Below are 144,179 nucleotides of genomic sequence, written 5' to 3'. Positions count from 1 at the left end.
CTTCGTTAGCTATTTGTTTTTCCATGGCATCTTGTAATCGTTCTATGAAATGCATGTACAACTCACTAGGATTTTGTTTTATATTTGTATATCTCTGGGTTGGTACAGACATGTTTGTAACTTTATTTAGTGCTCTCATCCCCAGTTCTTTTGCCTGGTTTAATATTGCAGAGTTTAAACGTGCTTGAGTTTGAGGATCTTCCATGGGGTGCACTCCCATGAGTTGAGGGACCCCTGCCCCAAAGCACAGGTCTTGCTGTGATAGCCTCGAGTTTTTCAACTCCTGTTCCTCTGCATATGTTCTCCAGGCTGATTCAAACATCATATACTGCACTGGAGCACAGATTAATTTCACAATCTGCTTTATATCATAGGGTGTAAGTTCATTAGCAGTCACAAATCTAAGCATATTTGTCACTGCAGGGGATCCCAACCCATGCTTAGCAGCTAACTGGCGTAATTCTGCAAGAATCTACCCATTAAAGGGTACATATTTATCTGGAGTAGTTCCATTTCCCCTTATTACTGGGAATGCCATTATCCTATCTCCCCCACCCTGCCAGTTCTCTTCTATTGGTGAAGACATAGGCACTGCAATCAGTTCAGCCCCTTCTAAATCACCAGATTCTAGAGCCTTTTGCTTTACCTTCATCCAGAAGAGAGCCGGGTCCCAGGAAGAGACGACCTCTGATCTGAACATCAGTGGGGCTGGAGCTGCTGTTTGAAGGTTGGTTGCCGAGGTGCAGCTTGTGTCCTTTCCCTGGGTGTTTTGGCTGTTCCTCTGTGCAGTGACCTCTTGGAACTGTTCCGTGCTTGGCTTCTGATGTGAGGAAGTGGTGGGTGTTGTGGTTGCAGCAGGATTGGGCCTTAAGCTCGGTTCTGGAGTAGTTTTCAGAGCTTTGGTGTTGGTATCTAAAGGTCCCGATGCACTTCCGGGTTTTTCTTGTGTCACTCCTCGTGTGATGTCATCACGGTGCGCCTCTGCTTGGGGGTCGGTGAGGGTCTCCATGGCGACTCGGGGCGGAGACACGCCCTCTGGAGGCTGGGCTGGGGCCGGAGCCCCGCCTGCCGGAGGCTGGACCAAAGCTGGAGGTACTGCCCACCAAGGCGCGGTTGGAGCAGGAGGTGAACGCCACCAGGGCTGAGCTTGGGGCAAAGGCGTGCCCCCATGGGGCTGGGATTGTGGCAGAAGTACGTCCCATGAGGGAGACTGTGTTTCCTTTCTCCTTCCCATGACCACACGGTCGCTGCCATTTTGGTAGTGTTCTCGGATCCCTTCCCTGGCCACGCGGTCGCCGCCATCTTGGGGGGCTTTTTTGGGTTTTCCCATAGCAGTTTGGGATGGATTAGGGGGTTTTGAGCTAGCTACCGAGGATTTGCCAGTCAGTAAAGTCTCTCCGCATGGAGTAAGTACCTTTTCTTCCGTGCTGTCGCTAGATAAATCAGCTTTTATCTCTTTTATTAGCTTTAAGATAGTTTTCCAAGGCTTTAAAGCTCTAATTGCATTTTTATCATTTTTTAAGGCAGCATTTAGTATTTCTTCTCCAGTTTTAATCCAATAGTCTATATCTAATGCAGTTTCTACAGTCGGCTCTACCCCCTTTTATTTTGTCCATAGTATTAAATCAGAGAGATTCTTGTTCATATTCAGTTTCCCACTCCTCTAAAAACTCTATTCATACCTTTATTACTGGGTGCGTGTTTGTAGAAAAGATGCTTCCCATGATTTTCTTTTAGCTTTCTGGCTGAAGTTTTTTGTCTCCAGGACATTTCTGGCTCTGGTCAGTCCCCGCTGCCTCTCCTTTTGGGCGTCTTTCTCGTCTCTCGGATGTATTCCTGACTCTGGCCAGCACTTCCCCTGCCTCTAGGGCAGCACCTGTCTCAAGGACGGCCCTGGCTCTCGGCCAGAATTCACCATCTCTAGGATGGCCTGTCTTCCCCACTCGCGGCGGTATGGCTATGTCAGATCACGTCGGGGTCACCAATTATTGAGTGCAACGGCGCAGTGTCTGAGACAGAAGATGCTACGCTCTGTAATCCATGTGACAAAACCCTTTATTCAGTTCTGACCTCGCTTTATAGACCCCTTTCAATGTTTCTGGGTAAGTGTCTGTGATTGGTTAACAGATCAGGCTGCTCAGCCCTCTGATCAATAGCACTCTGCAGCCAGAGCTGGAACTCATTGGATTAAATCCTTGTCTGTCTCCAATTCTGTCCTATCTCTGTTCTTTGGGGGCCTGCCTTTTAAGCCAGGCTGCCTCTCCTGTCCGTGGTTAGGTTAACTGCCCAGTACAAGCCAGCTTGCACTGTGACAGATCAGATTTCCATTCTCCTGGGCGGCTGATTCGGTGTGACACTGAAGCCACGAGAGAACTGTTTTCATGTGGAGAAGTCTCCATAGCATGACGAGAGACTCTCCCTAAGTGAACTGGAGAAAGACTATTTTAGAGATGGTAAACTGACTGATTTGTTTCTGTACATTGTCAGTGGGAGAGAAAAGAGGGTGTAAGGGGGAGGAGAAATGTTCTGAACGTTTTATTTTGATTCTTATTATTCTATTAGTTTCTGTTAGTGAAGTTTACTTTTATACCCTTTAAAGTTTGAGTCTGATTTGCTTTTTCTCCTAATCCTATCTCACAGCAGGAAACGAGTAAATAATTCTAGTGGGTGCACTGGCAATTTTGCCAGCACTAAACCCACCACATAACTTGGTGCACCACCCAGGAAATCTCAAATTGGCAAACCAAAACCATTACAGCACGTTTTTATATGTGATGTATGAGGTAATCAGGGTTGATCAGGACAGATTGTACAAATTCACAACAGCTATCTATTCAACTCAGATAAGACAGAATGTTATTCAGGGTTGAGTCCAGTCTTCTCCATACATAAACTATCTTTGAAGTAGTGAAGCACAGATGTCCTGATTGTTTAGCTATATAAGACAGGCTCACTTTTGCTCTTTGTTTCTGCTCTTGTGACTTTTAAACACTTTTTCTGCATATGAAGTCACTTTCTATGCATCCTCTTGACACATGTAAATTTCAGAACTTTGTAGTCCAAGAGTTAGAAAGCCTCCAGTGCAATGAAAGTTTGTAACAATAGGTAGTTGGTAGAAATATTTCAAAATGTCTATCAGATAAAGCATAGCTTAGGACTCAGGTAAAGGAATGATGCATTTCTAGGGCCTACTTGAACTTATCTGCAAGAAGGGCACATCCCTACTGCATGTACAGCAGAAAAACTTTGGCTCACTGAGCATGTTAAGGGAAAAAAAATAATTATAGCAATGCTATTTCTGATTCTCTGAGATTATCAAGTAGCCAAGCATAGAATTTAAGGAGCACAAGTTTGAATTGAGACATCTACATGACGTTAAATTATGAAGTCTGCCAGAGATCAAACAGCTACAGAAGCTGAACTGGGTAGCACCGCAGACCTTTTGGCCCCGGTACAGTGAAAGCCGAGGGAGAGATAAACTCAAGGCAAGAACTGAAGTGAAGACATCATGTCTGGTCACTGATGCTGACTGCTCTGACGAGGAAAGAAATAACAAGGACATTATTAGTGTAAGAAGCATAATCAGAAGATTGTGTTTCTAAAGGGGACCGGGACAAAGGGGTCAGAATGGAAAATTTTGTACGAACGTAGTGACCTATAAATACTGGTAAACTGTGCAATAAACTGGCTTTGCTGGCATAAGTGGACTCCATGTCAGGCAATCCTCGCAAATGGTGTTCTCATGTGAGGAACGAAGATTCGCCAATCTGGCTGCCCAGCAAGGAGCCCCACAGGACTGAAGTTCTGCTGAAAGGAAGCAGGAGCCCAGCTTGCATTAAATCCCTTCAGTTTTTTGAAGATGAGACATAGGGAACTTGGATAGGAATATGTCCTCAAAAGAGAAACGTGTTTTTGAACTTATGTCTAAACTTCTAGGGAAGCACAGGAAAATGGTTGCTTCTCATTCTCTTAAGCTGATTTTGCACTGGACGCAATTGCACGTTAAAGGGTTAAATGCCAGCACGGCTTTCACAGCGGTGCCAGGAAAGAATCATCTCCTGCTGCCCCTCCCCAGCCATAGGCAACAGGCAAAGGACTCCGCAAAAGAACTTTTAACATCCCCCTTCTGTCTACAAAGGATGAGAGATAAGGTTGCAGTGAGGAGGACGACTGTGGCCCAGCAGAGCAGATCCTTGCAACCTTCGGTCTGTGGGCAGAGAGCGGAGCTCGAACCCTGCTACAAGAATAAGGGACTTTTTTTTCTGAGCCAGAATCCGACAGAAAGTAAAATGCCGACACAGCTGAGAAAATTAGTCCAGTGATGCTCGCTGGGGAACTGTGAGTACTGGGAAGTGTTCCGATAGTGTCAGTGTAACTTACAAATATTACAGTAATTTCTTCACATTGAAGCAATTTTTTATTATGGACTAAAACCCCCTGTATTTCTTTCCTAAATGAAAGAGACCTTCAGATTAAAAGCTCCTGCAAGCAGCTGCAGTTGGAGTACTAGGAAAAATATTGATAATGAACCTGGCTGGGCATGCTTCCAAGACACAGGTCCTAAGAACAGAACAATCCTCGGTTTGGTGCACGGTGTTGCAGGCAGTGGTGGAATTGTCTCAGAGCCCCCTGCCCCACAGTTGGCCCCATGGCCGGTGTTGGTCCCCAGGCTTGGGGGGGGGTGCCCAGCTCGTCAGAACTCTCTCACCTCTGCCTGAGCCTGAGCGGTGGCAGAGTGGGGCTGTAAGCGTGGAGTGTGGTGGGGACGTGGCGGGAGCGGCAGCAGTGGCCTGTCTCAAGCCCCCACGCGATATGCTCCCCCCATGTTGCTGCTATCTCAGTCACAAAAGTTGTTTACCTGCATGTTATTTACCTTAAGTATTGTTAATTTCAGCTAAGATTAATTTCTGAAGTATTAGTAAGATTAAGTAAAGTTAATTTTAAGTGTTATTAATTTTAAGTTCTGTTAAGTGCTATTAAGACCAATTCAGTAATGTTAACTTTAAGTTCTCTTAAGTGTACTTTCTTTTATATCTAAGTAAATTTTTCAGTGAAATTAGTTTTAAGATTGTTAAAATATGTTTGTTTAAATTATAAAATACAATTCTTTTGTTATAAGAAATGAATAATGTGAAGTTTACAATGTAGTTAAAGGTAAACCAATAAGACAAGTAGAAAATTCTACTTGTTTTCAGGAGAGGCCATAGTCAAGCATAAAGTATCTTGTTATGTTAAATTGGCTAAAGTTATCCATACATTTGTTTTTGGCTGACTAACAGGCCAAGTAAAAGTAATGGGAGGAAGCACTAATACTAAAAAAGCCTTTGCTAGCATAGGTTGAATATTACTTTGAGGCAATGGCAAGCCACTGCTTGCTTGATAATTTTTGATGTTCAGGCAAACCATATTGATGCCCACACACCAGCTATTTAATTTGTATATTATTCTGACTGCTCCTTGAAGGATCACAATGCTGACAGTCAGCTCTTCTTTTGTGAGATGCACAATACCAAAAGTACCCACAACTTTGACACTCAGAGTCCACACTTGATGACCCCATGTGTGACAGGCCAAGCAGGGAAAGGAAGGTAACAGACCTGCAACCACCTCTGGACATATGATCGACTGGTTCTCCAAGGATGAAAGAATTATCTTTTGGTCCTTTTATGTGTTTTGATTGGCTGACTGTTCAGTGAGGGGTCTGGTGTTCTTGGCTAGAGCCTAACAGAGTGTCTGTGGACGTACAGGTATGACCCCTTCCCCATATAGTGAGTGGGGGGGGGGGGGCTGTGTTTTTTCCACTTTCTGTGTCTTTTGCGGGGACTCATGCTTTTTTTCCCTGCGTCTAATGATGTGAGGGTTTTTTCTTCTTTTGGAAGTGGAAGAATGTTATTGTGGGGGATACCAGTGATATGGGAGATTCCCCATAGGGTGAAAGAGGAGGAAGGTCGTTGAGAAGTGTACAAACATTAACATATCTTTGTGTAGCTATCTGCAAGACATGTACCAGTTTAAGAAACTTTCCTAACAGCTATTATGGAGAAATTTGTTTTTAGGATATGTTAGGAAGACCCTTCCAATTAAGGCCTGGGCTCTGGCCAAGCCCTGGCCCTACCTGTTTGGGAAGTATGCCAACAAACCCAGGTGTTTTCTGCACCAAAACTGTACTCAGGTCATTTTGACTTGCCAAATTTGGACCTATAATAGCTGGACCCCCTTTTGAAGTGAACTTGGAAACCCTACCTGGGAATGGTTCTCCAAGCCCTCACTCTAAAATGAGGCTTGCTAGCTACTGCAGACTCTGGGTGATGGTACAGTATTTAGGGAATTGATAATGCATTGTTTTAAATGACCATCCTGTCTTGGTTTGAAAGACAGGTATGGTCTAAGGAAAGGCAAGAGCCCCCTTCCTGAGATGCAGAATGCAACCCCCTCCCTTTTAATTATTTTAGGTCCAAATCAGAGGCCTTCAGGCAGGAGATGTGGGGATAAGGGTAACAGTTCTTTACTGATATCCAACAAGGCAGAAAAACAACAACAGCTATAAAAATTGACAACAGAACAGAACAGTATGGCTCAGCTCCAGTCCCTTTTGGCCGCAGGCCGTCTCCCTGCGCTCAGTTACCGGTGCTGTGGGGGCAGGGCAGGTCCCGCGCAGTTGAAGAGGGCTGGGTGATGGCAGCAACGGCCCAGGGGTGAGAGGGAATGGGAAAGTGACTCCCCCTCACGGTGTCGGTCGTGGTGCTCAGCAGAGTGTCCGGAGATAGTAGAGTGAGATGGGAGAGCAGCAGAGCGATGTCCAACGTCAGGGAGCATGGATCTCAGTGCTGGGATGGCAGGGGAGATGACAGATCGGAGCCCGGGCTGTCCTCCCACTCCACGAGCCAAGCAAGAGAGAGTCCCAGCCTGCTGTAGACCCCCGTCCCACCTTTCCTTTTCCGGTTCCCCCCCCTCCCCCTCCACCCATCCCACTACGAGATAACATTATCTGTCGTTTTAAGGTGTAGCCACAACTACTTAGCATAACAATGGGAGAAATTCCACAGAAAGAAAAGGGAAGCATTCAACCCCCAACACATCCTATCTCTCATGTACTACTAATTGTGTGTATTATCTGATTTATTTCTGCTTGGTGTGAGTTTATTATTTTGCTACATGTTGCTTTGCTTTTATGTTGCCTTCATGTTCATAATGAGAGACACGTTAAAAAAAAACAAAATAAGGGGGAGTATGGCTCCTCAAGAATGTTTACACTAAAATTTACACAAAAAATTTTGAAAGAAAATCAAATCAAACCAAATATGTTCCCTGGCAGAACGATAGTGCTTTGAAGATTTGCATGTGCAGAGTCAATTTCTAAAAGTTTTCATGTAAAGATCCTTAATTGAGTGTAGAATGATAAGGTCTAGCTGATTTACAAACCTAGGGAGAAGGCATGCATGTATTTTATCACCAACAGGTCCAAACCTGCTCACCTGAACAAACATCAATCGCCTCCAAGAGAATGAGACCCAGAGAGAAGAAAAATTACCTAATTGCTGTCCATCCCTCAAGACCAAGACAGGAACAGAAGCAGGACTTCCAGAACATGGCTGCGTCTGGAGGCGTACAGAGGCAGCCTGCCAATAGAGACCTTGTGACCTTTTGCACTCACCATCAGGGTATTGTGTTCCTACTGACCTTTTTCAGTTATTCCTTGTTCCATGTTTCCAGAAAGACATTCAGTAATGTCAAAGTCAACATTTCCAGCTAATGGACTCCCTCCTGCCTAAACAGCATGGCCTCTGAGCTCCAATCATATGAATTTTAGAACAGTAGCCATTTATTTCTACTTCCTAAAAGACCTTGGATATTATCCTTTTTTTTCTCCTATACTGCGAGTCCTTGTCAGTGACATGATTGTATTTGATAAGTTTTTATTGATTGTGATCTATAATCTATGTATCTTATCCTGTATTTAGCAGATGACCAGTAATAGTCTTAATAAGATAATAGCTTTACAGGTGCAAACTGCTTTAACATCAAAGTACATGAACCCTTAGCATAAATAACAGAAAGGGGGGAGATGTCAGAGATCAGACAGCTACAGAAGCTGAACTGGGTAGCACTGCAGACCTTTTGGCCCCGGTACAGTGAAAGCCGAGGGAGAGATAAACTCAAGGCAAGAACTGAAGTGAAGACATCATGTCTGGTCACTGATGCTGACTGCTCTGACGAGGAAAGAAATAACAAGGACATTATTAGTGTAAGAAACATAATCAGAAGATTGTGTTTCTAAAGGGGACCGGGACAAAGGGGTCAGAGGGGAAAATTCTGTATGAACGTAGTGACCTATAAATACTTGTAAACTGTGTAATAAACTGGCTTTGCTTTGCTGGCATAAGCAGACTCCGTGTCAGTCAGTCCTTGAGAGTGAGTCTAATACTAAGAATTAGACTCAGTTCTTTCACAAGGCTATAATTAGCCCGCCAACAGTGCATACATCACTTCAACATTTAATAACCATAAAAAAGTCATACAAAGTTCTCCTGCACTGAACAAAGATGACTTTTTGTCTCTGATAATCATTGCTGTGACAATATTTTTAATAATAGCTTTGTTTTACTGCTCAGGTTTCAGTTCAGTAGAACACATTTACAAAGTATTTTGCAAAAAATATAGTTGCTTCAACAAATGAGTCACTGAAAATTAGTATCATAGAAGAGCTAATTGCTAATATTTTAATACATATTTTATTATTCTTGTTATGGTGGCTGTAGATCGCATCATGTCATGTTTGCTTTTAGCATCATTCCTCAAAGCATGTAATAGGAAAATGTCCTCAGTGCCTGTCTGCCTTCAGTGGTCAGGCATAATAGGCTTCCAAACATTTTGTTGAAAATCAAGTGAGATATATTTATTATAGATTTTGTACTGTCACTTGAGGAAGGTTTACTCACAAATGTGATATCATAAAAGGCAATCGGAAGACTAATGTCAACAAAGAATAAATGGCATAATCACATCTCAAATGTATCTAAGAAATTACTGCAGAAAATATCTCATTGGCTTTCTTTACACATCTCTCACCTTGGAGTATGACAAATAAAGTGGGAAAGTAGATGACTGGCAATATGTAAAAAGCTGTATCTAAGATTTTCCTTTCCCTTGTCCCTACCAAGCACCCACCTAGCATTTGGAGGGTAAGATCAGATTTTTCTGTAGGTGTTGACTATCCTTACCTTTAGGTAACATGAAATACAGTAGCTTGTCTTTATTGTGAATCTGAGAAAGAGATCAGGTCCAGTTTTGCAGCTGATTATAATTAGTGATGAAAGTAAAAGCAAATAGGTGAGCAAACTCCATCTTGAGTATTATTTCCAAGACTATATACCCACATAGGAGGGATATTATTGCCTTGGAGACTTCTTTCTATATTTCAATAATCTAAGTTGCTAAAAATATATGCTCAGATTAATCATAAATATTTTCCATAGTGTGATGGGTTGACTTGGGAAGAAGAAACTCAGAGAGAAGTTCTCTCTAAGGGAGCTTCCTCTGTGGGGGTTGGGACACCTTCAACAGCCAATGGGAGAAAGTTAGTTCTCTCCGTGAACACACATTTCAAAGGAGGTAATCCGGAACTGAGGCTCTTTGTCTTTCCGGTGGCTGAGCAGGTAATGCCGCTTGGGCCCCGTTTGCAAACTAGGGGACCCAATGGCCGGGAGGAGGAGAGGCTCATTGATAAGAACTTCACGGCTTCCTCCTCCACGGGCCTGTGGCTTGGGGGAGTGGGGGGAGGGGGCCGGCTCCTGCTGCTGGCTCGGAGCAGTTTCGGAAGGGCCAGGCCTGCCCAGCCCCCACGCGGCCTGGGGGAGGCAACCCGGCCCCTGTCTGGGAAGCAGGGGTGGCCATGAGCAGTTTGGGGCTGCACAAAGCCCCAGAAAGACTGATTGACACCTCAGCCGCCCCCGCCCCCCCCCAGCACGGCCTGGGCCTGGCCCAACTCTTGCAGTTGTGTTAAACTTTAGCTCTTGAGTGCTCAGATAAGATTTGCAACACCTCCGGCCTTCCTTTGAATATGAAAGGGAATAAGGAGATGTTCTTGTGATAATTGATAAAAGATTTGTGTTAATCACAAAAGCATTGGGGTTTGTATAAACCAGAATACTGTTATAAATGAGACATAAAAGTCTCGATATTCAGCAAAATTTAGATTGTTTTATTTGATATAGAAAGAGCAAGCAGCGCGCTGGGGAACATGAGGGGTCACCGCCCATTCCACGCTCTACCGAACCTCGGTTTGCAGCCTCTTCTTATACTGTGGGTTCTCGTTGTACACAAATTCACAAAGCCTTTGAGTGATAATCAGTCACAGATAGCCATCTGGTCCTTGTAGATGACCACCAGGGAAGTTCTGGAGGTCTGGTTTTGGGGATAGGCAGTATTGCTTAGACAAAGGCAGGAAGGGCTTTTTGGGAAGTCCGATTTTACAAGCTGGTAGCCGATTCAACTTATTTGGAAAACATAACATATTATAATGTAACATAATACAACAGAATATAACATAACACGATGATTTTAAATAGAATTATTTTATCATATAATTTCCTTTATCTAGTGTCCATGCTTCACTTCAGAGCTTAGTATTCTGGTTTATACAAACCCCAATGCTTTTGTGATTAACACGAATCTTTTATCAATTGTCACAATTCCCCCACTTCTCTTTTTTTTATCCCATTGATTCGTGTTCTGGCTTCAAATTTTGTCAGTACCTCTTGTACTAGATTTAATACATTTACTGCCATTAATTTTGTTGCCTTCTCAGGGTCTATTGGTATTGTAACAACTTGCATTCCTTGAACCACTGACTGGATTAGTTGAATGAAACATGGAACAAGACAAAGGATGAACAGTAGTCTTAATAATGCACATGTTAACATAAACTTTAATTTTTTTCCACTAAGCTTCCCCTAACAGGTTATTCCACCAATTATCATTAAGCATAGAGTTCCAGGTTTGTACAGGTACATGGGCTATTCATTTTATTTTTTTTTTTGCAATTTTAGTAATTACTTCACCATTATCATCAATTTCTAAGCAGCATTCAGAATTATTAAACTTCCCACACATTCCCCTTCGATATTTTTGTTTGATTTCACTGTAACAACTGTTTTGGCCTTAATCCTTCCCCTCCCCCCTCCTTGGCCATTGTTCAGTCATCTGTATTCCTTTACAGATCTAACAGTGAGTTAAGTTCAGTAGTAATTTCTTTTATTAATTCTACAAATAAATTTTTTCCCAAGGTGGGTAAGTCCCGTTCACTGAGTTGTTGTTTTATTTTCTCATACAAATTAAAACTTCCCCCACGGTTTGTCCTTGTTCCTTTGAATATTTTAGTTATAATTTTTTTATTAATTCCTCCTTGTAGTGATCTTGCACTCCTCTCTGATCTGAATATCCCTACATACCTTCTTTTGTGAAGCAGAGGTGTGTCTCTCCTACTGGGCAACTTTGGTATGCCGATGGAGCCCATCCTTCTTTTCCCAAATTGGTGGCTACCCAGTAACTTCTTCTCATAATAGTGCAAGTTTTTAAGTTGTGTTTATTATAGCAGGCCGAATTGATATGTGTATGGAAGGCAAGGGTGGATACTGTGCGTCTGCCTTACCTAATTGTCTGGTAACACTTGGAACAAGCATCAGCACTATTTCCTTTTATCATCATTAGCAATAGGATGACTCCCATGACCATTTTCATCCCTCTGCCTCCCTCAAGGCCTACGGGGTTGCTGCCAGTAGCCGAGGTTTGTTTAATCTTCTCGGCAGCAGGGAATATGTCCTGGGGTCTCCCACTTTGTCTTTCTCTTTTGGTAGTATTTCTTAATTTTGTTCCAGCTTTTAGCTTTAACATTCCAGTACGAGGTACAGCAGTGACAGCACGGTATATGCAACCCTTTCCAGCACTTTCTTGCCAATGCTTCTGCTCTGGCTTTCTTCTTTTTCTTCCTTCCATTCTCAAATAACTCCCACCAGTTATGATCATCAATTTCAATTTCTCCTTGTGCTGATAGGGTATTAAGTACCTTAATAGTTTTTTACATTAATTTCTTTTCCACTGGACACATAATGCAAATGGGGGATACCCACCATAGGAATGACACCACCACAACTTAGTACAATATGGATTCTTTTTTTTTTTTTTTTTTTTTTAAATGAACAGGCTACAATCACACCCTTTTTGGTGACTCAAAAGACTGCATTAATTCTTCTAGGGCTTGTCCAAAGATGTAACGGCTTTTTCTCGGCCAAAACAGAGTCTTTCACCCTCCTCCGGTCTAGCTCCGGTGTTAGGGTAATATTCCCTTGGGCCTTAGCCACAGAGACGTAGATAAGATACCAAAAGAGGCTCTTTCCCCTGATAAAGTTACAGGTTTATTTCTCGTGGGTAGTGAGTGAAAAGGGAAGGGAAAAGAGCGGGGGAAGAGAGAGAAAAGAGGGGGAAGAACAGGGTAAAAGCGTGGGGGGGAAAAGAGAACGGGGGAAGAGAAAAAGCGTGGGGGAAGAGAGTGGGGGGGAAAAAGAAAGAGCACGGGGAAAGAGCGCTTGGGGAAAAAAGATGCGGGAAAAGAGTGGGGGAAAAAAGAGAGAACGGGATAAGAGAGTGAGGTCAGCGGGTCCTGACCTTTTCTAGGGTCTGGAAAGGGGGGGCGGGGAGAAATTGGATCCCAGCCAGCTCTGTGTGGCCAGGAGGGGAGAGGGACCAAGATACAGGGTACAGCAGGGGTCACGGAATGTACCATTTACAATGTATCTAGGGAACGCAACATCTCCCCGTTTTTTGTTTAACAAAGTTGAAAGAAGGATATTGGTATCATTCAAATTACGATTTTGCCCACCACTTGTAGCTGGTGGGAGGGTTAGATTGTTTCAAGTCTTTCATTTCTAAGTGATTGACTACTGAGGTAGAGGGAATGAGACTATGAATAGCCTTGAAAACCAAGTGACGTAGGATCCCGAATGCCATTATTACAAGGAAAAGAATAACAAAAATTAACACAATAGTTTTGACTATAGATGTCCACCACCCTGTGAGTCCCCAGCCTTTGAACAGTCCATTGAACCAATCTTCAGATTCTTGCTTCACTTGTCCGATTAAGTTGTTCATGTTTTGGAGGGCAGCATGGATGTTAGGAGCTTTTGAGGTCAGGTCCATGCAGCAAAGTCCTTCAAATTCCTGGCACTCATGTCCTTGCAGTAGCAAGAGAAAATCTATAGCAGCACGATTTTGTAGTGGGGCCTGCCTGGTAATTTCCTCGTCTTCTAGGAGGGAGCTGATTGCGGTGGATGTTAAGTTTGCCTGTTTGACTACCCAACACTCTAGGTGGCCCAATTCGCCTAGAGCTTTAGCTGCTGCAACCCACGGAAGAAACAGGGACACAGCAATTCTTTTGGACTTGGCCCAATGGAAAATTTCAGAATTACAGTTTGGGTCCATATTGTCTGCACTTCGTTTTTGGATTTTATTACCTGATTTGTTTTTGTGAGTCCAATCGCTAATCAAGGTTTCGTTGGGTGCCAACAGGGACAACCGACCGAAGGTGCATGGCCCTCCTAAGAGCCGAGAAGGAATTCCTGCCCACGCCCGGTCTCCACAAATTAAGAACAATCCCTTTGGGAGGCTTTTGGGGCTTGAATAAGTTGGGGTATCAGTTGCAATATGGCTTATAGTATTGCACCACCTTTTGGCAGTGAATTCCCCACGATGTTGCATTATGTTGTGGAATTCCTTTATGCTAGAAGGTTTTGGGAAGATTCTAAAGTGAATGCAATATTGTGCTGGGTAGGAACCTAGCAGTTCTAATTCTTGGGGTTCTTGAGCTGTTTTGGGCAAACTTGGCAGCAGCTCTTCTATGGGGTTTTTATTTACTCCAGCTTGCTGCCTATGATTTTTGTGTGATGAAATGGTGTGTGACTCAGGAATTTCATTGGGCAAGTGTGTTTCTGTCCTGGGGTACAATGCAAAAATGTGTATTCTATCACCATCTGTTAAAATGTGGGAGGGGTGGTGATCCTTATCTCTGTGGGAGATATCCTCTGCTGATGTGCCATCTGATAAGATGGGGGGATGATCATCGTTATCTATTCACAACCCATCCTTCCTCCAGAAGATATATTCCGTTAATGGGCCATTAAGTCCTATTGTGTGACTGATAAGATTACATCACCCCATTGGGAGATGCCCCAACCAGGGGCAGGAGCCAAGCCTTTCCTACCTAGATAAAAAAACTGGGGTTTGGGACCCGAGGGCAGACCTTTCTACTGGATCCCAGAGGAAAGTCGGACCTTTTTCCACATCATTGCTGGATCTTCGGAGGAAAACTGCACCTTCTACAGGAGCACTGCTTCAACAGAACCACATCTGTCATCCAGGAGGACTGCAGCCACCATTTATACGGACTGCTACCAACACCCTGACTGACAGGGTGTCAGGTTGTATTTCTGACTGTGTTGGTGGTTGTTTCTTTTATATTATTGCATGTATTTTATTTTTTTTTTCTCTTTTCTCCTATTAAATTGTATTACTGACTTGGAGTCTCGCACTGGTTTTACTTTCAAACCAACACAGTTTCAAAACTGGCTGAATATTCTCCAGCCTTCAATGGGATTCCTACCAGGCAGGTGGACATAGGGTTTGCTGTTGCTGCTGTGGACAGACATATGTTTTCTTGTTGGAGCGTCTGTGCCAGGGTCACCCAGACGTTCTGACGTGGCTGAGGGACGATCCATGCACCTGCTAGACTGTTCAGTGTTAGCAGGAAGACAGCTTGGATGGGGTTCATCACGGGACTGAGAGAAGAGAAGGTTTTCTCTAGAAGGAAAAACAAACATTATAAAACCTATTAAAAGTCTCTATTTGCCGGAATGCCACCTTCTATGAGGATTTCTTTTCCCTTTTTTCTGCGGCGTCTTCTTTTTGAAGCCACTGCTACCTGTTCCTCGTTCTCCTCAGTTGGAGCAGGACGTTTGGGAACAAATGGTTTCACCCACTTTTGGGGAATCCACCGAGGGCCTGAGGGAGTGGATACACACGCATAGCCACGCCCCCAGGTAACAAGCTCATAGGGACCTTTGATTTCCCAGGTTTCTGGGTCCCTAATCAAAACTGGAGGATGTTGGGATAACTTGAATTGTTTGCTACTGTTAAAGTGACGTACCACAGGTGGACTCATATTTTCAAATGAACAATTTAGGAAATTGATAGTAAACATGGCTTTGCAGAGCTTCTGCTGTGGAGACATCCACACAGTTGAACTGCTCTGTTTAGCCAAAACCTGTTTGAGTGTCTGATTGGCTCGCTCCACTATACCTTGGCCTGTGGGGGAGTGGGAGGTGCCAGTTTTATGTTCCACTCCCCAATGCTGGACGAATTCCAGGAACTCCTTGGACTTATACGCTGCGCCCTGATCAGTTTTGATTTCCTTAGGGATCCCCAACACTGAAAAGGCTTGCACTAGGTGTTGTTTGGCATGCATAGCCCTTTCTCCTGCATGGGCAGAGGCATAGACTGCGCCTGAATATGTGTCTATGCTTACATGCACATATTTGAGGCGACCAAAACTAGGAATGTGTGTGATGTCTGTTTGCCATACCTCACAACTGCCAAGACCTCGGGGGTTAACCCGCATGCCTATTGGGGGCATGGTGTGCAGCTGACAGTTGGGACAGGTGGCCACAATGGCTCGAGCCTGACTCCGTGTTAGCTGGAACTGACGCATTAGACCTGGTGTATTCTGGTGATACTGCTGGTGGCTCAGCTTTGCCTGTTGGAAGATGTCAGGAAGGCGTGCTTGTTCTGCTGGGGTTGCTTGTTCTGCTGGGGTTGCAAGGGAGTCTGCCTGACGGTTCCCTTCTGCAATTTCGCCTGGCAAATCTGTGTGTGATCTCACATGCATCACATAGAACGAGTGTTCTCTATGAGAAATCAAATAAATTAGTTCGGAAAGCAACCTGAAAAGCTGCTCATTTTCGATGTTTCTTAGCACTGCCTGCTCCGCCCTGGACACTATCCCCGCTACATAGGCTGAGTCTGTCACCAAGTTTATTGGCTCTGAGAACTTTTCAAAGGCTCTCACGACTGCTGCCAGTTCAGCTACCTGGGGTGACCCTTCCACAAACTCAACATCAGCTTCCCAATGCTGAGTCTGAGGATCTCTCCAAGTCATCACCGACTTGTGGGATGCCCCAGATGCATCTGTGAACACTGTGAGAGCTTTGAGTGGTCTCCGACTCCTCTTCTCACGAGGAATGAGGTGGAATTCCTCATTAAACAGCTTGTGAGACGGGGCATGGACTGATATTTGTCCTCTGTAGCTGTCCAGGGCTAATTGGAGACTGGCATTGCTCTGGAGCAAATGCTCAAACATCTCTTTAGTCAATTTGTCAGGAGAGTTCTTTCCCTCCTCAGACAGTTTAACAGGGAGGTGAATACATGTGAAGCCACAGCCAGCCAGTTCATGCAGTCTGATCCTTGCTTTCCGAATCAGCTGAGCTATTAACTCTTATGGCTTAGTGATAGTTTTGGATCTTTGGTGGGAGAGGAAGACCCACTCTATGATTAAGAGTGACTCTCTCTGCTCCTCGATCCATTGGAATATTAACCCGTGTAAGTGTGGCAGTTTTCCTAGGATAATGAATTTGAAGGGCAGCTCGGGCTGGTAACGGTGAGCTTGCCTCTCTCCTAAGGTCTTTTGTACCTTTTCAATTGCAGTCTTTGCCTCTGGGGTCAGTTCCCTGGGAGAAAGCAGCTCTCTCTCCCCTTTCAATAAATTGAAGAGAGGTTCTAGGTCCTCATTAGTGAGGCCTAGCCAGGGCCTAACCCAATTCAATGACCCACACAGGGAATGGAGATCTGCTAAGGTTTTTGGATTACAATTAATTTCCAATTTCTGCGGAACAATGGTCTGTGCAGTAATTTCCAGGCCCAGGTACTTCCAAGGTGGCATCCTTTGGACTTTGTCCTCCTGCAATTCAAATCCAGCAGAGGTTAAAACTTTAACCACTAGGTCAAGTGTGTCCTGGAGTAGAGAGTTATCGGGTGCACACACTAGCACATCATCCATGTAATGAAAGATGATGGCCTCCCTTCTCTGGGCACGCACCTGGGACAGCAATGAGGCCACATGCCACTGGCAGATGGAGGGACTACATTTTAATCCCTGGGGCAAAACTTTCCAGTGGTAGCGCTTCATTGGGGCCTCTCGATTGATGGTAGGAACCGAGAAGGCAAACCGTGGGGCATCCTCTGGGTGTAAGGGAATATGGAAGAAACAATCCTTGATGTCTAGAACAGCCAATTGCCAATCTCTGGGAAGCATTGTTGGAGAAGGCATTCCAGGTTGGAGAGAACCCATGTCTTCAATTACTTTGTTTATTTCCCGGAGGTCGTGGAGCAGCCTCCACTTGTCTTTCCCTGGTTTCTTTACCACAAAAATCGGGAAATTCCATGCACTTGTGGTCTCTTCTATGTGGCCTTTAGCCAATTGTTCCTCCACAAGCTCCCCAAGCACCCTGAGCTTCTCCTTACTCATCGGCCACTGTGCTACCCACTTTGGGGTATCATCTAGCCATTTCAACTTTTGGGTAGGGCGCCCCACAGTGGCCGCTTCTAAAAATCCCGAGGAGTTTTAGGGATAATTAATTTTACCCCCCACTGTGACATGGTGTCTCTCCCCCATAGAGGGCATTTATAATCTGTAACAAATGGACGGATGCTCGCCAATTTTCCATCCACCCTGGATTCTGCCTGCCACAGGCTGAAGTTCCCAATGTGACGGCCACATCCTTTTGGGTATGATAGTCACATCAGCACCTGTGTCCAGTACCCCCTCCACATGGAGGTGGTCTGATCCACGTGTTAGGTTGCATGCCAGAGAAGGTTTGTCCTCACCCACCACTTCTGCCCAGTAGACTTCAGGTGATTTTCCATCTACTGGGACCTCCTGTGGAACAGGAATGGCCTGGGCAAGGATTTGTCCCTCAACCAGGTAATATGGTGGTAGAGGACATCGTGCCAAGAGAATGAGGCTAGTTATGCTTCCCTTGATGGTCATGGGAACCACCTCAATCTCTAGGGGTGTGTGTGCTGTGTCACCGACAACAAAGTACTCACTGTCCAGTTTCATGTGGTTTAACGTCACGTCCTGTGTACTGTTAGGTAAGTCCACTGTTATGACTGTCCAATCAGGTGACCTGAAATGAAAACCTCTGGTAGTCACAAGCCTAAAACGGCCTAGTGGCTTCCAAACCTTGTTAATTGAACATTTGATATTTTCATTGACATACATCCCCACACCCTCTATCCCATCCTCCCCCTTTTTGTTTATTAAGAGAGAGTCTTTTGCCAGTGTGGAGCCCGCAGTATTTATAGCCGAGCGCGCTATGGTGTTAATGGCGGGTACGCGCTGTAAAGTTAGTTTTTTTGTTTGTTGGTTTTCTTCTCTTTCTGGTTGTGTGGACAGTCCCTGGTGAAGTGTCCTGGCTGCTTGCACTGGAAGCAGATGATGTGCTGCAGTCGCTCTGGTGACACTGGTTGCTTCTTGGCTTCTGGTGTCACAGCTGCCATGGTTCTTGGGTGTGCCAGTCCTGGATTTCTTTCGTGTCTACTGAACAGTTCTGCTTTTCTGGTGCAGGCTTCTATCATCTGTGCTAAGCTAGGTGCTGGCTCCAGGGGAAGGCCAAGGATAACCCTACGGCAGGTTTCATTAGCATTCCTCTGAGCCATTTCTTTAATTAATTCAGCTTGTAATACTGGATCAGACACTTGTCTTTCTACTTGCATACGAAGGTGGTCCACAAACTGTAAGAAACTCTCAGAAGTAAACTGTTTAATGTTAATATAACTGCCTTTAGTATCTACTGTTGGTAATTGATTAAAGGCTTTTTCTGCAACATTGCATATCTTATCTAAGACTTAGATAGTACTCTGGTTTGATTTTCAGGGCAATGCCAATCTTTCTCCCCACATAGGTGTTCATATGTGATATCATTATTATCAGCATCCTTTGCATTATCTGAGCTTTTTAAAAGCTCTTGTAAAAGCACTTTTAAAGATCTTTTCCATAGGCTTTCCCATAGATCATATTCGGAAGGAGTTAACAGACACTGGAAAAGCTCTTTGATATCATATGGAACCATTTCGTTTGAATTAAAAGTGGCTCTCATCATGCCTTTAAAGATTTCTCTATTCCTACCAAATTCTCTTTGCACTTTACAAATTTCTTTTTTATCTTGGTAGGACAAAGGCTGATAACTTCTTTTTCCGTTTCTCTTACCAAGATAAACTACAGGAGCAACTGATGGTACATACTCTTTCTCCTTGTGCTGACTTTCAGGTTTAGGCACCCCCCCCCCACCGGGCCCGGGAGGCTCCCCACCCCCCCCCACCGCGGGAGCACCATCCATCCCCCAGGGGCTGTGAGTTGATCCTTCCCCACCCCCACCCCCACCCCCACTGAACCCAGCAGGGGCTACATCGCCCTCCCCCACCCTGCAGCAGCTTGGAGGGAAGGAATGTGAAACCGGAGAGGGGGAGGGGTGGTGGAATCCAGGGTTGCAACACCTGTGGGCGGGGTCGCCAGGTACCAGGCAGGACAGGGTCTTGGAGGGGGGAGGGGGCGGTGGAGCCGAGGGCAGGGAGGAGTTATGGGAGGGGACAGGCTTAGGGGCTGGGACCAGAGGGTAAAGGGGGTTGCGGGATGAAGGAGGAGACACGTGGCTGCCACCATATCGGGCCCCCCCCTCTCCCTGGACCGCATGTCCAATGCTATCTGGGACCCCAATCCTGTCCTGTCTAGATACGGCCACGTGTTCGTGGCCCGGAGGGGAAGGGAACAAGGAAGGAGAGCTGATAATTTTCGAAAAATCGTCAGAACCGGGATACTGGGGAGGATTTGGGGGTTCAGCACAGTTACAGCCGTGCTGAGCATGCTGCATTCCCAAGGGAGACCCTGGGGTGCTTTCCAGGTTATGGTTATAGGGATTTTTGGAAAGGGAAGGTGAGCTTGAATCATTTTGCTGCTGCTGTCTGTTGTTTTCTGTCTGAATTAAAACTTTCCGAATTTGTAAGAATATCGGAAGGAATACAGAGGCAGTTTTATCTCCATTTTTTGCTTTTAAAGTTAATAAATTCCCTATTTTATCCCAAAATGAAATCGAATTTACATTTTGCAATTCAAGGTCCGATATTTCAACAGACAGCCAGCTGGCAAAATGGGCTAGTTTTTTATTAGATATTAAAACATTTCCTGAACTTAGTATTTCTTTGAGGTTTTTTGTTATACTCTTTTGTAAAGCAGATTGCTGTATCCCCATAGTGTTAGCAATTTGCACTATATCTACCCCACTACAGTTAAAACACAGGAAAGGAGTTAGTTGTTAAGATGTACACCACGGTTTTCAGGCTTTACTAGATGCGGAACCGATGTTAATTTCGCCGTTTTTTGTCAGCAAACCCTATGTGTGGCGCCCGCGCCGCTGTAGGGACCGCCCCCGCGCCGCAACAACCCGTAAAAACCGCAAAAACGCAAAAAAACCTCCCTGTGCCGCAGCTTTGAAACCGATCAAAGCTGCCTGCCTGCTGCGCCGCGCCTGGGGTGGCCGCGTCCAGCCCTCCCCCCAGCCCCCGCGCCGCACCACGTGGCCACGAGCTGCTGAGCCACGTGCACTCTCCAACGCCCGCGCCTGCTCTCCTCCCGAGAACGGCTCCGGGCCGGCAAAACGCTACCGGTGAAACCCCCCCGCGGAGCTCCGGGAACTACCCGCCGGAAAGGGACGCTTAACTCACCTTTTCTCTTGCAGGCAGACACGTCTGTGTACACGGTAGTGGATCCACGTCCTGAACTGACCTGTCTGGGACTGACAGGCTGCCGGTTCGTGCTGAAAAGTCTTCGAACTGCACAAAATGCAGCTTAAAGAAATTTTAGCTAGTTGATCAGCTCCTATGCTGGTCGAATCCCGAAATTAGGGATCAGAGCGAAACGTGGGTGCTTTAAAGAAACCACGCACGTGGGGCGCCAACTGTAACGGCTTTTTCTCGGCCAAAACAGAGTCTTTCACCCTCCTCCGGTCTAGCTCCGGTGTTAGGGTAATATTCCCTTGGGCCTTAGCCACAGAGACGTAGATAAGATACCAAAAGAGGCTCTTTCCCCTGATAAAGTTACAGGTTTATTTCTCGTGGGTAGTGAGTGAAAAGGGAAGGGAAAAGAGCAGGGGAAGAGAGAGAAAAGAGGGGGAAGAACAGGATAAAAGCGTGGGGGGGAAAAGAGAACAGGGGAAGAGAAAAAGCGCGGGGGAAGAGAGTGGGGGGGGAAAAGAAAGAGCATGGGGAAAGAGCGCTTGGGGAAAAAAGATGCGGGAAAAGAGTGGGGGAAAAAAGAGAGAACGGGATAAGAGAGCGAGGTCAGCGGGTCCTGACCTTTTCTAGGGTCTGGAAAGGGGGGGGCGGGGAGAAATTGGATCCCAGCCAGCTCTGTGTGGCCAGGAGGGGAGAGGGACCAAGATACAGGGTACAGCAGGGGTCACGGAATGTACCATTTACAATGTATCTAGGGAACGCAACACAAAGAGATTAGGGGATTCTGTAAAGCCCTGAGGCAATACTGTCCAACGCAGTTGTTGTTTTCTGCCCTTATCAGGATCTTTCCATTCAAAGGCAAAGTAATCTTTACATTTTTCCTCTAATGGGCATGCCCAGAAGGCGTCTTTTAGATCTATTACACTATACCAAGTGTAGTCAGGCGATAACTGGTTTAAAAGAGTGTAAGGGTTTGCTACTACAGGAAATTTGGTAACAGTTTGCTGATTTATAGCCCTCAAAACCTGTACCAATTTGTAATTCCCATCTGTCTTTCTGACAGGCAGGAGTATTATGTGGGGACATACATGGTTCTAAAGCCCCCTGTTGCAAAAGGTTTTCTATGAGAGGCTTAAGGCCCAGTCTCCCTTCCAGAGATATTGGATATTGATCAACTCGGATAGGTAAATCGGGATCAGTGATTTTCACTTTGATAGGTTTCATTTTTAACTTCCTTATTTCTCCAGGGGTGTACCACACCTCAGGACATATTTGCTCCTCGTCCTTTTGGGTTAAAGCAAAAATTTTAAGCTGCCTTTGGGATACTTCAATTTTCAAATCCAATGCTATTATTAAATCCCTCCCCAATAAATTATTTTCTGCCTCTGGCAGTAACAGCAGATCTTTTAATTCAATTTTGGTTTGGGTCTCAATTTGCACATTTTTAATAATAGGGACCCAAAATGGTTCACCTTTTGCTCCAACCATGAGTGCTGGTTTTCTACTAGGTTTACACTCTTTTGGTAGGTGTTTAATTGTGGATTTTTCGGCTCCTGTATTTACTAAAAATTCTACTTCTTCTCCCTGGGGACCAATCCTTAATTTTATCAAGGGCTCTTTGGATGGTATGGTCCCCAGTACATACAGCCCCTGACACCCCTATTCATCTTCCTGGAACATTTTTTTCATCCTGTATCCGTTCTTTACAATTTGTCTTTATATGACCTTTCTTGTTACAATAAAAGCAGGTTCGCCTTGGTGAATTATTTTCTGCTTCATTTCCTTGTTTTGGTGGGGGTTTTCGTGGTTTCCCTCCTCTCTGGTGATACTATCTCTCCTGCTTTGACTGCAGCGAGTTCTTAGAGCTATGGGAGTACCAGGAGGAGAAGTAGGTGCATGGGGGGGGGTCTTCTGTATTTTCTGTATTATACAGAGGTGGGAGATTGAGGCTTTTTCTGGCCCTTAAAATGGGGTCTTCACCCTTTCCCCCAGTCTAGCTCAGCTGTTAGGGTGAATCCTCTCGGGCTTTAGCCACATGGACGTAAATAAGATAACAAAAGAGGCTCTTTCCCCTGATGAAGTTGCAGGGTTTATTTCTCGTGGGTAGTGAGGAAAAGAGAGAGGTCAGGGGGCACAAATCTTTTCTAGGGTTTGAAAAGGGGGGCGGGGAGAAATTGGATCCCAGCCAGCCAGGTATGGCCAGGAGGGGAGAGGGACCAAGCTACAGAGCAATAGCAGGGGTCACGGAAAGTACCATTTACAATGCATCTAGGGAGATGCAACATCTCCCCGTTTTTTGTCTAACAAAGTTGAAAGAAGGATATTAGTTTCATTTAAATTATGACTTTGCCCACCACCCTGTGAGTCCCCAGCTTTTGAACAGTCCATTGAACCAATCTTCAGATTAGGGTAGCATGGATGTTAGGAGCTTTTGAGGTCAGGTCCATACAGCAAAGTCCTTCAAATTCCTGGCACTCATGTCCGTGCAGTAGTAGGAGAAAATCTATAGCAGCATGATTTTGGAGTGTGTGTGCCAGGGTCATCCAGATGTTCTGACGTGGTTGAGGGACGATTCATGCAGCTGCTAAACTGTTCTGTGTTAACAGGCAGACAACTTGAATGGGGTTAATCACAGGACCTAGAGAAGGGAAGCTTTTTTCTAAAAGGAAAGACAAACATTGTAAAACCTATTAAAAGTCTCTATCTGCCGGAATGTCATCCTTTAGGAGGATTTCTTTTTTCCGGCGGCGTCTTCCTTTTGAAGCCACAGCCACCTGCTCCTCGTTCCCCTCAGTTGGAGCAGGATGTTTGGGGACATACAGTTTCACCCACTTTTGGGGAATCCACCGAGGGCCTGAGGGAGTGGATACACATGCATAGCCACGCCCCCAGGTAACGAGCTCATAAGGACCTTTGATTTCCCAGGTTTCTGGATCCCTAATCAAGACTGGAGGATGTTGGGATAACTTGAACTGTTTCCCACTGTTAAAGTGACGTACCACAGGTGGACTCATGTTCTCAAATGAACAATTCAGAAAACTGATAGTAAACATGGCTTTGCAGAGCTTCTGCTGTGGAGACATCCACGCTGTTGAATTGCTCTGTTTAGCCAAAACCTGCTTGAGCGTCTGATTGGCTCGCTCAACTACACCTTGGCCTGTGGGGGAGTGGGAGGTGCCAGTTTTATGTTCCACTCCCCAATGCTGGACGAATTCCAGGAACTCCTTGGACTTATACGCTGCGCCCTGATCAGTTTTGATTTCCTTAGGGATCCCCAACACTGAAAAGGATTGCACTAGGTGTTGTTTGGCATGCATTGCCCTGTCTCCTGCGTGGGAAGAGGCACAGACTGTGCCTGAATAAGTGTCAATGCTAACATGCACATATTTGAGGCGACCAAAACTAGGAATGTGTGTGATGTCTGTCTGCCATACCTCACAACTGCCAAGACCTCGGGGGTTAACCCCCATGCCCATTGATGGCATGGTCTGGAGTTGACAGATGGGACAGGTGGCCACAATGGCTCGAGCCTGACTCCGTGTTAGCTGGAATTGACGCATTAGACCTGGTGTATTCTGGTGATACTGCTGGTGGCTCAGCTTTGCCTGTTGGAAGATGTCAGGGAGGCGTGCTTGTTCTGCTGGGGTTCCAAGGGAGTCTGCCTGATGGTTCCCTTCTGCAATTTCGCCTGGCAAATCTGTGTGTGATCTCACATGCATCACATAGAACGGGTGTTCTCTATGAGAAATCAAATAAATTAGTTTGGAAAGCAACCTGAAAAGCTGCTCATTCTCGATGTCTCTGAGCACTGCCTGCTCCGCCCTGGACACCACCCCCGCTACATAGGCTGAGTCTGTTACCAAGTTGATTGGCTCTGAGAACTTCTCAAAGGCTCTCACGACTGCTGCCAGTTCAGCTACCTGGGGTGATCCTTCCACAAACTCAACATCACCTTCCCAATGCTGAGTCTGGGGATTTTTCCAAGTCATCACCGACTTGTGGGACGCCCCAGATGCATCCATGAACACTGTGAGAGCTTTGAGTGGTCTCTGACTCCTCACGAGGAATGAGGTGGAATTCCTCATTAAACAGCTTGTGAGATGGGGCATGGACTGATATTTGTCCTCTATAGCTGTCCAGGGATAATTGGAGACTGGCATTGCTCTGGAGCAAGTGCTCAAACATCTCTTTAGTCAATTTTTCAGGAGAGTTCTTTTCCTCCTCAGACAGTTTAACAGGGAGGTGAATACATGTGAAGTCACAACCAGCTAGTTCATACAGTCTCATCCTTGCTTTCTGAATCAGCTGAGTTTTCATTTCTTGTGGCTTAGTGATGGTTTTGGATCTCTGGTGGGAGAGGAAGACCCACTCTATGATTAAGAGTGACTCTCTCTGCTCCTTGATCCATTGGAATATTAACCCGTGTAAGTGTGGCAGTTTTCCTAGGACAATGTATTTGAAGGGCAGCTCGGGCTGGTAACGGTAACCTTGCCTCTCTCCTAAAGCCTTTTGTACCTTTTTGATTGCCGTCTTTGCCTCTGGGGTCAGTTCCCTGGGAGAAAGCAGCTCTCTCTCCCCTTTCAATAAATTGAAGAGAGGTTCTAGGTCCTCATTAGTGAGGCCTAGCCAGGGCCTGACCCAATTCAAAGACCCACACAGGGAATGGAGATCTGCTAAGGTTTTTGGATTACAATTAATTTCCAATTTCTGCGGAACAATGGTCCGTGCAGTAATTTCCAGGCCCAGGTACTTCCAAGGTGGCATCCTTTGGACTTTGTCCTACTGCAATTCAAATCCAGCAGAGGTTAAAACTTTAACCACTAGGTCAAGTGTGTCTTGGAGTAGAGAGTTATCGGGTGCACACACTAGCACATCATCCATGTAATGAAGGATGATGGCCTCCCTTCTCTGGGCACGCACCTGGGACAGCAATGAGGCCACATGCCACTGGCAGATGGAGGGACTACATTTTAATCCCTGGGGCAAAACTTTCCAGTGGTAGCGCTTCATTGGGGCCTCTCGATTGATGGTAGGAACCGAGAAGGCAAACCGTGGGGCATCCTCTGGGTGTAAGGGAATATGGAAGAAACAATCCTTGATGTCTAGAACAGCCAATTGCCAATCTCTGGGAAGCATTGTTGGAGAAGGCATTCCAGGTTGGAGAGAACCCATGTCTTCAATTACTTTGTTTATTTCCCGGAGGTCGTGGAGCAGCCTCCACTTGTCTTTCCCTGGTTTCTTTACCACAAAAATCGGGAAATTCCATGCACTTGTGGTCTCTTCTATGTGGCCTTTAGCCAATTGTTCCTCCACAAGCTCCCCAAGCACCCTGAGCTTCTCCTTACTCATCGGCCACTGTGCTACCCACTTTGGGGTATCATCTAGCCATTTCAACTTTTGGGTAGGGCGCCCCACAGTGGCCGCTTCTAAAAATCCCGAGGAGTTTTAGGGATAATTAATTTTACCCCCCACTGTGACATGGTGTCTCTCCCCCATAGAGGGCATTTATAATCTGTAACAAATGGACGGATGCTCGCCAATTTTCCATCCACCCTGGATTCTGCCTGCCACAGGCTGAAGTTCCCAATGTGACGGCCACATCCTTTTGGGTATGATAGTCACATCAGCACCTGTGTCCAGTACCCCCTCCACATGGAGGTGGTCTGATCCACGTGTTAGGTTGCATGCCAGAGAAGGTTTGTCCTCACCCACCACTTCTGCCCAGTAGACTTCAGGTGATTTTCCATCTACTGGGACCTCCTGTGGAACAGGAATGGCCTGGGCAAGGATTTGTCCCTCAACCAGGTAATATGGTGGTAGAGGACATCGTGCCAAGAGAATGAGGCTAGTTATGCTTCCCTTGATGGTCATGGGAACCACCTCAATCTCTAGGGGTGTGTGTGCTGTGTCACCGACAACAAAGTACTCACTGTCCAGTTTCATGTGGTTTAACGTCACGTCCTGTGTACTGTTAGGTAAGTCCACTGTTATGACTGTCCAATCAGGTGACCTGAAATGAAAACCTCTGGTAGTCACAAGCCTAAAACGGCCTAGTGGCTTCCAAACCTTGTTAATTGAACATTTGATATTTTCATTGACATACATCCCCACACCCTCTATCCCATCCTCCCCCTTTTTGTTTATTAAGAGAGAGTCTTTTGCCAGTGTGGAGCCCGCAGTATTTATAGCCGAGCGCGCTATGGTGTTAATGGCGGGTACGCGCTGTAAAGTTAGTTTTTTTGTTTGTTGGTTTTCTTCTCTTTCTGGTTGTGTGGACAGTCCCTGGTGAAGTGTCCTGGCTGCTTGCACTGGAAGCAGATGATGTGCTGCAGTCGCTCTGGTGACACTGGTTGCTTCTTGGCTTCTGGTGTCACAGCTGCCATGGTTCTTGGGTGTGCCAGTCCTGGATTTCTTTCGTGTCTACTGAACAGTTCTGCTTTTCTGGTGCAGGCTTCTATCATCTGTGCTAAGCTAGGTGCTGGCTCCAGGGGAAGGCCAAGGATAACCCTACGGCAGGTTTCATTAGCATTCCTCTGAGCCATTTCTTTAATTAATTCAGCTTGTAATACTGGATCAGACACTTGTCTTTCTACTTGCATACGAAGGTGGTCCACAAACTGTAAGAAACTCTCAGAAGTAAACTGTTTAATGTTAATATAACTGCCTTTAGTATCTACTGTTGGTAATTGATTAAAGGCTTTTTCTGCAACATTGCATATCTTATCTAAGACTTAGATAGTACTCTGGTTTGATTTTCAGGGCAATGCCAATCTTTCTCCCCACATAGGTGTTCATATGTGATATCATTATTATCAGCATCCTTTGCATTATCTGAGCTTTTTAAAAGCTCTTGTAAAAGCACTTTTAAAGATCTTTTCCATAGGCTTTCCCATAGATCATATTCGGAAGGAGTTAACAGACACTGGAAAAGCTCTTTGATATCATATGGAACCATTTCGTTTGAATTAAAAGTGGCTCTCATCATGCCTTTAAAGATTTCTCTATTCCTACCAAATTCTCTTTGCACTTTACAAATTTCTTTTTTATCTTGGTAGGACAAAGGCTGATAACTTCTTTTTCCGTTTCTCTTACCAAGATAAACTACAGGAGCAACTGATGGTACATACTCTTTCTCCTTGTGCTGACTTTCAGGTTTAGGCACCCCCCCCCCACCGGGCCCGGGAGGCTCCCCACCCCCCCCCACCGCGGGAGCACCATCCATCCCCCAGGGGCTGTGAGTTGATCCTTCCCCACCCCCACCCCCACCCCCACTGAACCCAGCAGGGGCTACATCGCCCTCCCCCACCCTGCAGCAGCTTGGAGGGAAGGAATGTGAAACCGGAGAGGGGGAGGGGTGGTGGAATCCAGGGTTGCAACACCTGTGGGCGGGGTCGCCAGGTACCAGGCAGGACAGGGTCTTGGAGGGGGGAGGGGGCGGTGGAGCCGAGGGCAGGGAGGAGTTATGGGAGGGGACAGGCTTAGGGGCTGGGACCAGAGGGTAAAGGGGGTTGCGGGATGAAGGAGGAGACACGTGGCTGCCACCATATCGGGCCCCCCCCTCTCCCTGGACCGCATGTCCAATGCTATCTGGGACCCCAATCCTGTCCTGTCTAGATACGGCCACGTGTTCGTGGCCCGGAGGGGAAGGGAACAAGGAAGGAGAGCTGATAATTTTCGAAAAATCGTCAGAACCGGGATACTGGGGAGGATTTGGGGGTTCAGCACAGTTACAGCCGTGCTGAGCATGCTGCATTCCCAAGGGAGACCCTGGGGTGCTTTCCAGGTTATGGTTATAGGGATTTTTGGAAAGGGAAGGTGAGCTTGAATCATTTTGCTGCTGCTGTCTGTTGTTTTCTGTCTGAATTAAAACTTTCCGAATTTGTAAGAATATCGGAAGGAATACAGAGGCAGTTTTATCTCCATTTTTTGCTTTTAAAGTTAATAAATTCCCTATTTTATCCCAAAATGAAATCGAATTTACATTTTGCAATTCAAGGTCCGATATTTCAACAGACAGCCAGCTGGCAAAATGGGCTAGTTTTTTATTAGATATTAAAACATTTCCTGAACTTAGTATTTCTTTGAGGTTTTTTGTTATACTCTTTTGTAAAGCAGATTGCTGTATCCCCATAGTGTTAGCAATTTGCACTATATCTACCCCACTACAGTTAAAACACAGGAAAGGAGTTAGTTGTTAAGATGTACACCACGGTTTTCAGGCTTTACTAGATGCGGAACCGATGTTAATTTCGCCGTTTTTTGTCAGCAAACCCTATGTGTGGCGCCCGCGCCGCTGTAGGGACCGCCCCCGCGCCGCAACAACCCGTAAAAACCGCAAAAACGCAAAAAAACCTCCCTGTGCCGCAGCTTTGAAACCGATCAAAGCTGCCTGCCTGCTGCGCCGCGCCTGGGGTGGCCGCGTCCAGCCCTCCCCCCAGCCCCCGCGCCGCACCACGTGGCCACGAGCTGCTGAGCCACGTGCACTCTCCAACGCCCGCGCCTGCTCTCCTCCCGAGAACGGCTCCGGGCCGGCAAAACGCTACCGGTGAAACCCCCCCGCGGAGCTCCGGGAACTACCCGCCGGAAAGGGACGCTTAACTCACCTTTTCTCTTGCAGGCAGACACGTCTGTGTACACGGTAGTGGATCCACGTCCTGAACTGACCTGTCTGGGACTGACAGGCTGCCGGTTCGTGCTGAAAAGTCTTCGAACTGCACAAAATGCAGCTTAAAGAAATTTTAGCTAGTTGATCAGCTCCTATGCTGGTCGAATCCCGAAATTAGGGATCAGAGCGAAACGTGGGTGCTTTAAAGAAACCACGCACGTGGGGCGCCAACTGTAACGGCTTTTTCTCGGCCAAAACAGAGTCTTTCACCCTCCTCCGGTCTAGCTCCGGTGTTAGGGTAATATTCCCTTGGGCCTTAGCCACAGAGACGTAGATAAGATACCAAAAGAGGCTCTTTCCCCTGATAAAGTTACAGGTTTATTTCTCGTGGGTAGTGAGTGAAAAGGGAAGGGAAAAGAGCAGGGGAAGAGAGAGAAAAGAGGGGGAAGAACAGGATAAAAGCGTGGGGGGGAAAAGAGAACAGGGGAAGAGAAAAAGCGCGGGGGAAGAGAGTGGGGGGGGAAAAGAAAGAGCATGGGGAAAGAGCGCTTGGGGAAAAAAGATGCGGGAAAAGAGTGGGGGAAAAAAGAGAGAACGGGATAAGAGAGCGAGGTCAGCGGGTCCTGACCTTTTCTAGGGTCTGGAAAGGGGGGGGCGGGGAGAAATTGGATCCCAGCCAGCTCTGTGTGGCCAGGAGGGGAGAGGGACCAAGATACAGGGTACAGCAGGGGTCACGGAATGTACCATTTACAATGTATCTAGGGAACGCAACACAAAGAGATTAGGGGATTCTGTAAAGCCCTGAGGCAATACTGTCCAACGCAGTTGTTGTTTTCTGCCCTTATCAGGATCTTTCCATTCAAAGGCAAAGTAATCTTTACATTTTTCCTCTAATGGGCATGCCCAGAAGGCGTCTTTTAGATCTATTACACTATACCAAGTGTAGTCAGGCGATAACTGGTTTAAAAGAGTGTAAGGGTTTGCTACTACAGGAAATTTGGTAACAGTTTGCTGATTTATAGCCCTCAAAACCTGTACCAATTTGTAATTCCCATCTGTCTTTCTGACAGGCAGGAGTATTATGTGGGGACATACATGGTTCTAAAGCCCCCTGTTGCAAAAGGTTTTCTATGAGAGGCTTAAGGCCCAGTCTCCCTTCCAGAGATATTGGATATTGATCAACTCGGATAGGTAAATCGGGATCAGTGATTTTCACTTTGATAGGTTTCATTTTTAACTTCCTTATTTCTCCAGGGGTGTACCACACCTCAGGACATATTTGCTCCTCGTCCTTTTGGGTTAAAGCAAAAATTTTAAGCTGCCTTTGGGATACTTCAATTTTCAAATCCAATGCTATTATTAAATCCCTCCCCAATAAATTATTTTCTGCCTCTGGCAGTAACAGCAGATCTTTTAATTCAATTTTGGTTTGGGTCTCAATTTGCACATTTTTAATAATAGGGACCCAAAATGGTTCACCTTTTGCTCCAACCATGAGTGCTGGTTTTCTACTAGGTTTACACTCTTTTGGTAGGTGTTTAATTGTGGATTTTTCGGCTCCTGTATTTACTAAAAATTCTACTTCTTCTCCCTGGGGACCAATCCTTAATTTTATCAAGGGCTCTTTGGATGGTATGGTCCCCAGTACATACAGCCCCTGACACCCCTATTCATCTTCCTGGAACATTTTTTTCATCCTGTATCCGTTCTTTACAATTTGTCTTTATATGACCTTTCTTGTTACAATAAAAGCAGGTTCGCCTTGGTGAATTATTTTCTGCTTCATTTCCTTGTTTTGGTGGGGGTTTTCGTGGTTTCCCTCCTCTCTGGTGATACTATCTCTCCTGCTTTGACTGCAGCGAGTTCTTAGAGCTATGGGAGTACCAGGAGGAGAAGTAGGTGCATGGGGGGGGGTCTTCTGTATTTTCTGTATTATACAGAGGTGGGAGATTGAGGCTTTTTCTGGCCCTTAAAATGGGGTCTTCACCCTTTCCCCCAGTCTAGCTCAGCTGTTAGGGTGAATCCTCTCGGGCTTTAGCCACATGGACGTAAATAAGATAACAAAAGAGGCTCTTTCCCCTGATGAAGTTGCAGGGTTTATTTCTCGTGGGTAGTGAGGAAAAGAGAGAGGTCAGGGGGCACAAATCTTTTCTAGGGTTTGAAAAGGGGGGCGGGGAGAAATTGGATCCCAGCCAGCCAGGTATGGCCAGGAGGGGAGAGGGACCAAGCTACAGAGCAATAGCAGGGGTCACGGAAAGTACCATTTACAATGCATCTAGGGAGATGCAACATCTCCCCGTTTTTTGTCTAACAAAGTTGAAAGAAGGATATTAGTTTCATTTAAATTATGACTTTGCCCACCACCCTGTGAGTCCCCAGCTTTTGAACAGTCCATTGAACCAATCTTCAGATTAGGGTAGCATGGATGTTAGGAGCTTTTGAGGTCAGGTCCATACAGCAAAGTCCTTCAAATTCCTGGCACTCATGTCCGTGCAGTAGTAGGAGAAAATCTATAGCAGCATGATTTTGGAGTGTGTGTGCCAGGGTCATCCAGATGTTCTGACGTGGTTGAGGGACGATTCATGCAGCTGCTAAACTGTTCTGTGTTAACAGGCAGACAACTTGAATGGGGTTAATCACAGGACCTAGAGAAGGGAAGCTTTTTTCTAAAAGGAAAGACAAACATTGTAAAACCTATTAAAAGTCTCTATCTGCCGGAATGTCATCCTTTAGGAGGATTTCTTTTTTCCGGCGGCGTCTTCCTTTTGAAGCCACAGCCACCTGCTCCTCGTTCCCCTCAGTTGGAGCAGGATGTTTGGGGACATACAGTTTCACCCACTTTTGGGGAATCCACCGAGGGCCTGAGGGAGTGGATACACATGCATAGCCACGCCCCCAGGTAACGAGCTCATAAGGACCTTTGATTTCCCAGGTTTCTGGATCCCTAATCAAGACTGGAGGATGTTGGGATAACTTGAACTGTTTCCCACTGTTAAAGTGACGTACCACAGGTGGACTCATGTTCTCAAATGAACAATTCAGAAAACTGATAGTAAACATGGCTTTGCAGAGCTTCTGCTGTGGAGACATCCACGCTGTTGAATTGCTCTGTTTAGCCAAAACCTGCTTGAGCGTCTGATTGGCTCGCTCAACTACACCTTGGCCTGTGGGGGAGTGGGAGGTGCCAGTTTTATGTTCCACTCCCCAATGCTGGACGAATTCCAGGAACTCCTTGGACTTATACGCTGCGCCCTGATCAGTTTTGATTTCCTTAGGGATCCCCAACACTGAAAAGGATTGCACTAGGTGTTGTTTGGCATGCATTGCCCTGTCTCCTGCGTGGGAAGAGGCACAGACTGTGCCTGAATAAGTGTCAATGCTAACATGCACATATTTGAGGCGACCAAAACTAGGAATGTGTGTGATGTCTGTCTGCCATACCTCACAACTGCCAAGACCTCGGGGGTTAACCCCCATGCCCATTGATGGCATGGTCTGGAGTTGACAGATGGGACAGGTGGCCACAATGGCTCGAGCCTGACTCCGTGTTAGCTGGAATTGACGCATTAGACCTGGTGTATTCTGGTGATACTGCTGGTGGCTCAGCTTTGCCTGTTGGAAGATGTCAGGGAGGCGTGCTTGTTCTGCTGGGGTTCCAAGGGAGTCTGCCTGATGGTTCCCTTCTGCAATTTCGCCTGGCAAATCTGTGTGTGATCTCACATGCATCACATAGAACGGGTGTTCTCTATGAGAAATCAAATAAATTAGTTTGGAAAGCAACCTGAAAAGCTGCTCATTCTCGATGTCTCTGAGCACTGCCTGCTCCGCCCTGGACACCACCCCCGCTACATAGGCTGAGTCTGTTACCAAGTTGATTGGCTCTGAGAACTTCTCAAAGGCTCTCACGACTGCTGCCAGTTCAGCTACCTGGGGTGATCCTTCCACAAACTCAACATCACCTTCCCAATGCTGAGTCTGGGGATTTTTCCAAGTCATCACCGACTTGTGGGACGCCCCAGATGCATCCATGAACACTGTGAGAGCTTTGAGTGGTCTCTGACTCCTCACGAGGAATGAGGTGGAATTCCTCATTAAACAGCTTGTGAGATGGGGCATGGACTGATATTTGTCCTCTATAGCTGTCCAGGGATAATTGGAGACTGGCATTGCTCTGGAGCAAGTGCTCAAACATCTCTTTAGTCAATTTTTCAGGAGAGTTCTTTTCCTCCTCAGACAGTTTAACAGGGAGGTGAATACATGTGAAGTCACAACCAGCTAGTTCATACAGTCTCATCCTTGCTTTCTGAATCAGCTGAGTTTTCATTTCTTGTGGCTTAGTGATGGTTTTGGATCTCTGGTGGGAGAGGAAGACCCACTCTATGATTAAGAGTGACTCTCTCTGCTCCTTGATCCATTGGAATATTAACCCGTGTAAGTGTGGCAGTTTTCCTAGGACAATGTATTTGAAGGGCAGCTCGGGCTGGTAACGGTAACCTTGCCTCTCTCCTAAAGCCTTTTGTACCTTTTTGATTGCCGTCTTTGCCTCTGGGGTCAGTTCCCTGGGAGAAAGCAGCTCTCTCTCCCCTTTCAATAAATTGAAGAGAGGTTCTAGGTCCTCATTAGTGAGGCCTAGCCAGGGCCTGACCCAATTCAAAGACCCACACAGGGAATGGAGATCTGCTAAGGTTTTTGGATTACAATTAATTTCCAATTTCTGCGGAACAATGGTCCGTGCAGTAATTTCCAGGCCCAGGTACTTCCAAGGTGGCATCCTTTGGACTTTGTCCTCCTGCAATTCAAATCCAGCAGAGGTTAAAACTTTAACCACTAGGTTAAGTGTGTCTTGGAGTAGAGAGTCATCGGGGGCACACACAAGCACATCATCCATGTAATGCAGAATTATGGCCTCCCTTCTCTGGGCACGCACCTGGGACAGCAATAAGGCCACATGCCACTGGCAGATTGAGGGACTACATTTTAATCCCTGGGGCAAAACCTTCCAGTGGTAGCGCTTCATTGGGGCCTCTTGATTGATGGTAGGAACCGAAAAGGCGAACCGTGGGGCATCCTCTGGGTATAGGGGAATGTGGAAGAAACAGTCCTTAATGTCTAGAACAGCCAATTGCCAATCTCAGGGAAGCATTTTTGGAGAAGGCATCCCAAGTTGGAGAGACCCCATGTCCTCAATCACTTTGTTTATTCCCTGGAGGACGTGGAGTAGCCTCCACTTGTCCTTCCCCGGCTTCTTTATCACAAGAACCGGAAAATTCCACGCATTTGTGGTCTCCTCTATGTGGCCTTTAGCCAATTGCTCCTCCACAAGCTCCTCAAGCGCCCTGAGCTTCTCCTTACTCATCGGCCACTGTGCTACCCACTTTGGGGTATCATCTAGCCATTTCAATTTTTGGGTAGGGCGCTCTACAGTGGCCGCCTCTAAAAATCCTGAGTTGTCTTAGGAATAATCAATTTCACCCCCCACTGGGACATGGTGTCTCTCCCCCATAGAGGGCATTTATAGTCTCTAACAAATGGACGGATGCTAGCCAATTTGCCATCCGGCCGCTCAATTTGTACGATGCTTTTTGATATTTTTGCCAATTTGACCCCTCCTACACCTTGGATTCTGCCTGCCACAGGCTGAAGTTCCCAATGTGACGGCCACATCCTTTTGGGTATGATAGTCACATCAGCACCTGTGTCCAGTACCCCCTCCACATGGAGGTGGTCTGATCCACGTGTTAGGTTGCATGCCAGAGAAGGTTTGTCCTCACCCACCACTTCTGCCCAGTAGACTTCAGGTGATTTTCCATCTACTGGGACCTCCGCTGGAACAGGAATGGCCTGGGCGAAGATTTGTCCCTCAACCAGGTAATATGGTGGTAGAGGACATCGTGCCAGGAGAATGAGGCCAGTTATGCTTCCCTTGATGGTCATGGGAGCCACCTCAATCTCTGGGAGTGTGTGTGCTGTGTCCCCGACAACAAAGTACTCACTGTCCAGTTACATGTGGTTTAACATCACGTCCTGTGTGCTGTTAGGTAAGTCCACTGTTATGACTGTCCAATCAGGTGACCTGAAATGAAAACCTCTGGTAGTCACAAGCCTAAAACGGCCTAGCGGCTTCCAAACCTTGTTAATTGAACATTTAATATTTTCATTGCCATGCATCCCCACACCCTCTATCCCATCCTCCCCCTTTATGTTTATTAAGAAAGAGTCCTTTGCGAGTGTGGAGCCCGCAGTATTTATAGCCCAGAGCGCTATGGTGTTAATGGCGGGTACGTGCTGTAAAGCTAGTTTTTTTGTTTGTTGGTTTTCTTCTGTTTCTGGTTGTGTGGACAGTCCCTGGCAAAGTGTCCTGGCTGCTTGCACTGGAAGCAGATGATGTGCTGCAGTTGCTCTGGTTACACTGGTTGCTTCTTGGCTTCTGGTGTTACAGCTGCTGTGGTCTTTGGGTGTGCCAGTCCTGGATTTCTCTCGTGTCCAATGAGCAGTTCTGCTTTCCTGGCGCAGGCTTCTATCATCTGTGCTAAGCTAGGTGCTGGCTCCAGGGGAAGGCTAAGGATATCCCTACGGCAGGTATCATTAGCATTCCTCTGAGCCATCTCTTTAATTAATTCAGCTTGTACCACTGGATCAGACACCTGTCTTTCCACTTGCGCACGAAGGCGGTACACAAACTGTAAGAAATTCTCAGAAGCAAACTGTTTAATGTTAACATAACTGCCTTTCGCATCTATTGTTTGTAATTGATTAAAAGCCTTTTCTGCAACATTGCATATTTTTTCCAGGACAGACTTGGATAGTACTCTGGTTTGGCTTTCAGGGCAATGCCTATCCTTTTCTCCACATAGGTGTTCATATGTTATATCATTATTATCAGCATCTCTGGCATCATCTGAGCTTTTTAAAAGCTCTAGTAAAAGCACTTTCAAAGATCTTTTCCACAGGCTTTCCCATAGATCATATTCTGAAGGAGTTAACAGACATCGGAAAAGCTCTTTGATATCATATCGAACCAGTTCGTTTGAACTAAAGGTGGCTCTCATCATGCCTTTAAAGATTTCACTATTTCTACCACATTCTCTCTGCACTTTACAAATTTCCTTTTTATCTTGATAGGACAAAGGTTGATAACTTCTTCTACCATTTCTCCTACCGAGATAAACTACAGGAGCAACTAATGGTATATACTCTTTTCCCTGGTTTTGACTTTCAGGGCTGGGCGTCCCCCCCCCCCCACCCGGCCCGGGAGGCCGCCCATCCCGCCCCCACCGCAGGGACACCATCTGTCCCGCAGGGGCTGTAAGCTGATCCCTCCCCACCCCCGCCCCCACCGGCACTGAACCCAGCAGGGGCTCCACTGCCGTCCCCCACCCCGCAGCAGCTTGGAGGGAAGGAATGTGAAACCGAAGCGGGGGAGGGGTGATGGGATCCAGGGTTGCAACACCTGTGGGCAGGGTCGCCGGGTGCCGTGCAGGTTAGGGTCTTGGAGGGGGGAGGGGGCAGTGGAGCCGAGGGCAGGGATGGGTTATGGGAGGGGACAGGGTTAGGGGCAGGGACCGGAGGGTGAAGGGGGTTGCGGGATGAAGGAGAAAACACGTGGCTGCCACCATATGGGACGCCCCCCACGCGGTCTACCGCATGGCCAGAGCTATCTAGGACCTTGACCCCTTCAGGCGTAGCCACGTGGCTGTTGCCCTGAAGGGATGGGTACAAGGAAGAATTTTCGAAAAATTATCAGAACCGGGATACCGGGGAGGACCCAGGGACTCAGAACAGCTACAGCTGTGCTGCGTGCCCTGAGTTTCCCAGGGGGACCCGTGGATCTCCTCCAGGTTCGGGTTATAGGGTTTTGGGGAAAGGGAAGGTGAGTCTGAACTGTTTTGCTGCTGCTGCCTGTTTTCTGTTTGAATTAAAAGTTTCCAAATTTGTAAGAATATCGGGAGGAATACAGAAGCTGTTTTATCTCCATTTTCCACTTTTTAAGTTAATAAATCCCCTATTTAATCCCAAAATGAAATCGAATTTATATTTTGCAATTCAAGGTCAGATTTTTCAACAGACAGCCAGCTGGCAAAACGGGCTAATTTTTTCTTAGATATTAAAACATTTCCTGAACTTAATATTTCCCTGAGTTGTTTTTGTATACTCTTTTGTAAGGCAGATTGCTGTAAGCCCATGATGTTTAACAATTTGCCGCTATATCTACCCCACTACAGTTAAAAACACAGGAAAGGAGTTAGTTGTTAAAACGTGCCAGGTACACCACGGTTTTCAGGCTTTACTGGCTGCGGAGCTCATGTTAATTTCGCCGTTTCTGTCGGTAAAACCCACGCTGTAGGGACCGATCCAAGCTGCAAAAACCGTAAGAAAAACCTCCGTGCCACTGCTTTGAAACCGATCAAAGCTCCCTGCCTGCCGCGCCGCGCCTGGGGTGGCCGCATCCAGCCCCCCCCAGCCCGCGCGCCGCACCATGTGGCCGCGGGCTGCCAAATCGTGCACGCCGCGCACACGCCCGCGCCGCCTCTCTCCCCGAGAGCGCCGTGCCGGCCAAATGCCACCGGTGAGACCTCCCCGCAGAGCTCCAGGAAACCACCCGCCGCGAAAGGAGGCTTCCACTCACCTTTTTTTCTTGCAGGCAGAGGCGTCTGTGTAACTGTAGTGGGTCTCCGTCCAGAACCGACCTGCCTGGGCTCTGAATTTGGTTTTTTTTTGTTTTTTTTCCTTTCTTTGTGTAGTTAATAAATTTCCTTTTTTTTTTTAATACTCTCTTAAGTTTTAGGCCTGCCTTGTTTTTTTACTCCTGGTTCTGTCTCACAACAGAAAATAAGTATATTTAAATTGGCAAATCAAAACTAAGACATTATTTGGTGCGTTGGCCGAGAAACAAATTAAATCAAGACATTTTTGGAAGAAATTAAATTAAACCAAGACACATAGTAAAACAAATAATGTACTTTTCAATTTAAAAAATTGTCTGCAATTTTGAGGTTTGCTTGAAATTTTTACAGTCCTGGGGACTCTCACTGTATTATATTAAATGCAACATGTATAGTATGGGAAATAATGTCTGCAGGACAAGTTGCCTAAGACTTGACTTAAAATACACCAGTATTAATACGCAAACAGATCTTCAAGCTCATTGCTAGCACTCACTTATGAAATTTCCAATAGCATGTCAATTGTTTTTGTGTGTCCACTGGCAAGCACAACTATGGCAAACAAATTGACCATGCAACCCACAAAGGGAGGCAACAGTAGATCTCTCTGACTTGGTCTGCTGATGGAATCCCCTTTATAGCAATGGTGGGCTCTGTAGTCTGTTACCATTATCAAGGCTCTATATTCTACATCTTAGAAGATTAGGAGTGGAGAGAGGAAAATCAATTTGAGTAAAGTTTATTAGATTTGCACAATGAATAACTTGAGGACATAAATATAAATTAATTCATAGATTTATTTGGAAGGTATGGATAAGTATGATAAAAAATCAGGGGCAGATAAACTAAAAAGTATTCACTAAACTCATCTTGTTTCTGAATTTGACTTCTGTTGGGAAAGAATCACAGAATGGTTGAGGTTGGAAGGTATCTCTGGAGGTCATCTGGTCCAGCTTCCCTGCTTAAGCACAGACACCTAGAACCAGTTGCACAGGACCATGTCCAGGAGGCTTTTGAATATTTCTAAGGAGGGAGAGGCTACAACTTCTCTGGGCAATCTATTCCAGTACTTAGTCACCCTCACAGTAAAAAAAGTGTTTCCTGATGCTTGGATAAAACAACCTCCTGCATTTTGGTTTGTGCCTGTTGCCTTACCTTCTGTCACTGGATACCACTTAAGAGCCTGGCTCCATCATCTTTATACTCTCCCTTCAGGTATTACTATACATTAATAAGATTCCCCCTGAGCCTTCCCTTCTCTACACTAAACAATCATAGCTCTCTAAGCCTTTCCTTATAGGAGAGATATCCTAGTCTCTTAATCATTTTAGTGGACCTATGCTGGACTCTCTCCAGTATATCCATGTCTCTCTTGTAATGGAGAGCCCCAAGCCAGACACAGGACTCCAGGTTAGGCCTCACCAATGCTGAGCAGAAAGAATAACCTCCTTTGACCTGCTGGCAATATTTTGCCTAATGCAGCCCAGGATACCATTCACCTTCTTTGCAGCAAGGGCACATTGCTGGCTCATGCTCAACTTGGTGTCCACCAGGACTCCCAGGTCCTTTTCTGCCAAGCTGCTTTTCAGCTGCTCAGCCTCCAGCATATATTGGTACATGAGGTTGTTCCTCCTCAGGACTTTGTACTTCTCCTTGTAGAACTTCATATGGTTCTGGTCAGCCCAAATATTTTGCTCCAGAGGGCTATCTCCATTGACATTTAAATACAGGATGACAGAGTAATATAACAGGGCTATCTTAGGGAGGACTGTGCTATTTTGGTAAGAGTGTTTAACAGCATGAAATAATGAATAATTTTTGTTCTAGAATTAAAATTTAATAAAGATTTTTTTTCTGTTCTCATCAGATATTTTATTTGTGGAAGATAAAAAGGAGTGATAAACCTGTGAAGAAAAAAATATGAGGAAAACATATAATGAAATCAAATGTATATACATTCAAACACATTCTGAGAGAATTGGATTTCTTGCTGGACATATGTAATTTTATAAAATGGAGGTTAAACAAGGGTCAAAACAACATCAGACGATTCTATTTAGTCTTCTTTTTTTGTAATACTCTGCAAAGAGAAGCATGATTTGAGAATTTGAGAGATGTTGAACTGCAGGCAGGCACCCAGTCACTATTGAGGAATTACTTTGTTACGGCAAGTGGGATCAGAAGCAATGTAAATGGGTTCTCCAAAATATTTCCTCACTTTTGAGTATTTCAGCACTGGGATGAGAGCAGCAATTAAGTGAATTGAAGAAATATAGTAAAATCTTTCATCCTTAAAGATCAGTAAAAGAAAACTCTGGCTGTATTCTGATGCATACAGTGTAAGCTTTGTAGCTCAGCACAAAATGCCAAGTGGTATAACAGCAGAAAATACACCCAACACTGTCAGCCTATCTTCAGCAAGCTTTTTTCTATTTTTTTTCCTTTTCTTTTTGTTTGCAAGTCAAAGATTAAGTATAATTAATTAGAGGATTACCCATATGCCATGACTTGATGGCAGAGATGTACCTTAGAAACAGTTTTTCAGTCTTGTGTAATTACTTTGAAATGGTGCTTCTGTCAGATCAGATTTTTATTTTTACATTCTGGTCAGATACAACAGAATTACACTACATACCAAGTAAACTGTAAGGCTGTGGGAGATACAGCTCAATTAATTTTCCCTATAAAAATGACAGCACTCAAACCTCTGCATAAATCTTCTTTGGAATAAGGGCAAAGGCCCTCTCCACGAACTCACGCACGCAGCTGCGCACCAACTCACTGCGGCCCTCAATGAGCCTTTCGCGGCCGTGGAAGCCCACCATGCACGCCCCACCGGTCCCGCAAAACGTTGGAAAGAACACTCCTTTCCACACTGCCCTAGCTTGTTAGGGGCGATCACATAAATGCCAGCCCCACCCCCCTTCTGCGCGCTGCCTTCCGCCTGGAGGGTTATGCAATACCCAGTACGTAGACCTACAGCCCCAGCAGCGCAAGGGGCGGGATGTCCGGCCCCGCCCACCCGCAGCCTTCATTGACCAGCCCCCGAGAGAGCTCGGCATGGATTGGGGTGTTGTTGGTGTCCCTTGTAGCTGACTGACAGGCCAGCTGGTTGGCCGTAAGAACGCCTGCGTGCCTGCATGCCTCCGTCCGTAGTTCTGACCTACTAACATGCATCTTTTCGTGTTGTCACATGCTCCCTCACTCCAGCTTACTCTGCTCCCGGACAAGTGAGACTTTGTTGCTTGCCTGTCCTTACTCGCTTCACCTCGACCAGATGCTCCTCTTACCGCGCGGCACTAAAGGTAGGGAATGCGCACTCAGAGTGGCGTCATTGGGAGGGTGCGTGCGCGTGTGGGTGTGGAGCTGTTAACGTTTTGCTGGCGTATAAGTGCCGGAGCTCGGCGTGTCTAAAGGTAGCAGGCACTACATGTGCGTGAGTATGAAAAGCCATAGTAATTTCGGTGCAGAGTTAAGGTCATTAGTTACAACCCTTTTGTGCGTTAACGAGAAAAATGAGAATTTTGTGCCGATGCCAGAGGCTGCTGGAGAGATCCCACTTTCACACGGTGTTGAAGGATATTGTTTGTGGGCAAACTGAGTTAATGTTAGCAGTCTGCCCCACAGCTCCCCTGTTTTGCTAGCCTGTGTTTGCGTTAAGCCATTTTCGTCACTTTTGTCGCTGTTTTTCAGACTCTAAGGGACCGATCATATTTCCTGGAAATGTTGCATTATGTAACCACAAAATTTGCTGGCAGTCAGGCTTGGAATAGGGACCTAATTATGCAATTTTATCATCTTGCTACAAAGAAACTGGGACCATCCCACTTAAAAATGTAACCAACAGATTTTGTTAAGTATATTTAATAAGGAAAGTAGACAACTAGGTAAGTGTGGAGGTAACTCATGCTTGCTGTCTGTGTTGTGTACCTTAAAATGAAATTTGTGTTAATCTATATTTAGCCCTATCACATTTTAGCAACTGTTGCTTCATGTGCTATTCCTGGTCTTTTCTCCAGAGTTGTGCATGTAGACGTTCAAGGCCATTTGCTTGGATTTTTAACTCCATGCTTTTAAGAGCCTTTTTCATAAGGCCGCATTTTTAGGAATGCATTTTACCTAGACACTAAATAATGTGTTTGGTATTGATTTTTACTTGCCATCATTTAAAAAGAGGGGAACATGTAATTTAAGAGAGGAATGAATTTAAGAAAATGTGAATGGTGCTGAAGAAGCAAGATGGCCTGCCTGTGTCCTGACAGCTGCAGTGGACTTGTGTGAAGAAGTAAGGCCAAGCCCAGAGGGCAGGGGAATATCCTAGTCCCAGGAAATCAGGCATTTTAGTGTGGCACACAACAAAAGCAGAAGTAGGTCAGTTATGACGTTCTCGGTAGCACTAATCTTCGGTTAGTTAGTGCGTGATCACAACCGGAATGCGGGCGTTGTGGGTCACGGGGGGAGTATCGCAGCACTGCCAATATGGGGTGTGAGGAGGTGTCCTGATCCCACGCCCCGGAGGCTCCCACTGCTCCGAAGACTTGTACAACATGGGGTGTGGAGGTTGCTATGTCCTTCTGCTGGGAATGGCGGCAGGTTGGGTCTTTTCGAACGTTTGCGCGGCAGCAGGCGAGGGCTGAGGGCATTGCTGCGACCCGCCGTTCTGGGCCTGGGGCAGGCACGGTGGCAGGGGCTCGAGAGGTCAGGAGGAGTGATAGTGCAGGTGTTCTCGCTGTAAACAGAGCGAGCCGGGCGCCGTGCCGCATCGCTCCTCACCGCCGCGACCCGCCCACCCAAAGTTTTGGTGCAGGTACTGGTCCTGGAGCCAGGTATTGATATCCTGGGTTTGCCTGTTTCTTCCAAAGTCTTCCCCTGTTACTGGGAGGACTGAGGAAAATACTACCTGTGCTCCAAAACTTTTTATCATTCTTCCCGGGGCTCTGAAGTCTCTTTCAATTGACTTCAGACTTTTTGTTGTGACATCATTTGTACCCATGTGAAAAAGTTAAATAATAATAAACTATTTGTCAGAATAATTAGCATTTAATTTTGTATTTTTGTTTTGTGGCCCTTAATTAGGGGAAAACAATAAAATGAAATAATGCAAGGTAAACTTTTATAGAGACAGCTTGACAAAAGTAAAGTTTGTTTGAAAGCATCTGACTGCTTGAAATGGGATTTAATATAGTTTTGTAGAATTGCTATCAAAATGTTAGATCAACAGAATTGAATAATTAGGTATCTCATTACAGAATATGTTTTTAAAAACTGAGCATGGAGATAATATGTATTTTGATAAATTCAAATAATAATATGCAGCTACTCTGAAGAAACACATATGTATGTGTGGAGGCCTATTTGTGTATTGTAAAGCAGAACTGAATTATTTAATTAAATTACGAAGAACAGAGGCAAGATTGAAGGTCTGGATCACAACACTTTGACACATTTCAAGTACATTTCAATCTGAATACACAAGTCTCCAGGGTAAAATTGTTAATATACAATTTTGACATTGATAAATTAAATATTCCTGATTTATGTATCTGTAATTTCTTGCTTAAATAGTATGAATTCTATGGAAGTCTCATTAGTATTTGGATCTGAGATTATATCCTGCTTCTATTGAAGCCAATGGTAAAATTGCTGTGGGAGCAAGAGTGAATCTGTAATTGATAGGGTCAAGTGTTATTACACTGATACAGTGGCATTGAATGCTATTAACATCAAGAAACAACAAAACATCTTTAATAATGACTAGTGTAAGGTACTCTTAAATCTTGGGTTTATAATACTTTATGAGGAAGTGATAAAGCAATTGAAAAATTATTCGTAAGAGGGAAGATTGGAATTTGAGATATAGTCAGACAAATCATTATAGTTCACTAATTTACATGTAAATACTAATGTTTTCCAGTGGAATTATAAATTACAAGTGAGCTGGAGACTATACAGATAGATACAAAGACATAGTTCTTGTCCTAAAGCAGTCTTAAGAGAAAACATGTTGCATCTGTAGTTCCCAGAATCATGTGTGCATTTGCTAGTTTCAATTTATATGATTGATCAAAAAGGGATGTTGAAACTTGAAATATGTGTGTATACACATATGCACACAACATGCATTTTATATATAAATTTACAGGATACAAAAGCACTAGTTAAATGTTTAATAACTTTATGGATAGCAGTGTTATTTTAAGGCAATAGAAAGTATTCTAGCTTCTCTAAATCAGATTGTTATTTTTAGTCTGTGGAGGACCCAACTATATAGCATTGCCAAATCATGCACCACAGCTGTATTCTAAAGAGATGTTTTAATTTGGAATGGCAAGATACTTTCCAGTGCTGCTCATCAACATCTATGGTATTCAGCAGTGTTAAGTGCTAGATTTAAGTTGGTCAGTGATATTATGGAAAGTTGTGTGACATTTTTCTCAGATCAAAATTCAAAAATATAATTTATTTTATTAATTTCCCTTGAATCATATTGTATTTCTTTTGGAAGCAAATCTGCTATCTAGATATCATAAAGCTTAGAATATCAGTTGTTTCAGTGTCAAGCTTCCTTCATATTACAGCAAGTTTAATGAATCAAATGCTAGTCTAAGCTTTTTATTTTAAGTTACTTTTGAATGCCAAAACCCAGACATTCCTAAACAGTAATCAAATTCTCAATTTATTGAAGGTTATTTAAAAGATTCTCATCACCTCTGCCAATTAAATTGAATCTAGACCCTGCTGTTTGAGAATATGAAACAAAAGGAAGGATATGTGTGCATTTTTAAAGTACTGAAGGTGTGGTATGAGAAGTACTAGGGAAATAGTTTGCTCTGTTGCTCATTGTATATCTATTACAAATTGTTTTTGATACAGCTGATAAAAATGCAGACCCTTAAAAAGGAACATGGACCTGTTGACACAAGTAGCAATGGGAGCAAAATCATGGTACTTAAATCTACTTTAGCAGAAGTGTCTGAAGAATTGTCTGCAAATATAGAGATGCTACTCACTGAAGCTAGTGGAAAAAGCAAATCTTCACCTTGCAGGAGAAAGTGAGAATTCATTCCAGATGAAAAGAAAGATGCTATGTATTGGGAGAAAAGGCAGAAAAATAATGAAGCTGCTAAAAGATCTCGTGAAAAACGGCGACTGAATGACCTTGTCTTAGAGAGCAAACTAATTGCACTGGGAGAAGAGAATACCACTTTGAAGGCAGAGCTGCTTTCTTTGAAACTGAAGTTTGGTTTAATTACTTCTGCAGCCTATGCCCAAGAGATACAGAAACTTGATAGTGCAACAGCTGCATATTTTCAAGATTATTCAAGTCCCAAATCAAATATTAACTCATTTGTGGATGAACATGAACCATCTATAGTTGGTAGCAGTTATATTTCTGTCATTAAACATTCTCCTCAAAGCTCTATATCTGATATGTCTGAAATATCATCACTAGAGCATACTCAATCAAGTTGTATGCAAAACAACTGCAGAAGTCCTGAAAATAAGTTCCAGATTATAAAACAGGAGCCTGTGGAATTGGAGAGAGAGACAAGAGATGACAGAAGTTCACAGAAAGCATCTATATATCCACACTACATGGGAGCTACCATTAACATGTACTCACATTCTCTTCCTCTGTTCCAAGTCAATAGGTTCTCAGGTAATTCCCCCAGAACTTCAGAAACTGATGATAATGCAGTTGCAAAGTCATTTAATGAAGAAGATGAACAGCAGGTTCCTAAGAGTCCAATCCATTCCCCAGCTGAACATAAAAATATTCGTGCAACAGTTAAAGTTCCAGAAGTGAATTCTTCAGCTTTGCCTCACAAGCTTCGAATTAAAGCCAAATCCATGCAAGTTAAGGTGGAAGCAGTAGATAATGACTATGATGCTGCACAGAAACTATCATCACCTATTGATATGTCATCAAAAAGACATGCTGAGCTTGAAAAACACACTGCACAAAACTTGGTGCATTCTTCCCTCACTCCTTTCTCAGTTCAAGTGACTAATATCCAAGACTGGTCTTTCAAACCAGAACTGTGGCATCAAAAGGAACTAAATGTAAGAATTCAGAGTGGTTGCAAAGCTGAAATAGTTGAAATAAAAGACAGTATCTTCAGTGTCTCTGAGTCAAAGAAGCTGTATTTGAAGCAGGGCATGGCAAACTTATCTGCAGAGGTTGCTTTCCTTAAAAGAATTATAACTACACAACAAATCTCAGCATCAGACTCTGTTTAAGTTACTACTGAATAAAGGCTTATTGTTGTTTTTATACTTAAAAAAAGTCATTTGCAGTAGATAAATTTGTTTTTCATTATGCTGACTTATCACTGGACATGTGATGTCGTTTCACTGTAATGTTCATGTGATGTCTGGTGTCTTTTTGTGCACAAATTATTATAGAGACTAGGCTGTGTTATGATCATTATGCCTTGTCATGGTTTAGGAATAGTACTCTAATTTAGTGCTCCCACTGAGACTCTCCAAACCACAGTGGTGCCCACTCGCTCCTCCTTCCCCTCCTTTTTTTCCCTATGGCAGCTGGAGAGGGGAACTGGAGGTACAAAAGGTGAAGATCATGGATTGAGATAAGAACAATTTACTGGAAACAGTAATGAGATAAGAAAACAAAGAGTAACAGCAACAGTATTACTAACAAAAGTGTACAAAAGAGAAAGCAACTGCTCCCTCCCCTGGGACTGGCACCCCCCAAATTGCTCCCTCCAGCTTGGGACCAGCACCATCCAACCACTCCATCTAGCTTGGAACCAGCCTTTGCCCACCGTTCCATCCACCGTGCTTGCTTGGCCAGAAGAACCCCTTCTCCCCGGAAGAGAGTCCCTTTCACCTGCCTCTGGATATAATTTGAGGTGGTATAGAATAACCTCCAGGTCCTGGCCTTGCCCCCTCCTGGCTACTGCAAAAATTAATCCTGTCCTGGCCAGAACCAGGACACTTGTTTATAGTCAAGTAACCAGTACAAATGATATATATAGTGAACTTAGTTTTCTTTTTCTTCTTCTAAACTGTGCAAATAACCAGTGATAATAAAATACTGGTGACAAGCACAAAACATCTACTTCAGTTCAATAGTTTTTTGTGAACTTGTAAATATGTTGTTAATTTAAAAAAAGAAGGCTTGCTTCTTACACTGTATTCAACTTAAAATATATGTTTGGTTTTTATAGCCAAATTTACACTATTATAAAATTATTTTTTTCTTTAAGGCCTCTTTTTAGAAGAGAATTTAAATAAGTGGATATTTATAAATGAAAGTATCCAATTCATAGCCTTATCTTTCTTTAAATTAAACAAAAGCCACACAAATGCTAACATAGTAATTATAATATCAAGGAAGTTTTTCTCCCGTCTCAAATGAGAGTGTTGGGTTTCCTGAATGGCTTACTATAACAAACTTTTTCATTATTATAGTTTTGTGCTTTAGATGAAATTATTTATATTGGACTTGTGCATCTTCAAGTTTTAAGTCCTGAAGTAATTGGACAATGTCATCTTTGCCAAGGGTTGCGCTTATGTCTGTCCAGGCATGGAAAGAAGGATAGTGTTATAGTTTAGGTTTGTTAATTTTAATATATATATATATATAGTTGTTGTGAGAATTAGGAGCAAAAGCAAGGCGGACTTAAAAGGGTATAAAGGAAAAAAAACCAACTTTATTAATAACATAAAGAAATAATAAATTTCGACTAAGATTTTTAGACTATATTTTTTCTTTTGCACTTTCTTAACAAGAATATACAGAGACACTTCAGTCAGTTCTTAAATAATTTTTTCAATTTACTTTTGGGAGAGGAGGTATTTTTTGTTCAGCTATAGGGATTTTTTTCTTAAGAGAAAAAAAAACAGTTTTCTTGCCACTATTTTTCACGAACAGCAGCCGCCCAGGTATTTGCAATAGTGAAACTCCTCTCATTTTTACAGCCTTCTCAAAGCGGTGTTTGTGGGCTATGTTAAACTCATGGGGTGTTACTTTTAAGGATGAGCTGTTTAAGAGCAAAGTTCTCTTCATCTTCTTTTCCTCTGTTTATACATCATTCTCAGGAAACAGAGATCCCTTTTTTCTCTTGGGGCAAAGAATCTTTTAAACACTTCAACTCCTCCCATGTTTTTCTATGGTTTATAGGAATTTTTAGTGTGGTACAGTCTACCCTTATAGCTTACAAAAGGATTTTTTTCATTTAACTTTCACACCATTTCCTCATTCTTTTTCTATTAAAAAACTTAGCTCTTGCTTTACTGACTTTGGTGTATCTTTTTTTGTTTTTTCCCTCTCACTCAAAGGAGGATTGGAGATCTGCAAGTCTTATCTGAGCATTAGAAGGGTTAAAATTTTACACAGAAGTTGCAAGGGCTGGGCCAGGCTATGCTGGAGCTGTATTAAGATTTTAGGCTTCCAAGGCTGCGCTGGGGGGGGGGGGGGGGGGACGAAAACTGTAAAGTCCAGCCGGGGGGAAAAAACGGTGACAAGTCTCTGGCTTCACAGCTGCCTTTTGTCACTGTGAAAAACACGGTTCACTGTCCTGGTAAAATTTAAAAGGTTTAATAAAAAGACAATAGGAGATGTGATGATAAAAGATTCGTGTTAATCACAAAAGCATTAGGGTTTGTATAAACCAGAATACTAAGCTCTGAAGTGAAGCATGGACACTAGATAAAGGAAATTAAATGATAAAATAATTCTGTTTAAAATCACCTTGTTATGTTAAGTTGTATTATGTTACATTGTATTATGTTATGTTATGTTTTCCAAATAAGTTGTATTGGCTACCAGCTTGCAAAATCACACTTCCCAATAGCCCTTCCTGCTTTTGTCTGATCAATACTGCTTATCTCAAAAACCAGACTTCCAGAACTTCTCTGGTAGCTATCTACAAGGACTAGATGGCTATCTATGACTGATTATTGCCCGAAGGCTTTGTGAATTTGTGAAAGGATATTTATTCAACCACCACTGCTTATGACAACAAAAACCCCAAAAATTTTTGATTACAATGAGAAACCACAGTATAAGAAGAGGCTGCAAACCAAGGTTCAGTGGTTCTCATTTATGAGAGACAAAAGTATCGATATTCAGCAAAATTTAGACTGCTTTATTTGATATAGACAGAGCAAGCAGCGCGCTGGGGAACGCGAGGGATCACTGCCCACTGCACACTCCACCGAACCTTGGTTAGCAGCCTCTTCTTATACTGTGGTTTCTCATTGTAATCAATAATTTTTGGGGTTTTTTTGCTGTCATAATTTTGCCAGGTAAGCAGTGGTGGTCGAATAAACATCCTTAAATAAATTCACAAAGCCTCCGAGCAATAATCAGTCACAGATAGCCATCTGGTCCTTGTAGATAACCACCAGGGAAGTTCTGGAAGTCTTGTCCTTGAGATAGGCAGCATTGATCAGCCACAAGCAGGAAAGGCTATTGGGAAGTGTGATTTTGCAAGCTGGTAGCCGATACAAGTTATTTGGAAAACATAACATAATATAATGTAACATAATACAACATAATAAAACATAACAAGGTGATTTTAAACAGAATTATTTTATCATTTAATTTCCTTTATCTAGTGTCCATGCTTCACTTCAGAGCTTAGTATTCTGGTTTATACAAACCCCAATGCTTTTGGGATTAACATGAATCTTTTATCAATTATCACAATTTCCCCACTTCTTTTTTTTTATCCCATTGATTCGTGTTCTGGCTTCAAATTTTGTCAGGACTTCTTGTGCTAGATTTAATTCATTTGCTGTCATTAATTTTGTTGCCGTCTCAGGGTCTATTTGTATTGTAGCAACTTGCATTCTTTGAACCACCGACTGGATTAGTCGAATGAAGCATGGAACAAGACAAGGGATGAACAGTAGTCCTAGTAATGCACATGTTAACATAAACCCTAATTTCTTCCACCAAGCTCCCCCCCAACAGGTTATTTTATTCCACCAATTATCATTAAGCATAGAGTTTCAGTTTTGTACAGGTACATGGGCTATTCGTTTTATTTCTTATGCAATTTTAGTAATTACTTCAACATTATCATCTATTTCTAGGCAGCATTCAGAATTATTAAACTTCCCACACACTCCCCCTCGATATTTCTGTTTGATTTCACTGTAACAACTGTTCTGGCCCTAATTCTTCCCCCCCCCCCTCCATGGCCATTGTTTAGTCATCTGCATTCCTCTACAGATTCAACAGTGAGTTAAGTTCAGTAGTAATTTCTTTCATTAATTCTACAAATAAATTTTTCTCAAGGTGGGTAAGTCCCATTCACTGAGTTTTTGCTTTATTTTCTCATACAAGTTAAAACTTCCCCCACGGTTTGTCCTTGTTCCTTTGTACATTTTAGTTATAATTTTTTTTTATCAATTCTTCCTTGTAGTGATCTTGCACTCCTCCCTGATCTGAATATCCCTACATACCTTCTTTTGTGAAGCAGAGGTGTGTCTCTCCTACTGGGCAACTTTGGTATGCCGATGGAGCCCACCCTCCTTTTCCCAAATTGGTGGCTACCCAGCAACTTCTTCTCATAATAGTGCAAGTTTCTAAGTTGTGTTTATTATAGCAGGCCGAATTGATATGTGTATGGAATGCAAGGGTGGATACCGTGCTTCTGCCGTACCTAATTGCCTGGTAACACTTGGGACAAGCATCAGCACTATTTCCTTTTATCATCATTAGCAATAGGATGACTCCCATGACCATTTTCATCCCTCATCATTTAAACAGAATTATTTTATCATATAATTTCCTTTATTTAGTGTCCATGCTTCACTTTAGAGCTTAGTATTCTGGTTTATACAAACCCCAAAGCTTTTGTAATTAACATGAATCTTTTATCAATTATCACAGAGACAAACATAAAGCAAAGAGTTAAAACGGCCGCGTGCTTGGCATGCTGCCAAGAGCACACAGCTGCTTCGGAAACGCTCCTTTAAATACCTTTTACAATACATCAACTTGTTGCATATTTATAGTCCTTCATGCATAGTCAAACTTTTTTTGGGAACCGTTTAGCATGGCCACTCCTTGGGTCCGCCTTTTTAGAGCATGCGTATTTCTTGGCTTGTGGTTTTAATGCTCTTATCACCTTTTAAGTTGGGTGGTGGTCCTGGCCTTTTGTAGCCGGTGAGTGTTGATAATTGTCGCGTGAGCTGCAGGGTTCCCATCACACGTTCACGGGCTGTTATCTTAACTAAGCGGGTAGTTTAACCATACTATCTAAAAAATCCTTATGTCTAACTTTTGCTGTTAGAAGAGAAAGAAGAAAAGAAAAAAACTATATTCGTGCAAAAAATCTATTTCACCATTATACATATAGCATTTATCCCAATATTTGCAAAAAGCCAACATGTCATGTACGTATAACAATACCCCCGTCTTTCTTTTTATACGTCATTTGGCTTGAGCAATATTCTTTGTTGTCTAGCCTCCATTATTTTCTCTTTTTTTTTTCATAAATCATTTTCGCTTCCTTCAAGGTTTTTTTTTAATTATTACTTTGTTCCTTTAACACCATGATCTTTTGTGCTGTTCTAGATGTAGCCTATTTTTAGGTTCATAGGCATTGTTACAACTTGCATGCTCTGAACTACGCTGGTGATTAGCAGAATAAAATGGGATTAAACAAGGAAGAAAGATCAAGCCAACTGTAGCACATAAAAGGAAGAAGCCTAGCTTCTTCCACCATTCTATTCCTAATACATTATCCCACCAGCTAGTGTTTAGCATTGATTCTCATTTTTGTACTGGTACATGGGCTATTTTTCTGATATCATTGACTATATCTAGTACAGCATCCCCGTTGTCATCTATGTTTAAAGAAAAATTTGATATATTAAATTTTCCACACACACGTCTTTTTTCAGCTAACAAATAATCTAAAACCAGTCTGTTTTCATACACTGCATCTCTTGTTTGGCTTTGTTGATTTGCTAGTAATTCCACTGCTCGACTAGTTTTGTTTGTTATTATCTCTACTACTGCTTGGAGCCTTATAATGTGGTTTAACATGTAAATTTGGGTTCGGTATCCCTAGCTCCGATCTTGTGCCCAGGTGGCTGGCTTATATGTTTCAATTATGTGTTCAGGGGCCATTCTTCATCTCCCCATTTTTGGAACCCTTCAATCAATTCCCTTTTGTTTCTCTTTAAGTCTTCATAAACTGGTATTCCCAATTTGTCTCCCTTTGGTCTTGGTAAAAGAAAAAATCCTGGCTGTATAATTTCCAGAGTACAACTCCTTTTCCACTGGGAAGGGAGTTCAGGGTATGCTCTTTTTCTACATATCCAAAATAAGCCATCAGGTGCTTTCCAATAATTATTTCTCTGTTGATTTTTATTTTTCCAAAATTTGGATATTCCTGGGATTCTATAGTAAGGATTTTTGACTGTATCATTACATTGAAAAAATCTAATTCTGTTATTATATTTACACTTTTCCCTTTTTGTTTTTCCTTGAGTCCAATACTGGGTTGGTTCCTCTGGGATCTACCATGTCAGTGTTCCATTACTTACTTTATATCTCTTACAAGGAGTATTTTCTACTTACTTATGAAATTTTTTTTCAGTGCACCAGAGACATTCTTTCCCTATCACTGTTGAACTTAAAATCCACCCCTCTGGTCGCCTTCTCCCTTGGTATTTGTCTGGTTTCACTTAAGGAGTTCAATTGGACCTAAGCTACTGCCTTTCCATGGCCATTCTTTTGACATTAGAGCTCCCCCCCAGACTTAACAGTTGGTTATGTTAAGCTCTTTACTTATTCTTTTTCCTAGCTCTACAAATTGGTTCTTTCCCAGTCTTGAGATATCCATTTCTCTTTCCAGTTGATTTTCAAGTTTTGCATACAAATTTTGAAGTGAAATTGGCACAATTTTAGACTGTGGTGCTATTTTTCTTTTTATATTTACTAATTGTTCTTTTAGCAAATCTTGGGCCTTACTGTCAATGATATATGTGAAACAAATCCATTTTTCTCTTTTTGGACATTCACTTCCCAATTGGTTATCGCTCATTTCAAGGTTTTCTGCAATCTAATAATTTTTGCCATTTTGTTCACAAGTACTTAGTTTGGATGGGTTATAACAGTGGCTGTTGACATGGGTATGTGTAATAAGGAAAGAACTTCGGTGTCTTTCCATGTATAGCTTCCAGTAGCATCTGTAACATGGCCTTGCCGACCTCCTGACAGGGAAAAAGCAAAAGTTGAGTGACAGAAAAAGGAATAACAGAGGTCCAGTATGGCTTATATCTCCACCTCCCATGCCTATGGGGTTGCAGCCCACAGCAGGTGTTATGATCTTCTCAGTGGCAGATACAGAGGCCAATCCAGTCTTGCCCTCTATTTTCTAGTCACTTGCTGTTTTTGACACTCCTTAGCTGTAGATTCCTACTGTTTCCTCATCTCAGGTATTCCCCAGTCAACAGGCATTAGTAACTCCCATCCACTAAATAGTTATTATTTCAGTGGTTCTTAGTTTTTATTTGGATAGGGACAAGATTTGGTATTCAGAACTTCCTATAATGAGACTGTTGATCATATGTATTACAGCATTAGTTTTTCTACAATTTAGACCTTTATACTTAATTTAGTATGTCCAGTATTTAGGACGAGTTAGACAGGATATACTGTGTGGCATTGATGGAAGTTGTCGTTTGGGTCCTTTCAATTCATTACCAACTGGTCCTCGTTTAAGAGTCAATTTAGTGTCACTAGGTTCAGATGTTATAGTCCGCTCCTTAGGTTTCTTCACAAGTCCTTTGATTTTGCTTGCGTGGATCCACCCGCATTCCCTGGTCCGGATAGCAGCTTCAGTTATCAGCAGTACCTGAAAAGGACCTTCCCACTGTGGGGTTAAAGACTGTTCTTTCCATGTTTTCACCAGGACCCATTCCCCTGGCTGGATATTGTGGATTTTAAAATATAGAGGTGTGGTTTGAGGGATTATTCCTTTTGACCGCAAGTTTTCAAGGGTTGTTTTTCTCATTACCTTTTTATTTACCTTTTGACAAATTATACATCTTTCAGTTACTTGTTTTGCTAATCCAAAAATCCCAATACACCCGTAATTCCTTAGGAAGTGATCACACAGAGCTTGACTACCCCAATGAGTTTTTTGATGCATATCTTCTAATATTTTTCTACTAAGTGCCTTATTAAGTAATTGCCTGCTATTGGGAAGTTTCCATTTCCCAGATTCATCTGACTTTCCCCCTATTCTACTTAATTCCTTTTCTTCTGCTTCATTGAATTTTGGAATTTCTAATTCTTCCCTTTTTGGGGTCAAAATTAGCATAAGTTTTTCGACCCCATTTTCTGCTGCATCATTAGCTTCTTGATCTGCTAAGTTATTTCTCTTTATTTCTGAAGTCATTCTCTTTTTATGTCCCTTGATATGTACCACAGTTATTTCCTCAGGTAATTTTAATGCTTCTAAAATTTTTAAAATGAGGCCTTCATGTATTAATCCCTTTCCTTTTGAAGTGAGTAACCCCCTTTCTTCCTAAATTTTTCCGCAAGTGTGTACTACCCCAAAAGCATATCTTGAGTCAGTATATATGGTTCTCTTTTTATGTTTTAAATATTCCAATGCTCTTTTTAGAGCATATAATTCACAGGTTTGAGCTGACCAATTGGAAGGTAGTTTTCTTTTTTCGATAGTTTGCATATTTTTCCCATCAATTAAAGCATATCCTGACATCCTTTTTCTTTGCACGCATCTGGAAGAACCATCAACATATATTCTTTCCCCTTCCAAGAGGGCCTGTTTTGCCAGATCTTTTAGAATCTTTGGTATTGGATAATTTCTAAACAATTATGTGCCAAATCATTTTTTGGTTCTCCATATAAAAATTGAGCTGGCTTTAAACTTTTATTTATCTCTAGTGTTAAATCATCACTGTCTATTAAAATTGCTTCATATTTTAACATTCTAGAATCTGTTAACCATTTTTCAGCTTTTTGGTTTAACACATTTTGGACTGCATGGGGTGTACACACAATCACTTTACTTCCAAAAGTAAGCTTATGGCTTTCCTTCACCAGAGTAGCAGTAGCTGCTATAGCTTGGATACATACCGGCCAGCCATGGCTTACTGGATCCAACATTTTTGATAAATAGGCAACTGGTCTTTTCACTCCTCCCCATTCCTGAGTCAGAAGTCCATGAGCTGCCCCATTCTCCACATTCACATACAGATGAAAGGCTTTTTCCAATGAGGGTAAGCTTAAAGCTGGTACTGAGGCTAATTTTAACTTCAATTCTTCTAATTTACCATCATCTTTTTAGTCCACTTTACATTATTTCCCTTGGTGAATTTTTCATACAAAAACTTTACTGCCTCTGTGTATCCTTCAATCCATATTCTACAATAGCCCAATAATCCAAGTAGCTTTTTAATTTTCCTTTTTGAAGAGGGAGGAGGAAGAGATAAAATTCTTGCAATCATTTCGGGGTTTAGCTTTCGGTTACTCTTGCTTATTAAATGCCCAAGATACTTTACTTCTGATTCCACAAATTGTAGTTTTCCCTTTGATACTCTTAATCTCTTTTCCCTGAGAAAATTCAAAAGTTTTATATTAGCCTCCCTAACTTTAACTTCAGCTTTCCCAGATAATAAAAGATCATCCACATATTGGATAATTTGTATTCCAGGAGGAGTGGGGAAGGTTTGTAATATTGTTTTTAAAGCTTGTCCAAATAAGTTTGGAGATTCTGTAAAACCTTGTGGTAATTTTGTCCACCTTAGTTGTTGCTTTCTCCCAGTTTTTGGATCTTCTCATTCAAAGGCAAAAATATCTTGGCTTTCTTCTGCTAATGGGCATGCCCAGAAAGCATCTTTGAGGTCTACTACACTAAACCACTGATGCTGGGGTGGGACTTTACTCAGAAGGATATAAGGGTTGGGTACCACAGGATAATGGGTCCGAGTTCTCTTGTTAACCTCCCGTAAGTTTTGTACTAATCTATATTTCCCATCAGGCTTTTTTACTGGCAGAATAGGGGTATTATGAGGAGACATACAAGGTTCTAATGTCCCATCCTTTATTAGTCCCTCTATTACCGGCTTTAAGCCTTCTCGCCCTTCTAAGGATATAGGGTACTGACGTACACGTATGGGTCATTCTTCTTCCTCAATTGTGACCCTTATAGGGTCAATATCCAGCCCCTCCCATTTCCTTTCCCAGCCCACACTTCTTTATTTTATCCCCATCCTCTTGGCTAAATTTTAAAATTTTAGCTGTCATTCTCCCCTCTTCTGGTATTACCCCTATTCCTAGCTTTACCTGTAAATCCCTTCCTAATAAGTTGCTGCCTGCCCCAGGGACCAATAAGACATTTCCCAGCCAAATTTTTGTTTCCCCCTCAATTATTACATCTTTAATGATAGGCACTGTGAAATCTCCTTTTGCCCCTGTTACTTGTGCAGTGTCTTTACTTATATTGCAGCCTTTTGGGGGGTTTAATAGGCAGGTTCTTTATGCCCCTGTGTCAACCACATACTCTAATTCTTTCCTCTGGGGACCCACTTTTAACGTTATCACAGGCTCTAGATGGTATTTGTCCCCCAGAAAATAGAGCCTATGACGCCCTGACTCCTCATTTTGATTCCAATTAGGAGGTGCTATTGGCATTGTCTGGTTCCCCGGTGGTCTTTGCTGGTTTTCCCTTTCCCGAATCTTTATTCTAGCATTTCTAATCATCTGTCTCTCCTCTTGGGAAAATATTATTTTCATTATTAATTGCATTTCTTCTCAAGTAAAAATATTTGGGCCTAAAAATTGGTCTAATTGTTCAGCTGTATCTATGGGATCTTCTAATAATCCTTTAATTTCCCTTTTAAATTCTCTAACTTTTGAAGAAGTTAAAGGGGAGTTAACAAAATCTGTTCCCCCTCCTCCCATAGGAACTTTTCATAATGGGAATAAATGAATCTTTTTGTTTACTGTCCCTTATGTCCCTCTTTTCTAGTTTCGGGGAAGTATCAGAGGAAGTCTGCCGTTTAACGGAACTTATTGTATTTTGGTATGGCGCTTCACCTTTAAGAGAAGAGGCGCCTTGGGCAGCCGAGGCCACCGTGGCTGATGGAACAGAGACAGAGGCAGGAGCCCTCTCAGAGCCTGAGTCCTCCGAGGATGGGGAGGGGGTGTGGGCGGGGACTGTTACCGGAACCGCCGGCAGGGCAGAGTTTTCCGGCGGAAACCAAACCGGGGCACGGACAAGCACATGGTTTATGGCGGCCGGAGCGGCGGTGTCTGGCGCCAGCGCGGACAGCGTAGCTGGGCCGGGGATGGCCGCGAACGGGGCAGCCGGGGTGGCTGTGGGATAGGCAGGTGGGAGTGGAGCCGCTGGCGCTGCTAGCGTGGCGGCTGGGGCGGGGGCCGTATCGGGAGGAGCGGCTGGCGGGGGACCCAGGGCGGCCGGCGGGATTCCCGCAGGCAGCGCCGCCGGGGCCGGAGCGAACGGGAATTCCAGAGCTGGAGCGAGGGGGAACTTCGGAGCTGGGGTGAGCGGTGCAGCCCTGAATGGTGCGGGAGCAAGCGGGAACGGAGGGGGCAACATATCTAGAGGGTCCCAGTTTCTTTCTTTCTTTTTCTTTATTTCTCTTGGATTTCTGATATTTTATCAACTTTTACTCTCAGTGGCTCTTTTTCTCTTATTCAGCATGCAGCATATTCTCCTTCTTCCGGGTTAACCGGTTCTTTTGAATTTACAAATATGTTTAAAGCCTGGCAAATCCAAGCTTCAAAAGAGCCATATCTGGGCCAATAAACATGGTCAGATCTTATTTCCGCTTTTGCCCAGTCTATCATACAAAACTGAATCATCTTTACTTTTTCCTTTTCTTTTGTAGAAGGGTCAGTATCCCAGTTAGCTAACATAACTCCCAGAGGACTATCTTCATGTATCTCTGCTGGCACCCTTTTACCCCCTTTTTCTCCTGAACCTATTTTACTACTTTTGTCCCATTTCTCAGGATTTTATTTATTCACCCCTGGCCTATTTCTCACTTCCCCAACACTGGAATATTACTCCTCTCTCCCCACACAACAGTGTATTTCACCTCACTTCAGAGAATAAAGTTAAGATTAACAATCTATACTACATACACTTTCATTCATTCACACTCAGTCGGTTTTAGTTCTTTATTTCCTCTTTCTCACTCTCCCCCCACTCACAACAAGACACAAACAAAAATAAGGTACCTCTTACTTTTTAAGTCAATTGTTAATATTTACCCATGGGTATAAAACCTCTAAAGCCCAGATTTCTTGGGGTCCTCAACCTGGCAGCATTTAAAGCCCAGATGTTCTTGTATTTCCCCTCAACTTGGCAGCTTTTTTGTGGGGCCCTCGCTTTTCCCGTTTCCCAGTGGATTGTGCCAGGAAACCCTCGACTCCCTCCGAGGGGTCCTCAACCCCTCACCCGGGACCCAGTCCCGATTACCCACGGGGGGATTCTTTCACTCTTTTTCTCTCGCTTCGTCTCCTCGCTGACTGAATGTCTCGCGACATTTCAGAACTGCAGCTCTCAGAAATTCCACACTCGTTTCGCAGGTCTGGGGTATAACCAGCCCGCGTCTCAGACACACACACCACTGGTCCCCCCCCCGTATCTGGCCCCCCGAACAGTACTTAGAATCCTTTTTCTTGTCCGGGTCTTCGTACACAAGAACTGTGAGGCTAATGCCGCGGTCTTAGGGAGCCCTTTTTTTTTTTCCTTCTCCTTTTTTTCTTTTTGCTTTACCATCTCCTTCTTGTCCTCCGGGTTGTCCGACCTGCAAACCCCAATCCACACCAGGGGAAGCGGAGCGAATCCGCCGAAATCAGGCGGGACGCGCCCCCCTGCTCTGAGACCCCTGGGGTCTTGGAGGCGAGGTGTTGATCCCGAGCCCCCAATTGTGAAAAACACGGTTCACTGTCCTGGTAAAATTTAAAAGGTTTAATAAAAAGACAATAGGAGACAAACATAAAGCAAAAGGTTAAAACGGCCGGGTGCTTGGCATGCTGCCAAGAGCACACAGCTGCTTCGGAAACGCTCCTTTAAATACGTTTTACAATACAGCAACTTGTTGCATATTCATAGTCCTTCCTGAATAGTCAAACTTTTTCTGGGAACCGTTTAGCATGGCCACTTCTTGAGTCCCCCTTTTTAGAGCATGCGTGTTTCTTGGCTTGTGGTTTTAATCCTCTTATCACCTTTTAATTTGGGTGGTGGTCCCGGCCTTTTGCAGCCGGTGAGTGTTGATAATTGTCGTGTGAGCTGCAGGGTTCCCATCACACGTTCACGGCTGTTATCTTAACTAAGCGGGTAGTTTAAGCATACTGTCTCAAAAAAACTTATGTCTAACTTTTGCTATTAGAAGAGAAAGAAGAAAAGAAAAAAACTATATTCGTACAGAAAAGCTATTTCAACATTATACATATAGTATTTATCCCAATATTTGCAAAAAGCCAACAACATGTCATGTACTTATAACAGCACCGGCCCCACTCAGCTCCAGCTGCGGGCTGGGGGGTTTCTTTTTACCTTGCTTAGCAAGCAAGGGCATAGAGGGGCTTTGCCAAAACGGGGCCCGGCTGACTCCCTCCCCCAGGCCCCGTGGGCGGCTGGACGGGCTTGGCCACCCCTACGGCTGCTCTGAGCTGTCGGCAGGGGCAAGGCCCCGCCGAGCCGCGGCCCACCGGGGGAGGAGGGAGGCTAGGATCTTAGCAATGGGCTTCTCCTCCCCCTGGCCATTGGGGCCCCCAGTTGCAAACGGGGCCCAGGTGCCTCCCGAGCCCACCCCTTGCCCGGCCCCGGTGGGGGACCCGGGCCAGGTCGGTGTTACTTTGTGAAAGGCCGAAAATGAAAGAGAGCTTTTCCCCGTGTTGCTTCCTACAAAATGTGTGTTCACGGAGTGAACTAACTTCTCCAATTAGTTTTTCACGTTGTCAACAACCTAACCAGCCTCTAATTAGTCCCATCAACTCACTGAGGAAGTTCTCATGGAAAAAAAATTCTGAGTGTGCCCTCCCCCAAGTGCCTTCAATGCATAACCAGCATAGATAGTCAAAGGCCGATGAATCTGTAAACTCTGAGCTTAACTTGGCAAAATCTATATAAGCACAGGCAATAGTAAGTATCAGCATTAGAGGTGATAATCTGCTATTTCAGCTCTAACTGTGGTGCATAACAGAACTGTAAGTATGAAATAAGGCTTACAGCCAATATGACTTTTGGTTTTAATGGTCTAGTTAACTGAACTGGAATACCCTAGCTGACTACAAGGCATTTTGCCAGAAATTCTTAGATATAAAACAGAATATGTGGAGAACAATCCAGATAGTACTAGCCCCTTAAAATTTGCATAGTCAAGGACTTCTTCATATGATAACTGTACAGGGTTTTAATGTTCTTGTTGGAGCATGGAGATTGTATTGCATCATACCCATTTGGCTGGGCTTACCAAAGTCTTTAATTCAAAAATTAAAAACCATTTACAAATATAGTGCTAGATGAAGTATTGTTTGCACCTGATGGGTTAATACAATGCTTATTCTTCAAAAACCACTGGCCTATGGAACTGCACGATGCTTATTCTGTAGGATCATGTTAAATATTAACCAAGAAGAACTGGAGAGTAACCAGCTCAGTTACATCAACTTTTTACCAATTCACTGGGCAGTCAAGTATGACACTGGGATTGCTGACCACCAGGGACCACCAAAGAGACCCCCAGGACAGAAGAACACATGTGCCAATGGGAGGGAAAATATGCTAATGACTTTGGGGAAATTACTATCATATGTATGTTTCTTCTGGGAAAACCTATGAATATGTATGTAAAATAGGGTATATAAACAGGAGCTTTTTCTGTACTCGGCATGCACGATATTCTGGAGGAGATATCCCCTTGTGCATCTGGCTGAATAAAGAATGTGTGCTTCTTAATGCTACATTGGTATTAAGGAGTTTTATTTTTGCCAATTTTTGGTAACAAATAGATTTGACAGAAGTCCTTCTCAAGATAATTTCCCATTCTCTTAAAGTACTAATAAATCAGATTAACAAATAAGCCCATTCTGAAAAAGTTCTTTATGGAAATGTTCCATTATAGATCATGGAAATTAATAGACTTAAAATGCTAATTAAAATAACAGAATGGAGTTAGTGATTTTTAATTTCATATTTGACTAGAGTGAGAGGAAGTTTTTCAATTTATATTTGGAATTAAAAGGAGTCTGATTCTCTTCTGATAGCTCTGAAGTTTGGTTCAGCAGTCAGGGCAATGGCAAAACTCCCTGATATCAGCAAGGTAAGTATTTTATTTTATATTTTCTTCAGGCACTGATGATTCACTATCACATTCTGGGTGGACCTTGGCACAGAAATCACTGGTACAATTTGAACTTTTTTGAGCCTTTCAATTGCTGATGTGTACTTGTGACATTAAGAGTTAATAACACACAGATTCCTTTCTCAGAAATTGCCTATTATTTTTTTCTCATGCCTTAATAGACTAGATGCCGTACTCAGACTCTCTCTATATTTGGTAATTATTATAGATGATATCTTAGTGTTACTGAAAAAAAGATCAAGATTATTATATGAAAAAAATAGATACATTGAATAACAAAAATATGAGACACCAGACAGTGACTGCTACTGACTTTTTGCTTGCTAAATATCTTCTCTAAATAACCACAAAATTCTTTCAATACTTTATATTTTATCACACATAATGTATTCAAGGAGAGGACTTAAAAATCTCATGTATATAAGCCTAAATCTGTTGTGTTTTGGGTTGGATTTTTCAATTTATTGTTATTTACTCTTTCTCATAATTAAAGATTATCCTTCTAGCTCACATTTTCCATTATTTTGTCCAAGTAATACTTAAAAACCATGATGTAGCTAATTTGTTGAAGAGTGTCATTGCAAGTAAGCTATAGCATGGAACTTAAGAGCACAATCAGATTCTATTTATGCCCTCCACCCCTTTAATATTTGAAAAAATTAATTTTATTTTGTTAAAAACTAGAACTAATTACATGATTTTCTATTATGTTCATCATATTAGTCCAATATGTAGGTTAGTAGTGTTATAAATGAGAGACAAAAGTCTCGATATTCAGCAAAATTTAGATTGCTTTATTTGATAAAGAAAGAGCAAGCAGCGCGCTGGGGAACGTGAGGGGTCACCACCCACTCCACGCTCCACCGAACTTGGGTTTGCAGCTTCTTCTTATACTGTGGTTTCTCGTTGTAATCAATAATTTTTGCATTTTTGTTGTCATAAGCAGTGGTGGTTGAATAAACATCCTTACACAAATTCACAAAGCCTTTGGGTGATAATCAGTCACAGATGGCCATCTGGTCCTTGTAGATAACCACTAGAGAAGTTCTGGAAGTCTTGTCCTTGAGATAGGCAGCATTGATTAGACAAAGGCAGGAAGGGCTTTTTGGGAAGTCCGATTTTGCAAGCTGGTAGCCAATACAACTTATTTGGAAAACATAACATAATGTAGCATAATACAACATAATATAACACGGTGATTTTAAACAGAATTATTTTATCATTTAATTTCCTTTATCTAGTGTCCATGCTTCACTTCAGAGCTTAGTATTCTGGTTTATACAAACCCTAATGCTTTTGTGATTAACACGAATCTTTTATCAATTATCACAGTAGGCATTCTCTCTACAACTCTGCAGTTGATGGCAAATCATTCTACGCCCAAGTTATTAATTCAATGGCTAAAATTTCATAAACTGAAATTATAAAATGCAGGAGTGCAGGTGGTTCATATAAAGCTAGATTTTCATCTGTAGTCTCATCCTCTACCTGGACAACTGTTCCCCTGATGTTTCTGGCCTTCTGATGTTGACATATTCATGTTATACTTTCTCACACACTCTTTCTGATAAACAGAATTGTTTTGCATTCCTCTTTGGAGGAAGCGAGCATTGAAGGACAGGTGATGAGGCCAGTGGAGTCAGGAGGTCTTATCATCACTGTCCAATCCGTGCTCATTGTTAGATGTCTTTAAATAGACATGTCAAGTAAATAAAGTTCTCTTTTCCTGTTCACCCAACTTGGAGTCAGGTGCATGCTTGCTCTCTCTCTTTGTGTGTGTGTCACAACAGACCACAGAGAACTGAAAAATAAATTTGGTGTAGCTGATCTCCTCACCCAGCCTCATCTTTAGCCTGCTTTCCTCCAGCATGTTGTATCAGGGAAGAGGAAAAATTGCCACTGATTGGTAGGAGGGAGAGAATGCAGTTCAATTCTGCTCCCATAGTCCATCTTTCAGCAGTAATGACTAATAATTTAGAACATAAATAGTAAGGTTATATTTTTATATCCTATCTCATAGGAACACTTAAGAGATGGGTATGGTTATGGTTGTGTGTAACCTTGTAACGGCTTTTTCTCGGCCAAATACAGAGTCTTTCACCCTCCTCCGGTCTAGCTCAGGTGTTAGGGTGATATTCCTCTGGGCCTTAGCCACAGAGACGTAGATAAGATATCAAAAGAGGCTCTTTCCCCTGATAAAGTTACAGGTTTATTTCTCGTGGGTAGTGAGTGAAAAGGGAAGGGAAAAGAGCGGGGGAAGAGAGAGAAAAGAGGGGGAAGAACAGGGTAAAAGCGTGGGGGGGGAAAGAGAACGGGGGAAGAGAAAAAGGGGGGGAAAAAAGAAAGAGCGGGATAAGAGATCTGGGGGAAAAAAGAGATGCGGGAAAAGAGTGGGGGGAAAAAGAGTGCGGGAAAAGAGAGCGAGGTCAGCGGGTCCTGACCTTTTCTAGGGTCTGGAAAGGGGGGGCGGGGAGAAATTGGATCCCAGCCAGCTCTGTGTGGCCAGAGGGGGAGAGGGACCAAGATACAGGGTACAGCAGGGGTCACGGAATGTACCATTTACAATGTATCTAGGGAACGCAACATCTCCCCGTTTTTTGTTTAACAAAGTTGAAAGAAGGATATTGGTATCATTCAAATTACGATTTTGCCCACCACTTGTAGCTGGCGGGAGGGTTAGATTGTTTCAAGTCTTTCATTTCTATGTGATTGACTACTGAGGTAGAGGGAATGAGACTATGAATAGCCTTGAAAACCAAGTGACGTAGGATCCCGAATGCCATTATTACAAGGAAAAGAATAACAAAAATTAACATAATTGTTTTGACTATAGATGTCCACCACCCTGTGAGTCCCCAGCCTTTGAACAGTCCATTGAACCAATCTTCAGATTCTTGCTTTACTTGTCCGATTAAGTTGTTCATGTTTCGGAGGGCAGCATGGATGTTAGGAGCTCTCGAGGTCAGGTCCATACAGCAAAGTCCTTCAAATTCCTGGCACTCATGTCCGTGTAGTAGCAAGAGAAAATCTATTTTCTTGTTGGAGCGTCTGTGCCAGGGTCACCCAGACGTTCTGACGTGGCTGAGGGACAATCCATGCAGCTGCAAGACTGTTCAGTGTTAGCAGGAAGACAGCTTGGATGGGGTTCATCACGGGACTGAGAGAAGAGAAGGTTTTCTCTAGAAGGAAAAACAAACATTATAAAACCTATTAAAAGTCTCTATTTGCCGGAATGCCACCTTCTATGAGGATTTCTTTTCCTTTTTTCCGTCGGCGCCTTCTTTTTGAAGCCACAGCCACCTGCTCCTCGTTCTCCTCAGTTGGAGCAGGATGTTTGGGAACAAACGGTTTCACCCACTTTTGGGGAATCCACCGAGGGCCTGAGGGAGTGGATACACACGCATAGCCACGCCCCCAGGTAACAAGCTCATAGGGACCTTTGATTTCCCAGGTTTCTGGGTCCCTAATCAAAACTGGAGGATGTTGGGATAACTTGAATTGTTTGCTACTGTTAAAGTGACGTACCACAGGTGGACTCATGCTTTCAAATGAACAATTTAGGAAATTGATAGTAAACATGGCTTTGCAGAGCTTCTGCTGTGGAGACATCCACACAGTTGAACTGCTCTGTTTAGCCAAAACCTGCTTGAGCATCTGATTGGCTCGCTCCACTATACCTTGGCCTGTGGGGGAGTGGGAGGTGCCAGTTTTATGTTCCACTCCCCACTGCTGGACGAATTCCAGGAACTCCTTGGACTTATACGCTGCGCCCTGATCAGTTTTGATTTCCTTAGGGATCCCCAACACTGAAAAGGCTTGCACTAGGTGTTGTTTAGCATGCATAGCCCTTTCTCCTGCATGGGCAGAGGCATAGACTGCGCCTGAATATGTGTCTATGCTTACATGCACATATTTGAGGCGACCAAAACTAGGAATGTGTGTGATGACTGTTTGCCATACCTCACAACTGCCAAGACCTCGGGGGTTTACCCCCATGCCTACTGAGGGCATGGTGTGCAGCTGACAGTTGGGACAGGTGGCCACAATGGCTCGAGCCTGACTCCGTGTTAGCTGGAACTGACGCATTAGACCTGGTGTATTCTGGTGATACTGCTGGTGGCTCAGCTTTGCCTGTTGGAAGATGTCAGGAAGGCGTGCTTGTTCTGCTGGGGTTGCTTGTTCTGCTGGGGTTGCAAAGGAGTCTGCCTGACGGTTCCCTTCTGCAATTTCGCCTGGCAAATCTGTGTGTGATCTCACATGCATCACATAGAACGGATGTTCTCTATGAGAAATCAAATAAATTAGTTTGGAAAGCAACCTGAATAGCTGCTCATTTTCGATGTTTCTTAGCACTGCCTGCTCCGCCCTGTACACTATCCCCGCTACATAGGCTGAGTCTGTCACCAAGTTTATTGGCTCTGAGAACTTTTCAAAGGCTCTCACGACTGCTGCCAGTTCAGCTACCTGGGGTGACCCTTCCACAAACTCAACATCACCTTCCCAATGCTGAGTCTGAGGATCTCTCTAAGTCATCACCGACTTGTGGGATGCCCCAGATGCATCCGTGAACACTGTGAGAGCTTTGAGTGGTCTCCGACTCCTCTTCTCACGAGGAATGAGGTGGAATTCCTCATTAAACAGCTTGTGAGACGGGGCATGGACTGATATTTGTCCTCTGTAGCTGTCCAGGGCTAATTGGAGACTGGCATTGCTCTGGAGCAAATGCTCAAACATCTCTTTAGTCAATTTGTCAGGAGAGTTCTTTCCCTCCTCAGACAGTTTAACAGGGAGGTGAATACATGTGAAGTCACAGCCAGCTAATTCATGCAGTCTGATCCTTGCTTTCCGAATCAGTTGTGCTATTAACTCTTGTGGCTTAGTGATAGTTTTGGATCTCTGGTGGGAGAGGAAGACCCACTCTATGATTAAGAGTGACTCTTTCTGCTCCTTGATCCATTGGAATATTAACCCGTGTAAGTGTGGCAGTTTTCCTAGGACAATGTATTTGAAGGGCAGCTCGGGCTGGTAACGGTGAGCTTGCCTCTCTCCTAAGGTCTTTTGTACCTTTTCAATTGCAGTCTTTGCCTCTGGGGTCAGTTCCCTGGGAGAAAGCAGCTCTCTCTCCCCTTTCAATAAATTGAAGAGAGGTTCTAGGTCCTCATTAGTGAGGCCTAGCCAGGGCCTGACCCAATTCAATGACCCACACAGGGAATGGAGATCTGCTAAGGTTTTTGGATTACAATTAATTTCCAATTTCTGCGGAGCAATGGTCTGTGCAGTAATTTCCAGGCCCAGGTACTTCCAAGGTGGCATCCTTTGGACTTTGTCCTCCTGCAATTCAAATCCAGCAGAGGTTAAAACTTTAACCACTAGGTCAAGTGTGTCCTGGAGTAGAGAGTTATCGGGTGCACACACTAGCACATCATCCATGTAATGAAGGATGATGGCCTACCCTCTCTGGGCACGCACCTGGGACAGCAATGAGGCCACATGCCACTGGCAGATTGAGGGACTACATTTCATTCCCTGTGGAAGAACTCTCCAGTGGTAGCGCTTCATTGGGGCCTCTCGATTGATGGTAGGAACCGAGAAGGCAAACCATGGGGCATCCTCTGGGTGTAGGGGGATATGAAAGAAACAATCCTTGATGTCTAGAACAGCCAATTGCCAATCTCTGGGAAGCATTGTTGGAGAAGGCATTCCAGGTTGGAGAGAACCCATGTCTTCAATTACTTTGTTTATTTCCCGGAGGTCGTGGAGCAGCCTCCACTTGTCTTTCCCTGGTTTCTTTACCACAAAAATCGGGAAATTCCATGCACTTGTGGTCTCTTCTATGTGGCCTTTAGCCAATTGTTCCTCCACAAGCTCCTCAAGCGCCCTGAGCTTCTCCTTACTCATCGGCCACTGTGCTACCCACTTTGGGGTATCATCTAGCCATTTCAACTTTTGGGTAGGGCGCCCCACAGTGGCCGCTTCTAAAAATCCCGAGGAGTTTTAGGGATAATTAATTTTACCCCCCACTGTGACATGGTGTCTCTCCCCCATAGAGGGCATTTATAATCTGTAACAAATGGACGGATGCTCGCCAATTTTCCATCCACCCTGGATTCTGCCTGCCACAGGCTGAAGTTCCCAATGTGACGGCCACATCCTTTTGGGTATGATAGTCACATCAGCACCTGTGTCCAGTACCCCCTCCACATGGAGGTGGTCTGATCCACGTGTTAGGTTGCATGCCAGAGAAGGTTTGTCCTCACCCACCACTTCTGCCCAGTAGACTTCAGGTGATTTTCCATCTACTGGGACCTCCTGTGGAACAGGAATGGCCTGGGCAAGGATTTGTCCCTCAACCAGGTAATATGGTGGTAGAGGACATCGTGCCAAGAGAATGAGGCTAGTTATGCTTCCCTTGATGGTCATGGGAACCACCTCAATCTCTAGGGGTGTGTGTGCTGTGTCACCGACAACAAAGTACTCACTGTCCAGTTTCATGTGGTTTAACGTCACGTCCTGTGTACTGTTAGGTAAGTCCACTGTTATGACTGTCCAATCAGGTGACCTGAAATGAAAACCTCTGGTAGTCACAAGCCTAAAACGGCCTAGTGGCTTCCAAACCTTGTTAATTGAACATTTGATATTTTCATTGACATACATCCCCAAACCCTCTATCCCATCCTCCCCCTTTTTGTTTATTAAGAGAGAGTCTTTTGCCAGTGTGGAGCCCGCAGTATTTATAGCCGAGCGCGCTATGGTGTTAATGGCGGGTACGCGCTGTAAAGTTAGTTTTTTTGTTTGTTGGTTTTCTTCTGTTTCTGGTTGTGTGGACAGTCCCTGGCAAAGTGTCCTGGCTGCTTGCACTGGAAGCAGATGATGTGCTGCAGTTGCTCTGGTGACACTGGTTGCTTCTTGGCTTCTGGTGTTACAGCTGCCATGGTCCTTGGGTGTGCCAGTCCTGGATTTCTTTCGTGTCCACTGAACAGTTCTGCTTTTCTGGCGCAAGCTTCTATCATCTGTGCTAAGCTAGGTGCTGGCTCCAGGGGAAGGCCAAGGATAACCCTACGGCAGGTTTCATTAGCATTCCTCTGAGCCATTTCTTTAATTAATTCAGCTTGTAATACTGGATCAGACACTTGTCTTTCTACTTGCATACGAAGGCGGTCCACAGACTGTAAGAAACTCTCAGAGGTAAACTGTTTAATGTTAATATAACTGCCTTTAGTATCTACTGTTGGTAATTGATTAAAGGCTTTTTCTGCAGCATTGCATATTTTATTTAAGACAGACTTAGATAGTACTCTGGTTTGGTTTTCAGGGCAATGCCAATCTTTCTCCCCACATAGGTGTTCATATGTGATATCATTATTATCAGCATCTTTTGCATTATCTGAGCTTTTTAAAAGCTCTTGTAAAAGCACTTTTAAAGATCTTTTCCATAGGCTTTCCCATAGATCGTATTCTGAAGGAGTTAACAGACATCGGAAAAGCTCTTTGATATCATGTGGAACCAGTTCGTTTGAATTAAAAGTGGCTCTCATTATGCCTTTAAAGATTTCACTATTCCTACCAAATTCTCTTTGCACTTTACAAATTTCTTTTTTATCTTGGTAGGACAAAGGTTGATAACTTCTTTTTCCGTTTCTCTTACCAAGATAAACTACAGGAGCAACTGATGGTACATACTCTTTCTCCTGGTGCTGATTTCAGGTTTGGGCATACCCCCCCACCCGGCCCGGGAAGCTCCCCACCCCCCCCCCACCACGGGAGCACCATCCATCCCCCAGGGGCTGTGGGCTGATCCCTCCCCACCCCCACCCCCTCCGCAGGGGCTCCATCGCCCTCCCCCACCCTGCAGCAGCTTGGAGGGAAGGAATGTGAAACCGGAGAGGGGGAGGGGTGGTGGAATTCAGGATTGCAACACCTGTGGGCGGGGTCGCCAGGTACCAGGCAGGACAGGGTCTTGGAGGGGGGAGGGGGTGGTGGAGCCGAGGGCAGGGAGGAGTTATGGGAGGGGACAGGCTTAGGGGCTGGGACCAGAGGGTAAAGGGGGTTGCGGGATGAAGGAGGAGACACGTGGCTGCCACCATATCGGGCCCCCCCCTCTCCCTGGACCGCATGTCCAATGCTATCTGGGACCCCAAACTGTCCAGATACGGCCACGTGTTCGTGGCCCGCGGGGGAAGGGAACAAGGAAGGAGAACAGTTACAGCCGTGCTGAGCATGCTGCATTTCCAAGGGAGACCCTAGGGTGCTTTCCAGGTTATGGTTATAGGGATTTTTGGAAAGGGAAGGTGAAGTTGAATCATTTTGCTGCTGCTGTTTGTTGTTTTCTGTCTGAATTAAAACTTTCCGAATTTGTAAGAATATCGGAAGGAATACAGAGGCAGTTTTATCTCCATTTTCTACTTTTAAAGTTAATAAATTCCCTATTTCATCCCAAAATGAAATCGAATTTACATTTTGCAATTCAAGGTCAGATATTTCAACAGACAGCCAGCTGGCAAAACGAGCTAGTTTTTTATTAGATATTAAAACATTTCCTGAACTTAGTATTTCTTTGAGTTGTTTTGTTATACTCTTTTGTAAAGCAGATTGCTGTATCCCCATAGTGTTAGCAATTTGCACTATATCTACCCCACTACCGTTAAAACACAGGAAAGGAGTTAGTTTTTAAGACGTACACCACGGTTTTCAGGCTTTACTAGATGCGGAACCGATGTTAATTTCGCCGTTTTTTTGACAGCAAACCCTATGTGTGGCGCCCGCGCCGCTGTAGGGACCGCCCCCGCGCCGCAACAACCCGTAAAAACCGCAAAAACGCAAAAAAACCCCTCCCTGTGCCGCAGCTTTGAAACCGATCAAAGCTGCCTGCCTGCTGCGCCGCGCCTGGGGTGGCCGCGTCCAGCCCTCCCCCCAGCCCCCGCGCCGCACCACGTGGCCGAGGGCTTCCAAGCCGCGCGCACGCTGCAAACGCCCGTGCCGCCTCTGCTCCCGAGAACAGCGCCGGGCCGGCAAAATGCCACCGGTGAGACCCCCCCGCGGAGCTCCGGGAACTACCCGCCGGAAAGGGACGCTTAACTCACCTTTTCTCTTGCAGGCAGACACGTCTGTGTACACGGTAGTGGATCCACGTCGTGAACTGACCTGTCTGGGACTGACAGGCTGCCGGTTCGTGCTGAAAAGTCTTCGAACTGCACAAAATGCAGCTTAAAGAAATTTTAGCTAGTTGATCAGCTCCTATGCTGGTCGAATCCTGAAAATAGGAGTCACAGCGAAACGTGGGTGCTTTATAGAAATCACGCACGTGGAGCGCCAACTGTAACGGCTTTTTCTCGGCCAAATACAGAGTCTTTCACCCTCCTCCGGTCTAGCTCAGGTGTTAGGGTGATATTCCTCTGGGCCTTAGCCACAGAGACGTAGATAAGATATCAAAAGAGGCTCTTTCCCCTGATAAAGTTACAGGTTTATTTCTCGTGGGTAGTGAGTGAAAAGGGAAGGGAAAAGAGCGGGGGAAGAGAGAGAAAAGAGGGGGAAGAACAGGGTAAAAGCGTGGGGGGGAAGAGAACGGGGGAAGAGAAAAAGGGGGGGAAAAAAGAAAGAGCGGGATAAGAGATCTGGGGGAAAAAAGAGATGTGGGAAAAGAGTGGGGGGAAAAAGAGTGCGGGAAAAGAGAGCGAGGTCAGCGGGTCCTGACCTTTTCTAGGGTCTGGAAAGGGGGGGCGGGGAGAAATTGGATCCCAGCCAGCTCTGTGTGGCCAGAGGGGGAGAGGGACCAAGATACAGGGTACAGCAGGGGTCACGGAATGTACCATTTACAATGTATCTAGGGAACGCAACATAACCTTACATTGCAGATTTATATTGTTAACATTTCATGTCTGGGTTTATATACAGCATATTTTAAAAACAAATAAGGATCTTTACATTCCCAGGAGTAAATTATTTGCTGTTAAAAAAGTGTTTAAGTGCTGATTCTTGCATGCAAAGACGCTTGTTTTGGAAAAGGATAGATAACATGAATGCTTTTATACTCTATAAAATCCTGTGGAAAACACTTAAACTTGAGAGGTGGGATAGACTTATTTTGGTCAAGTCAGGCATATACTGGAACTATAGTGACTGAAAAATGTCTGTAGGGTATGCTTTCAAATGAGATTGTTAAGAATGGAAACCTCATTGATTTCTCAATACAGAAAATATTTTTCATGGGAACATAGTAATTATCACGCCAGATAAGTTTGATTAGTCCTGAACCTTGCCTATGAAAGGGTTCACAGAAAATTTTAACCCCATGAAAAATAACTTTTGATTATATAAAATAGCTGAAAAGCTGTGATGAGAACCATTGTAGCAGAACAACATTCCTTTCTGTGAACCCCGTTCCCATTAAAGATTTAGAAATATGAGGGAGATTTTGGACAAAAGCAAAAGTAGAATAATCAACTGTCAAGGGTTGATTAATGAATTTAAAAGTACACATTTAACTAGTCCCCAATATGCATGTCAGCATCATAGGTACTTGGCAATATACATGCCAACAGATTGAAGTATTTAGTTCCTTGCTAATCTGATGCTCTCATCCGTTACCTTGCTTCCTTGCACATCTGTAGGGACACATATTGAGAAAGCAAGAAAATTACAGCCTGAGAAATATTCCAGGCTGGAGCTTTTCAGCTCTGTTCCCAGCCGATAAGCTGGTCCAGCTCAAGGCTAGGGAGAATTTCTCCCAGGGTGATAATTTGGTCAAAATAAAAAGGAATTAATAGCAAGACAGAACACCTGCTGTGGTGCGTGACCAGGCCCTGGGAATGGGGTGTCTTCTCTCTGAACCAATCACCTTTTCTCTACTCTTGGAATTATGAGTCATGCTATAAAAACAAGTGTGTTTCTGAATAAACTTGTGTCCTTCTTTCTATCATGAAAGATGACCATGTAGCTGTGCATCTTATTTCCGCTGCACTTAAAGGGTTAAAACCCCTTTCCACAGCTACACGTCTGCCATGCTTGGTGTTTTTTTCTTCTGATAACTCTTCTCATATAACACTCCTTATGGAAAATGCTCTCTTTCTAGTCCTGTTTCACTTCAAGAGATCACAGGCTTCAGACTAAAGTCACTACTTTATAGTGTGGAGTGAAATCATGCTGCAACTTTCTCTGCATTTAATAGAATTTGTAACAAGTGCATGGAAACTTTTTCCTAAAGGATCTCAGGAGTGTGTCAGGGGAACGATGGCTTAAAATATACTGGTGCACAGGATGATTAACGAATGTCCCCCAATCCCTAAGATCTTTTTCCCTCCTGTCCATTAACATGGCTTAGACTGCTTCCCTCAGTAACAGTAGCAATCCAATAGTTTGTCATTTCATTTTCCCATCAATTGCAGTTAGATTCCAGCTACTCAAACTTTCCATAAGCTGCTGAAGCTACTTCCTAAAATAAGGAAATGACATGGTTATTAGTTCAATCCTTGTTCAGTTTGAAATTTTTCTTTCTCTAGTAACCTGTATCCTTATTATATTTATCTGTATCTCATCAAAAAACATTTATGGGTATCTGAGGATAAAGGAGTATTCCTAATTTTAATACGAGGATTTTTTTACAGAATGTGGTGTTATAACTGGTTTTTGGTATTAATGTCTTTGTCAGTTTCATTTTTGTTAAATATGTTTCTTTATCATCTCTGAAAATTACCATCTCCAAAATCTGTAGTAATTATGCTTACTTCATGTAAACAAAAGATTTTTTTTGCCATTGTGAAAGCTGTAAATCAGGAAGCAAAATGTGTTCATTAGAGAGGTAGGATATCAGACAATCTATTTTTTTAAAGACTGCATATGTCTTGGTTTGAAAGACAGGTATTTGCTAAAATAGACTGGAGCCTCTCTTTGAAATGAAGAGTATAAGCCTCCCTCCCTTCATTTTACTATAATTTTGAAATTAAGGGGATCTCAGTCAAAGATATGGGGAGTAGGAATAACAGTTCTTTACTAATATATCTAACAAGACAAACAAAAATACAACAGCTATGAAATTAACAACAAACAGAACAATAACTCAGTTCTAGTCCTTTTTTGGCCGCAAACACCCTCTCCTTGCCCTGCAGTTACCGGGGCTGTGAGCAGGTCCCGCCCCCGCAGCTGCGGGAGGACTGGGGCAATAGCGGCGACATCGTCCCAGGTGGGGGAGGGATGGGGGAGAGACTTCTCTGCTCACGGTGTCGGTCGCGGTGCCCAGCAGGGTGTCCGGAGCTGGCAGACTGAAAGCGGGAAGGGAGCAGTGCGGTGTCCGACAGCAGAGAACGTGGCTCCCGGCGCTAGGATGGCGAGGGGGTGGCGGCAGCAGCACCGGCCGTCTTTCCTCCGACTCCACGAGCGAGAGAGAGACCGACTCCCCAGACCTCTCCTTTACCTGCTGCCTGGATATCGCGGTGTTTCCCCCTCTTCTCCCCCCTCCCCGCTAGAGAAACTAGCGGTCTGAGCTAGGGGGTAGCCACAGATTCTTAGCATAACAATGGGGAAAATTCCACAGAGAGAAAAAGGGGAACACCCAGCCTCCAACAGTACACAATCACTTTTTTTTTCCCCCTACTCTCTTTCCAAGTATTCCTGAGTCAGCTGATGTTACAGTCCTAAAAAAAATCCATATTGTGCTGTCCTACATATGGCAAATGAATATTTTCTTTAACTGCAGCAGACACTTTGATTTGAATTTCAATCAGGACCATTCGTGGTTATTAAAGCACTTTGGTAAGGGTAAAAAACCCCCAAAACTACAAGTGCCAGTAAATTTTATTTACATTTGAGGATGACTAAAAGTCGAAGGTCAATCTACAACTGAATAAAAAGATTACTAAATATGAGATATGAGAAGAGGGGTGGGTTCACTGGAATATGAAGTGTTTTTCTTGAAAATTATGCAGTGTATGGGTTTGCTTATCTATTCACAACATGAAAGAATAATGAAGCATGTTTTTTCTGTGTAATATGAAGTGATGCATGGATTTGTGAATGTTCAGCAGCTGTTCATAAACTGAGCCAGTTTTCTTTTAAAATCCTTAGGAAACAATAATGATAATTAATAAACAGGTTTCTATAATAGATTTTGCACCTGAGATGACAAGAAAATGTTTTGCATGTGGTGCTGAGTAACTTTTGTAACACTTTAATAGTATTTTTCTAGACCTGCAAGCTACTTTTCCACATTTTGATACAAAACACTGTGTCTGTTCAAAACTTCTGATAAATTTATGCATTAGTACATATCTAAAGAGTTCATTAGAGAAATGGGAGCTCTGATTTTCTTGTGTGACCATTTTGCCACTAAAAGGCTATGGGAAAGAACATTAAAATAGGATAAAAAGCAATAGAATGTCCAATGAAATCAAAATAATTTATCTCAGCATGGCTGATTAAGTACCACATCAAACAGGAAATCAAGTAAACATGCAGTCACTGAAAAGAAAATTCTACACTGGAGGAAAGACTCCTTTGGTTCTTTTTATAAGAAGGATTGCTAGATGGCAACTTTAATTCTCACAAAAACTTTGTTACAAACTTTGTGCTAAACTTGTGGTTTATACTGTCAAGCAGAAAGTACAACCATGTGCAACATGAGAGGAACATTTCCATTTCTATGACAAATATCACTTGAAAATGGACTTTGCTTTTAATTTAGAACACTAAATACATCAGGAGAAACTACTTTTGATCATTTGCCAAATATTATACAAGTATTTAGGCTAACAAATAGTGTGATTTAACAGGAAGGGTACTGTGTAGGTTATGTGCTCCCACAATTTTTAATAGAAAGACTCATTCCTTCTGTTTCACAGATATTTCTGAAGAAAAAACAGCTCACTAGATAAAATAGTGTGTATTATTATTATCAAAAAGCATCTCAATCATCAGCTAAAGATTTAGGGAATATTAATAATGCAATATAAGTAAGACCACATTTTAATTAGAAGATCCTGTGCACTGAATACTCTTTCAGACTCCAAGTTACAATATAGTTAAAAGATAATCATAAGTCAGATTTCCTATGAGCTAAAAGCTCTCTTATTTATGTTCCCTTACCATCTCACTCAAAGGCCTCATAACAATATGGAACAAGCAAAAGTAGTTCCAAATATGTGAAGAATATTTCTAGTATTAGCTCTCCAAATAAATGGGGGTGAGGCACATAAGAACAGGGTATGCATTTATGAATGAGTGATCTTACTTATCTTTATTTGAGTTTTTACAGGAGAAAGATTGTTCTGTGGTTGATGGAGGCAACATGGACTAAATTATGCAGAAATTTAGTGGGACCTTGGGGAAAGTACAGGACAGTATGTAGACTGCAGAGAAAGTTCTTGGAATGAGGTGATATTTCTTTGATGCAGACAGTGAAGTATGCAAGTACTGAAAGAGCTAATCAATTATGTTGAGAATGTGAGAAAGCAAAGTAAATTGAATTGGAGTGACAAATAGTAGAGCTAATAATTTTTGAATAGAGGAGAAAAGTAAAATAAAAATAGCAATCTCGAATGTAAAGATAAGGAAGACAAATCAAAGTGGTAAAAGGTTAAGAAGAACTGACAAAAAGAAATTAGGTGGACTTCGTTAAGTTATATAAGCACACAAAAAGAAAGTCTGAGATAGAAAATGAGCTATAGATATCAACGGTATCAAGAAATCATCCTATAAGCTGTCTTGGTTTGAAAGACAGGTATCTGCTAAGGAAAGGCAAGAGCCCCTTTCCTGAGATGCGGAATGCAACCCCCTCCCTGTTAATTATTTTAGGTCCAAAGCAGAAGCCTTCAGACAGGAGGTTTGGGGATAAGGGTAACAGTTCTTTACTGATATCCAACAAGGCAGAGAACAAAACCAACAACAGGTATAAAAATTGGCAACAGAACAGTCTAGCTCCGCTCCAGACCCTTTTGGCCGCAGGCCGTCTCCCTGCGCTCAGTTACCGGTGCTGTGGGGGCAGGGCAGGTCCCGTGCAGTTGAAGAGGGCTGGAGTGATGGCGGCCACGGCCCAGGGGTGAGAGGGATGGGAAAGTGATTCCCCCTCACGGTGTCGGTCGTGGTGCCCAGCAGAGTGTCCGGAGATAGTAGGGTGAGGTGGGTGAGCAGCAGAGCGATGTCCAACAGCAAGGAGCATGGATCTCAGTGCTGGGATGGCAGGGGGAGATGCCAGACCGGAGCCCAGGCTGTCTTCCCACTCACGAGCCAAGCGAGAGAGAGCCCCGCTCCAGACCTCCATCCCACCTTTCCTTTTCCGGTTCCCCCCCCTCCCCCTCCAGCCACCCCCCTACGAGAGAACATTATCTGTCGTTTTAAGGTGTAGCCACAATTACTTAGCATAACAATGGGAGAAAATCCCACTGAAAGAAAAGGGAACAATTCAACCTCCAACATAAGCTCATGAGCACAGTGATACTGAGAAGGGAATTGTTGCTCTACTACAGAACAGAAAGAAGAAGCTAATGTAGAGAAAATTGATGGGTTTAATGCTTTTTTAGGATTGGTATGTTTTAATAAAAGTTAATGAAAAATAAGTGGCCAAGATAATACCTCTGTAGGATAGAATAAAATTATCAAGTGAACTGGATGCTTTGGATTCTTACAAATTGTCCTGTAAGATTTTTGCTTTATCCATTCTGTGATTACGTAATGGTTTCGGTTGGAAGGAACCACTAGAGATCACCTAATCCAATCTCCCTGCTCAAGGAGGGTTCCCTAGAGCAAGTTACTTAGGATTGTATCCAGATGGCTTTTGAATATCTCCAGAGGAGACTCCACAACCTCCTTGGGCAAGCTGTTCCAGCACTGTCACCCTCACAGTGGAGAAGTTCTTCTTCATGTTCACATGGAGCTTCCTGGCAGTTTATGCCTGTTGCTTCCCATCCTATTGCTTGGCACCACCAACAGCATGGCTCCAGCCTCTTCACACCTTATTTCAGACACTTATCAATGTATATAAGATCCTCTCTCGTTTTTCTCCAGGCTAAACAGGCCCAACTCCCTTAGCCTTTCATCATAAGTGAGGTGCTTCAGTCCACTAATCATTTTCATAGCCCTCTGCTGCATCCGCTCCAGGGGCTCCATGTCTCCATTGTACTGAGGAGCCCAGAACTGGACACAGCACTCCAGATGTGCCTCAAAGGGCTGAGTAGAGGGGCAGGATCACCTCCCTGACCTGCTGGCAATGTTCTTCTTAGTGCAACCCAGGATCCCATTGGCCTTCTTGGCCGCAAGGACACACTAATGGCTTACTGACTGCTTGTTGTCCACCAGGACCCCCAGGTCCTTCTCTGCAGAGCTGCTTTCCAGCAGGTTGGCCCCCAGCCTGTGCTGGTGCCCAGGGTTATTCCTCCCCAGGTGGAGGACCCTACACTTTCCTTCACTGAATTTCAAATAGTTCTGCTCGGCCCACCCCTCCAGCCTGTCAAGATCCTTCTGAAGGGCTGCACAGCACTCTGAGTGTCATGGTTTAACCCCAACCAACAACCAAGTCCCACATAGCCAGTCTCATTCCCCCACCAGCAGGATCGGGGAGAGAATTGGAAGGGTAAAAGCTTGAAAATTCATGCGTTGAGATAAACACAGTTTAATAGGGAAAGCAAAAGCCACACACACAAGCAAAACAAGGAATAAATTCCCTGCTTCCCACGAGCAGACAGGTATTCAGCCATCTCCAGGAGAGCAGGGCCCCATCACATGGAACAGTTACTTGGGAAGAGAAATGCCATCACTCCAAATGTCCCTCCTCTTCCTCCTTCTTTCCCCTTTATATACTGAGCATGATGTCATATTATCTGGAATATCCCTTGGGGTCACCTGTCCCAGCTGTGTCTCCTCCCAACCTCCCATGCACCCCCAGCCTCCTTGCCAGCCTGGCAGTATGTAAAGCAGAAAAGACCTTGTCTCTGTGTAAGACTTGCTCAGCAATAGCAAAAACATCCCTGTATTATCTACATTGTGTTCAGCACAAATCCAAAACACAGTCCCATACCACCCACTGGGAAGAAAACTATATCTAGCCTAGTCAAACTCAGCACACTAGGGTAATAGCCACTCCTTCCAGTTTTGTGTCATCAGCAAACTTGCTGAGGAGGCATCTACCCCTTCATCCAGGTCATTGATTAATAAATTAAACAATATTGGGCCCAGTATCCATCCTTGGGGAGCACCACTAATGACAGGCCTCCAACTAGACTGCACTACTAATCACAACCCTCAAAGACCTGCCATTCAGCTAGTTCTTAATTCACCTCACTATCTACTTGTCCAGCCTGCACTTCCTGATCTTGCCTATGAGGATATCATGGGAGACTGTCAGAAGCCTCGCTGAAGTTCAGTTAGATAACATCCACTGTTCTTCCCTCATCTATCCAGCCAGGTATCCCATCGTAGAAGGCAATCAGGTTTGATAATTATGATTTCCTTTTGGTGAATCCATGCTGACTACTCCTGATCACCTTCCTGTCCTCCATGTGGATAGAGATGGACTCCAGAATGAGCCATTATATCACCTTTCTAGGGACTGAGGTGAGGCTGACTAGCTGGTAGTTCCCTGGGTCCTCCTTCTTGCCATTTTGAAGACCAGGGTGGCATTTTCTTTCTTCCAGTCCTCAGGCACCTCTCCTGCTGTCATGACCTTTCAAAGATGACAAAGAGTGGCCTAGCAATGATGTCCAACAGTTCCTTCAGTGTCGCTGTTAGCTAAATGGTTAGCTATGAAAGGGCAAGAGTGAAACACAGTGACATGGTCTCCTTTCAAGATAGGAAAAGGACGACTTTATTGTAACACTACATTCCCTTATAAACACTAGATCGCAGAACCGAGAATAAAATCAAACTCATTGGTCCAAGGAAGACAACACCCCCTGTAAACAAGCTTTCACCAAAACACCATGTTTCTCACACATCCCTCCTGTCACAAGACCAGATATTAGACGTTATTATCACTTCTTTCGTTCTCTGTTTTCCTTTGAGCAGCCTGAGAAAACTGACTCCTCTTTTCCCTGGCTGTCCAGTATACCACACTTCAGCACTCATGGGTGCATCCCATCAGAGTCCATAGACTTGTGGATGTAAAGTTTGACTAAATGGTCTCTAACACGATCCTCCTCAAACAAGGGAAAGTCTTCATTTCTCCAGATCTCCCTCCTCTCCCGGGTCAGGGATTCCTGAGGGCTGACCTTGGCAGTGGAGACTGAAGCAAAGTTGTTCAGCATCAAAGCCTTCTCAGCAATGTCTATTACAAGGGTCCCTGTTCCATTCATTAGTGGCCTCACATTTTTCATAGTAGTCCTTTCGTTATTGATGTACTTGAAGAAGCCCTTCTTGTTACCCTTTACATCCTTAGACAAGTTTAATCCCAAATGGGCCTTGGCCTTCCTTGTTTCATTTCTGCATACTCTGACAAAATTCCTGTATTCATCTCACATGGTTTAGGAATGGTATTCTCCAATTTAGTAGTCCTGTTAAAATCACTCTGGCCGCCGACACTGGCTCACTCTCCCTCTTCAACTGAAAGCACAAAAAATGAAGATCACAGGTTGACATAAGATCCTGGCACAAGAGGGAGGGGGAGGGGAAGGGGGGGTGAGCAGTGGCAGCATGGTTTGGAGAGCTTCAGTGGGAGCACTAAATTGGGGAAATACCATTCCTAAACCATGACAACCTAATTTGGCACTGTTGCAATTTTGATTTAACTGGATGGAAATACCAATTCTGTGTAGTGGTTTTGGTTTGCCAATTTGAGATTTCTAGGCCAATACACCAATTATCTCGCGGGTTTGGTGTTGGCCAAATCGCTAATGCACCCACTAGAATTATTTACTCATTTCCTGCTGTGAGATAGGATTAGGAGGAAGGCAAAACAGGCTCAGACTTTAAAGGGTGCAAAGAAAAACTTTACTAGAAACGACAAGAAAAAAAAATAAAACTCAGAATAAAATTCTCAGAACACTTCTCCTCCCCCCACAACTTTTTTTCTTTCACACTGACAACGTACAGAAACAAATCAGTCAGTTTACCATCCTTAAAAATAGTCTTTCACCAATTTACTTGGGAGAGACTTCTCTTCAGTCTACAGAGATTTCTCCACTAGAAACAGATTTCTTGTGGCCTCGATGTCACAGTGATCATCTGCTCAGGAGAATGGAAATCTGATCACTGTGTAAAAGCCCCTTCCTCCACTAACAGTCTTCCCACAATTGTTATTGAAGACCATGTCAACTTATGGGGCACACTTTAAGGATTAAAACAGTTCAAATAAAAGCTCTCTTCATCTTTGGAAAGAGGTCTTTTTTCTTCTCTTCCCTGGGGGGCAGCAGGAATCTTCTCTCCTCTCTGTTCAAATTTCTCATAGGATCACAGCCACTTCAACATCTGCTTACTTTAGCACAAATGCCTCTGCTCATGTCTACAGTTAGAACATTTCATCCATCCCATAATGCATTTCTATGAGTTATAGGGAAACAAAAATCTCTTCTCCACAGCTTAAAAATAGAGAAATTTCAGTCCAAGAGTGAGGCATCTCCATCAATCCCTTCCATCTGGGACCTGACTTCTTTTTGTCTGACCTTGGTGTTTTCATGCTGTTTTGGTGTGTATGTTCATCTTCGTCCTTTTCTTTCACTCAGGAAAGAGAACAAAGTGTTTGCAAGTCTCATTCTGGGCAGTGAGAGTTAATATCGTGCCCAGGACAGCAGATGGTCATGTGATCCCTTTCGGGTGCCAGCTGGAGCTGTTTACCATGGATCATTCTTTGGCAGCCATGCTGGGGAAAAGCTAGGATCTTAGCAGGGGCCCAATTAAAAACAGTGGTGTCTTGCTCTGACTACATTCCATTCTGGGGGGGGAATCCCAGCTCAGCCCACTCCCCCCACCAGTCCACAGGGGCCCAGCTGACAGCAGACCCCCTGGCTTGGTCCCGGGCTGGTGGCCTGGCAGGGTTTTAATGTCAGCTAGATATTCAGCCGAGCCACGGGCCCCCGTGGGGGGGGGCTAGGATCTTAGCAGCTGAGCAGGCCTCCCCTCCCCCTTTGTATCAAATGCCTGGGCCCTGGCCCTGACAGAGCCCACCCACCCCGGCCTAGCCCAACCCAGGCCGCGCAGAGGGGCCTGGGCCGGTGTTACCTCTTACTCAGGTGGAAGGAAGAAGGGACACTTCCACAACTTGTTCGTTTTAAAATGCATGAAGGGTTGAGATAACAGATCTGTCCAGAGTGTGTTGGAAACAAATTTGATCTAAGCATTTGTTATATTAGGTACAATGTTGCTTGGTCTGTTTATGTAGATGTGATACTATTACAGATGAGTAATGCAATGGTTGGCTCTCACAATTAAAAGATGAATACTGAGTGTACGTTATGATAAGTTTCGTGGATGTATAATTATGTTATTGTAATATATCCTCCCATAGTCCTCTTTCCCCTCTCCCTTGTATGAGATAGCTTAGGGAGTTGGGGCATTTGGGGAGGGCCAGTTTGTTACTACCCCTGACCTCCATTCAAGATGTAAGAAAGTAGTCTCCACCAATCGACAGCAGAGAAGGAGTTGACCGACAAAACTATGGGAGGGCCTAGGGGTATAAAGGGCAGAACATCCATTCTTTAAGTGAGCAAATGGCAATTTAGTCCTATGCTCCCAGCACTGATTTTTATCCTTATTCAGACTTTTGTTGCATTTTTTTCTATGGTTTAATAAACCTCTAAAATTTCAAAATGAACATCGTTTCTCACAGATACTCAATCCTGTATATATTCCCATATGTGCTCCTTGTGATGTTCTTTTTCAGAGCAGGAAAGGGGATCAGGACTGCTTTGATGCTGTACTGTTGTCCTGGGGTACAATGCAAAAATGTGTATTCTATCACCATCTGTTGAAATGCGGGAGGGGTGGCGATCCTTATCTCTGTGGGAGATATCCTCTGCTGATGGGCCATCTGATAAAATCAGGGGGATGATCATTGTTATCTTTTCACAACCCATCCTTCCTCCAGAAGATATATTCTGTTAATGGGCCATTAAGTCCTATTGTGTGACTGATAAGATTACATCATCCCATTGGGAGATGCTCCAGACAGGGGGAGGAGACACGCCTTTCCTACCTAGATAAAAAAACTGGGGTTTGGGACGTGAAGGCAGTCCTTTCCACTGGATCCCAGAGGGAAGTCAGACCTTTTTATTTTTTCCCACATTATCGCTGGATCTTCGGAGGAAAACTGCACCTTCTACAGGAGCACTGCTTCAACTGAATCATATCTGTCATCCAGGAGGACTGCAGCCAGCATTTATACGGACTGCTACCAACACCCTGACTGATAGGGTGTCAGGTTGTATTTCTGACTTTGTCGGTGGTTTTTCTTTTATATTATTGCATGTATTTTATTTTTTCTCTTTTCTCCTATTAAATTGTATTACTGACTTGGAGTCTCGCACTGGTTTTACTTTCAAACCAACACAACTGTGGGATCAGTTTATGACATGATAACATCAAGGGCAAAGAGGGTCATTTGGGATGTGTATTCTGTGCTTCCCTCCTAGCCTTACCTTGGGCCCTACCTTTGGGAATCCATTGATAATCATATCCAGCCCTTGGGGGGGAACAGGGGGTTGTGGAAGGAGCAGAAACCTTAACAGGACCTCCTTGGAAAGCTATCCCTTAGATAAGAAATTGCTTACTTAGAATGACTAATACTAGAAATATTTCCCCTCCTTTCAAACCCTCGCTTTATATCCCTGTGATATTACTGGTTCATTTTGAATCCCCTAGGTAATTGGTTCTCTTCTACCTAAAAATCTTTACCAGTTGGTTCATAATAGAATCCCCTATGCTATTGGTCAGTTTTCTGAGACACCCTAACCCTACAAAAGCCCCGTTAAGACCCTGCTTATCAGATTGCTGCATGGAACCCCTTCATGGAAGAAATAAAGTATCTGCAGAACCTCTGTGCAGCTTTCTCGGTTTCTTTTCCTCTGCTGGCTAGGGTACTTGGCAAGCACAACAGAAAGGGCTGAAAGCCTGGACTCCAAGCATTGCTTGCATCCTCGTACCTCATAACTGAAACCTGCTTAAGACACCAGGAAGGGCTATTCCACAAGAGACAAATGGGCACGTTGTGGCAGTTTGGGGCCAAAACTCCCCAAGCCCCGACAGCTACAGGGGAGGATGATTTTCCCCAGCTTTTCATACCCTTTTCTTCCTTCAGGCCTGTTACAACACCTTTTGAGAATTTTGAATTCCTTTTTGATATTACAGAAACCATGGTCTTTTTGCTAAGTCTGCCAGGTCTTCTTAGTGTGGTCTGCATCATGTTTAGAGTCAAGAAAGAGATTTCTAGGAAGGTCTGCCCCAAGGGTGGATAGTCATGAGTGGCATGGAATGTAGGAGGACAGAGTCCATTATTTGGAGGACTTCTCTCCTCCACTGGTGTACAGCCTCAACAGTCAAATGTATGGACTTTACAGACATTCCTGTACTCTGGGTTAGACATACAGGAGAAATACCAACCAGATATTCTCAAGAGGTCAAAATTACTTTACTGGCAAAATATAGAAAATCAAGGAACTTTGGCAAAAGATTTAGTGCAACATCCAGTCAACATAAAACACTTCTCACAGCATTAACTTAGCCCATTCGACTTAGCAAACTTTAAACCCATTCGATGTTAAGTTACCCAGAATGTTCCAAGAAGAGGTAATTGGAAGAAGGAGAGAAAGACAAAAAGGATATAGAAAAGCACACATATAGCTACCAACTCCTGGGTTCCTGTGGTGTCCAGATAAAAACTCCAAGAGCGGGGTAGGGTCAAGACATGCTGGCCTCATGCTCAGCCTTAAATACCTCTGGGTCTTTGTGGGCCCTCTCCCTAGGTGGGACTTTTGGTCGCTTGGCCACTCAGGAGCTGGGTTAGGCAGAGTGGAGCCCTGCCTCTGGTGTGAAAATCATTGACAGACACTGCAGGGCTGGGATGCTCTAGGTCTGAGGGGTGTGGGGCAAGGCACTGTCTCACCAGAGCAAGGTCTGACCTGCCCTCTTACACACACACAGGCATCCCAAAAAATCTCAAGATATCAGTTTTTCCAGTCTCTAAAAATGGTTTGGAAGTTCACCCCTGAACAACTACAGGACCCTGTTAAAGTGATGAAATATGTGAAAGAAAAATATCGTGGAGGCTCCAGAGAGGTATAAAGTTATGGAATGCAATGGGCCCTGGTTACTATTTATTGGACATAGTTTGTCACTAGACAGCACCCTCAGGGGAAGGAGGAGGAAAGCAAACCAACAGGCACCATGACCACTCAAACTGCAGATGAACCAGAGGAACAATCCGTGCTGGTAGCAGTCATACTTATACAGGAAAAGAAATCCAAGACAAAATCAGTTTGCTTAGTGAGGGATGAAGAGGAAGAAGGACCCTCACAACCAGAGGAAGAGACAGGGCCAGAGATAATCACCTGATCCCTATCCCCGAGTGAGCTGGGAGATATGCAAAAAGATTTCAGATACCAGTCAGGTGAGCCCCTAGTGGCTGCTCTGGTGCTGGGATATTGTGGCCCACAATATGAAATTAGATGATAGTGAAGCCAAGCAACCAGAATCCCTGTCCCAGGATGCGGACATTGACAAGGGGATTGGAAAGAGAACAGAAGCTCTCAGCTTCTGGACACTACTCCTGTCAAGCATGAGGGAAAGGTATTGTCTCAAGGATGATCTATTAGTGCACCCAAACAGGTGAAATGCCATAGAGAAAGGTATCCAGTATCTGAGAGAATTAGCTGTGCTGGAGGTACTCTATAGGGGTTCAAATAAGGAACAGTCCCGTATAGATCCAGAGGTCCTGTGTACACGATTCATGTGGAGAAAGTTTGTACAGAACACGCCATCACCATACATTAACTCATTTGCATTGATGCCAATGAAAAAAGGAGAACAAACAGTGCTTCAGATGACTCCCGAACTCCAGCAATATGAAGATCATCTTTTTTCCTCCCTACTGACCTGCACCTCAGCTGTGGAAAGACTGTCCAAGGCTGTGGACAGACTCAAAAGACTTGAGCAAACTAGAGAGTAAATGTTCCATGCCTCACCAGTACTGAGCAGAGTTAGCTATTAAGAGGAAGCATCCCCCTACTCAAGAGAGAGAGTCCACACCACAAGGTAACCTTTGATTTTACCTGCAAGACCACAGAGAGGACATGAGGTGGGATGGAAAACCCATCTCTGCCCTAGGAGCATAGGTATGTGAGTTGAGAGGAAGCACCACCACAGTAAATTAAAGGATGTCACTCCAGTTTCCAGTGGACAAGTCCTCAGGCAGAGTAGAAGGGATGATGTTATGTCCCATCCTCTTAAAAGGACCTCCAGTTCATATTTACAAAAAGTGAGCAACAAGTACTATGACCAGAACTAGAGCAGCTCTGCCTCCAGCCAGGTGGAGGAAAGGAACAATTAGATCTATTGGACTGTATGGATCTGATGGCCTGGCACATCAGATCCACAAGAGTATAAAGCTTTAGTTGACATCAGTGCATGATGTACCCTGATGCCATTGAGATATGTAGGGGAAGATTCTGTCTCTATTTCTGGGATGTCAGGGGGTCCCCAACAGCTGACTGTACTGGAACCTGAAGTGAGACTGTGTCCTGGGTTCCCATGAGGGATGGATTCAAAAGTATGCATTCTACCACTGTCTTCGTTTTGAGTTGCCAATTTAAATAAACTTATTTTTTCTGTTGTGCCTTACTCTTTTGCTCCTGGTTCTGTCTCACAACAAAAAAAAAAAAAATTATTTAAATTACCAACTCAAACCAAAAACATCAATTTGGTGCTTTGGCCGGGAAAGTCAAAATTAAACCAAGACAGTCTCCTTTCTCTCTGCTCAGGCTTCATCTTCAGAAAACTGAAATCCCCTTCTTTTCTCAGGGCAGAAATTCTCAACACAGGTGCTCTTTAGTCAAATCATCTATTAAATGGAACATTTCCATCCACCCACGTCTCTTTCCATGGTTTATAGGAATATTCAGTACATCAGTTCATCCCTACAATTTTACAAAAAGATTTTCAGCCATTTCAGCATCTTCTCATTCTCCTTCCATCTTAAAAACTTAGCTCTTACATCACTTACCTCAGAAATCTTCTTATTCCCTTTCATATTCAAAGGAAAGGCTGGAGGCTTTGCAAATTTTATCTGAACACTAAAGAGTTAAAGTTTAACAGAACTACTAAAGTTGGGCCAGGCTCAGGCTGTGCTGGGGGGTGCAGCTAAGGTGTTAATCAGCCTTTCTGGGGCTGGGCTGCAGCCCCACACTACTCATGGCCACCTGGGCAAGCCCGGCCCGTCCGACAGCAGCAAGAGTCGGCCTCCCCCCCACGCCAGAGCCGCAGGCCAGTGGAGGAGGAAGCCGTGAAGATCTTATCACACAACTTTTTCTCCCCCCAGCCATTGGGTCCCCTTGTTGGCAAAAGGGGCCCAAGCGGTCTCCTGAGCCTCCCCCCCCGCATGGGGGAGGGGGAAGCTCGGGTTGATGTTACCTGCTCAGCCTCCGGAAAGACAGAGAGACTCAGTTCCAGATTACCTCCTTGAAAATGTGTGTTCATGGAGCGAACTAACTTTCTCTAATTGGCTGTTGCAGGTGTCCCAACCCCCACAGAGGAAATTCCCTTAGGAAGAACTTCTCTCTGAGTTTCTTCTTCCTAAGTCAACCTATCACAACCACCATCTACATCACTTCTGATGAGTTGTTAAGGGTGTAGTAGCATCTCTTTGTCTTCACAAATGATAACTCTTTCCAGGATAGCACCCTTAGAGTTTCACCAACACTGAGGGGACCATCTCTGCCAATGGGTGATAATGGCCCAGCAGCATAATAGGCAGCTGTAAGGACCAAGGCCATTAAGAACTCCCAAAAATATCCTATGACTCATAGGATAACATCACTCCATTGTGAATCTCCCTGCCCTGGGCGAGGTACAACCTGAATCTTGAGTTTTGGGGGCTTGGGACAGAACCACCACCACTGGACATCCAGAGGGGAACCCAAATTTCCACAGGACCACTGCTTTTGACAAGACCACAACCATCATTTCAACAGCACTGCAACCACTGCTTAACTGGACCACCACCCTGACCAACAGGGGCCAGGTTGTACTCTGACTATCAGTTTAAGCCAATGTTTTTGCACTATTGCCTTTATTGTAATTTTCCTATTAAATTGTAATTCTGACTTGAAATCTCTCGCAACGTATTTGTGTGGGGTTAATTTCTCCTGCTGGTTTACCTTCAAACCAGCACAGCCTGACTGGGAACAAATGGCAAATCCACCCCATTTGTGACTGGCCCAGAGGCCCCGTGTATCCTTGTCATAGATTACCTCAGTAGAGGGTATTTCAAGGATCCAAAAGGGCATTGTTGGGCTTTTGGAATAGCTGCTGTGGAGACAGAGGGAATTAGACAGGTGAATACCTTGGGTGGTCTCTCAAAGGGCCCTTCTGCTGTGGGACTGCTGAGGGTTGAAAATCAACAGGTACTGATTGCTATCACAACAGTGCACATTCAGCAATACCACACAAACTGGGACTCTGGGACCCCATCCATGAGATGATTCATGAACTGGAGAGACGGGGAGTAGTCATCAAGACTCACTCACTTTTTAATAGACCTATATGGCCCATACATAAGTCCAAGGGAGAGTGGAGACACAGTAGACTATCATGGCCTGAACAACATCACACCACCACTGAGTGCTGCTGTGCTGGACATGCAGGAACTTCAGTACGAGCTGGAGTCCAAGGAAGCAAAGTGGTATGTGACCATTGACATTTCCAATTCCTTGTTTCCATCCCTTTAGTAGCAGAGTGCAGACCACAGTTTGCTTTTACCCGGAGGGGTGTCCAGTACACTTAGAACTGACTGTCCTGGGGTGGAAACAGTCCCACTACTTGCCATGGACTGATCCAGACTGCCCTGGAAAAGTGTGAGGCTTCAGAACACTTGCAGTACAATGATGACATCATCACGTTGGGCAACACAGAAGAGGAAGTTTTTGAGAAAGGGGAGATGATCCAGATCCTCCTGAAGGTCAGTTTGCCCTAAAGCAAAGTAAGGTAAAGGGACCTACCCAGGAAATTCAGGTTTTAGGAGTAAAATGGCAAGATGGATGCCATCAAATTCCAATGGACACAGCCAAAAAAAATAGCAGCTATGTCCCCACCACCCAGCAAGAAGGAAACACAGGCTTTCCTAGGCACTGTGGGTTATTGGAGGATGCATATCCCAGACTACAGTTAGATTGTAAAACGTCTCTGTCATGTGACATGGAAGAAGAATGATTTCAGGTGGGGTCCACAACAACAACAAGCTTTTGAACAAATCAAATAAGACATTGCTCATCCAGTGGTCCTTGGGCCAGTCAGGATAGGACAAGAAGTGAAAAATGTGCTCTGCACCACAGCCGGGGAGAATTATCTTTCCTGGAGCCTCTGGCAAAAAGTACCTGGGGAAACTAGAGGGTGACCCCTGGGGTTCTGGAGTTGGGGATATAATGGTTCCGAGGCTTGTTACACCTGTTACAAATGGAGATGAGAGCTTAGACAAGTCCTGCCTTTGACTCAGACTTCTGACAGTAACTGTTTGAGGCGACAAATGTCTCTTGTTCACAAGTTGTTAATAATAGATGATTATGTCTATTAAAAATGGATTATTTATTGAATATACAGAAGGAAAAACAGACATAGGACTTTAAGAGACTTCTCACTACACAAGATAAACAAAAGAAACACTTCTAGTAGGTTCATAAGACAGCGCATAATAATAAAGGTACCTATTATTATAACTAGCAAAGAAATAGTATAGATTAGGAGCCAATGTAACTTACCAATGAATTATAGTGGTGTACAAAAGTCTCCTTCCCCTCAACTTCTAGGGGAGTAAGTTGATGCTGACGTCTTGACTTCGAGGATGTTGGAGGTTGAATTATGCCCTTTTCTTTCAGTGGAATTTTCTCCCATTGTTATGCTAAGTAATTGTGGCTACACCTTAAAACGACAGATAATGTTCTCTCGTAGGGGGTGGGTGGAGGGGGAGGGGGGGGGGGGAACCGGAAAAGGAAAGATGGGACGGGGGGGTCTGGAGCTGGGCTCTCTCTCTTGCTTGGCTCGTGGAGTGGGAAGACAACCTGGGCTCTGCTCTGGCATCTTCCCCTGCCATCCCAGCACTGAGATCCACGCTCCCTGCCTTTGGACATCGCTCTGCTGCTCTCCTAGCTCACCCTACGACCTCCGGACACTCTGCTGAGCACCACGACCGACACCGTGAGGGGGGAGTAACTTTCCCCATCCCCTCTCACCCCTGGGCCGCGGCCGCCATCACTCCAGCCCTCTTCAACTGCGCGGGACCTGCCCTGCCCCCACAGCACCGGTAACAGCACAGGGAGACGGCCTGCGGCCAGAAGGGACTGGAGCGGAGCTAGACTGTTTCTGTTGCCAATTTTTATAGCTGTTGTTGTTTTTCTGCTTTGTTAGATACCAGTAAAGAACTGTTATTCTTATCCCCATATCTCCTGCCTGAAGGTGTCTGAATTGGACCTAAAATAATTAAAAGGGAGGGGGGTTGCACTCTGCATCACAGAAAAGGGGCTCTTGCCTTTCCTTAGACCATACCTGTCTTTCAAACCAAGACAGCTTTTGGCGCCCAACGTGGGGCATTGCCAGAGGGCATTGAGAGAGGGGTAGAAAAGGGGATAACAGTTCTTAAATTACCCAAGCTTGTGGTAGATGACACAATGCTGTCCAGCTTACCCTGGATTGGCCTCCATGTGGTCACTGCTATATCTCTCTCATTTGCAAGCCCTTTTTTAAACATGAGTTTCATAACCAAGGTTACTGTGGCTATTATCCAGTTTATTATGTGGATTGATCAGTTGAGGAATTCATGGATTTTTAATTTTCTCTGGAAGATGGCCACATGGATTCAGAGCTATCGCACTCAAAGTGTGTGTTTCTGGGGCTACTTCAATAATGGTACTTACTGTGAGGAAGTGGCAGCAGGTGAAATTTTTTCTCAACCCATCACAGGGTTTTTGAAGTTCACCCCACCAGTCTTCAAGGGGTTCCAATCCGCTTTAAATGCTAATGACATTATATTGTGGCTAGTGTTGCTTATATCCCTGTTAAACCTGTTCTAGCTAACATTCAGAGATAAGGGGAGATTGACTTGGATAACAACCCTGATACCTACCCCAGGGATTAGTGATGTTACCCCAGAGCCTGATCCTGTCCCAGAGACTAGGGAGGTTACCCCAGAGCCTGATCCTATCCCAGAGACTAGGGATATTAACCCAGAGTTTGACCCTGCTCCACAGCCCACCTCGGAAAGGAACCACCCAGAATGGGTGGGGGTGCTAGCAAAGGAGATACGTGAGATGGGCCAGATGCTGAAGGAGTACCTCTCCCCAGCTGGTGAGAAACCCTCCCCCTGCCTTAAAGAGGGAGACTCTGATGGTGCAGCAGTGGGACCCACAGATGTTACATCTGTCTAGGTTCCAGCTGAACTGCAAGGGCACTCACAGCCAGCAGCAGTTGCCCCTGTGGAAACTAGGAAGTCTAAGATGAAAACAAGGCACCTAGATAATAAGGGTCAGGAAGGGGGCCCCTCACAACCAGCAGGGGAGCCAGAAGTTGAGATCATCACCGAGTCCCTGTCATACGAGAGTCTCCGTAACCTGCGAAAAGACATTGTACGACGGGGCCATGAGCCTTTTACAACCTGGTTATTGCGGGTCTGGGACCTTATGGGTACAGGTGTGCAACTGGATGGTACTGAGGCAAGGAATTTGGGGTCCTTGACCCAGGACTCAGGTGTGGACCAGGTATTTGTAAGGGAGACAGGTCTCCTTTCCCTCTGGGAGCGACTTTTAATTAGTGTGAGAGAGAGATTTGTCCACAGAGAGAGAATGCAGGAGTACCACCAGAGAACACGTTGGAATACCCTTGAGGAAGGGATCCAAAAGCTGAGAGAAGTGGCAGTACTGGAGGTGCTCTTTGGGAGGGATGGACAGCATGACAATGACCCTGACAAGGTCAGGTGCACAGGACAGATGTTGTGGAATCTGGCAAACCTGGGCCCATCTCAATATACCCCCTTTATTGCAATGATTGATGCTGATACCAACCAAGTGACAGTGGGTTCTGTTGCCAACAGGCTCAGGAATTATCAGAGTATGATGGCTGGCCCAGTGCAAGCTCATGTCTCTGCTGTGGTTAAGGACCTCAGAGAGGAGTTTAAGGAGGAGATGAAGGAGATAAGGGAAGAGGTGAGGAAGATCAGTGCAGCACCAGTGTGAGTCATGGACCCCAAAAGTAGAGCACAACGCCCCCCCAGCTAGGGAGAGAGGGTACACCCCACATGCTGACCTGTGGTTTTTTCTACATGACCACGGGGAAGACATGAGAAGGTGGGATGGGAAACCCACTTCTGTCCTGGCAGCACGGGTGCGTCAACTCAGGGAGGGGAACACCAACAGAGGGAACTCCACTAAAGTGAGGGTAGCCTCAGCCTCCCATGGAGGTGCAGGGTATTACAGAAGGGAGGATGATCTGTCAGATCCCCTTGAAGGAACCTCCAGTATGTATGCCCAGGAGAGAAATAATAACCAGGGCTAGAGGGGCCCTGCCTCTAGCCAGGGAGAGGCACGGGAAAACCGGATCTTTTGGACGGTGTGGATCCGATGGCCTGGCACATCAGAGCCACAGGAACACAGAGCATTGGTTGACACTGGTTCACAATGTACATTAATACCATCAGGACATGTCGGGAAGGAACCTGTTTCAATTGCTGGGGTTACAGGGGGATCTCAGGAACTGACTCTGCTGGAGGCTGAGGTGAGCCTGACTGGGAAAGAGTGGCAGAAACATCCAATTGTGACTGGCCCAGAGGCACCATGTATCCTAGGCATAGACTTCCTCAGGAACGGCTATTACAAAGACCCAAAGGGACTCAGGTGGGCTTTTGGAATAGCTGCTGTGGCGGCAGAGGGCATTAAGCAGTTGAACACCCTGCCTGGGCTATCAGAAAACCCATCTGCAGTGGGACTCCTCAGGGTGGAAGAGCAACAGGTGCCAATTGCTACCTCAACAGTGCACCACCGGCAGTACCCGACGAATCGAGATGCCGTGATCCTCATACACAAGATGATCCGTGAGCTGGAGAGCCAAGGGGTGGTCAGCAAAACCCACTCACCCTTCAACAGCCCCATCTGGCCTGTGCGTAAATCTGCAGGAGAATGGAGATTGACTGTGGACTATCGTGCATTGAATGAGGTGACTCCACCACTGAGTGCTGCTGTGCCGGACATGCTGGAACTCCAGTACGAGCTGGAGTCCGAGGCAGCAAAATGGTAGGCCACTATCGATATTGCCAATGCATTTTTCTCCATTCCTCTGGCAGCAGAGTGCAGGCCTCAGTTCGCTTTCACCTGGAGGGGTGTGCAATACACGTGGAACCGACTGCCCCAGGGGTGGAAACACAGCCCCACCATCTGTCATGGATTGATCCAGGCTACACTGGAGAAGGGTGGAGCTCCAGAACATCTGCAGTACATTGATGACATCATTGTGTGGGGGGACATGGCAATGGAGGTATTTCAGAAAGGAGAAAAGATCATTCAGATTCTGCTGGGAGCCGGCTTCGCCATTAAAAAGAGCAAAGTCAAAGGGCCTGCCCAAGAGATCCAGTTCCTGGGAGTAAAGTGGCAAGATGGACGGCGCCAGATCCCCAGTGAGGTCATCAATAAGATCACTGCAATGTCTCCACCAACCAGCAAGAAGGAAACACAAGCCTTCCTAGGTGCCATAGGCTTTTGGAGAATGCACATTCCTGAGTACAGCCAGATTGTGAGCCCTCTTTACCTGGTCACCGGCAAGAAGAACGATTTCCACTGGGGCCCTGAGCAGCAGCAAGCCTTTGCCCAGATCAAGCAGGAGATTGCTCATGCAGTAGCCGTTGGCCCAGTCAGGACGGGACCAGATGTGAAGAATGTGCTCTACTCTGCAGCCGGGAACCATGGTCTGTCCTGGAGCCTTTGGCAGAAGGTGCCTGGTGAGACGCGAGGCCGACCACTGGGGTTCTGGAGTCGAAGCTACAGAGGGTCCGAGGCCAACTACACTCCGACAGAGAGGGAGATCTTGGCCGCCTATGAAGGGGTCCAAGCTGCCTCAGAGGTGGTTGGCACGGAAACACAACTCCTCCTGGCACCCCGACTGCCAGTGCTGGGGTGGATGTTTAAAGGAAAGGTTCCCTCAACCCACCATGCCACTGACGCCACATGGAGTAAATGGATTGCCCTCATCACACAACGTGCCCGTATTGGAAACCCAAATCGCCCTGGGATTTTGGAGATAATTACCAACTGGCCGGAAGGGGAAGACTTTGGCCTTGCCGACGAAGAGGAACAGGAACAAGTGACCCGGGCCGAAGAAGCCCCACCATATAACCAACTGCCAGCAGATGAAACATGCTATGCTCTTTTCACTGATGGTTCCTGCCGCATCGTGGGGATGAACCGGAAGTGGAAAGCAGCCGTATGGAGCCCCACACGACAGGTCGCACAAGCTACCAAAGGAGAAGGTGGATCGAGTCAACTTGCTGAACTCAAAGCTGTTCAGCTGGCCCTGGACACTGCTGAAAGAGAGAAGTGGCCAAAACTCTACCTTTACACTGATTCATGGATGGTAGCCAATGCTCTGTGGGGATGGCTGGAAAGGTGGAAAAAGGCTAACTGGCAACGTATGGGAAAGCCAATCTCGGCTGCCGATGAATGGAAAGACATTGCCACCCGGGTAGAGAAGCTGCCTGTGAAAGTCCGTCACTTAGATGCCCATGTCCCCAAGAGTCGGGCTAATGAGGAACACCGACACAATGAGCAGGTAGATCAGGCTGCACAGATAGAAGTGTCGAAGATAGATTTAGACTGGCAGCACAAGGGAGAGTTGTTCCTGGCTCGATGGGCCCATGATGCCTCAGGTCATCAGGGTAGAGATGCCACATATAAGTGGGCACGAGACCGAGGGGTGGATCTAACCGTGGACAGTATTTCTCAAGTTATCCATGACTGTGAGACATGCGCTGCCATCAAGCAAGCCAAGCGGGTGAAGCCCCTCTGGTATGGGGGGCGATGGTCCAAATATAAGTATGGAGAGGCCTGGCAGATTGACTACATCACACTGCCTCAAACCCGCCAGGGCAAGCGCTATGTACTGACCATGGTGGAAGCCACCACTGGATGGTTGGAGACCTACCCTGTGCCTCATGCCACTGCTCGGAACACCATCCTGGGCCTGGAAAAACAAGTTCTTTGGAGGCATGGTACCCCTGAGAGAATTGAGTCAGACAATGGGACTCATTTCAAGAACAGCCTTATAAACACCTGGGCTAGAGAACACAGCATTGAGTGGGTGTACCATATCCCCTACCATGCACCAGCTGCAGGGAAAGTTGAACGGTGCAATGGCCTGCTTAAAACCACCTTGAAGGCACTGGGTGGGGGAACTTTCAAGAACTGGGAGATTAATCTACCAAAGGCCACCTGGTTAGTGAACACCCGAGGTTCCACTAACCGAGCAGGCCCTGCCCAATCTGAGCCCTTGGGAATATCAAATGGAGATAAGGTTCCACTGGTACACATGAGAGGTATGCTAGGAAAAACTGTTTGGGTGAATCCTGCCTCCAGCAAAGACAATCCCATCCATGGAGTTATATTCGCTCAAGGACCAGGTTGCACCTGGTGGGTGATGCAAAAGAATGGAGAGACCTAATGCATACCCCAAGGAGACCTTGTTTTAGGGTGAAATACCTATAGTACTGTGCCTATGTCTCTAACTGCATGTATGTATATATAATGTAACAGTTTAATCTGATATAGCATATTAGTATGGGAGAAATTCAGGGGTGCATAATGTTGGAGGTTGAATTATGCCCTTTTCTTTCAGTGGAATTTTCTCCCATTGTTATGCTAAGTAATTGTGGCTACACCTTAAAACGACAGATAATGTTCTCTCGTAGGGGGTGGGTGGAGGGGGAGGGGGGGGGAACCGGAAAAGGAAAGGTGGGACGGGGGGGTCTGGAGCTGGGCTCTCTCTCGCTTGGCTCCTGGAGTGGGAAGACAACCTGGGCTCTGCTCTGGCATCTTCCCCTGCCATCCCAGCACTGAGATCCACGCTCCCTGCCTTTGGACATCGCTCTGCTGCTCTCCTAGCTCACCCTACGACCTCCGGACACTCTGCTGAGCACCACGACCGACACCGTGAGGGGGGAGTAACTTTCCCCATCCCCTCTCACCCCTGGGCCGCGGCCGCCATCACTCCAGCCCTCTTCAACTGCGCGGGACCTGCCCTGCCCCCACAGCAGCGGTAACAGCACAGGGAGACGGCCTGCGGCCAGAAGGGACTGGAGCGGAGCTAGACTGTTTCTGTTGCCAATTTTTATAGCTGTTGTTGTTTTTCTGCTTTGTTAGATACCAGTAAAGAACTGTTATTCTTATCCCCATATCTCCTGCCTGAAGGTGTCTGAATTGGACCTAAAATAATTAAAAGGGAGGGGGGTTGCACTCTGCATCACAGAAAAGGGGCTCTTGCCTTTCCTTAGACCATACCTGTCTTTCAAACCAAGACAGAGGAGAACTCCCCACATATTCACACATTGAGACAGTGTGTAAGAGATTTCTGATTTTATGAAAATTATAGTGATCTTTTATAGTTTGTAAAAGTACCATGTCTGTCAGTCAGGAATTTTTGCTTATCCTTTCCCATGCATTCAAGGCAGGATGTTTATTGCTGGCTAAGGATGTTTTCAGCCAAGATAATTTATCACAAGGCAAGCTATTCCAGTCTAACTTGGACATGGGGAAAAACAGAAAAGCTTTTGCTGTATCAGGGGTGAAAGGTCCTGTCACAACATCCCAGTTGAAAAAGAGATACTGGCACCTTATGAAGGGGTTTAATCTGCTTCAGAAGTGCTGACACTAAAGCACAGCTCCTCCTGGCACCCTGACTGCTAGCGCTAGGCTGGATGTCTAAAGGGAACGTCCCTTCCAGACATGCCACTGATGCTATGTGGAGTAAGTGGGTTGAGCTAATCATACAGCAAGCTCGAATAGGAAAACCCAATTGCCAGGGATCTTGGAAGTAATTACAAATTGGCCTCAGGGAAAATTTTTCTGATTATCAGAAGAGTAGAAAAAGGTGATGTGCTGAGGAGGCCCTACCATATAATCAGCTACCAGAAAATCAAAAAACTCACAGTCTCTTTACTGATGGTTTATGCTGTATTGTAGGGATACATCAAAAATGGAAAGCTGCCATATGGAGTCTTACATGGCAAGTCACAGAGGCTATTGAGGGGCAATGTGGATCAAGTCAGGTTGCAGAGCTGAAAACCATCCAGCTGGCTTTGAATATCTCTGAACAAGAGAAATGGCCAGTGCTCTACCTCTACACTGACTTGTGGATGGTGGCAAATATTCTGTGGGAGTGACTAGACCAATGGAAAAAGACCACCTGGCAGCACAGAGGCAAACCCATCCGGGCTGCTGAATTGTGGCAAGACATCACTGCCCAGGTAGAGAAGTTGGCTGTAAATGTACATCATGTAGATGCACATGTACCCAAGAGTGGAGCTACTGAATAGCATCGCAACAATTAACAGGTGGATCAGGTTGCCAAGATAAAAGTGTCTCAGGAAGATCTGGACTGGCAATATACGGGCGAATTACTTCTGTCTTGGTAGGCCCATGACACCTCAAGTCATCAGGGAAAAAATGCAACAAGCAGATGGGTTCATGATCGAGGGTTGGACTTTACCACGGACACCATCTCCCAGGTCATCCATAACTGTCAAACATGTGCTGTGATCAAGCAGGCCAAGCAGGTATAGCCCCTGTAGTATGGGGGATGATGGTCAAAATATAAATATGGGGAGGTCTGGCAGATCGATTACATCACATTACCACAAACCTACCAGGGCAAGTGCTGACAGTAGTGGAAACAACCACTGGATGGTTCGAGATGTTCCCTGTGCCTCACACCATGGCCCAGAACACCATCTTGGGCCTTGAAAAACAAGTCCTGTGACAATGTGTAACTCAAGGGGATTTTTTTTTTTTTGCATGACAACAGCCTGTAATGTTGAATTGTATAATATAAGCCACTGAAGGAGAAGGTGGATCAAGTCAACTTGTTGAACTCAAAGTTGTTCAACTGGCCCTGGATATTCCTGAAAGAGAGAAGTAGCCAAAGTTCTACCTCTACACTGATTCATGGATGGTAGCCAATGCTTTGTGGGTGTCTCTTTTTTTCCTCATTAAATGTTATATGTGCAAAACCATCACAAGGGGGCATGGCTAGGACCCTGAGGTTATTCTATACCACCTCATGACATTGCTGGGGGGCAGGGGAAAGGAAGTCTCTTTGGAGAAGGGGTTCTTTCTGGTTGAGTAAGCATGGCAGAGGGAGCAGCAGAGTGGCTCAGGTTCTGAGCTAGAGGGAGCTGTGGGGGTAGCATGGCAGAAGTAGTGGTCAGGTGACACTCAGAGAAAGACTCTACAGCCAGCAAGGGGTTGTAAAGTAGGTATGTTTATTCAGGGCTGGGCACACAGGGGATTTCTCCACCACAAACGTGCACCAAACAGAGCAGATGCTCTGTTTACATACACCTAAGCTCATGCATATTTATGAAAGTTTCAACATCGCCTATACATATTCATAACCTATCCCAGCCTACACTTACTTCGTATGTCAATCAGCTTTTCATGTTCTGTGCTTGTGTACTGTCTTCTGGTGGTCTTGGGCAGGGGTCACTGGATGAAGTAAGCAGTCACCTTCACGATGTCCTCTGGATGAACCCGGTCCTTGCACAGGCTCTCTTGGTATTTGGCTGTCTTCCAAGGCTTCTGGCCATAGTCCAAAACTATAGATCCAGATTTTAGCAGTTTTTCAAGCACTAGTTCCTGCTTATCAGTCTTAAACGATAGGCAAAATCCTGTTGTACAGCAAAGGACTATCTGCTCTTAACGCACTTGACTGCACAGCAAACTATAACCTATTTAAGTTTATTTATAAGTTCCCTATATCACAGGTATTGTCTATTTTCAGGGGTTTCCCCAGTAAGCAATAATGTTTCTTTTCTTGTACCCTCTGTCATTAGTATTATTGCTGTTACTGTTTGTTTTCTTATCTCCTTGCTCTGTCCAGTAAATTGTTCTTATCTCAACCTGTGATCTTTGCCTTTTGTGCTTCCTATTCTCCTCTCCATCCTAGCGCAAGGGGGAGGGAGGAAGCGAGTGGTAGAGTGGTTTGGAAAGTCTCCGTAGGTGTAGCTGTCGGGGCTTCGGGGTTTGGCCCCAAACTGCCACAACGTGCTCGGATAAGTTGTCCCGTATGGAACAGCCTTTCCTGGTGTCTCAGGCAGGTTTCAGCTACGAGGTACCAGGATGCAAGTAATGCCTGGAGTCCAGGCTTGCCAAGTACCCCTAGCCAGCAGAAAGAGAAGAGACCAGGAAGAGCTGCAAATGAAGTTTCACAGAATCTTTATTTCTTCCATGAAGGGGTCCAGGGCAGCAAATCCGCTGGGGCAGGGTTGCAACAGAGGTTTTATAGGTTTATGGTGGATTGGGATAAGAACCAATAACTACTAAGTTTGGGAAGCTTATCCAATGGTTTTACAGGGAGATAAGGCAGGGGTCTACAAGCAGGGAAATATTTCTAGTATTAGTCATTCTAAGTAAGCAACTTCTTATCTAAGGGATCACTCTCCAGGGAGGCCTCTCTCCGGTCTCTGCTCCTTCCACACGTGGGAGCACTAAATTGGGGAGTACTGTGGGAAGAGATGGGATGGAGTTGAGCTGCCGGCTGAAGGTCGCGCCTGCAAAAGTACATGGCACCACAAAGAAGCACATGGCAGCATAGAGAGGCTTGTCTCCTCCTGACCTTTGGGGGAGGTGTCACGCGGCAGACCCCTACGGGAGAGGAGAAGGACATTTAGAAAGCATGTTGCTGACGTGGCAACATGGTGTTATAAATGAGAGACAAAAGTCTCGATATTCAGTAAAATTTTGGATTGCTTTATTTGATATAGAAAGAGCAAGCAGCGCGCTGGGGAACGCGAGGGGTTACCGCCCACTCCACGCTCCACCGAACCTTGGTTTGCAGCCTCTTCTTATACTGTGGTTTCTCATTGTAATCAATACTTTTGGGTTTTTTTTTTTTTGCTGTCATAATTTTGCTAGGTAAGCAGTGGTGGTTGAATAAACATCCTTACACAAATTCACAAAGCCTTTGGGTGATAATCAGTCACAGATAGCCATCTGGTCCTTGTAGATAACCACCAGAGAAGTTCTGGAAGTCTGGTCCTTGAGATAGGCAGCATTGATCAGACAAAGGCAGGAAGGGCTTTTTGGGAAGTTCGATTTTGCAAGCTGGTAGCCAATACAACTTATTTGGAAAACATAACATAATATAACATAATGTAATGTAACATAATACAACATAATATAACAAGGTGATTTTAAACAGAATTATTTAATAATATAATTTCCTTTATCTAGTGTCCATGCTTCACTTCAGAGCTTAGCATTCTGGTTTATGCAAATCCCAATGCTTTTGTGATTAACACGAATCTTTTATCAATTGTCACAATGGGATAGGTCAAGTGGTGAGAATTACCATGTAAGGAAATACTGAAAGAGTGTATAAAAGCAGCTAATTTTTTTGAATAAATGATTCAGATTCCCTGGCTGTCTGAGGACATGGCTCAGTTGCAGAGTACCACTCCTAAACTACTACAACCTATTAGTGTCCTTTTCTCAACCCGCAGCTTTCTCACTTTTACCCTTCTGATTCTCTCCTCAGTCCCTGGGGAGGGGCAGGGGGGGAAGTAAGCAAGCAGCTGTGAAGTGCTTAGGTTCTGGCTGGGGTCTAACCTCTACAGGCATCAAAGCATCCAGTTAAGCACCTACAAGCTTGTTGCATATAGGTAAAATCTTATAAAAGAAAGGCCTTCTAAAATCAAGCCTTATTGCTATTTCAGCTGAAATAACAGCGAGCCTATTGAGTTCCCATGAGAAACAAATTCTAAGAATGAAAATCAGTTTGTATAACAATCTATTCTTGTGAGAAAAACAGGTTGCACCTGCAAAAACATGAATTCTATCCCATGAGAATTTGTGAAGAAAATATGCCAACTGTCTAGAAATAGAGAGGTTTAATGGACATGTACACTGGCCATTACCAACCAATGAAATGAGTTTCAGTGGATTGTTAACCAATTAGATTCATATATGGTGCCTTCTGATATTCCTATAAATATAAGCTAAGTGATTAAAAATTCAGCTATTCTGCAAGAAGAAAGAGGTGTCTGGTCTCATTTCTATCTCTAACGCGAGGTCCACAGCAACACAAGCTTTTTCAAGAGCCTGAGCAAAAGAGAAAGATGATTAACTTGAGGTTTGTTGTGGATGGAGTGGCATGCTTCACTTGTAAGTGATGAGCGATGTGTTTAGTGATATAAACCAGCAATTTAACAAAGTTGATAGTAAATGTGAGAATGGTTTAACAAGATTTGATGGCAAGGTACACTTGATTACTTGCTGCATAGAGGACAGGACCAGACAAAACTGTCAGGGATACCCTCCAATTGAGTCAAGAGGTTCAGAAAGGACCCCCTTGTGTTCTAAGCTCATTTCTGAGGGGATGTACGGGCAGCTGGATCCAGACTTAGTCCCAGACTCGGTCAACAGTTTATGTCTAAAGGATGCTATGTGCACAATTAATCCTTTATATCACTTAGCTAAGATTTCAAAGTTTAGCATCATATCAATCACTTATTGAGAATCTGTTACAATAAGAAATCTCAACTTTGAGAAGTAACCTCAAGAGTCATAACTACTCAGAGGGAGATTCTGGTATGCAGCCTGCTGTCATGCAGGAGAACTCGAGGAACCATGAGCTATCCACTATTTTTGGAGTAAAATCATAGTTGCACACTGACTACAGATGTTAATTTCTTCCAAACTTGGCTTGAGTTGGACCTTCACCAGTACGATGGTTGGGAGGCGCTGTTGCTCAAATTAGTCCTTGGCTATTGTGTATCCATTTTGAGTGGATGCAGCCATCACGACAAAACATATCCATTATGACTGCCACTGGTGGTTATTACATGAGCAGGGTTACAGAAAATAAAGGCCAGGAACATGAAAGTTGGAGGCAGCCTTGACTCCACTGCCCATGAGATGGTGGAATTCAGGATCCTCAGAGGATGGAGCAAGGCAAAAAACAGGATCACAGTCCTGTGTTTCAGGAAAACTGTTGCAGATAGATAGAGATATTATAAAAGAAAGGTCTTATAAAATATGGTTTAGGCCCTGCTACTCTAGCTAAGCTAGTAGTAGCTTGTAAGTTCCAATGCTGTAAGACTCGGTCTGTAATTTTTCCCTCTTATGCCTCATGACCGTGGCAAGGGTAGAGGCTAAGACGCCGAGGACCCTCCACTCGCTTCTGGACAGGAGTTCTGGCCTGGTTGAGGTGGATGCTTGCCAAGTGATTGTGTGTGTCCTGTCCACGGTACAATGCTTTCAAACAGGTACTAACTGAAAACTGCGTGCTCTGTACACCTACAACTGCTTCTCAGAGCACCACTGCATGTTCTGTCTCGGAGCATCTCACAATGGCCCATAAATCTCACCATCTCTAGGTCGGACACCACTTGCTTTGAAAAGGACTATAAAAAGTGACTCTCTTGTGGACACACACATTTAGAGAGCTAGGGAATTACAGCTTGGAAATCCTTTTCAGGCCTGCATTTCTCCTGACTCTCAGGTCCATTCCCAGGCTGACAAGCTGACTACAGCTTCAGTTAGGGAGGAAGTCTCCCAGGGTGATAACATGGTGAAAAACAGAGTGGAATTCATAATAAAGATTAACACCTGGTGTCTTTCCCGTGGGATACATCCTGAGGTACTGTCCCAAGGATGTTTTTCCCAATTGTCCAATGAACTACTGTCCTGTCCTAGCTGCACGTAACACACTTTAAACATGGGATGTCCGTACAATAAAGTTGGCCTTTTTTCCCCAAAGAGGTCCGTGTGTGTTGCTGTCTTTTCTCTCTCTTTGCAGCTCAGTAACCACATCTGGAGGCGTCCACGTAGATCTTACCCGACAAAGATCGCACCTGGACCGGACCACTGCAGGGGATTCCAACCGTCTTCGGGAGCGGAGCACCGGGAGCCGCGGGCCGGATCGGGGCGGCCCGGCACGAACCGCGAAGCAGTGCGGGGCTCCGCGGCGCGGAGCCACCTGGCACGGGACAGCGAAGGCATCGCGGAGCGCTGTGGAGCACTGCGGAGCCGTGCGGCGCACAGCGCCCGGCACTCTCCACCGAGGAGTCGGTGGAGAGGAGCCGCGAGGAGACCGCACGGACCCATCGGCGAACCGGAAATCCGGATGGATGAGGTACTCTCTGGTTCCCCGTCCCCGGCTAAGCAATTAGTTGGGAAGCTAGTTAGATAATGGGGAGCCTCTTAACTAAGCAAGAGGAATCTGCCCTCTCCATTTGGAAAGGGGTCCTAGAGAATTTGGAAGCCCCCATTCCAGACAGAGATTTGATCGCCGTACTGGCATGGGCAAAAGAGCATGGTTTCTCCGAGGACCCCAAAGAAGGTTTTTCCCCAGAATCATGGAGGCAGCTAGGAGAGCGTTTATGGGGCGCCCTTCTAGCAACAGATACCTCAGTATCCCCTTTGCTAACCACCTGGGGGCTCATTAATCGATTCATGATGGGGGACACACAGGAGATGGGGAACGAAATGTCCGAGGACCAGGAGATGGAATTTTCCCCACCAGACGTGCCCTGCCCGAAGGTTCCGCAGGGGGGTGTTCCCCATGAAAATTCACCTCAGTCAAAGTACCCGTCACCTAGGGAATACTTCCCGCCAACGTATCCTTCCCCAAATGACTACATCCAGCCGAAATATCCCTCCCCTGCATTTCTAGAGGGATGGGGCTCTGAAGCAGGGAGCGGGACTGGCCGTTCGTTTCTGTCTCACAGCCCTAGACCCCCCCCCCCCCCCCCCCCCCCCCTTTTCGCAAGGCGCGGGGTCCGGATAGTCAGCGCTGAGCCAGCTATCCGACCCTCTCACGGCCCCTTTGCCTACTGGAGCAGCATGTTTGTCGTCCGTTTCGACAGACCTGCTGAGCCAGATCACAGCCCTGATCACAGAACAAGTTATGCAGACTGTTCATGTAACACTGGAAAGATTCACGGCCACTCAGGCGGGCACGGCGGTGGCAGCGCCCGGAATGCCGCAGGGTGGTGCGGGCGCGGGACCGGGGGAGTCCGGGGACGGTGTCTTCCCAGCGGCTGCGCCTGTGGGTGGTGCGGCAGCTAGCCCCCCCCCCGGCGCGGCAGCGAGCCCCCCTGGCGCGGCCCCCTCTTCCCTCCTGGCATACTCGGGAACAGAGGTGGCTCCCTTGTCGCCTACGGGCCCGCCCGCAGGGGCAGAGCAGGTGACTCCAGCTGCAGAGGTGGAGGTGGTGTTGTCCACCCCCTCCTCGGTGGTGTCACAGCCTGGCCCGCCTCTGGAGGTGGGGCCACAGCAGCCCGCCCCGGTGATGGGCGGGGCTGTGACGCCTGACGTGCCGCCCCTGATGACGTACCCCGCCCACCCGGAAGTGCAGGCTTCTCCCCCCGGTGCACCAGAGCTGCTGCTGGAACTCTGTGTATTTCCGTCAACAAACCTACCCCCGCCGACCATGCAAAGCGCCGCTGCATCTGTGCCTGTGTCTGCCGCACCATCCTCCATGGGACAGGGACCGCTCTCGTCACTCCAGTCCAACGCCTCGAGTGGAGAGGCACAGCAGACCCCCCCTTCAAAGGCGAGGACTCGCATCGGACAGTTGAAGCTGTGCTGGTCCCTCAGCTTCCTCTCGGAGCAGCCTGTGGACCCTGCCCCCGTGTTCAGTCACAGTCCGGCCCAAGAATCATCACGGCTTCTGGGAGGTGGTGAAAATCAAAGCATTGCAACAAAGAGACTGGGATTTACTAGAACGTTTGGGAATGCCAGGGGGTGGTGTTCTCCGGGTGGAGGAAGGCGTTCAAGTAGATCCAGCTGAGATCAGCCCGGTCCCTGAGGGGACTGGGGGACCTCAGGCCTTTCCTGTCTTCAAGGCTGTGCCTGGCTCAGGGCAGGCAGATAGGCACAACACCATAGCTTGGTGTGTGGTCCAAGATTTACAGGACAAGGTGGCAAAATATGGTCTCGGTTCTGCAAAAGTGATGCAAATTATTAGGGTGCTGAATACTGATTTACTAGCTCCCTATGATATTAGACATCTGGCCCAGGTGCTGTTCCAGCCTGTCCAAATTAGACTGTTTGAGGACAACTGGAGACAAATGGCTGACAGGGCTGCTGCTGAGAATATGCAGAGACCCCGGCCAGATCCTAGATATGCTGTGAGGAAGGATGCTTTGATGGGTCGACATCAATTCGCTAGCCCTGACATGCAAGCCACCTGGGACCCCGATTCTAGAACAATGCCAAAAAATAGGGCTTGCAGCCATGTTAAAAACTATGGAAGCTGCTTCCCCATGACAAAAATATGTGAAAATTACTCAGGGTCCCAGAGAACCTTTCCTACAATTTGTTGAGAAAATTGCAGCTGCCTTGGAGAAGCAGGTTGAGGATGATGCCCTAAGACAGTTGTTATGTAAACAGCTGGCTAGGGACAATGCTAATGTTGATTGTTTAAAAATCATCCAGGCTTTGCCAGGGGACCCCTCTTTGACTGAGATGATCCAGGCATGTGCTAAGGTGGGAACCATAGATCATGAGATCTCCACTTTAGCAGCTGCCATGTGGCATCATCAAAACATGTCAGGGGGTTGTCAGAAAAAGCATGGGAAAAATAATGGCAACAAGAAGCAGAAGCCACAGCAACAGAGGGCTAACATGCCTACCTTTCTGTGCGCTAAATGCAAAAAACCAGGACACTATGCTAATCAGTGCAAAACAAAGAAGCCTGTGCCGGACCAGGGTAATGGGACAACGAGCACTCGAGGATGCAGTGCGCAGACACAAATGGCACCCCAGAACCCTTCACTGGCACAGGTTTCCTCAGTCAGCATGCAGCCCGCACCCAGGGCTCCACCGGCGTGGATGTACACACTACAGTCACAGTTGTCTTAGACTCTGTCGGTGTGCACAAGATCCCTCTGGATGCCTTTGGCCCTCTGGGCCATGGGCTCAGTGCACTGCTCGTAGGTCGATCCAGTGCCACCATCCAGGGAATCCTCGTCCACCCAGGGGTCATTGATGCTGACCACAGGACAAATCTGTGACATGGTTTCTACTCCATGTCCTCCTGTCACTATCCTGGCAGGAACCCGTATCACCCAACTTGTGCCTTTTCTCTCATATGTTCCCAGGGCTGATCATCGAGACCGGAAAGACAGCGGGTTCTGCTCCACAGGAACACTGCAAGTCTTTTGGACAATGAATATCTACGATCAGCTCCCACAGATGGTGTGCACTTTGTCAGTGCCAGATGCCAACCCACCCCAGATCCAGCTCAGAGGTTTGCTCAATACTGGGGCAGACATCATTGTCATTTCCTATTCTGCCTGGCCTCCCACATGGCTGATGGCCCCTCTTGGCCAGGCCATTGAAGGTGTGGGAGGCACAGCACAGACTTTTGTAAGTCAGTGGCCTGTGCTCATCAGGAATTTGGAAGGGCAGATAGCTACCATCCAACCCTACATAACCTCAGCTCCGGTCAGCCTCTGATGTTTTGGCTGCCTGGGGAGTGCGCATTCAGTCAAATTTGTAATTGGGACCATTGAAATGAAGGGCAGGAATTATCCTGCAATGCCTCTCCAGTGGTTGACTAATACCCCGGTTTGGCAAGCACAGTGGTCCCTGCCAAAAACAAAATTATTAGCCCTTCGCCAATTAGTCCAAGAGCAATTAGAACAGGGACACCTCGAACCTTCCAACAGTCCCTGGAATTCCCCTGTCTTTGTGATACAAAAAAAGTCAGGAAAATGGAGATTGTTATAAGATCTCCGAAAGATAAATGCTGTCATGGAGAGCATGGGGGCATTGCAGCCTGGGATGCCATAGCCCACCATGCTCCCTGCTGGATGGGACATTCTGGTGGTTGATTTGAAGGACTATTTTTTTACAATCCCCTTGTGCCCTGACAACAGACCAAAGTTTGCTTTTACAGTATCAACAGTGAACAATTCAGAGCCTGGACAGAGATATCAATGAGGGTTTTGCCTCAAGGTTGTCTAAACAGCCCAACCATTTGTCAATGGTACGTAGCTCAGGCCTTGTCTGGAGTTCACAGGCAGTTCCCTAACGCGTATCTCTATCATTACATCCTAGTAGCAGCTCCTACTCAGGATGAGTTGCTGAGGATAGAACCTCAGCTGCTCACTGCTTTACGCTGTTATGGGATGCAGGTGGCTTCAGAAAAGGTCCAGCGACAGCCTCCCTGGAGGTATTTAGGGGTCAAGATCTTGGATCGAACGATCCAACATCAGGAGGTGTAATTCACAGATTCCATAAAGACTTTAAATGATGCTCAGAAGTTGCTGGGTGTCATTGGTTGGTTACATCCTTATTTAGGACTGATCACCGAGCAATTGTCCCTGCTCTTCAGTATCCTGAAGGGGGACTCTAGCTTGGATTCACCTCGAACATTAACCCCTGAGGCACAGCGAGCACTGCAGCAGGTGCAGCATGCTGTCTACTCGTCAAGTATGTCGAGTAGACCCCTCTGTTGATATCACTGTGTTTATCATCAATCCAGATTTGCATCCTACAGGTATCGTTGGCCAATGGAATGATACCTGACCTGATCCCTTGCACGTTTTGGAATGGGTCTTTCTGCCGCATCAGCTTAAAAAGACGGTAAATACAATATTCGAATTAATTGCCCAACTGATACTGAAATGCCATCAATGATGCGTGCAATTGATGGCAGCGGACCCCACTACACTTGTGCTCCCTGTGGAGCAGGAATTTTTTGAAGGGGCTTTTATTAATAGTGTCCCCTTGCAAAGTGTGCTGCAAGTTTTAAGGGGCAGATTGTTTATCATCTCCCCAGCCATAAGCTACTGCATATGGCAAAGACAGTTAAACTGTCATTAAGAACCAAATATAGTCGGGTGCCAGTGCAAGGTCCTACCATCTTCACTGATGGGTCAGGCAAAACAGGGAAGGCCATTGTTACCTGGCAGGATGAGTCTGGCTGGCAAACGCTGGAAGGTCATGAAACAGGTTCTGCTCAAATCATTGAGTTGAAGGCTGTCACTATAGCATTCCAACAGTTTTCACAGGTACCTTTGAATTTGGTCACTGACTCTGTGTATGTTGCAGACATAGCTCAGCGTTTGGATTGCTCGCTCCTGAAAGAGGTTGACAACGCCGTCCTGTTTTGGCTCTTGAAGACCTTGTGGTGTTCAATCCAAGCCTGAGCTCATCCATATTATGTTCTGCACATACGGAGCCACACGGACTTGCCAGGGTTTCTGACAGAAGGTAATGCCAGGGCTGATAAGTTGGCCAACCTGGCCTGGGTGGCACCTCAGCCTGCTAAGATTGCACAAGCCCGAGCATTGCATGAGTTTTTCCATCAGAACGCACCTACTCTGCAAAAACAATTTCATCTAACAGCCACTGAGGCTTGTGACATTGTTGCCTCTTGTGACGACTGTCATGGCCTGGCTGCTCCATTACCATCGAGGGTAAACCCCAGGGGTCTTAAAGCCCTGCAGCTTTGGCAGACAGATGTCACTCACATTGCTGAATTTGGCAGGTTGAAGTATGTGCATGTCTCTATCGACACCTTTTCTTCTGCCATTTGGGCATCTGCTCATACTGGGGAAAAGGGTCGAGATGTGATTGCCCATTGGAGAATGGCTTTTGCAATCTTGGGCATACCTTCTGCAGTGAAAACTGACAATGGCTCTGCTTACGTCTCCCAAAAGACGAGGCAGTTTTTGCAAATGTGGGGAGTCTCACATAATTTTGGCACTCCACATTCTCCAACAGGCCAAGCCATTGTCGAACGCGCTCATGGCACCTTAAAACGTGTTTTAGATAAACAGAAAAGGGGAATGGCTGGGGAAACACCACACAGCTGACTAGAAAAAGCTTTATATACCATCAATCATGTTACTGTGCCAAAAGATTCCGATAATCCTGTTATTGTGAATCATTTCTTGTCGTTACAGGCCTCGGATGAGATACGAATGCCTCGAGCAAAGGTCTTTATACGGGACCTGACCACAAATAGGTGGGAAGGCCCACATGATCTTATTGTTTGGGGTCATGGGTATGCTTGCATCTCAACAGATACTGGGGTACGCTGGCTGCCTGCGAGATGTGTCTGCGCTGACCTGCAACGTCCGAGACAGAATGTGGCCAATGCACAGCATTCAAATGCTGACCAGCATGCCGACCACCAGACTGATGGCCCCTCTACAAGCAGAAGATGAACACCTATCTGCTCGTAGTGGAACTGTTTTTTGAAGCCAATTGAAATACTATTAGATATGTTTTGAACTGTTTAGAAATAACGTTAATGGGTTTTTTCCTTTTTGTCTTTGGATAGGATTCTGTAGGGGAAAAATACCAGGTTCAAAGACTTCTCCTGGGAATGTTTTTCAGGTCTTTTGAGTCGCGTTTGTTCTCCTTTGCAAAGGGCCCTGCAAAGAGATTACAAACACTTCTCCTCTCCTTTTTCTTTCAAACTAAAAGGGGGACCTGTGGACACACACATTTAGAGAGCTAGGGAATTACAGCTTGGAAATCCTTTTCAGGCCTGCATTTCTCCTGACTCTCAGGTCCATTCCCAGGCTGACAAGCTGACTACAGCTTCAGTTAGGGAGGAAGTCTCCCAGGGTGATAACATGGTGAAAAACAGAGTGGAATTCATAATAAAGATTAACACCTGGTGTCTTTCTCGTGGGATACTGTGGCTTTGACCCTTTGAGTCTTTACCCTTTCGTCTGGACTAGCTCAGCTGTTAGGGTGAAGACTCACAGATCCGCCACATGAATGTGAATAAAAGATAACAAAAGAGGCTCTTTCCCCCTGGGGAGGTTGCAGAGATTTATTTCTTGTGGTCCCCCAGGAGCGAAAGGAGAGAAAAAGAGAGAAAGAGAGGGCGAAAGAGAGAAAGAGAGGGCGAAAGAGAGCGAGGTCGGGGGCACAGTTTTTTCTAGGGTCTGAAAGGGGGGCGGGAAGAAATTGGATCTCGGCCACCTAGGTATGGCCAGGAGGGGAGAGGAACCAGACTACAGGACATTGCAGGGGTCACGGAATCTACCATTTCCAATACATCTAGGGAGATGCAACAGGATACATCCTGAGGTAATGTCCCAAGGATGTTTTTCCCAATTGTCCAATGAACTACTGTCCTGTCCTAGCTGCATGTAACACACTTTAAATATGGGATGTCCGTACAATAAAGTTGGTCTTTTTTCCCCAAAGAGGTCCATGTGTGTTGCTGTCTTTTGTCTCCCTTGGCAGCACAGTAACCACACTCTCTGAAGAAGATTTTTGAGATTTCTCCACAGAAGACACGTCTATTGGTTGGACCACGAGGACACCTGTGTCTATTGGCACGACCACAAGGATGCCAGTGTCTATTGGCCAGACCACGAGGACGCCCGTCTCATTTCTTGGTAGCTATTCCCCATTCCCCCCTTTTTCTCTCTCTCTGTCTTTACTTTGTTTCCTTTAAACTGTCCTTTCCACTTGGCTTGCAGAGGATCACTGTCCCACCACTTCACATAGACCCAGTCTCCAGACTGGAACGGATGTGCAGGGGTGTCCAGTCCTATGGGTCTGGATAGCACGATGTAACTCTGAAGCTTTTGGAACTTCTGCAAAGTGAAAGAGCCATTAAATAACACTGTAAATCACGTTTTCTCTTCATGTGAATTAATTTCACCTGGAATATATGGGGTTTTACTTGGTCTACCATATGTTAACTTTTGCTTCAATCAAACAATGAAACATATTTGCCCGGAGAGGTTGTGGAGTCTCCATCTGTGGAGACGGTCAAAGTCCAGCTGAACGCAGTTCTGGACAATCTGTTCTAAGTGACCTTACTTGAGCAGGTTGTTTCAGACCAACTGCAGGCTGTTTGGCCTGTCCTCCCCTCCTGGATGGCCCTCTGCTAACAGAGAAGGCCATCCCTTTAATCAAGGTCTGGCATGGCGTGTGTCTCCACCGCTCAACGCCTACTGGGTTGCAGCCAACAGCAGAGCCATAAGATCTTCCTGGTGGCAAACACAGACGCCAACCCAGTCTTGCCCCTGATTATTTCATGAGGGTCTTGGCCAGCCCTGCTCCTTTCACCTAGTTATCAAAGCAGAGTTTCACCTGCCTCATCCGGTAACAAGTGGCTACCAAAGCACACAAATTTGCATTAACAGTGTAACTACAGTGGGATGTAGCAGCGCGTTGAAAATGCCAGTGGCCATGGGGAACCAGCCAAAAGCAACTTCCCACCAGTGGTGTTCTCCTGCACTCCTAATTTGTTCCATTCCCTGTTTATAACTTTACCATCATGGTGAACTGTTATTAGGATCTTTTTAGCTTTGACCTTGGCATTTTCTGGCAGCTGCTGCAGATTTGCATGCTCTAACATTTCTTTTACAAGTGTTTGTGTTTATACACAAAACCACAGTCTCTAATTGTAGTTACATTACAAATACACATATTTAAGTTACCAAGCACAGTCTGCTTACAAGCTTCCAAGCCTCCAATTCTTCTTCTCCCCAACAATGGTTTTGGTGAGTTAGGCATGTAAAGGAATTGATGCTTCTCCAATTTGAATACCAAAGGTTGGAAGAAAAACTGTTTCCCTTACCCCAGTTACCCAAATAACATGTACAGTGTCGTGACTCAGTTTCCCTTCTAAGGTATTTAACATAGAATATGCTGCTCCACAATCTACAAGAATTACTTGATGTGAACTTTTCCCAGCTTAGTTATAATCAAGGGCTCTGCTGGGGGAATAGCCCTTGGTTGCCATCACTCAGAGCCTGAGCCACTTGAGGTTTGTACTACTGAGAGTTGGGGAACTGAGGATTTTTCTTTTAACACTGGACAGTCCTTTTTCCAATGTCCCCACTTTCTACAGTATGCACACTGGTTCTTCTCCATAGGGGAAGTTTTTTTGGGTGACTTTTCCTGAGTTGCCTTCTTATTGGGTTGGGATTTAACGGATTTAACCCTTTCAGTTGAACCTCTATCTCAAAATACTTTCCAGGCAACCTCTAGCAGTCTCTCCATATCTCGGACCCCCTCTATCTTCTGCAGCTTCCTTCTTATATCATTTGAAGCCTGACCCATAAACAACAAAACCAAATGTGCTTTACCATCAGCTGATTCAGGGCCTAGTTCAGTATATTTGATGGCAGTTTCTCTTAACCTGTTCAAAAAATCAGATGGCGATTCGTCATAATTTTGTCTTACTTCATAAAGCTTTGACCAATTTATAGCTTTAAGTACTCCATGTTTTAACCCATATACTACAGGACTTTGATATCGTTTTAGCCTCATCATATGTTCTGGTATATTTGGATCCCATCCAGGATTCTCAAGGGGAAATAGCTGAGTGACAGTACCTTGAAGCAATCCACTGGCTATGTTCCCCTCCACGGAGGTTGTGATGGCTTTATTAACCATCTGTCTCTCAGTGGGGTCGAGTAATGTATCAAACATGGAGTTCAAGTCTTCCCAGTCAGGGTTTTGTGAGTTAATAGCCTGTTCCACCAATTTTGCCACTTTATTTGTGTTCTCTTTATATTTTCCTACGGTAGTTTTCCACTGTTCTAACTCTATAAGGGAGTATGGTACTTTCACATATATTGGCCCCTGATTACCAACTCCCTGTCGTAAAGGGGCTTGCAAAACTGGTTCTCTGTCTCTCTCCCTTTTTGATCTAGTGCGGTGAGCAATTGGGCTACCCTCTCTAAGGACCTTTTTTGCTATTTCCCCTTCTCCGCCTGTTTAAGGCAGCAATAATCTCGTCCATTTCCTCATCCTCCTCTTCCTCCTCAGACTCATTTGAGTAAGAGCTGTCTCTCTCTGTTGTAGCCAAGAGTCGATCTCGGCTAGTCCCAATCCTAGAAAGCATCAAACAAGACCTGTTGCGACTCCGCTGCAGGGCTGTGTGTCTGCGATCTTTGGTGATGTCACCTTCCGAGGCAGCTCCTTGACCTTCGGCGTTGCCATGGTACATCACAGGCCTGAGAACGGCGGAGGCGCCACTCCCCCCATGGGAGGTTCCCTCTCTGCCTTCCCTGTAAAAGGTCCTTCCCCCCAGCCTCTCCCCTCGGGAGGGTGCCGGAGGCTGCACCCACTGGTTATCTCCTCCCCTCTTCCCCACTCCTCGGGCTGTTGCCGGAGGTGGCTGTGGGGGCAGTGTCCATTGCTGCCACGGCCCTCCTTCCTCCTCCTCCTTCACTGACCAGGGCCCCGCCTGAGCTGTGCCGGCCCCAGCCCCCCTTTGCGTTCCAGGGTGGAAGCACAATCCCATCATTTATCATGGACTGTTGCAGATTGTACTGGAACAGGGAGAAGCCCCTGAACATCTGCAGTACATCAAAGAAATTATGTGGGGCAACAAAGCAAAGTGTTTGAGAAAGGGAAAAGAATAATCCACATACATTTGTAATCTGATTTTGACATAAAACAAAGCAAAGTCAAAGGATCTGCACAAGAGATACAGATGTTGGGAATAAAATGGCAAGATGGGCATCCTCACATCCCTATGGATATGATAAAAAATATAACAGCTATGTCTCCACCCATTAACACATGGAAACACAAGCTTTCCTAGACATTATGGGTTTCCGGAGAATGCATATTCTGGGTTACGGTCATCTTGTGAGCTCTCTGTGGTGGGTTTAGTGCTGGCTAAATTGCCAGTGCACCCACTAGAATTATTTACTCATTTCCTGCTGTGAGATAGGATTAGGAAGAAGGCAAAGCAGGCTCAAACTTTAAAGGGTATAAAGAAAAACTTTATTAACAGAACTAAAAGAATAATAAGAATCAGAATAAAACCTTCAGAACACTTCTGCTCCCCCCACACCCTCTGTTCTTTCCCACTGACAATGCACAGAAACAATTCAGTCAGTTTATCACCTCTAAAATAGTCTTTCTTCAGTTCACTTAGGGAGAGGAGTCTCTCTTGTCATACTATGGAGACTTCTCCACAAGAAAACAGTTCTCTGGGGGCTTTTAATTTCCATGAATAGCGGCCGCCTGGAAATCTGCAATTGTGAAGTCCCTCCCATTTTTAAAACCTTCCCACAGCTGCATTTATGGGCCATGTCAAACTTATGGGGTACTATTTTAAGGATGAGCTATTAAAAATCAAAGGTTCTCTTTATCTGTCTCTGAGATCATCTTAATCTCTGGCAACAGAGGTCTTCTTCTTTCCCTGGGGGCAAAGGGTCTTCATCACTCCTCTCTCTCTGTTCATACTTCTCATGGGACACAGCTACTTCAACATCTGCTTGTTCAGCATGGATGCCTTTGCTCATGTCTACAATGTGAACGCTCCATCTCCCCATGCTTTTTTTCATTATTTATAGGGATATTGAATATATCATAGTCCATCACCATGGCTTACAAGGTAATTTCAGCCTAAGGCATCTCCTCATTTCTCCTCCCATCTGGGACTTGACTTCTTCACTGACCTTGGTGTCTTCCTGTTGTTTCTCTACATGTCTTCACTCTGTCCTTTTCTCTCACTCTAGAGAGAATTGAAGGTCTGTAGGTCTCATCTGTGTACTGAAAGAGTTAATATCTCGCCCAAGGCCTGCAGATAGTCATGTGATCCCTACCGGGTGGCGACCAGAGCTGCTTACAGTGGAGAATTTTTCGGCAGCTGCACTGGGGGGGAAACTAGGATCTTAGCAGCCAGGCTAGAACACAGCAGCAGCATGCCGCAGGTCCATGGCTCCCACTCCCCCTGCCTGGTGGTTTCTGGTGAAACTTGGCCAGCACTGCATCAGAGCAGGGCCCGGCCCTCCCGGAATGGGTCCTGGTGGGCTCCCCGGGAAGTGCAGAGCCCATCTGGCCCAGCCCGGCCGTGCGGGGGGGGTGGGGGGGACTGGCCAGGCCTGTTAGCTGTACTCAGGCTGGAAGGAAAAGAGAGATTTCTGGGTTTTTTTGTCTTAAAATGTGAATCTCACAGAGGCATGTTCATCTCTTTCATTGTCTTATTAGCATGCCTATTTTCAAAGTCAGCCAGAAATTGATTTTGCCAGGCATAAAGGAAGCTGTTAGCAGCTTCTCTGACAACATCACTTCCTTGGCTGGGCTCATTCCCTCCTCACCAAAACTAAATTAATGCAAAACCAGCACACTCTCTCTATTGATTGACCTTAAATAAGAACTGTTTTGACCGGGGGCCTGAACAGTGACAAAACATTTGAACAAATGAAACAGGAGACCGTTTGTATAATAGCCCTTGGGTCCATCTGTACAGGACCAGCTGAGACAAATGTGCTCTATGCTGCAGCCAGAGAGCATGGCCTCACCTGGAGCCTCTGGCAGAAAGCATCCTGCAAAAACTGAGATGGACCACTATAATTTTGGAGCCAGGAATACAGAGGATGTGAGGCAACTGGAAGCCTCCCACATACCACATTTGAGGTTGATTAATACAGTGGGATGGGTACCTGAGTGTAGTGGGTTGAGCACTGGCCAAACACAAGTGCACCCACTAAAATGATTTACTCATTTTCTCCTGTGAGATAAGGATTAGGAGAAGAGCTAAAGCAGGGTCAAAATTTTAAAGAGTATAAAGAAAGCTTTAGTAACAAAACTAAAAGAAGAATAATAAGAATCAGAATAAACTTTTAGAACATTTTTCCTCCTTCCAACTCTTCTTCCCTTTTCTACCGACAACATAAAGAGAAAAAATTTGGGATTTTCAATCAGTATACCATTTCAAAAGAAATCTTTTTTCAGTTCACTTAGGGAGAGGAGTCTCTTCTGCCATGCCATGGAGACTTTTCCACAAGAAACAGTTGTCTTGTGGTTTAATTTTCACAAATAGCAGCTGCTCAGAAATCTGCAATGGTGAAGCCCCTCCCATGGTTTGGTAGTCTTCCCACAACTATCTCCATGGGTGATCTCAGCTTATTGGGGTGCAATTTTAAGGATGAGCTGTTCTAATGTAAAAGTTCTTTTCATCTATTTCTAGAAACAAAGGTTTTCTTCTTCTATCCCTGAAGCAAGGTTTCTCATCTCTCTCATCTCTCTCTGTTCAAGCTTCTCATTAGATCACAACTACTTTGACATCTGCTTGCTTCAGTATGGGTGCCTCTGCTCATGGCTGTGGTTAGAACACTACATCCCCCCAATGTATTACATGAATTATAGGGAATTAGTCTGATATATCATAATCCATTACCACAGCTTGGCAAAAAGAATTTCAGTTCCTAGGCTTGAAGCATCTCCTCTTTATCCTCCCTCTGGGCTTTGGCTCTTCCTTGTTTACTGACGTTGGTGTCTTTATGTTGTTCTCTTCATGTGTCTTCAACTTTCCTTTTCTCTGACTTGGGAGATTTGTGCCCACAGGTTTATCTGTTCTTAAATGGAATTCTATAACACCGAAAGAGTTAATCTTACCTGGGCCTTGCATTAGGAAATGACCTTTCATTGTTGGTCATGTGATTCCTGCTGAGCAGTGGCCATGGAGGCTTGTGGCATTGATTTCAGTTGCATAATTTCTCGTGGCACCAGGATGATTTTTTTCAGCAGCATGATTCCGGTGGCCACGCTGAGGAGAGGGCTGTGCAGGAACCCAGCAGGAAGTGGCCTGGATCTCAGTGGCCACAGCCTGGTCCCGTTCTAACCCGGGTTGAGGCCCCATGGCTCCAGGACAGTTCCTCAGCAAGATGACTCTGCAGCTTGCGGCCAGAGCCACTCCCAGTGTCCAGCAGCAGAATAGGGCCCAGCCAGTCCGGCCAGGCTGTGCAGGCCCCCATTGTAGAGAGAACTCATCAAACCCTCAAAAGAGTCCTTCACCAGCAGTGAAGAGACACAGAAATTTTATCTCCAGTGGAAAGACTCTGCAAAGCTCTCAACGTCATCAATTTCCTAAATGGAACCGAGTCAGAACCAGACCCTCCAATACTCCGACACTTTGCAAACTCAACCCAAGCGAAGCTCACTGAAAAACCACCAGTGCTGGTGAAAGACCCTGAAACACATCAGGTCTCTGGACCTTTCCAATTAATTACTTGGGGAAGGGGGTACGCTTGCATTTCCCTACCATCTGGACCAAAATGGTTCCCAGGAAAAAACATAAAACCATACCTAGGCATGGCGAAAGCTACTGCAGCAGGCAAAAACAACAGAGTCAAATACAAGACCTCCTCAAAACCAGACCCGCTCTGCTTGGAGACGAAGACAGCATTGAAAATCCGCACACCAAAGAAAAGACCGTCCTGTCACATGACAGCAGATGAAACAAAAAACTAAGCAGTACTCTGCTGCATCAGGCAAATCATAAGCCAGACATAGTCTGACCACAACGTAATCTTCATTTTGATGTTACTACCCCTACTGAAAAACCCTATTATTTCCCCCATGTAACTTTTTCTAAAAACCCCTAACCCTATATTCACTTCCCTATCCTTAGAAAAAAAACAAAAAGGGGGGGGGGGTGGTAAGGGACAAAGGAAGGAGATGAAGGAGAAAACCCTAACCCTCTCTCTCCCCATGATAAAGATAAGTAATTTTACTTATATTCCCTATCAGAAGCCCCATCCTTGTCCAAAGATGAAAATTATCTCCGTTGATGCTGCCCTCACTGCTGCCTGGATCCTCTTCACCGTGCCTCATGCCTTCAGCTGGATCAGTCCACAACCCAAACACAATGTCTGGGTGACTTTAGCAAAGACATTAAAACAAGATAACATGTGCCTGTCCATGGGCAACCTTGATAACCCACTTTCCACATGTTTTGTAGGAATTCCTTTTGTAGCAGATGATTGGCCTGTCTGTAACTCAGAGCTCCTCCACACCACAGGTAAGAGACCCAATCTGGTTGACACTTGGGACCATTGGACAAAAATATTGCCAAATGCTCCAGAGGAACCCCAAGAATTAGATTTCTTGGGGTTCTCCAAAGCAACATACTGTGTTAAATTCTACTTCAAAGTCCAAAGCAAAACTGGCCAGGATTGAGTCAAATTAGAAACACATATCGAAAAGGCATATCTCCCATTAACAAAACCTATAATTATCCAGATTGGTGCAATCACAGCACTCACATACTTTCTGAATTCTCTCTCCACCCCAACCGCTACCCTGGGGAATGTTTCTTATCTGTGGTAATCGAGTTTGGGCTGGAATCCCCTCTTTTCTCCAGGGGGGACCCTGTAGCCTTGGCAAGCTTTCTATCTTTACCCCCAACATTACCTTATTACATAATTGGAAAAACACAAAAAAAAGATCTTACACTGAATTTGATGAAAGTTGTGACCCTTAATTATACAATTGGAACAAACCCACAAGGGCTGCTGTCTCTCTGTTCTTACCATGGGTAGCTGCAGCAAGGGCTCTTGGCGAAATTACTCATTTGGGATGTTGGCTCAGTAAGCAAGCCAATGTTACATCTGCTGCCTTGAGTGATCTTTTAAAGGATGAAGAAATCACAAGACACATCTCTGCAAAATCGAGTGGCAATTGACTTTCTGTTGCTTGCCCACAGACTTTGAAGGAATGTGCTACTTCAACCTCTCTTCACGTTCAACATCCATCCATGCAAACATCCAGAAACGGAGAGATATCATGAAGGATGTGAATGTGGAAACCACCCCAGACTGGCTCATTGACCTTTTTGGACAATGGGGACTGACGGGGTGGGCCTCATCTTTGGTCAAGGGACTCTTATGGATTTTGATTTTAATTGTCATTGTATTAGTTATGTTTGCATGCCTTGTTCAATGTTTTACGAAAGTTGCTGGGAGCATCTTTTTGGTAATACAGAGAGAGGAGTTGTGGAGGGAGCAGAGACCATCTCTGAAGAAAAGGCAAACTCCCAAGATAGGGCCCCATGGAAAACGCTACCTTATATAAGAAATTGTTTACTTAGAGTGACTAATACCAAGAAGCATCTCACCCCTCTGTAGACCCCTGTGTTATCCATTTTTCTCTTAGATAATTGGTTCCTTCTCCCCTAAAGTCTTTTGTAGATTGGTTAGTTATAGAATTCTTTAGTTTATTAGTTCAAATACTGTTGGGGGTTGGATTGTTCCCCTTTTCTTTCTGTGGAATTCCTCCCATTGTTATGCTAAGTAATTGGGGCTACACCTTGAAAGGACAGATAATGTTCTCTCGTAGGGGGGTGGCTGGAGGGGTAGGGGGGGGGGGGGAACCGGAAAAGGAAAGGTGGGATGGGGGGTCTGGGGTGGGGGACTCACTCTCGCTTGGCTCGTGGAGTGGGAAGACCACCTGGGCTCCGCTCTGGCATCTCCCCCTGCCATCCCAGCACTGAGATCCACGCTCCCTGCCTTTGGACATCGCTCTGCTGCTCTCCCATCTCACCCTACCATCTCCGGACGCCCTGCTGAGCACCACGACCGACACCGTGAGGGGGAGTCACTTTCCCATCCCCTCTCACCCCTGGGCCTCCGCCGCCATCACTCCAACCATCTTCAACTGCGTGGGACCTGCCCTGCCCCCACAGCACCGGTAACTGAGCGCAGGGAGACGGCCTGTGGCCAAAAGGGACTGGAGCTGAGCTATACTGTTCTGTTCTGTTGCCAATTTTTATAGCTGTTGTTGTTTTCTGCCTTGTTAGATACCAGTAAAGAACTGTTATTCTTATCCCCATATCTCCTGCTTGAAGGCGTCTGATTTGGACCTAAACTAATTAAAAGGGAGGGGGGTTGCACTCTGCATCGCAGAAAAGGGGCTCTTGCCTTTCCTTAGACCATACCTGTCTTTCAAGCCAAGACAAATACAAACCCCTTAAAACCTATAAAAGTGCCCTTAGAACCCCACCCATTGGATTTGCAGGACCGGACCCCCTTCATAGAAGAAATAAAGATTCTATGGAATCTCCTCAATGATATCTCTCGATCTCTTTCTCTGCTGGCTCAGAGGTACATGCAAGCCTGATTTTACAAAAGAGCCTGACTCCGGGCACGGCTTGCTCGTGTACCTCGTTGCCGAGAATTGCCTGGGACTCCAGGAGAAGCTATCCCTTGTGGGATAAGTGACTCTGGCTCAAGTAGGCAGTTTTGGGGTCTAACAGAGACCCCTCCTACTGGCAACACAATTATTACATTAGGGGTCATTCGTTGGAGACAGATGACACGATGAGCATCCTGAACATACAGCCTGTTTTATTGTTCTGAACTTCTTTTTATAGGACATTCAAAAGTCCCGGGTATACACACGTTATTGGCCGAGGTCCCAACACCACCCAGTTCCCTAGCCAATGACACATCTGCATTTAAGGCTCAGTGAATTGGCTGAGATCCTTTGAATGTGTTCAAATCCATCCTATCATCACTCACCCATGGACCCGTCCACCTCTAGACTGGTTGAGTTCCGGGCCACAGCTTCAGACTAGCTCCAATGTGATAGTCAGTATTCAGAAATAGCCTGCTAATTGACTCTGTTGGGTCCAGAGGAAGAGTAATATTCCTTACAGAGGAAAAACACTTATCAAATCATGACACTGAGTTATTTGTTCATTCATGCAGTGAGCCATTTGCTAAAATCAGAGATGAGAATAGTTACTATGCCCACCCAGATATTGTCCACAACTGCATGTAAAGGGAAATCATCTCTTTAAGGGTGTTTTGGTTTAATTTAATTTCCTGGCCAAGGCACCAGTAATGTTATAGTTTTGATTTGCTAAATTAAGTATACTCATTTTCTGTTGTCTGACAGAATCAGGAGCAAAAGCAAAGCAGGCCTAAAACTTAAAAAGGGTATAAAAAACTTTATTAACTACACGAAGAAAGAGAAAGAAAAACAAATTCAGAATAAGATCTTCAGACCACTCCCATTTCCCCTATCCCAACCTTCATAACAACAAAACAAGCATACAAAAAACTACTTCAGTCAGTTCCCAAATTAAATAGTCTTTTTCAGTTCACTTCGGAGAGAGAAGTTTCCTCTTGTCAGGCCATAGGGACTTTTCCACAAGGAGGGAAAAAACCAGTTCTCTCGTGGCTTCACTTTCATGATTCACATTCACCTGGGAAAAAACTTGCAAATCGTGAAGCTCCTCCTATCTTCACAGCTTTCCCAAAGCTGTGCTTACAGACCATGTTAAACTCATGGGGTATTTACTTTTAAGAATGAACTGTTCCAAAACAAAAATTCTCTTCATCTCTCTTTCTCTCTGTTCGTGCTTCATCTCCAGAAATAGAGATCCCCATTTCTGCTCGGGGTGAAGGATTCTCAACACAGATGCTTTTGACTAAAAATTTATCAAATGGAACACTCCAACCCCCCCATGTCTTTTTCCATGGTTTATAGGAATATTAAGTGCAATATCAGTTCATCCCAACAACCTTACAAAAGCATTTTCAGCCAACCTTCATAGCATCTTCTCATTTTCTTTCTATTTAAAGAAACTTAGCTCTTGTTTCACTGACTTTGTATCTTTTCTGTTTTTCTCTTTCATTCAAAGGAAGATCTGAGGTCTCTAAGTCTTATCCAAGCACTAAAGAGTTAAAATTTCACACAGAAGCTGCAGGGGCTGGGCCAGGCCCAGGCTCCCCAGGCCGCGCTGGGTGAGGGGGCAGCTGGGATCTTAATCAGCCTTTCTGGGGCTTAGCTGCAGCACTCACTGCACATGGCCACCCCTGCTTCCCAGACAGGGGCCCGGCTGCCTCCCCCCAGGCTGCGCAGGCGTCTGGGCAGGCTCGGCCCCTCCAACGCTGCTCCGAGCCAGCAGCAGGACCCAGGCCCCTCCCGAGCCGTGGGCCCGAGGGGGAGGAAGCAGGGCTAAGATCTTATCAACAAGCCTTTCCTCCCCTCAGACCATGGGGTCCCCTGGTTTGCAAATGAGACCCAGCAGCCTCTCGAGCCACCCCCCGCATGGGAGGGAGCTCAGGTGGGGCGGTGTTATTTGCTCAGCCACCGGGGAAAAAAAGAGAGCTTTTTCCCGGGTTACCTTCTTCAAAATGTGTTTTCACGGAGCGAACTAACTTTCTCTAATTAGTTTCTCAGGCTGTCAATAACCAAACCAACCTTCAATTATTCCCATCAACTCACAGAGGAAGTTCTCATAAAAAAACCCCAAACCTCTCTGAGTCTGTCCTTCCCCAAGTAAAACCAGCACAAAGGGGATCATATGTGAAGCGTTACTTTCAACTCTAGCTTTTGCATTGGTAAGTAGGAGAGTTTTCTTATCAGAAGTAGATGACGATCCACCCCTGGGAGAATGAAAGCACAACAGGACACAAATGGTGAAGAATGAAGCCGAAGCACATTGGGCTGGTTGTGTGCAGCGTATTGGCTGTAAGAAAAGTGTGGCTGCCACTGCCCTTCCAGTGGAATGGACAGTAGCAAATTGTAAGGAAGCAGTTCACGGAGAGCTACTTGTGCTGCTACCTATTCTGTTTGCAGTCCTCTGCGGAAACAATTGCGCTTGCCTTTAGGCTCTGACATAGAGAGAACACAATCATAGATGCAGTGGAGAAGTGAAGGACACTGTGATTAGGTGAGTTTGATGTGGTGTACGTGGGCAAAGCAGAAAGTGCAGGCCTGCACTGGCTTTTACTTCTGGAGCCTTTTGCTAGGAGACCAGTTGCTGAACGTTGACCACTGAGCTGCGAGAGTGGAAAATGTAGACGGCATGCAGCTCCAAGAAGGAAGGTACAGAGAAGCAATGTGTTATGCACTGTTTCAGAGATGTTTGAGGAACACATGCATTAAGAACGCCTTCTGTTCTGTAAAACTCTGCAACAGTGAAGGTGTAAGAAGCAGCTTATCGCCATATTTTGAGATGTTCACCAATTGCGCTCTACTTTTTCATCAGCAAGAGCATTCTCAGCCAACTCTGACTGTGAATGAGATTTTGCTGGGCTTTTGCAATTCGGTACACTGCTCAAACAAACCCGGTGTTCTGCCACATCATTCTTCACCTTATGTGATCCAGACAGAACTGAAGCCCAGACATGGCATTCTGGTTTTCCACTTTACAGCGCATATACTATACACAACTACTGTCTGTTGTACATGGTTTTTCCTCAGATTTTAGGTACACTCCTATTATTTTTGTTTCACAGAGTCCAAACTGTCCATGTAGCTCTCGCTGAGCGAAATGTGGCAGGAAAGAAGCACTTGCTGGATTAAGTCGTTCTATGTCCAAGACATTCAACACAGCACCACAATCTGGACGACGAGAAAGGAACATGAAGGACATGTTTTTTCCTGGCACATTTTTCAGTGCGAGATGTCTCTCCTGATCTTTAGTCCTTGCGAGGCTGTAATGTATGCGGTGGTACTTCAAGCTGAGAATAACTGTGCAAAGAGCCTGACCATCTAGTGGCGTTTTGAAGATTGTAAAAGAAAGTGGACTGCCCCTTGAATGTGGCACAAATAGAAGTTTCAGAGAGAAGCTCCGGGCAAGCTTGATGCCTAGGCACAGTTCTCTACACTAGATGTAGCTAAGCTTTCTGTTTGGATTCAGACTACAAGAGAGGCAGAATGATGTGGTAGGTAGTGTTTAGAAGGAAAGTGCACAGCCGAGGGGTGTTTCGGCAGAAGCACTGCTTAGGAGCACTTCACTGCTGGCATAGTGATCTGTGTGTGAAGCAGATGACGATTGGCCTCCAGGAGAATGAAAGTGCAACAGATTTCAAAAGGCAAAGAACAAAGCCGTAGAGCACTGGGCTGGTGTGAGCAGCATACTGGCTGCAAGACAAGCATTGCTGCCACTGGCCTGCCAGCCAAATTCATGGTGACAGTCGTAAGGAGGCAGTTCAATGAGAGCTACTTGTGCTACTACCTATTCCTCCTCCTGCCCTCTATGGAAATAACTGCACTAACCTTCAGGCTCTGAGACCCAAACCACTCGATGGTAGATGCAACAGAGAAAGGCTAGACAGAGTGCACACGTGAGTTTGATGTGGCTTACATGGGGCAAGGGGAAGGTACAGCTCTGCAATGACTTTTACTTCTAGAGCCTTTATCTATAGGCACAGCTGATGGACATTTGCAATGAAAATGTGAGAGTGAAAAAAGGCACAGCAGGTCTATCTGGAAAAGATGATACAGAGCCACAGTTTATATGTGCAACTTAAATGCTGCTAAGAGAAGGGAGTATATCTTCTGTCCTGGCACTTCCATCTGTGTGATCTCTAGCAGCCTGGACTCAGCAATATGGAAAGTGTGTGAAAGTGATTGAGATGCAGATATTGGGTTTCACGGGTATTTTGGTTTAATTTGAATTTTTTGGTTAACGCACTAAATAATGTTATAGTTTTGACTTGCTAATTTAAATATATTTATTTTCTGTGAGACAGAATTAGAAGCAAAAGAGCAAGGCAGGCCTGAAATGTAAGAGTATAAAAAACTTTATTAGCTACACAAAGGAAGAGAAAGAAAAAGCAAACTCAGAATAAGATTTTCAGACTACTTTTTCCTTCCCTCTCTTAACCTTTATAACAACAAAGCAAACATATAAAAACTACTTCAGTCAATTTTCAATTTAAATAGTCTTTTTCAGTTAACTTTGGAGAGAGAAGTTTCCTTTTGTCAGGCCATAGGGACTTCTACAAGAAGGGAAAAAAACTAGTCTTCTTGTGGCTTCACTTTCACAATTTGCATTCACCTGGGAAAAAACTTGCAAAGTCGTGAAGCTTTTTCCATCTTCACAGCTTTCTCAAAGCTGTGCTTATGGGCCATGTTAAACTCATGGGGTATTTACTTTTAAGAATGAACTGTTTTAAAACTAAAATTTTCTTTATTTCTTTTTTCTTTGTTTATGCTTCATCTCCAGAAAAAGAGATCCCCTTTTTTTCTCAGAGCGAAGGATTTTTAACACAAATGCTTTTTGATTAATAATTTATTAAATGGAACATCTCCAACCCCCCATGTTTTTTCTATGGTTTATAGGAATATTTAGTACATCAGTTCATTCTTACAATCTTATAAAAGGATTTTCATCCATTTTCACAGCATTTCCTCATTCTCCTTCCATCTAAAGAAACTTAGCTTTTGCTTCACTGACTTCGGAGTATCTCCTTTTACCCCTCTCATATTCAAAGGAAAGCTGGAGGTCTGTAAAATCTTATCTGAGCACTAAAGAGTTAAAGTTTCACACAGAAGTCACAGGGCTGGGTCAGACCCAGGCCGCTCTGGGTGAGGGGGTGGCTGAGATGTCAATCAGCTTTTTGGGGCTTAGCTGCAGCCCACACTGTTTATGGTCACCCCTGCTTCCCAGACAGGGGCCCTGGCTGCCTCTCCCCGAGGCCTCGCAGCTGTTTGCAAAGAAAAAGTCCTACAACAAAAAGCCAGTGCTGGCTTTCATATTCACTTTGCCATCTGTAAACTAGACAAAACACACTAGTGATTCGCATTTTCCTTCTCAGCTACATATATAGCATCAACACATTTTCTCAAAGTGGCAGAGTCCATCGTGAGAGCGAAGGGTTTCCAGCTGCAATTCAGAGTGAGAGATGTGCCAGGAGAGAAGGCATTTACTGCTCTACCCTCTTCCCTGTTGGGCTGGTTTCACTTGGGGAAGGACAGACTCAGAAGTTTTTCTCTATGAGAAAAACTTCCTCTGTGAGTTGATGGGACCAATTGAAGGCTGGCTTGGTTATTAATGGCCTGAAAAAAACAATTGGAGAAAGTTAGTTTGCTCTGTGGACACACATTTTGAAGGAGGTAACCTGGGAGAAAGCTGTTTTTAATTTTCGGTGGCAGAGCATGTAACACTGGCCCGGGCTCCCTTCCATATGGGGGGGGGGCCCTCGGCAGGCCCCATGGGCCCCTTTTGCAAACCAAGAGACCCCATGGCCGGGGGGGGAGGAAAGGCTTGTTGATAAGACCTTAGCCCTGCTTCCTCCCCTGCGGGCCCTCGGCTCTGGAGCAGCTTCCGAGGGGCCGAGCTTGCCCAGCCACCTGCGAGGCCTCGGGGAGAGGCAGCCGGGCCCCTGTCTGGGAAGCAGGGGTGACCATAAACAGTGTGGGCTGCAGCTAAGCCCCAAAAAGCTGATTGACATCTCAGCCACCCCCTCACCCAGAGCGGCCTGGGTCTGACCCAGCCCTGTGACTTCTGTGTGAAACTTTAACTCTTTAGTGCTCAGATAAGATTTTACAGACCTCCAGCTTTCCTTTGAATATGAGAGGGGTAAAAGGAGATACTCCGAAGTCAGTGAAGCAAAAGCTAAGTTTCTTTAGATGGAAGGAGAATGAGGAAATGCTGTGAAAATGGATGAAAATCCTTTTATAAGATTGTAAGAATGAACTGATGTACTAAATATTCCTATAAACCATAGAAAAAACATGGGGGGTTGGAGATGTTCCATTTAATAAATTATTAATCAAAAAGCATTTGTGTTAAAAATCCTTCGCTCTGAGAAAAAAAGGGGATCTCTTTTTCTGGAGATGAAGCATAAACAAAGAAAAAAGAAATAAAGAAAATTTTAGTTTTAAAACAGTTCATTCTTAAAAGTAAATACCCCATGAGTTTAACATGGCCCATAAGCACAGCTTTGAGAAAGCTGTGAAGATGGAAAAAGCTTCACGACTTTGCAAGTTTTTTCCCAGGTGAATGCAAATTGTGAAAGTGAAGCCACAAGAAGACTAGTTTTTTTCCCTTCTTGTAGAAGTCCCTATGGCCTGACAAAAGGAAACTTCTCTCTCCAAAGTTAACTGAAAAAGACTATTTAAATTGAAAATTGACTGAAGTAGTTTTTATATGTTTGCTTTGTTGTTATAAAGGTTAAGAGAGGGAAGGAAAAAGTAGTCTGAAAATCTTATTCTGAGTTTGCTTTTTCTTTCTCTTCCTTTGTGTAGCTAATAAAGTTTTTTATACTCTTACATTTCAGGCCTGCCTTGCTCTTTTGCTTCTAATTCTGTCTCACAGAAAATAAATATATTTAAATTAGCAAGTCAAAACTATAACATTATTTAGTGCGTTAACCAAAAAATTCAAATTAAACCAAAATACCCGTGAAACCCAATATCTGCATCTCAATCACTTTCACACACTTTCCATATTGCTGAGTCCAGGCTGCTAGAGATCACACAGATGGAAGTGCCAGGACAGAAGATATACTCCCTTCTCTTAGCAGCATTTAAGTTGCACATATAAACTGTGGCTCTGTATCATCTTTTCCAGATAGACCTGCTGTGCCTTTTTTCACTCTCACATTTTCATTGCAAATGTCCATCAGCTGTGCCTATAGATAAAGGCTCTAGAAGTAAAAGTCATTGCAGAGCTGTACCTTCCCCTTGCCCCATGTAAGCCACATCAAACTCACGTGTGCACTCTGTCTAGCCTTTCTCTGTTGCATCTACCATCGAGTGGTTTGGGTCTCAGAGCCTGAAGGTTAGTGCAGTTATTTCCATAGAGGGCAGGAGGAGGAATAGGTAGTAGCACAAGTAGCTCTCATTGAACTGCCTCCTTACGACTGTCACCATGAATTTGGCTGGCAGGCCAGTGGCAGCAATGCTTGTCTTGCAGCCAGTATGCTGCTCACACCAGCCCAGTGCTCTACGGCTTTGTTCTTTGCCTTTTGAAATCTGTTGCACTTTCATTCTCCTGGAGGCCAATCGTCATCTGCTTCACACACAGATCACTATGCCAGCAGTGAAGTGCTCCTAAGCAGTGCTTCTGCCGAAACACCCCTCGGCTGTGCACTTTCCTTCTAAACACTACCTACCACATCATTCTGCCTCTCTTGTAGTCTGAATCCAAACAGAAAGCTTAGCTACATCTAGTGTAGAGAACTGTGCCTAGGCATCAAGCTTGCCCGGAGCTTCTCTCTGAAACTTCTATTTGTGCCACATTCAAGGGGCAGTCCACTTTCTTTTACAATCTTCAAAACGCCACTAGATGGTCAGGCTCTTTGCACAGTTATTCTCAGCTTGAAGTACCACCGCATACATTACAGCCTCGCAAGGACTAAAGATCAGGAGAGACATCTCGCACTGAAAAATGTGCCAGGAAAAAACATGTCCTTCATGTTCCTTTCTCGTCGTCCAGATTGTGGTGCTGTGTTGAATGTCTTGGACATAGAACGACTTAATCCAGCAAGTGCTTCTTTCCTGCCACATTTCGCTCAGCGAGAGCTACATGGACAGTTTGGACTCTGTGAAACAAAAATAATAGGAGTGTACCTAAAATCTGAGGAAAAACCATGTACAACAGACAGTAGTTGTGTATAGTATATGCGCTGTAAAGTGGAAAACCAGAATGCCATGTCTGGGCTTCAGTTCTGTCTGGATCACATAAGGTGAAGAATGATGTGGCAGAACACCGGGTTTGTTTGAGCAGTGTACCGAATTGCAAAAGCCCAGCAAAATCTCATTCACAGTCAGAGTTGGCTGAGAATGCTCTTGCTGATGAAAAAGTAGAGCGCAATTGGTGAACATCTCAAAATATGGCGATAAGCTGCTTCTTACACCTTCACTGTTGCAGAGTTTTACAGAACAGAAGGCGTTCTTAATGCATGTGTTCCTCAAACATCTCTGAAACAGTGCATAACACATTGCTTCTCTGTACCTTCCTTCTTGGAGCTGCATGCCGTCTACATTTTCCACTCTCGCAGCTCAGTGGTCAACGTTCAGCAACTGGTCTCCTAGCAAAAGGCTCCAGAAGTAAAAGCCAGTGCAGGCCTGCACTTTCTGCTTTGCCCACGTACACCACATCAAACTCACCTAATCACAGTGTCCTTCACTTCTCCACTGCATCTATGATTGTGTTCTCTCTATGTCAGAGCCTAAAGGCAAGCGCAATTGTTTCCGCAGAGGACTGCAAACAGAATAGGTAGCAGCACAAGTAGCTCTCCGTGAACTGCTTCCTTACAATTTGCTACTGTCCATTCCACTGGAAGGGCAGTGGCAGCCACACTTTTCTTACAGCCAATACGCTGCACACAACCAGCCCAATGTGCTTCGGCTTCATTCTTCACCATTTGTGTCCTGTTGTGCTTTCATTCTCCCAGGGGTGGATCGTCATCTACTTCTGATAAGAAAACTCTCCTACTTACCAATGCAAAAGCTAGAGTTGAAAGTAACGCTTCACATATGATCCCCTTTGTGCTGGTTTTACTTGGGGAAGGACAGACTCAGAGAGGTTTGGGGTTTTTTTATGAGAACTTCCTCTGTGAGTTGATGGGAATAATTGAAGGTTGGTTTGGTTATTGACAGCCTGAGAAACTAATTAGAGAAAGTTAGTTCGCTCCGTGAAAACACATTTTGAAGAAGGTAACCCGGGAAAAAGCTCTCTTTTTTTCCCCGGTGGCTGAGCAAATAACACCGCCCCACCTGAGCTCCCTCCCATGCGGGGGGTGGCTCGAGAGGCTGCTGGGTCTCATTTGCAAACCAGGGGACCCCATGGTCTGAGGGGAGGAAAGGCTTGTTGATAAGATCTTAGCCCTGCTTCCTCCCCCTCGGGCCCACGGCTCGGGAGGGGCCTGGGTCCTGCTGCTGGCTCGGAGCAGCGTTGGAGGGGCCGAGCCTGCCCAGACGCCTGCGCAGCCTGGGGGGAGGCAGCCGGGCCCCTGTCTGGGAAGCAGGGGTGGCCATGTGCAGTGAGTGCTGCAGCTAAGCCCCAGAAAGGCTGATTAAGATCCCAGCTGCCCCCTCACCCAGCGCGGCCCCTTGACTGAGGGGGTCGGATGGTGCATGGAACTTGAGAGAAAGTTAATGTCTCCAGGGAGGTGGATGAAGTTTAGTGCCTGCAAGTTACATGTTGAGCAGCTGATCACTCAGAAGACATTCTAAAAGGAAGAGGCTGTGCTGCAATTGCCTTATTTTTGCAACTTATAAACCGGCTCGATATTGATTAGTGCATACAGAGGATTAACCAGTAGTCCACAATTATAGATCCAAAGGTGACACCACCCGGTCATCTCGAGAAATGTTCTTAGCTCTTATGCAGTCTGTGGCTTTGGTGTTTGGCATATTGCCGCCTTCTGGGCTTGTCCCAAGGTCCTTTGCCCCGCACTAATCTCATAGCCCAAGTAGATGACTTCTCGCCGCATTACCTGGGTTTTCTTTTTAGACACTCGGTACCCTTGGAGTCCTAAAAAGTTTGAGACTCACCGTCCAGGCCATGCAAACATCTTCTGTTTCCGTGGTGATCAGGATGTAGTCCACCTATTGTAGCAATCTTCCCTTCCCAGGTGGAGTTTCTCAAGACTCAAGATCCTTGGCAAGTTGATTGCCAAATATGGTGGGTGAATTTTTGAATCCCTGAGGCAGCACAGTCCAGGTGAGTTGGGTCCTTCATCCACTTTTAGGATTTTCCCATTCAAAGACAAATATTTTTTGACTGGCTTCATGGAGAGGGAGGCAAAAGAATTCATCCTTTAAATCTAAGACAGTAAACCAAGTTAGTTCTGGTGTTAATACTGTTAGCAAAGTATATGGATTTGCTACTACAGGATATAAATCCTCTACTATTTTATTGACAGCTCTCAAATCCTGGACCACTGTACATCCCATCAGGCTTCCAGACCGGTAATATGGGAGTGTTGAAATCAGAGTCATATTCTTTTAACAAGCGCCATTGCAAAAACTTTTCTATTACTGCCTGGATTCCTTCCCTATCTTCTTTCTTTAAGGGATATTGTTTTATCCATTGTCCCTCTTTGGGCTTTACCTCTACCAGTGATGTACTTTTAGCTCTTCCTGGTTTCTCAGTGGCCCATACTCCAGGGTACACTTGGGCTATGATGTCTTCACTGATTTCTCCTTCTATGGGAACATTAACTAAAAGCAAACTCATTATTTGAGTGTATTGTTGAGCATCTACCTCCAGAGTAATCTCTCCTTTTTCAAGTCTAATTATCACATTTAATTGTTCAAGTAGAACCCTTCCCAGGAGTGCCTGTGGTGAGTTAGGCATATATAAGAATTTCTGTATACTCATTTGTTTTCCCTACTTATATTTTAGTGGTTCACAAAAATAAGCCTTTTCAGTTTGGCCAGTTGTGGAAGGAGCAGAGACTCTAGCTGTGGAAGAAGCAGAGACCTGAGAGAGGTGCCCCTGGAGAATGATCCCTTAGATAAGAAGTTATTTACTTAGAATGACTAATACTAGAAATATTTCTCTGCTTGTAGACCCCTGCCTTATCTCCCTGTAAAAACCATTGGATAAGCTTCTCAAACTTTGTACTTATTGGTCCCCATTCCAATCCACCATAAACGTATAAAATCCTGTTGCTACCCTTCCCCAACAGATTTGCTGCTTGGGACCCCTTCATAGAAGAAATAAAGTTTCTGTGGAACTTCCTTTGTGGCTTTTCCAGGTCTCTTTTCTCCCTGCTGACTAAGGCTGAAACTTGCCTGAGACACCAGGAAATGCTGTCCCTAACAGGACTCCCTATCCGGGCTCATTGTGGCAGATTGGGGAAAAAAAACCCCCAAACCCTGACAGTCACAGACAGTGGCTCCTTTAACCATGACATAATCCCCCCTCACAGGTGTTAGAGTTTTGCTTAAGACTGAATATGTTGCCCCTGTATCAACTAGAAATTCTACTTGTTTTTGCTCTCTCCCTTCCCCTAGCTTTATTGTAATCAGCGGATCTACTAGGGCAGATTCCCTTGGTTCCTGTCAGTCTTCATTCACACTTGCCACCACCTGTGCCCCTTTATTTCTGTCCCCCCAGAGTTCTGCGCTCTCGTTTTTCCAGTAGCCTAATTTTTTACTCATAGCACATTGATTTCTTCCCAGGCAGGGAGGTGAGGCCCCCTTTTTAGAACCTTTGTCCTCTTTCTTAACTAGCTCCATCACAGTTCCTTGTTTCCCCTTATTCCCTTCTTCACGGTTACTAAACACTCTCCAGGCCTCATCCAATAATATTTCTGAATTTCTTCCTTCCATGGGTCTTAATTTCTGAAGTTTATGTCTTATACCACTGGTAGATTGCCCTAAAAACAATGACACCAACTGCTGTATTCATATGTCTGATTCTGGGTCCAAGGGGGTGCTACTATGCATTGTGTCTCTTAGCCTATCCAAAAACTCAGATGGAGACTCAGAGGGACCTTGTTTGACAGCTGTCTTGGTTTGAAAGACAGGTGTCCACTAAGGAAGGCAGGACTCTGTCTTGAAATGGAAATATGTAAACCCCTTCCCTCCAAATTCTTATAAATTTGAAATTAAGGAGCTCTCAGGCAAAGATATGGGAATAGGAATAACAGTTCTTTAGTAGGAAAATTAAAATAAAAATACAGCAACACAGAACAACAAAACACTGACAGAGTCCGAATGCAACCTGACACCCCATCAGTCAGGTTGTTGGTAGCAGTCAGATTAAATGGTGACTGCAGTCCTCCTGGAGTGACAGAGGTGGTTTTGTAGAAGCAGTGATCCTGTAGAAGGATGCAGTTTTTCTCCGAAGGTCCAGTGATGATGAAGAAGGGACTGGTTTTCCTCTGGAATCCAGTGGAAGAAAATGCTGCTCTGATGTTCCAGATCTCAGATTTTATTTAGGTAGGAAATTCTTGGCTCCTCCCCCTGGGTGGGGCATCTCCCAATGGGATGATGTAATTTTATCAGTCATGCAGTGGGACTCAATGGCCCATTAACAGACGATATCTCCCTGGAGGAAGGATGGGTTGTGGAAAAGCTAAAGAGCACTGCCCCATCTGGTTTTAACAGATGGTGATAGAATACATACTTTTGGTCACATCCTGCATTACAACCCAAGACAACAGCATACAAAACCGACCAGTTAATGGATTTGGGGATGGCCAGCTCTATTCTATTTGCAATCCACTCCTGATATTATTGCAATTTCTGCCTTTCTGATGTTCTGTTCGCATCCCACCTTGGATCCTGGAGGGGAAAGAATTCTTTCACATCCATTCCCCATGTCTTGTAGCATTCCTCGGTGTTTTGGTTTAGGGTAAATTTGGGAGGAAACTTTTGAATGAGTTTTTTTTAAGAAAAAAAAAAAGATTTAGGTAGTTCCTCCCCCAGTTGGCTTGGGAAAAAAATTTTTTGGAGAAAAGTGGAAAAAAAAACTTGTTTATTTAACAGGTAATAACTTTTTAGTATAAAAATTAATAATATTAAACAGTAAAACTTTTTGTTGTTTTGAAGAGATGACAGATTTAGAAGAGTTTTTTGTGAGTTGTTTGGTTTATTTAGTTTGTTTTTAGTTCTTTTGGCCTTGGGAAATGTAGTTTAGGTTAGGTTTGGTGGGCTACAGGTGTGAGGTTTTGGTGGTTTTTTTGGTTTTTAGTTAAGAGTAGGTTTAAATAGTTTTAGGAAAAAAGAAAAAAGGAAAAAATAATTTAGGGAGTTTTTTTGTTTTAGTTAGAAAAACTAACTAAGAGTAAAGGAGAGTTTTTTGTTGTTGTTTATTGTAGATAACAGTTTGTTAGCAGGAATGTGGGGGAGTTAGTGTAGTTTTTGACAACAAACTATTTTTTTTGGAACTAGTTTTAAAGTTGTAGAATTTAAAATTTAACATTAATAGAATAGATGATTTGGGGATATAGGTATTATATAGTAATTTTAAGATATTTTATTTTTTATTTTTATATTGTTAATTATTATATTTGATATATTTTTAAATTTTGTAAATATATATATTATATATGTAAGATATAGTTATAAACAATGATATTTAATAGTAATATTTATATATGGTTTTTATTTAATAATTAGATTTTTTGAGGTATATATTGTGTTGTTTTATTTTTTGTATTATTTATTATATGTAATTTGGGTTTTGAGTAAAGACAATTTCATGAATGGATTTATTTGTATTTGAGGTAGAATTGATTCAAAATTTTTTTTTATAAATTTTTGGTATGTATTATTGGGATTTTATTTTTGTCTATTGTATGTAAGGATCTAGACTGGGCAGGATTTGTCTGGTGTGTGGAATTTTGGGTATTAACTAATTAGGTGGTTTTTGTTAAATGTTGTTTTTAATTTTTAAAAGATTTTTTTATTTAATGTTTTTAAAGTGGTTTTTAATACTTTATTGTATTTTTAAATGTTTTTTGTAGTTGGTGTATGGTAGGGGATATGGTATATTTCTTTAATGCTATGTTTTTTAGTTCAGGTGTTTATAGGGTTATTTTTGAAATTAGTTTTATTGTTTCATTTTTTTAGGGGTATTATGTTTTTATAAAATTTGTTTTTTAAGGTTTAAGATGGTGTTTTGAGTAGTGGTATGAGGTATACGGTAGTTTTTTAATTATTTGGTGGTGGTTTTTATTATGGTTAGTATATAGTGTTTGTTTTGATGTGTTTGGGGTAGTGTAATGTAATTAATTTGTTAGGCTTTTTTATATTTATATTTAGATTTTTGCCCTCCATACCAGAGGGGTTTTGTTTGTTTGGTTTGTTTGATGGTAGTATACTTTTTATAGTAATGGATAATTTGAGAAATATTGTTTATAGTTGGATTTATTTTTTTGTTTTGTATTTATTTATAGGTAGTATTTTTGCCCTGATGACTTGAGGCATCATGGGCTTATTGAGCTAGGAATAATTTTTTTGTGTGTTGTTTATTTTTGATATTTTTATTTGTGTAGTTTGATTTCTTTGTTGTTTTGATGTTTTTTATTAGTTTTATTTTTGGGGATATGGGTATTTATATGATGGATTTTTAGAGGTAGTTTTTTTATTTGAGTGGTAATGTTTTTTTATTTGTTAGTAGTTTAAATTGGGGGTTTTTATGTTGTTAGCTTTTTGTTATTTTTTTAGTTAATTTTATAGAGTATTGGTTATTATTTATGAATTGGTGTAGAGGTAGAGTTTTGGTTACTTCTTTTTTTTTTTAGTAATGTTTAGGGCCAGCTGAATAGTTTCGAGTTTAGTAAGTTGATTTGATTTTTTTTTTTTTGGTAGTTTGTGTAATTTGTTGTATGGGGTTTTATATGGTTGTTTTTTATTTTTGGTTTATTTTTATGATGTGGTAAGAACTATTGGTGAAAAGAGTATAGTATGTTTTATTTGTTGGTAGTTGGTTATACAGTGGGGCTTCTTGGACCTGGGTTATTTGTTTTGGTTTTTTTTTAATTGGTGAGATTAAAGTTTTTATTTTATCATTTGTTGGTAATAATTTTTAAAATTTTAGGGTGATTTAGTTTATTAATATGGGTGCGTTGTGTGATGAGGGTAATTTTTTTTATGTGGTATTAGTGGTATGGTGGGTAGAAGGAACCTTTGTTTTGAACATTTATTTTAGTATTGGTAGCTGGGGTGTTAGGATGAGTTGTGTTTTTGTGTTAATTATTTTTGAGGCAGTTTGAATTTTTTATAGGCAGCTAAGATTTTTTTTTTGTTGGAGTATAGTTGCTTTTAGACGTTTTGTAACTTTGGTTTTAGAATTTTAGAGGTTGTTTTTGAGGTTTTTTTAGATATTTTTTGTTAAAGATTTTAGAATAGATTATGGTTTTTGGTAGTAGAGTATATTTTTTATTTTTGGTTTTGTTTTGATTGGATTAAGGGCTATTTTATGAGTGATTTTTTGTTTGATTTGGGTGAAGATTTGTTGTTGTTTAGGGCACCCGTGGAAATTGTTTTTTTTTGTGGGTGATTAGGTAAAGGATAGTTTATAATTTGGTTGAATTTAGGAATGTGTATTTTTAAAAAAATTATGGTATTTAGGAAAGTTTGGGGGGTTTTGTTATTGGTTGGTGGAGATAATGTGGTGATTCTTTGATTATTTTAGTGGGAATTTGGTGTTGTTTATTTTGTTAGTTTATTTTTAGGAATTTGATTTTTTGGGTAGGTTTTTTGGTTGGTTTTTTTTTGATGGTAAAATTAGTTTTTAGGAGAATTTGGATGATTTTTTAAAAATATTTTTGTTGTGTTTTTTATATAATGATATTATTGATGTACTGTAAATGTTTTGGAGTTGTAATTTTTTTGCGTAGTTTGGATCAGTTTATGATAGATGGTGGGGTTGTGTTTTTATTTTTGGGGTAGTTGGTTTTAGGTGTACTGCACACCCCTTTAGGTGAAAGTAAATTGAGGTTTGCACTCTGCTGCCAGAGGAATGGAGAAAAATGTATTGGTGATGTTAATGGTGGTGTATTATTTTGTTGTTTTGGATTTTAGTTTGTACTGGAGTTTTAGTATGTTTGGTACAGTAGTGTTTAGTGGTGGAGTTATTTTATTTAATGTATAATAGTTTGTTGTTAATTTTTTTTTTTAGATTTACGTATAGGTCCAATGGGGTTGTTGAAGGGTGAGTGGGGTTTGTTGATTATTTTTTGGTTTTTTAGTTTATGAATTATTTTGTGGATGGGGATTATGGTATTTAGATTTGTTTGGTATTGTTGACAGTGTATTGTTGAGGTGGTAATTGATATTTGTTGATTTTTTATTTTTAGGAGTTTTATTGTAGATGGGTTTTTTTATAGTTTAGGTAAGGTGTTTAATTGTTTAATATTTTTTGTTTTTATAGTAGTTGTTTTAAAAGTTCACTTGAGATTTTTTTTTATTTTTGAAGTATTTATTTTGGAGGAAGTTGATGTTTAAAATGTGTGGGGGGGTTGGGTTAGTTATAATAGGGTGTTTTTTTCTTTATTTTTAGTTAGATTTATTTTTGTTTTTATTAAACTAAAATTTTGTGGGTTTTTTGTTATATTAGTAATAGAATCAGATTTTGTCCTCACATGTCTTGATGGGATTAGTGTGTACTGTGAACTGGTGTTGATTAAGGTTTTATATTTTTGTGGTTTAGATGTGTTAGGTTAATGAGTTTATATAGTTTAAAAAATATGGGTTTTTTTAGTTTTTATTTGGTTAGAGGTAGGGCCTTTTAAAGTTTGTTGGGTTTTTTTTTAGTATATGTTTTGGAGGTTTTTTTAAGGTGATTGGATATGTTATTATTATTATTATTATTATTATTATTATTATTATTATTATTATTATATTTGGTAGTTTGGTTATGGGTAACTGGAGTTGGTTTATTTGGTGGAACTTTTTTTGTATTTTGCTGTTTTGTAATTTAAGTATTTGTTTTATTAGAGTAGTGTAGGAATCTCTGCCTTGGGACGGTCGCGACAAACTCAGGCACTCTCTTTATTCTGGTCTTAAAGTTTGCAGTTTATTTCATAGGGCGTGGGTATATAGAAGGCCCTGCTAGGAACTGCAGCTGCAGCTCAGAGCAGGGCAGAAAGAAGGATAGAGCGAGAGTAAAAGAAGAGAGCTTAAGAGAGCTTAAGAAAGTAAGAACGAAGAGAGTAAGAGCATGAGAGAGATTTTTCCGTTTACAATACATTAAATTTTCTTCTATGTTGAATATTTTAATTTCCACTAACCAATCTAATACAAGATACAAATTCTCTAACATTTGCATGCAACCTATAGGAATCACTATATTACCATGTTTTACTGCTTTTCTTATCTCTAAATTTTATCTGGGACCCTTCCTGCCATGCCTAGGGAGGATGTCTGCTTCTTGGTATTTGCAACATCTAACATTATCTAAACAAAGGGGCCTTCAGGCATTCAGTTGCTTTCAGCCACACAATCGAAAATTGCTACCATTTCTATTTCACTTATATTTTCCATATTCTCAAAGTCTTTTGCTAGGCACTCGTATTTATAAGGTTTTCCTAATTCATCCTTCCCAACAGAGTAGTAGTAGGTTTTTTATTTTATGTTTTTTTGGTTTTTTTAGAATTATGTAGGAAAGACTATAGTTTAGTTTGTGAGAAGGGTTCTTTTTTTTATTTGGGGAATGTTTATGTTTGGGGTTAGAACTTTTGACTTGCACAGTTGAAATCTGGAGAAAGTTTTTTTTATTTTTTTTTAGTTTTTTGTGATTTTTTTTAATTTTTTTTTTTTAGATAAGTTTTTATAGTTGTAATTTTGTTATGTGTTGGGTTATGTATGGTATTTGTATATGTTTGGAGTTTTTTTGTTATATTAAGTACGGGGTTTTTTTGTTATTTTATTATTGTTAAAGTAGAAGTGTATTTTTGTGGTTTAAGTTATATAAGTTTTTGTTATATTATGGATGTACATGGTATTAAGTTTGGATTTTTAGTTGTTAGGTTATTGGAGAAGACAATTTTTGTTATTGCTATTTTTTAAGTGTTGAATTATTTGTTTTATGGTTTTTTATTTGGTTTGTTGTATATAGAGATTGTTTGTATATAGATATTTATGTGTTACATTTTTTAGGACCCGTGCCCAGAGATTTTGAGGTTTATTTTTTTATTATTTTTTTGGTTAAAAATTGGATTTTAAATGTTTTGCTTTAGTATTATTTAGAATTGTAGTTTTGTTTGTAGTATTTTGAAGACGGACTAGTTAATTAATTATAGATTTATTAGGTTGTTGGGTGTAAATTTTTTTTAGGTTATGAAGGTTTTTTAGAGATAAGGATTTAATATTGGTTTTTGATTTTGTGTTAGCTGTTTTGACTTTTGATTTTGTATTGGAAGTTTGTTTTGAGGATTTTTTTATTATTATTATTGTTTACTGGTTGATTAGTTTTGTTGGTGTGGGTTTTTTTTTGGTAGTAATTGTTGGTGGTTTAGGTTTATTATTTGGTTTAGTTATAATTTGAGTGACTGGGGTATTGGTTGATTTATCTCCCTGCCCCCCTGCCTTTTTTTGTTGTTTTATAGTATTTAGTAGTGTGTGATAAGCATATGTTAGGATTTAGTTTATTGTAATGATTTTTTTTATTAGAATTATTATGGGTTTTTTTAAGATTTTTTTTTTACTTTGTTTGGGTTTTGAATTTGTTCATGTGAAAATTTTCAGGCTGGGGGATTGGAAATTTTTTTAGGGTTTTATTCATTCTTTCCCATTCTCTACACTACTTAGAATTTTCCACACCTGGGCTTACTCCTGGGTCAGGGGTTCTATTAGCTCTTTTGGACATTTTAGCCCTCATTCTAGAGAGGCTGCAGACTGTGTAGAGGAAGCTTACTAGATTAAATACTAGGATGGTGGTATTCTTGATATCTAGGGGAAACTGAACCTTTTCAAAAAATTACTTAACAGATTTAAGGAAGAAGGAAAGGAAAGGCTGAAAAGCCTCATTTCCTGCTTCTCCTTTAATAAACTGGGTGCAATTACTAATGAACCCCCAAAACATGCTATTGGAACTGGGATGCAGGGTAGGACGAAGAAACCATAAACTATAAATATTTGGAACAAACTTCAGTAGCTTTATAAACTTTTTATAAATCATTATTACTGAGCCTAGCACAGTAGTTATTTTAATTCGTGTCCTTTTACTGAAAAAACTGCATGTTAGGGACACTACTGGAGCCATTTCTGGATAAGAAAATAAGTTTAGAGACCAGAAAGGTATTAAAACTTTAAAAAAGCCTAGGGACCTGAGACCCATAAAGGCCTCTACCCTGACAGACACGACAGACATTATGAAATCAAACACCATGGTTACTGACTGCTTTACTCTAATACAGAGTAAGTATAACCGAAATGGAATCAGAATAGGTTGTTTGGTTTTTTTTACTTTTTCAAGCCCCACGTTGGGCACCAAAAAGTATTTGTTTTGGTTTAGGGCAAATTTGGGAGGAAATTTTTGAATGAGGTCTTTTTAGAAAAAAAAAAAAAAAAGATTTAATCAGTCCCTCCCCAAGTCAGCTTGGGGAAAAAAATTTCCTCGGAGAGAAGTGGAAAAAAAAATAATTTTATTTAACAGGCAACACACCTCCCAGCACAAAAATGAATAATACTAAACAGCAAAACTTTTTGCCGTTCCGAAGAGATGACAGATTTAGAAGAGTTCTTTCCGTGGGCTGCCCGGATCACTCAGTCTGTTCTCAGTCTCTTCGGCGCTGGGAAATGCCGCAGCCCAGGCCAGGCCCGGTGGGCCACAGGTTTGAGCTCCCCGTGCTCTTCTGGGTTTTCAGTTTAGAGTAGGTTTAAACACTTCCAGGAAAAAAGGAAAAAACCAATCTAGGGAGCTTTTTTGCTTCAGCTAGTCAGAAAAACTAAGAGCAAAGGAGAGCTCTTCACTGCTGTTTACTGCAGACAACACAGTCTGTTAGCAGCAATGCGGAGGAGCCAGTGCAGTCTCTGATAACAAACTCTGCACTTTTTTTCCCCCTCTTTTATTCCTGGAACTAGTCTTAAAGTTGCAGAATTTAATATTTAACACTAACATAAGAGATGATTTGGGGATATAGGGATCATACAGTCACCTCAAGACACTCGGGCAAATCCTCTGCTACCTTTAGGATCAGCTGTTTCTCTGTTTCTGTCATTGCATCTAACAGTGACCGTATATCATTCCAATCAGGATTATGTTGTTTTATTATTAACCAGAAGTATCCAGCTATACTTATAGGATCCTTTTTTTTGTACCCCTTTCAATGTTCCTGGGTAAGCGCCTGTGATTGGTTCACAGATCAGGCTGCCTAGCCCTCTGACCAATAGCTCTCTGCAGCCAGGGCTGGAACTCATTGGATTAAATCCTTGTCTGTCTCCAATTCTGTCCTATCTCTGTTCTTTGGGGGCCTGCCTTTTAAGCCAGGCTGCCTCTCCTGTCCGTGGTTAGGTTAACTGCCCAGTACAAGCCAGCCTGCACTGTGACAGGGGTTCTTCATACAAATGTGGGCTCCTGGAAGCAGCAAATTATTCCTGCTTGACTGTGCCTCAGGCAGAGACCTGCTGATATTTGAGCATTTATTCCAGGTGTAATATTTCTAAAACAGGGTAAATAATTTACATGGCTAGTGAATGCCAGGAACATGCTTAAATGAGCTACATCAATGCTACTTCTAGCAAAAGCAGAATTGATCCACGTTGGAATTACAGTGAGTGGTTAGCAGAATCATACAGGATGTAACTCAGTTATCTGATTTGTCTTGTCCACGTCAGGCAGTGTTGTAACTCCCTAGATGTATTGAAAATGGTAGATTCCATGACCCCTGCAATGTCCTGTGGCCTGGTCCCTCTCCCCTCTGGCCATGCCTACCTAGCCAAGATCCAATTTCTTCCCGCCCCCTTTCAGACCCTAGAAAAGACCTATGCCCCCTGACCTCCCTCTCTTTTTGCTCCTGGAAGACCACAAGAAATAAACCTCAGATTCTCCCCGGGGGAGAAAGAGCCTCTTTTGTTATCTTTTATTCACGTCCATGTGGCAGATCCCTGAGGCTTCATCCTAACATCTGAGCTAGTCGGGAACAAGGGTGAAGTCTCTCGGGACAAGCAACAGTTGGGTCCCAACGTGAATGGGTCTCTACAGATTTAGAGAACCCCACGACTGGCTGTGACTCCCATTTTCAGGATTCAATAAGTCTTTGAGCTGATCAACTATCTTAAATTTCTTTGAACTGCATTTTGCGCAGTTCGGAGACTTTAAGGCCGAATCGGGAGCCTGTCAGTAGCCCAGGCAGGTCGGTTCTGGACGGAGACACACTACAGTTACACAGAAGCCTGTGCCTGCAAGATAAAGGGTGAGTGTAAGCCTCCTTTTGCGGTAGGGTGGGTTCCCCGAAGCTCCGGGGGGGGGGGGGGGTCTCACCAGTGGCAATTGGCCAGGGTGGCACCGCTCATGAGAGGCGGCGGATTGCACGGGGCACAGTGCGATAGCGTGGCTGGGGGGGCTGGGTGCAGCCACCTCAGACAGGGCGCGGTGCGGCAGGCGGCAGCTTTGATCGGTTTCAAAGCGGCAGCAGGGGTTTTTGGGGTTTTTGCTGCTTTTTAAGGTGGCACCGCTCCGAAACATGGCAGAGGGGCTGTGGCGCGGCTCCTAGCCGACAAGAACGGAGGAATTAACATCGGATCCAGGGCCGGCTGAACCTGAAAACCGTGCTGTACACAGCAATATTGAACAACTGACTCATCTTTCTGTGTTTTAACTGTAGTGGGGTAGATATAGTGGCAGATTGTTACTAAACATCATGGGCTTACAGCAATCTGCCCTACAAAAGAGTTTAAGTTCCCAGCTCTGGGAAATATTAAGTTCAAGAGATGTTTTAATATCTAAGAAAAGATTAGCACATTTTATAAGCTGGCTGTCTGTTGAAAAATCTGACCTAGAATTGCAAGATATAAATTCGATTTCATTTTGGGACGAAATAGGGGATTTATTAACTTTAAAAGTGGAAAATGGAGATGAAACAGCCTCCGTATTCCTCCCGACATTCTTAAAAATTCGAAAACTTTTAATTCAGACAGAAAACAACAGCACCAGCAGCAACACAGATCAGATTCACCTTCCCTTTCCCCAAAACCCTGTAACCTGGAAATAGAGGGGACCCACGGGTCTCCCCGGGAACCGCAGGGCACCCAGCACAACCGTAGCTGCTCTGGGCCTGAGTCCTCCCCAGTATCCTGGTTCTGAAGATTTTTCAAAAATTGTCAGCCATTTTTCCTTGTACCCTTCCCTCCCAAATGTTTTTCCTTTGGAGCAGTGTTCAGAAGGCTATAGAAGTGACCTCCCTTCCCTTCAGGGCAACGACCACGTGGCTAAGCCTGAAGGGGCCAGGAGCAAGATCCAAGATGGCACTGCCCATGCGGTTTGTCCCCAGGGCACTGTAGAGCGAGTGGTGGGGGTCCCATATGGTGGCAACCAAGTGTTTCCTCTGACATCCCAAAATCCCTTTTGCCCTCTGGTCCCTGCCCCAACCCTTCCCCACCCACAACCCATTCCTGACCTCTGCTGCCTTGCCCCCTCCCTCTTCCAAGAGCCTGTCCTGCATCATGGCACCCTGCAACCCCTCCCACATGTGTTGCAACCCTGATTTCCACAGCTACCCCTCCCCTGCTTCGGTTTCACATGCCTGCCCCTCCAAGCAACAGCGGGGGGGGGGGGCAGTGGAGCCCCAGCTGGGTTAAATGCCTGTGGGGATGGGGGTGGGGAGGGATCAGCTCACAGCCCCTGCAGGACAGATGGGGTCCCCGTGGTGGGGGAGGGTGGGCAGCCTCCCGGGCCAGGTGGGGGGGGGGTGCCCAGCCCTGGGAGTCAAAACCTGGGAGAAGAATATATACCATCAGTTGCTCCCGTGGTTTATCTCAGTAGGAGAAATGGCATGAGAAGTTATCAGCCTTTGTCCTATCAAGATAAAAAGGAAATTTGTAAAGTACAGAGAGAATTTGGCAGAGGTAGTGAAATCTTTAAAGGCATGATGAGAGCGACCTTTAGCTCAAACTAAGTAGTTCCAAATGATATCAAGGATCTTTTCCGAATGTCTGTTAACTCCCTCAGAATATGATCTATGAGAAAGCCTGTGGAAAAGATCTTTGAAAGCGCTTTTAAAAGAGCTTTTACAAAGCTCTGAGGATGTGAAACATGCTGATGATAATGAAATCACATATGAACACAAATGTAGGGAAGGAGATTGTCATTGCCCCGAGAAACAAACCAGAGTATTATCCAAGTCTGTCCTGGAAAAAATATGCAATGTTGCATAAAAGGCTTTAAATCAACTACCAACAGTGATTGCCAAGGGTAGTTATGTTAACATTAAACAGTTTGCTTCTGAGAATTTCTTACAGTTTGTAGATCATCTTCGTGTGCAAGTGGAAAGTCAGGTGCGTGATCCGGTGGTAAAAGCCGAATTGATTAAGGAGATGGCTCAGAGGAATGCTAATGAAACCTGCCGCAGGGTTATCCTTAGCCTTCCCCTTGAACAAGCGCCTAGCTTAGCACAGATGATAGAAGCCTGCGCCAGGAAAGCAGAACTGCTCAGTGGACACGAGAGAACTCCAGGACTGGCACACCCAAAGACCACGGCAGCTGTGACACCAAGAGCCAAGAAGCAACCAATGTCACCAGAGCAGCTGCAGCACATCATCTGCTTCCAGTGCAAGAAGCCAGGACACTTCACCAGAGACTGTCCACATAACCAGAAACAGAAGAAGACCAACAAACAAAAAAACTACATCTACAGCGCGTACCAGCCATTAACACAATCACGCGCTCGGCTATAAATCCTGCGGGTACCACACTGGCAAAAAACTCTCTCTTAAAAAAAGGGGGGGGGAGGATGGAATACAGGGTGTGGGAATGCAGGACAATCAAAATGTCAAATGTTCAATTAACAAGGTTTGGAAGCCACTAGGCCGTTTTAGGCTCATGACGACCAAAGGTTTTCATTTCAGGTCACCTGATTGGACAGTCATTACAGTGGACCTACCTAACAGCACACAGGACGTGACGTTAAACCACATGAAACTGGACAGTGAGTACTTTGTTATTGGGGACTCAGCACATACACCCCCAGAGACTGAGGTGGTTCCCATGACCATCAAGGGAAGCATAACCTGCCTCATTCTCCTGGCATGCTGCCCTCTACCACCATATTACCTGGTTGAGGGACAAATCCTTGCCCAGGCCATTCCCATTCCAGTGGAGGTCCCAGTAGATGGAAAATCACCTGAAGTCTACTGGGCAGAAGTAGTGGGTGAGGAAAAGCCTTCTCTGGTATGCAACCTAACCTGGGGATCAGACCACCTCCATGTGGAGGGGGTACTGGACACAGGCGCCAATGTGACTATCATACTCGAGAGGAT

The 144,179-nt window shown here is 44.3% G+C and overlaps 1 protein-coding gene, 3 long non-coding RNA genes and 1 pseudogene across 10 annotated transcripts in view; 4 read left to right on the top strand and 1 right to left on the bottom strand.

Annotated features, from left to right (window-relative positions):
* The first annotated feature begins 41,081 nt into the window (after nucleotides 1-41,081).
* LOC148220286 (nuclear factor interleukin-3-regulated protein-like) lies at nucleotides 41,082-102,747 on the top strand. 4 transcript variants are annotated; one of them, XR_015799004.1, is made up of 2 exons: nucleotides 41,082-41,405; nucleotides 102,619-102,747. XR_015799004.1 is itself a non-coding variant. In XM_088155559.1 (2 exons), the coding sequence occupies exon 2, from the start codon at nucleotides 45,187-45,189 to the stop codon at nucleotides 46,339-46,341; it is 1,155 nt and encodes a 384-aa protein (XP_088011685.1). In that variant the 5' UTR covers nucleotides 41,118-41,405; nucleotides 44,974-45,186; the 3' UTR covers nucleotides 46,342-48,364. The 4 variants fall into 4 exon arrangements, 3 of the variants coding, with proteins under 3 accessions (XP_088011685.1, XP_088011687.1, XP_088011686.1); XM_088155559.1 differs by lacking the exon at nucleotides 102,619-102,747 and adding an exon at nucleotides 44,974-48,364 and having other exon boundaries at nucleotides 41,118-41,405; XM_088155561.1 differs by lacking the exons at nucleotides 41,082-41,405; nucleotides 102,619-102,747 and adding exons at nucleotides 41,411-41,532; nucleotides 44,974-48,364.
* On the bottom strand, nucleotides 98,063-102,763 carry LOC148220285 (uncharacterized). The gene is made up of 2 exons (XR_015799009.1): nucleotides 102,658-102,763; nucleotides 98,063-99,464 (listed from the first exon to the last, which is right to left on the bottom strand). It is a non-coding gene; the product is annotated as an uncharacterized LOC148220285 (long non-coding RNA).
* A 69-nt stretch (nucleotides 102,764-102,832) lies between these two features.
* Nucleotides 102,833-109,999, top strand: LOC148220284 (uncharacterized). Of its 3 annotated transcripts, none has more exons than XR_015798921.1 (2): nucleotides 102,833-102,954; nucleotides 105,926-109,999. It is a non-coding gene; the product is annotated as an uncharacterized LOC148220284 (long non-coding RNA). The 3 variants fall into 3 exon arrangements; XR_015798920.1 differs by lacking the exon at nucleotides 102,833-102,954 and adding an exon at nucleotides 104,364-104,500; XR_015798922.1 differs by lacking the exon at nucleotides 102,833-102,954 and adding an exon at nucleotides 104,396-104,503.
* Nucleotides 104,497-109,999, top strand: LOC148220283 (endogenous retrovirus group K member 9 Gag polyprotein-like; annotated as a pseudogene). Its single transcript, XR_015798919.1, has 2 exons — nucleotides 104,497-106,074; nucleotides 107,329-109,999. The product of XR_015798919.1 is annotated as an endogenous retrovirus group K member 9 Gag polyprotein-like (transcript).
* A 32,621-nt stretch (nucleotides 110,000-142,620) lies between these two features.
* Nucleotides 142,621-144,179, top strand: part of LOC148220282 (uncharacterized) — a 9,273-nt gene continuing 7,714 nt past the window's right edge. The window contains exons 1-2 of the long non-coding RNA XR_015799067.1: nucleotides 142,621-143,606; nucleotides 143,769-144,179. The exon at nucleotides 143,769-144,179 is cut by the window's right edge and continues 710 nt beyond it. This is a non-coding gene — a long non-coding RNA (uncharacterized LOC148220282). The remainder of the gene's footprint in view (nucleotides 143,607-143,768) is intronic.

The sequence above is a fragment of the Sturnus vulgaris genome, chromosome W (assembly GCF_052056855.1).
Source record: "Sturnus vulgaris isolate bStuVul1 chromosome W, bStuVul1.hap1, whole genome shotgun sequence".
NCBI lineage: Eukaryota > Metazoa > Chordata > Aves > Passeriformes > Sturnidae > Sturnus > Sturnus vulgaris.
This window is presented reverse-complemented; position numbering and strand designations above follow the sequence as displayed.

Bases quoted from the DNA above. Each gene is read 5' to 3' on its own strand.
- LOC148220286 (XM_088155559.1), top strand. From the start codon at position 45,187: ATGTATTGGGAGAAAAGGCAGAAAAATAATGAAGCTGCTAAAAGATCT.